The following is a 144,179-nucleotide window of genomic DNA, read 5'->3' on the forward strand; positions in this document are numbered from 1 at the left end:
GATAGGGGTCTTTGAGAATTCAGAGGGAGCTTCGGGAGGATTGGGTATCCTCTGGAATGCAAATAATCACAAGGTGGAGGAAGTTTCTGCCTCCAATATGTGGCAGGTATGTAAGGTTCACTCCTACCCTCTAAATGTTGATTTCACATTAATCAATGTCTATGGACCATCAAAATCCAATTTTCAAATAAATTTTTGGAGATACCTATCCTCCCTCATTCGAGATCTGGATGGGAGCATTTTGATTATTGGGGGTGATTTCAATGCTATATTGGAACTGAGTGATAAATCGAGGGGCAAGGGAGGACTCTGCGAACAAAGTAAATTTTCAAAAAAAAATGGCGGACAATGGACTCAGGGAAATCAAATCTAAGGGAGGACAACTTACATGGTCTAATCAAAGGATCTTAAGACAACATGTTGCAGAGAAGCTGGACCATTTTTTCTTGGGTGGGCCATGGGCGGAAACCAACCTCTTTTTCGCCTCAAATATCCATCCAATGGCTGCTTCAGATCACCTACCAATTGAGCTCACTATAGCCTTTGATGGCCACCCCATTAGATGCCCTTTCAAATTTGAAAAAATATGGTTGAGGGATAAAAGCCTGAGGGATTTAATCAATGAATGGTGGTCAGGGGCTCCAGAGATGTGTGGAACTAAGGCCTTCGTTTTTGTTAAGAAGTTGCAGTTTATTAAGTCAAAAATTAAAGAGTGGAACTGAATCAAGTTTGGCAATATTTTTGCTAATAAAAGAGATCTGGAGGATAAGCTAGCAATCTTGCAAGAAGATATAATACAAAAGGGGATGACATCCAAGATGTTACGACAGGAGTGAGAACTCAAAGAACAATATAGTGAAGTGCTAGCTAGAGAGGAGATTTACTGGAGACAAAAGTCGAGAGAGTGCTGGCTACAGGAAGGGGACAAAAATACAAAGTTTTTTCATAACTCGGTTAAGGCGAGAAGATCCAGGAACAAAATCACAACCATCTACAACAGTGAGAATGTCTTATTAGACAATGTGGAGGATATTAATAAAGAGGCGGTTGAATTCTTTCAGGCATTACTATCCAAGGATAACGGATACAATCTAGAGCACCAACAAAATGGGTTAAGTGTTATCTCAGAGCTGATAACAGTGGTGCAAAATTAGGTATTGATGAAACCCATTCAATTCGAGGAGGTTCGAATTGCGGTTTTCAGTATGGAAGGTGATAAAGCACCAGGACCGGATGGTTTCCCGACCTTTTTCTACCAAACTTTCTGGGAGATTGTAGGAAATGAGGTTTGGGTAGTAGTGGAGGAATCTCGAGGCAAGGCGAGTGTTGCAAAGGAGCTTAACTACACACTTATTACCCTTATACCCAAGGTGGAGCACCCTGCTAATTTTAATGAATTCATGCCAATTTCTTTGTGCAACACCATTTACAAAGTGATAACTAAAGTGATCTCAAATAGAATAAAACCTCTGCTGAGTCTTATTATCTCAGAAGAACAAAGCGACTTTGTCCCAGGTAGGTCAATCGTGGAAGGAATAATAATTGCCCATGAGGCCATCCACACAGTCTGTCAAGCGAAAGTGGATCGAATGATGATTAAATTAGATATTAGAAAAGCTTAGGACATGGTAGATAGGGAATTTCTTCTCCAAGTCTTGCGGAGGTTTGGCTTCTCCAAAGAATGGATTAGCTGGATACAGGCTTGTATAGGGGGGGTTTGGACTTCTATATTGGTCAATGGTAGCCCACAAGGCTTCTTTCAAACCACACGGGTCTTAGACAAGGAGACCCTTTATCGCCTTTCCTATTCATTATATTAGCAGAAGTCTTGGGAAGACTAATTCGATCACAACAACACCGAGGAAGATGGAAAGGGATTAAAATTGCAGAAGGGATGGAGCCAGTTACTCATCAACAATTTGTAGATGATACCCTATAGTATGGACAGTCTTCACTTCGAGAGGCCCGAGTGATTAGAAAGACTATAGATGTTTTTTGCAGAGCAAGTGGTCAGCAAGTTAACTGGACCAAATTGGAAGCTATTTTCTTTAACACAGAGGTTGATAGACAACAAGTAATTTCCAATATCCTAGGGGTCAGAATGGGTACCCTTCCTGGAAAGTTTCTGGGTACCCCCCTATTTGGTGGGAAGAACAGCCCTACCCTGTGGAATAACCTTATTGATGCTTGTGCAAACCGCCTTGAAGGTTGGAAGAGTAAATGGCTTACTCTCTCTGGGCAGATCATGCTACTCAAAGAGGTCCTCTCTGCACTCCCGATATTCTCCATGACAGCCCTAAAGATTCTGGAGAAGGTGATAAATTGTATAAACAGGGGGATGAGAAATTTTTTGTGGAATGGCAAAGAAACAAATGACAAAATTCCTTCGGTTGCATGGGACAAAGTCTACCAAGACAAACTGGCAGGGGGAGTAGGACTAAGAAACTGGAAACTTTCAAATGAAGCAATGGGGGCAAAAGTGATTTGACAGATCTACGCCCAACCGAACTAGAAATGGGTACAAATTTTAAAACACAAGTATCTAGATCAGATGAGCAGGGAATGAATATTCACAATCACCACATTACAAAAAGGCTCAACCATATGGAATTTTATTACCTCGTGCAGACATGTCATCACTGAACACATCACTTGGGAAATAGGTAATGGGACAAAGGCCAATTTCTGGACAGATTCATGGGAAGGAAGACCAGTTCTTTCAGATAGACAAGATATTGAGAATATTAAATAGGTTACCAGAATCCATTGGGGAGAAAAGGTATGAGATTTTCTCTTGAAAAGCAGGATCCAAGGGTAGATATGTGCAAATGGAAAGAGGTAGAAAATCTACCATTACCAGCAAATCAAAAAGAGTTGTTAAAGGGGATCATGCAAGAATACACCTCTATGTTGTCTGCAAAGGAAGACACTATGAGATGGTGTGGTTCAAAATTGGGGTAGTACTCGGTGAAGATTGGTTACAACATTCTTGACAAAATGGAAGAAAGAAAGGAATGGCCAACAAAACTTATGTGGAGCTCCCCAATTCTACCAAAAGCAGGAGTCTTCACATGGCTGACTCTGAAAAAGCGTATCCTGACAGGGGAAAGACTGCGCAGACTGGGCTTCTTGGGCCCGTTCAGATGCATTACGTGCAAGAAGGCAAAGGAATCCTTGGATCACTTGCTTCTACAATGTGAGGAAGCGCAAACAGTTTGGAGCTTCCTTTTAGGGAAGCTAGGATGGATGGCTCCTCTACCTAATATAGTCCTTGACCTTTTCTCTAGCTAGAATATATCGAGCCATAGATCATTCTTTTCCAATCTATGGATAGTTGCGCCATCCTTGGTAATATGGGAGATTTGGAAGGAAAGAAACAAAAGACTATTCCAAGAGAAAGAAGAGTCAATGGAGAGTTTTCTATTAAGAGTTGAATGAGCGATAGCTGAATCAGTCTCAGTGGCAGCCAGAAACCATAACCTGGCAAAACACCCCTATACTAGTGAGGACGGAATGATTCAAACCAATTGGCCATTTGTGAATTTCCAACCCATTAATGGGTCTATGAGGGTTAACCCCCCTTGAGAAAAAGAAGAGGTTAAATGGGAACCGCCAACTAAGGAGTGGATAAAAATAAACTTTGATGGGGTGTCTAGGGGAAATCTGAGAACCTCAGGAGTGGGAGTAGTCGCAAGAAATGATAAAGGGGTCATCCTTTTCAAGGGTGCAAGACGATTACAGGATGGAACAAATAACGAAGCAAAGGCACAGGCGACACTAATGGCCACTGAATTGGCTATAAATATGAAAATCCCAAAGTTGCACCTGGAAGGAGATTCCCAAGTGATTATCAACGCAATAGTGAAGGGTAACACCTCTTCATGGAAATTATCCCATTGGGTGGAGATCATCTGAGAAAAACAACTCCTTTGAGGAGTTTCAAGTCTCCCATGTCAGACGAGGCACCAATGCAGTGGCGGACCTCCTCTCCAACATCAGATGTGACATGACAAGCCAAATGGTCAAGTGGTGGAAGGGAGATGGCAGTTTGTGGAAGTGGAATTAATGCAGTCCTAGAAGTATGAAAAAATCAATAAGGACGCAAGACAACCCGTAAGGACAAGTATGCTTTTTCAAAGGCACTGCAATTAATGAGGCAATTACCAAACGCAAAGTATCTAATCGAGACAATGGCGAAGGATAGTAAATCTGTCGTGAAATCCTTTTCCATCTATATCATTGATTATGCATTTATGACCCATCGCAAACGACGACGGAGGAATTACTATTTTGGTTAATGAGCAATGTATCATTAAAGAATCAGATTAATGAGGAATTTTGTGTTTTTTGCAAGGTAGTGTGTGGAGTTAACATTTTTTGAGCAGGTTTCAATGGAGGCGAATTTTACCCTAAGAACAGAGAAGAAACTGGTTCCTTTTTTGGGAACGGTGTCGGACAAACAAATGCAAGGACTCTTCAAATACAAGGAAGAGAAACTATGGAGTGCATCACATCTAATGTTGGGGGAGGAGTTGGTGCACATTCACTTCAAGTACAGGACGAATATGGAGATTTATTCCTTGATTATGGCTTGGGCTTGCGAATTTGAACCTGAGGTGGAAAAAATTAAGCTCACACTGACAAAACTAATTGACGAGGACTATTTGATCAACCTCGACTCCATTTTGGAGTGGGTGATCCCTCAGATTGGAATCCACAGTTGGGAAGGAGATGTCGAGGAGGAGATATTACCCTTTGTTCGAGGGTCGGAGAATCGAATAAAGGAGCAATGTAGAGAGTGAGCTCGCATAGGCTGGGAAACCATGAAGCTCTGCGTCAAATTAATAAGAACATATGAGGTATTGAAAGCCCTCAAGGTGGTGGCACACATGGAGGTGGGGAGAGAATTGCAAGACCGGTTTGAGGAAGGGCGGGTGGTTCAATTCTTAGCAAGTCTAGAGGGACACCCAGACTTTGGGAATTTGGATTGCATCCCAAAGATGAAGACCGAAGCAACCAAAGGAAAATCTCTGGCAAACATTGTAGATGAGGAGGAGAAGCAGACAAACCAAAGCGACATCGACTGATTGGATACGGTGCTAAAAATCCGTTTTGTTTTCTGCTATTTGTTGGGTTTAAAAAATAAACAATATTTTATGGATGACTGTAATATCTAGTGCAGAATCGCACAATACTGGTTTTATTTCCTTTTTAGTTTGAACGCCCTGCATAATAGGCTAGGACTGTTAGTTTTTTGGGTCGATGTTGAAATCTGTATGGCCTCGGATTATTGTAGCTCTTTTTCTTTGAAATCAATATATAACAAAAATTACCGACCAAAATAATAATAATAATTAAAATTTTACTAGAAAAATTAATATAAATTAAAGAAATCTTAATAAATTTTTAATTTCACAAAATAAAGTTAAATAATTGAAATAGTTTTAGATTTAAATCTACTTTAAAAATTAAAATATAATAAACAAAAATGTGTAAACAAAACTATATAAAAAATTAAATATTAAGAAAAATTAAAATTAATAATAAATAACAATAGTCTTGATAGATAATAATTTTATTAAGTCAAAATAATTAAATAAAAATAGTAATAATTTTTTAAATTCATTGTAATTTAAATATAATAAAATATGTATAAAACTATAATTAGTTTTAAACATATTTATTCAATAAAAGAAAACTGTAACTAAAAATAACAAATCAATTTATTTTATTATAACATAACATTTTTTTTACTTATCTAATTATTATTATAAATATATATCCCTTAAAATTTTATATAATTTGATACTTTTATTATTTGATTTGATTTGAAATAGTGGCCGTGACTATTCATTTATTAACTGGAAGGGAGACCAATAAAGTTAAATTAAATTAAAAAATTAAAGAAAAAGAATAAGTAATAATATCAATTAAATTTTAGTAAAGACTCTTGAAATGAAATATCATTTGTTAAAATGAATAAAGAATGTCCTAGTTGCCACTAAAACTAATTATTTTGGATTTATTAAAAATCCGCTTATAACAACTAAATTGTATTTAGCGAATAAGTGTACAGAAAAATAATTTTCATAATTTATAATGTTAAAAATTGTACAATTAGACTTTGGTAAATAAAAAGATCGAAAAAATTAAAAGTTAAAATTTGTTTGTGATTGGTTCAAATTAACTTTTTTAATAACCAGTTAACTAGAAAAACAAAAAACTCATTACAATAATATTGCCTAACGACAAGTACTGACAAGTGCCACATAGTGGCTAGTACTTGCCTTGTTTTTAGTATAGTTTTAATAATAATTATGACTATATTTTAAAAATTATAATAATTAAGATAAAAAAATTAAACATAATTATTTCATAATAATTAAAATTTTACTAGAAAAAATAATATAAATTAAAAAAAAATTGTTTTAAGTTGTTAAGGAAAAGTAAAATTATTTTTAAAAGTTTTGAGATTTTAGATTTTTTTAAATATAAATTTAAAGATGTTGATTGCAAACAATATTATTATTGTATATTGTATCCAATAAATTTAATGAAATATGTTTAGGGTCAAAAAATGGACATGTATGATTAGTATAATTTTGATCTAAATTTAATTGTTTTACTAATTCATTTTGTAAAAAGCTACAATTGTGATGAAATTCATTTTTAGACTAATTTAAAAATAAATAAATCATTCATAATTTAGCTTTTAAAAACCACTCAAGTATGACAAATATAATTTTAACTAGAATAATTATAAAATATTTTTTTTTTAAAGTTGGTGTATTTCAAAAATTAAAATAATATAAAATTGTTAAAAATCCTATTTTAATAAAATTTTGGTAAATTAATATGTCTGTACACTTAATAAAAAATAAAATAAAATAAATAATTTATGGAGATTATTGATTGTGTGTGCCTTTACATCAACAAATAGTTAAATTTAAAATTAAGTATTATAGATAAAAGATATATTAAATATATATAATTTTTAAAATATTAAACTCCAAGATATATCTCTTAACATTTTTAAATAAATATATTTAAATTATTTATACTAATACATAATCTAATTATTAATTAATTGAAATTAATTAAAAACAACATGCCTGAGTTATATATATATAGAACAAGTAATGCTTAATGTCCTATGAAAAAATGGAGGAGCTGCGAGAGTGCGAGTTTAAGCAGTCGGAGCGTGAAGACAAGCAGGCATGGTGTGAAGATTTGAAGAAGGATGGAGTCACGATGCCGCACCAGCGAGGAGTATGCAATGGAATCCCCCATGTCAAAGAATCAGTGAGCCATGGTGCGACAAGCTGGAAGATATTCGATGTTGACTGGATCAACAATGCCGAGCAAGCAGAACAAGATGCGCCAACATATCAGTCCCAACAGCCTCGGCACAACTACACAAAATCCCTGAGATCGCCTTGACAGAACATTCCAATCTGTAAAATTGACCTTTCAGAGGTTGTCGTAGATGATAGGCTTATCTTTAAACAACATGCCATCATAGCCAGAGTTATTGGGCCCAAATTGCCAAGGAAAGACATTAGGGCTTGGATCGACACTAATTGGGGAAATCATGTCATGGTTAAATTCCTCCCCAAGGGATTTTTTGTTGTTGTATTTGCGGAACTAGAGGAAAGAAACCACATTCTACAAATGCAAAATTGGTACTTTGAAGAGCATCCGATATATTTACAACCGTGGGCACCAAATTTTGACCCCATCACACTCGCGGTTTATGAGAAACCAGTATGGATTAGGTTATTCAATCTACCCACATAGTACTGGAGCAACCCAAGCTTGGAAATTATTGGTCGATCACTGGGCACTTTGTTGGAAATAGATGAAGGAATTATTGGAGCAGACCTGTACACTTATGCAAGAATTAAAATCGCAACAGTTAGAAAAATCCCGGACTATATCACCCTTGTCACCAAAGAAGGAAATTGGTTGCAATGGGTAGAAATCGAGAAAGATCTAATCTCTTGTCACAGATGTGGAGGCCGAACTCACACTACGGATAGATGCGGCATATATGTCAGGAAAGCACATAAGAAGGGCTGAGGAATGGCTAATCGGAATTGGAAAGGAGATGACATTACCAAATCTGGGGTGTCGCCAACATTGGACTGCCCTAGATTGGAAGATATGACAGATCATGATGGCAATAAGACCGAATTACCAAAACCAGTGGTGGAGTCAACCCCTAATGACAAACCTATTAGGGAACATAATGAAGCACAAATCCAACCGCGTGAGGAACAAAATGATGCCCAGTCGGAAGATGAAAGTTCTATCTCAGAATCAGAATCATCTCTCCCATACAATGCAGCTGAGGACTTAGATGACCTGGGCAATCTGTATACTCGGTGCATTAGCCAATCGGCAAATGCACTGTTAGGCAGATGCAAAGGCATAAAGGGTAGAAAATTCCACAAAACAATAAGAGAACAGAGAGCAGGGGAGAAGGGTTTGGTTAGTGTATTGAACTACCTGAAAGTATCCAAGGGAGGTAAGGCCTCCCTCGGAGAACAATGAAGATAACTTCATGGAATGTCAGGGGTCTCTCTGCCCCTGACAAAAGACGCTTGGTCAAAAGAGCCTTGACCAAGATGAACTCGAATGTGGTTATACTACAAGAAACAAAGTTAAAAGCTGAAAAGGTGGATGATTTTTAAAAATATTGTAGCAAATGGGGTGGTCATTTCCAAGATGCCATAGGATCTGCGGGTGGCCTTAGGATCCTTTGGAAGCCGGATAGTATGGAAGTAAGATGTATTACTTCGTATGAGTTTTGGATGGCCTGTACCATCAAGTGCAAAAGGACCAATTTTAGCTTCCCACTCTTCAACGTTTATGGTCCCATAAAGACTGAGGACAAGCTAAGAGTCTGGAATGAAATTACCTTACAGGCTAATCTCAGAGACTTAGGGAAGGTTGTTATAGATGGAGACTTTTGTATATGGTGAAAATGGATAACAATAATAACAATATTGAAAGGCTAAATGAATTCAACCACAAAACCCTAGCCTAACAACAACAAAGATCCACCATAACATATGAAGATTACCTAAGACAATGCAAATCAAACGAAATCACAAAGATTATACCATCACATGTCCAATAGGGTTTCGATCTCCATTCTTCCTATCTCCATTGATCTTGTTTGATATATTTGCTCTCAGATTTTATGTGCACAAGAGCTCAACAAAGAACGAAATGTGGTTGCATGTAGGATCGTAGTGTAGTCAATTGATCAAGTAGTTAGGGTTTGATAATGAAGGAAGCATCTCCTTATATAGAAGACACTATATGAAATGGAGGGATAAGATTGAGAGGTGTAAAAAGGAGGTCGGCTATGATTAGAGGGTAGGTAGAGGAAATAATAAAATAATGAAAGGGGTAGGTAGTGTATGAATTAAGAGATGAATGACATGTGTCATGTGTAGAAAAGGCTAATGAATTAATTAAATAAATAAAGATTTATTTAATTAATAGAAGAAGTGGGATAATTAAATAAATAAGATATTTATTTAATTTAGGAAAAGGATAATTTAAATAAATAAATGTATTTATTTAAATGAGAAATAAGGCTAGAAGGGGATAAATGAATTAATTAAATAAATAAAGATTTATTTAATTAATAGAAGAATTAAGCTTAGATAATTAAATAAATAAAATATTTATTTAATTGGACTGGACAATTTTGGGTGTCTACAACTTTAATGCCATATTAGATTTCAATGGTAAAGCAGGAGGACTGAAAAAGCCTTCTAAAGTCATGGAGGACTTTAAGGAGTTTGTGCACAACTATAGACTTGTAGATGTTATTCCCAAAAATGGGAAATTCACTTGGAACAATCGAAGATTAAACTTCTCCAATTTATCAGAACGACTTGATAGATTTTTTGTGGGTGAATGGTGGATGTTAAGTAACCATATCCTTGAAACAACAATCGAACCTCATTGTGGATCGGATCATTTCCCAGTTATGCTTGCAATCTCACATGAACAGGTCGGCCGCAAAAGTTACTTAAAATTTCTCAATATGTGGTGGTTGGATTCCTCCCTCCTTGATCTTCTCAGAATTTGGTGGTTGGAGAGCAACATCTATTCTGGTTTGCCAAGTTTCAAATTTGTCAAACGAATACAATACTTGAAAATCAAATTGAAAGAGTGGAACAAACATACATTTAAAAATGTGTTTGCTGGAAAGGAAAGAATGGAAACAACAATGGAGGAATTAAACAATCTAATTATAGCTAATGGTATGACAAACTCGGAGTACGAAGCTGAAAAACTTCTCAAAAGTCAGTATGCAGAGATTTTACTTTGTGAAGAATTATATTGGAAGGACAAGTCGAGAGAAAATTGGATTGTAGAAGGGGATTCTAACACAAAATTTTTTCATGCTTCGGTGCAAACTAGAAGAGGAGCTAATAGGATTTGCTCGGTCCTAGATAATAATGGCAATTGAGTAAGCACTAATAAGGAAATTGAGCTAGTTGCGGAAGAGCACTTTAGGAATCTGCTTGGTGGCACACAGAGAGCCCATGCGTCTGTCTTTCCACTTGTTTCAGAAGTAATCGATGCTATAATATCTGATGAAGATCGGCAAATGTTGTTGGCCCCCTATTCTTTGGATGAGATTCGGATGGTAGCCTTCGCTCTGCATCCACACAAGGCCCTTGGACCAGACGTAATCAATGTTGAATTCATCCAGAAGTGTTGGGAATTCATGGGGCATGACATTTGGCTGATTATAGAAGAATTTCGGAAGAAAAAGAAGGTCGTCAAGGAAATCAATCACACTTTGATTGCTCTAATCCCAAAGAAGGTTGATTGCACGACAATGAATGATTACAGACCTATCTCAGTGTGCAACACTGTCTATAAAATTATTGCTAAAGTAATGGCAGAAAGACTAAAGAAACTACTTCCTAAGCTAATATCAGAACATCAGAACGACTTCACCTCTGGCAGAGAAATCGCGGACAACATCATCCTTGTATCAGAAGTAATTCACACAATGTACAAAGAAAAAGTGAGTGGTATGGCTATCAAATTAGATGTAGAAAAGGCTTATGATCGTGTAATATGGAATTTTCTTGTTTGTGTGCTGGATCGTTTTGGATTTCCCTTCGCTTGGATTGAATGTATCAAACAATGCATATCTACGATCAAATTCTCAATACTAGTAAATGGAAATGTTTGTGGATTCTTCCCGGCTACGAATGGATTACGACAAGGCGACCCTTTGTCTCCATCTCTATTTGTATTAATGGCTGAAGTACTCAGGAAGCTTATACAAAAGAGGCATGCGAGGGGCGTTTGGAAGGGAATTCGAGTGCATGAACAACTGGATGCTATTACCCACTCACAATTCGCAGATGATACTATGGTCTTCAGAGAAGCTACCTTGATTGAAGCTAAAACTATTATGGAAACTCTTGATCTCTATTCAAAAAGTTTAGGGCAGATTATGAACAAAGAGAAATCTCAGCTCTTCATGTTCAACACAAACAAGCAGACCCAATCAAGAATATCCGGGTTAATGGGAATTAAAGTTGTGAAGCTTCCATTAAAGTATCTTGGCATGAGAATTAATAAGGGCTACTGCCAATCCCAGATTTGGGAAGAGGTGTTGCAATCTTGCGAAGTGAAATCACTGGCATGGAAAAATCGATGGCTGTCTCAAGCTGGTCGTTTAACTATGGTCAAATCTGTTTTATCTGCAATCCCTATTTACAACATGTCTTGCTTCAAACTACCTGCGACTGCTGGGAAAAAGCTGGATAATCTATTGAGGAAATTTGTATGGGACAATGCAAAAGATACCAATCGAATTCCACTTATCAGTTGGGATACAATGTGTCTCCAAAAGGAATCGGGCGGTGCTAGGCTACGAAAAATGGAATTACAAAACATTGCGCTTGGTGCCAAGCTAACCTGGAAGATGTACCGGGAACCCCCAAAGTTATGGTGCTCAATATTCAGGAGGAAATATTTGGATTCTAACGAGCCTAGCAGAATTCTGACTATTGCAAACTCGATCAAGGGCATCAGCCACCTGGAATTTCTTGTGGGACTGTAGACATATAATAACAGATCATATCTCATGGCAAATAGGAAATGGGCAATCAGCAAAATTCTGGTACGATTCATGGAACGGGGAGATGGCAATTTGTGACTTAATTAAAGATCCGACATGGATACAAATGGTTGAATCCTAATTGGGATCGTTTGTAAATAACTATTTCGAGGAAGATTTGCCTAACACGTGACACAGAAGATGGAAGCGGGTGAACTTGGGGAGCTCGGTATTATGCAACCTTCTTCAAGATATTTTAAGTGCCAGACATATACCTATATCAGACTCAAATGATTGCATCTTCTTGTGCGGGTCTAATACTGGACAATATAAAGTCAACTTGGGATACCATGTTCAGCGGGAGCAAGGCTCTGTTAAAATTATGACCACATAATCTATGTTGGAACAAAAGACTCCTCCCAAAGGCAGCTGCATTTCTCTGGACTGCTCTTCATAATCGCATCCTAACTGGAGATAGACTGAAACACATTGGAATTTCTGGCCCTGATTGGTGCATTATGTGTAAAAGTGCTGAAGAAACCACAAACCACTTATTGTTCAATTGTCTGATTGTTGAAACCTACTGGAATTGGTGCTTCGGGCAAATAAATCTTACTATTGTTCGTAATGAATCTTTATTGAAGTTCCTATCTGCATGGCCTACTTGCTTCAACTCAAAATGGAGTGACCTATGACTTATCGGTCCTTCTATGATTATGTGGCATATATGGAAGGAGAGGAATAGGAGAATCTTTACTGACTCTCAAATCCCTATGGAGAAGCTCATTGGGAACATTAAACTTGCCATTTAGGAAGTTATTAACAGAAAACACAAAGCACAAGGCAGATATTATAACATATGGGATCAAAACATGGAGAGGAAGTGGCACTTGAAGGATTACAAAATGGGATCTAAAGGCAAGAGCAAGAAGGTCGACAGAAAGCATGTTAGATGGAAAGTCCCCGCCCCTGACTGGCTCAAATTAAACTTTGATGGGCCAACCCGGGTTCTTCTGGCTATGGTGCAGTAGTGCGCAACAACAAAGGGGAGATGATTGTCGGAACTTTTGGAAAAATTGGGCAGGCAACCAACAATATCCTTGCGCTCATTGCGGGTGTTAACATGTGTATAACCAACAAACTATCAAATATAACAATCGAGGGCGACTCCCTTTTGATTATAAATGAGATTATGAAATCAAGATTTGAAAATCGAAGACTCTACCAATGGATCCCGTGCATATCACAACTCCTCTGTCAAATCGGGGTATATGAGGTTAAGCATATATATTAAGAGGGGAATCGGTTAGCTGACTCACTTGCTAACTTAGGCATTGACTCCCCCCTTGAGTCGATGGTATTTGATAATACAAATGCACCTTTATTAGTTAGAGGACTGATAGAATCTGATATCAGACCCTAATACGAATGGCTCAGGTCGAGGAAATTGTCCTTTGGATGGTGAGAAGGCAACAAAAGATGAGTTCACATAGACATGGTACCCCTCCTCGGCCTATTCTCCTAACTTTACTATGGTTATGGCGACGGGTTGGTGGTCTAAGTACATGACAGTTCCTATTCAGTGATTCTCAGAGCTTAATCAATTTTGGAGAAAGGCGGTGGAAACATCTAGAACCTGTGCTTCTTTCCTTATAAATCCACGTGATTCCTATGGATGTTTACTGTGATAAATGAGTGGAGGAACAAATCCATATTTTTTGTCGGGCTATCTTTGGTTGTTGTATGGCTTATTTTTTTCAGGTCATACATGACAACTATTTGATAGATTGTTTGGTTATGAATTATGCCTGAAGGACGTATGTGTCCTTGTTTTGGTTTCCACAGGCATATACAACTATGTAATGTGTTTTGAATATCAATATAGGGCGCTATCCCCATCTTGATAGCATTTACCCTTAAAAAAAATAAAAATGCCTGAGTTATAGAAATCTTATAAAATCAATTAACTCAAGTTAAAAAATAAAAAATAAAATTATTGTTAGGGTTCACTAAATTAACTTGCTAGATATACACATAAATACGCTCTCTGATATACACATATATTCATTTATTAACTGGAGTGAAAAGTGCGGGAGTGAAAACTAATTATTTTGGATTTCCTAAAAATCCGCTTATAACAACTAAATTGTATTTAGCCAATAAGTGTCATATCATATCATTTACTTGTATGGCTAATGTATTTCTCTCTAAAATCAACCTTATACTCGTTTGGACCAGTTGACCACCTCCAAATTTGTTTTCCTCGAATTCTGCCCTCAGGCCAAGAATTTATACAATTAAAGTAAAAATAGTTAGTAGATGTATTTTTTGGTGGTATGCTGGAAAAGCTGCATAGAATCTTTGACGTAACATATATTAATCCTAGCTGCAGTATATAGGTAGATTGCAGACGATATTCCACACAATCTATATTAATACTACTTCTACTTCAATACTCGGGACAGTGAGGGCAATCCTTTCCTTTTTTTTTCAAAGGTATTTACCTATATCTATATCTCTGCTTTATATTGCAATTACGGCAAATAGTGTTTTAAATTTCACTACTCTGTCTAAAAAACCCTCTTAATTTGTAATTGTAAGGTAATTTTACCACTTGTATAGCGCCTCAGATCTTAAACTTTTGAAGTGCTGAGAACACTTGAAAACATTAGTGCTTTTTATGTTTTTTTGGTTTAGATTGAATCTGCAAAGCAAATATTGAGATATAAAATATGGGGTTTAAGCTTGTGCACGGATCAATACAAACCCTAATTAAATCTGATCATGCAGCTTTTTTCTCCTTGAAGAGTAGTTGCTGTGGGGCAACAAAAACAAAAGAAAATGCAACGGACCCAGAAAAAGAAGGGTTAAAGTTGAAGTTGTCCTTTAAAGTCTTTTCAGCCATTGCAGTGCTTGAATTTCAATCTTTACTCTGCACTGGAGGAAAAAATAACGAATTTCATCAAGAGAGAGTTGGAAACTAACAGTTATGCTCTTTGCAGTGAGAAGGATACGCTGTGGACTCTTAATAGCATTTTGAACTGCTAAAAATTCATCTTTAGGTTATAGAACAGGAATTTTTTGTGAGGATGCTGTGTCGCTTGTTAAATTTTAACACTAACACATTTGCAAGTTCAAACTATGAGGACTTCACCATCAATGCTGGATCAGGGTCAAGATTAGAAGCATTGCCTTTATTATGTTTGTGTACTCCAAAGGTTTACTTATGAAACTGAAGGAGCTGATATAAAGGAAGCTGAATCTTACTTTTGTTTCTGTTCTTGAAACATTTTTTTTTTTTGTTATCTGTTTTATAATTTCAACAAGAGAGAGTTGGAAACTAAGAGTTATGCTCTTTGCAGCTGGAATAATGAGCTGTGGCCTCTTAATAGCATTTTGAACTGCTAAATTGTCATCTTTAGGTTATAGAATAGGAATTTTACGTGAGGATGCTGTGTCATTTGGTAAGCATTTGCAAGGTTAGATTATGAGGATTGCATTTCAACACTAAAGACTTTGTTCAATTCTTTTAAGAAATGGTGACAGCAAATTGCTGAATTTAAACAGCAAATACTACATTCAATTTTTTTAAAAATTATTAACCTCACCAACTTTAATAAAAAACACTATACATCAAAACACAACTAGAATTTTAATTTTTTTTTTGGGACTGCAGGGTTGGGCTTGCAGCTAATATAATAACAAGGTTACTACTATATTTGTGCCTAAAACGATCTCATATTGCTTACTTGTACGGGTAACTTATTTGTCTCTAAACTCAACCTTATACTTGTCCAAACCAGGTGACCACCTCCAAATATTTTTTCCTCAAATCCTGCCTGGTCAGGCCAAGAATTTATACAATTAAAGTAAAAAGAGGTAGCAGATGTATTTTTTGGCAAAGTGCTGGTAAAGTTGCAGTGAATATTTGATTTAACATGTATTAATCCTATTTGCAATATATTGATAGAGTTGCAGACAATATTCCACACAACATATATATTTATACTACTTCTACTTCAATACTCGGGACAGTGAGAGCAATCCATTCTTCTTTTTCAAAGGTATTTTTACCTATGACTATATCTCTGCCTTATATTGCAATTATGGCAAATAGTGTTTTAAATTTCGCTACTCTGTTTAAAAACCCTCTTAATTTGTCATTGCAAGGGTTAATTTCACCGCTTGTATAACGCCTCAGATTTTAAACTTATAAATTACTGAGAACACTTGAAAACATTAGTGCTTTTAAATTTTTTTTTGGTTAATTGAATCTGCAAAGCAAAAACATTGATATAAAATATGGGGTTTAAGCTCGTGTAAGGTTTAGAAGGATCAATACAAACCCCAGTTAAATCTGATCTTGCAGCATTTTTTTCTTGAAATGTAGTTGCTTTGTGGCAACAAATGCAAAAGAAAACACAACAGGCCCAGAAAAAGAAGGGTTAAATTGAAGTTATCCTTTAAAGTCTCTTCAGCCATTTCAGCCCACAAATTTTAGTCTTTAGCTCTGCACTGTAGAAATACTGAACAAATTTCATCAAGAGAGGGTCGGAGACTAAGAGTTATTCTCTTTGCAGTGGGAAGGATGAGTTGTGGACTCTTAATAGCATTTTGAACTTCTAAATTGTCATCTTTAGGTTATAGAACAGGAATTTTACATGAGGATGCTGTGTCGCTTGGTAAATTTTAACACTAACACATTTGCAAGTTCATATTATGAGGACTTCACCATCAATTCTGGATCAGTGTTACGCTTAGAAGCATTGCCTTTATTATGTTTGTGTACTCCAAAGGTTTACTTGTCAAACTGAAGGAGCTGATAGAAGAGAAGCTGAATCTTACATTTGTTTCCATTCTTGAAACATTTTCTTTTCTTGTGATATGTTTTATAATCTCATCAAGAGAGAGTCGGAAACTAAGAGTTATGCTATTTGCAGTGGGAAGGATGAGCTGTGGACTCTTAATAGCATTTTGAATTGCGACATTGTCATCTTTTTTAGGTTTTTGAACAGGAATTTTACGTGAGGATGTTATGTCACTTGGTAAATTGTAACACTAACGCATTTTGCAAGCTGAGATTATGAGGACTGCACCATCTATGCTGGATCAGTGTTACGCTTAGAAGCATTGCCTTTATTATGTCTGTGTACTACAAAGGTTCACTTGTGTGAAACTGAAGGAGCTGATATAAGAGAAGCCGAATCTTACTTTTGTTTCTGTTCTTGAAACATTTTTGTTTCTTGTGATCTGTTTTACAATTGGTCTGCTTGGTCCTGATGCTTATGGGAGAGGTACAAGATGCATTCCAGTACATGTAGTCATTGATAGGCGAAAATGGCAGGCATTGCTTTCTATGGCATGTTGTTGAGCCTGATTCAGATTTGGAATTTCTCTTACGAGCTTGTAATTGAGTTATTTGTATAATTTGGGATGGTAAAGTCACCTGTTAGATATGTCAATAATGGGAATTTGCATAGAACTTCAAGAAAACATGTTTGAATCTGGTTAGACAGAAAAATAGTTCATATTGTTTTGTAGTATATTCCATGAAGTTTCCAAGATGGAGGTGCTTGGGACAGTCGGATGTGTTTCTGGTATGGCTGGGGAAAGGCCTTTTTTAGGGGATGGCAATTAAAAAAAGTAGGAATATTTTAAAGTATAGGGAATTTCAGTTATTCACATATTAGACATTCATCATATACATTATAGAACTATATTATATAACATAAAAAATTTAGAGCTGAATTGAGAATTCACATGAGAGTCGACAGTGTAGAATCTGCTGACATGTTTTGCTTGTTTCTCTTTTCTGTTATAATATTAGGAACAAATTTATAACATTTCATACCAATGCTAATTTTAGGATCTGCCAACTTATAATGATCGAGGGGAAAGCTTCTTTTTTTAGTATACCCACGTATGGAATTAATATTCTCATGCATTGGCCAATAGACCAGGCTGCTCTTTGGGGATGGTAATGATTATAATCCTCATTATATCAGCAAAAGTTTGTTTGTTGGAAATTCAGTGTTCCACAGGCCCACATCCCCCCGTCCCCGAAACTTAAGCCCTTTGTCCCCCCATCCCCGTCCAGTGTCCCTGCATCCCCGACGCCTGTGGAACATTGTTTGGAATACAACCAATAAATATAGAGATACACTGACAGGAATCTAATCCATGTGATTTCGTCTGGATGCAAAACAAATTCCAATTGCATGATTTTCCTGCAGTAAACACAGGCTACAATGTTGCATTGCAACAATAAATATGGTGAAGGTTATGATGAATCTCATTTTTTCTGCTTGCCTTAAATATAGGCAAACTGCCTAAAACAAAGAGATTTGATTGACAATTCTATGCCATACAGGATCATGTTGCAGATATCTTCACCGAGTTCCTTTGTTCATATAGATCTTTACATTCATAGATATTATTAATGATGTCAAAACTGTTAAGAGTGGCCATAGATTTGTTCTTTTTCAAAAAAAATCTGTTTTCCACTGCAGGGCTTTCGTGTTCTGCCATCGCCTGCCCGTTTTTGTCCATTTCTGAAACATTTTCTGTTTATTTTTTTGTAAAAGACAGCCACAGGAATGTTTCCTAGTCATCCCTGCACCCTTGAAACGTCCCAGGGACAGAAACAGCTGGATTTTCCCAAGGGAATGAATACCCGTGGAACACAGGTTTTCTATCTTTGAAAAAATATAGTAGTAAAATTGTGCTCCAATTAGTAGGAGTTCTGTCTTCATTTTCTCAAAATTTGCTGCTTAAATTCATTATCTGTTAGCCGATGCTTCTTTTCACTAAGAAGTTGGAACATGATAATCCTTTCCTGAGCATTCTTTCTCACAGGAAACCTGATGGTTCCATAGTGCATCAGGTGTTGTCATTATCATCTGGTCCAGATAGCAGGTGTTTTAAGGATTCTTGCCACACAAACTTTCTGAGTCTGTGATGATGATCGGATCAAACGAGAAATCTCACCTGCCTCAGGTTTTTAGAATGCATGGGTATTTGATTGACTTTAAAAGGATGTTCATGCAAGCTGGGAAAGGTTGAGATGTGCAAAAGGTTGAAGCCTATCAAATAAGATTTCTAAAATCTTGAAGAAAAAGGTCATCTTGACTTCCTTTAAACTGCTTGAGAAAGTTAATAATCTGTTATGTATCCTAAAGTTAAAGGACTAATGATGATTTCTTCAAGACACCGCAGTCTGAAAAAGTGAGTGTTTGTGTGGCACTCATAAGTTTGTGTAACTGATTGTGCTATCTGCACCATGGTCAAAAAATGCATTGGCAGGTCAGCTCTCATGGAACATTTGTCCATGACTAGACATCATATCCACTGAGAGGTCAACAAACTTCTTTCCAAAGAGAACAATTATAATAGGAGGAAATTAAGAGAAGCAATGGAAATTAGGAGAGGAGGGATGGGCTCTGAGCTATTCTTCACAATCAATCTTATATACTCTCCAAACTAATAATGGCACTCACATTGATTACAGTTTTTGTCAATCCAATTATTAGCTCCTTAGGACTGTACCCTTCCTTAGTTTTCTAACTGCATCTCTTTTATTTTGAGCTTCTTATACGTACTAGTTGCCCACCTATCAACTTGGTATCATATTATACTGAATATCTTATGTTGATTAACTCTGCAGGCTGGATTTGACTGTGGGGGTGCTATTTCTGTAATTTTTTATTTAAATCAAAAATTACTGTTATGATCAAGACTTGTTTTGAAGCCAAAATGAAAATGTTAATGTGTTAAATGTTGCTTTTCAGAGTCAACTGGGTGCAATATTTTTTTTTTGATCGGTAATTGTTGATTATTTATATTAATATATTGGGATTTAAACCTGGCCCCAAACAGGTGAGGCTACATCAAGGGAGCTCCCTCCCCAGACCAACAAGGCACCAACGTGCAAGACCCCTTAACAGGCCAAACAATACATACTGGTTTTGGTTCCACCCTTATCATGAGAACGGAGGAGCATATTGAAAGAAATTTCCCCCTTTACTCTCTTGTCTCTCTTCCTCTTCACCTCTGTCCAACCTTCCTCTTCACCTCTAGCTTCCTGCATCTCTATCTTGGATTCATCAACAGGAACCCGCCTAACTGTGTGCAATATTTAGTATACAAGTGATTCAATCAATGATTGACTACTTAAATGGCCAATCTTCCATGAGCATGTATGGTCCACTTAGCACAAGTTAGCATTATTGTTTCAAGTGATGCTCATAGGGATTAACTGAACGGATTGAATCCAGTTGAATGAAGCATACCATAGCATTAATTGTTACCACCAGAATTTCCGAGGGGTCACCAATGCTAATATCATTCTAGCTCAATTGTGCATTGCCATGGAGATTTCCTCATTGTCATGCTGACATGGAGGTCTTTGGCCCTTTTATTCTTTAAGCAATTGACGAGTTGATGGTTTTCTACATCAGGGTGTTGGGTTCATACAAGATTTTCATATTATGTCAAGTTTCAAGCTAGAGAGCCATTGTCCTAAGCAGTCTTAAGTGAAATATGTGTCAGACCTTGTCTATTCTCTTTGTCTCGTTGTCCTTTGTTGTCTTCTAATCTTCATAGGGTCATATAATTTGGTGGTTCAAATCATTTGCTGATCAAGAAGGGTTAGTTGCTGCTAAAGAATATTGACACAGGTGCACCTTTGAGACAAAAGCTTTTAAATCTAAAAATGGCTAAAGGTTGGAGATGAAGGCATATCACCAAAGTTGGTGGCATTGATAGGAGGTTTTGTACACACTAACATCTAGGTGTGCACTCTATAAAAGGAAGAAATCAAAATTCAACTTAACATGTGAAGTTTTGAATTTGGGTGTGTTCTTGGACCTGAAGACATACCTCAAAGAAGGAAAATCAAATGTTCAATGACTTCTATTTGTAGGTGTGTGCCTAGGGTCTAAGCAATGACTTGATTAAAGGACAAACTTTGGTTTATAAAAAATAGAGCAAAGTGTGCACCACACAATCGAAATTATGTGAAGTCAAATATCCTATTTATAGGTGCATGTGGCTCGAGGAAAATGCACCTTATGAATGAATTTCGACCAATATATAGTTGTGCGCTTGAAACTTAGGGCACACCTCATAAAGGGAAAAAGTGATTGGTTTACAAAATCCATAGCTAGGTGTGGAGGCAAGCATGTGATTATGTGTAGAGAGTAATTTTTGCCATGAATTATCAAGCATGTATGTGACATGTGAGACACACCTCATAAAGGAGGCAAGTTCATGTTGAAAATTCAATGCTTAATGTATAGGTGTGTGCCTAGGAGCAAGGATGCATCCCAATAAAGGAAAAATCAATGTTAGAAAAACCTGGTTATTAGGTGTGAGCTTGGGAGCATTGACAAACCTTACAAAGGAAAATTCAAATTTTAAATGCAAAGCTTGAATAGCATAGGTAGATTTTGAGGGGTCGTTGTGTACACTTCACCAAGAGAACTTTCAAGGTGTATGTTTGTTCATTAGTTTTCCTGCTAAACCAAGCAAACATTCAAAGATCTGTCCTACATTCATTCGTGAAGGTACCCCTAATGGATTTAATACCATGTCCACTGGTGTTCCATTCTGTAAATAAGGCATATCTTGCCTGGGCAAATTTTTTGAAATGCAGTCTAGGGTGCACCTTAACAAAGAATTTTATAAGCTCACATCAAACTTTGAAACCCTCATTGTCAGGGGCGCGCTTGGGTGGAGGGGCATACCTGTATAAAGGACAAATATTGAAGAAGTATAGTTGTCAAGTACACACTTAGTGATGAGTGCACAACTATATAAAGGAAATCATAAGTGCAAGTTTAAAGTCAATTTTATAGCATATTGGTGCATTTGTAGAGCAAAAGTGCACACCTAACAAATGGATTCAAATCAGTGAAGTAGATTTTCAAGGTTTTTTAGATGGTTAACCATGATCAGAGAAAAAGTCATAGAATCATCAAATTCATCTGGAGCCCCCTATCTATACAAAAATATTTTGTATTGTTTCATATCAAAAGTTAAGCCTTGTTTGCCCAAACGTGAGTCATGTTTCAGACTTTATCTTGTGTGTGTATTTCTTTTTTGCAGGAATCATGAAAAGGAACTTTTAAGTGCATTCATTATAGTGAATAACTGGAATTTCAATTTGGAAATTGTAATCTTGTAGGAATGGCATGTGCCACATAAGGGAGGAGCACATTGAAAGTTGAAAAATCTGCAAGTCGATAGCAGGGTGCATACGCTCAAATGAGTATGCCGGGTTTTTGAAGTTCAAGATCTAAACCAGCACATTCAGGCACATGTCACGATGAATGTGTGATGAGTTTTGATGTCGAAATCTGTGAGGATACTCACAGGCATACACCAATAAAGGGAGATCACATATTTTGAGTTGTCAAAAAATGCAGACAGCTGTTTAGAGCACTCCAGACAATTTTATGGTCTAGTGCATGTCCTATAAGGGTGAGATATTTTTTGAAAACTGTAAAATATTGCTGTATTGAGTGGCACACAGTATACAATGGAAAGATTGATTTTTCTTAGAGTTTTTATGTGAAATTTGCAGGCACTATTGGTAAGCGTGTGCCAGAGTGAGAGCAGAGAGATTTTTTTGGTTGAGATATTTGCAAGGGGGTAAAGGGTGGGCCAATGACAACACAATCAGATTTAAAAAATGCAAGAGTGTGCATTGACATATATAGGTGTGCACTATTAAAGGTGAAGGACAGTTTGGAATTTTAAAAGGATGCAGGCATGGTTGTTTGGTGCACACAACATAAATTTTGAAGAACAAATTTTAAAACACAAAACCTGCAAGTGTATTGAAGGGTATATGCACATGTACAGGCCAACATGTTTATATTATGAAAAATCTGCATTTGTATACAATGGCAGATGCCATAACAGGGTTAGACAAATTTTGGAATTCAAAAACTTGCAGTTATATTATCTTTTAATTGCCAAGAGGGCAGAAAAAGCAAATTTTACAAATGGGGCACTCAGGGCAGAAAAATCAGGTCTATCTTTGGGTGTTTCAAAGGCAGAGATATGTGGTGATAGGTGTGATTAACAAACCTCCATCACTTCATTCATCCAGCATCATTTGATTTAAAAGCAGCACCTTTCATAATTTCAACAGGGGTTTTGATCAATATGTTAAATTTAGGCAATTAGATGTTAATCTAATTAATTAAATTATAATCAGACTGAGAATAAGCAGAAATAACAATAAAGCACACGACACAAGACACAAATACCCTGGGAAAACCTCCCTCTTGGAGGAAAAAAAAAATCCAGCATCTAAGATTCAGATCAGTTCCTTTATTTATAAGCAGATTACATGAACAGTATATATCAGATTACTTATCTGATTGTAGTGCCAATCTAGGGCAGATTCAAACCAAGTATATGCAGCTGTAGTATATCTTTAGAGAGAGCAGAATATCGACATCACTTGGAGAAGGAGATAGCTGAAGTATAGGACAAGACTTTGCCCAGCAAGCTGCCCAATGGATTCGCTCAATGATCAGATCGACTTGCAGCAGCATGAAGACTTGGATCGCTTTCTATCCTTCCAAGTTCGCTGACTAAATTCGCATAAGGCTAACGGCTTATGGTATGTTTTCTTGATGAAGATAATATATGTTTGAAGTGTGAAATGAATCTTGTTTATATACAAGATTCATGTTCAAGTTTCATGTTCAAGTTTTCCCCAAGTCGGCTTTAACAAAACTGCCGCCATTTTACATATTTTAAGTTTGCCCTTTTTGGCGCCCAATTTGGGGCCTACATAAATTGCAAGTTATACCACGTTTCATTTTGGCCCCAGCCCTATTAGACATGTAATCACTTAACCTTATTACAATATGATTAATATTTTAATTGCCACTAGGCATCGTTAAAATATAATCCTAACTTAGCTATCCGTTTTCAACACAATAAAGAGGGTTTCCATTGACACTTAGCAGTCATCATCAATCCTTGATTTAAATGCCTGATCTCAGCTAGTTTTAGTAGCAGATTTTAGTGATTCCCTTTAGCATTCAATCATTCCAGCAGTCTCCATTTGATTTCTAGTGACCAACATCACTGAACATCATCGAAAGTACCTCAGACCAGCAAGGTTACATCTTTCAGAAACTCAGATATTTAGATTTACATTAGCAGGGTGCCCAAGGTTTTCATCCACCATGCCACTGTTATACCATTTGGTTGCTTGTTTTTCAAATCATGACAAGATCATTGTTTTGGCTGTTATTTAAGAGCTGATCAGGTTTCATCACTGTTTTAACAATTTCTTGATTTATCAAAAGCAGGAGATCAACTTAAGTGATGAAGGATAGATGTTAGTGTTTCTTAGCATTCAAGATGGTGCATTTTCAGCTAGAATTTGGTGTGAATATCCCTAGAATTAGGGTTTCCAGATTCAAGTTACAAAGATTGGTGAAATGTAAAAGTTTCAGAGAATTGCCATGGACAGAACATGAAAACTTTCTCAAAATTGTCTTTAGAGCTAGCCATTCAATTGTCTATATTTTTAGCTCATTCTATTTATAGCCTGCACAATTTTTAGTCGTCACTATTTTCTAGGAAATAACAATATTTTGAGAAGTCTTTTTTTAGCGTTTAGTTATATATTGGCTATTTTGAAACAACCTTTGAAAAGTTTAGTCTTAGTTGGTAGTATTGAGACATGGACCAGCTATGTCTCGAACCTAGGACCTTCCATACGCTGCTGGAGTGCTCTACCACTGAGCTACTGGCCCCTCTTGGACCAGTCCATCGTCGGTCCGGGTGTGGCTTATTTCCAACACCAACACCCCCCCTTAAGCCACACCTTTCGTGTGCTTGGGGCTCCTAGCCTGGATCTGGCTCTGATACCATGTTGAGACATGGACCAGCTAGGACTCGAACCTAGGACCTTCCATACGCTGCTGGAGTGCTCTACCACTGAGCTACTGGCCCCTCTTGGACCAGTCCATCATCGGTCCGGGTGTGGCTTATTTCCAACACCAACAGGTAGTTATTCTTATCAGGAGTCTATTTGAAGATTATCAGGGTTAGGGTTTAGCGTTTGAGGATAGTACTATTTAATAAGCTTGCTTTGCATCGAAGCAATCTATTTTTTAGCATAGAAGTTGTAGTTAGCTTTTAGTTATTTTTGATGCAATAGTTTTGTAAACATTGTAAATAATTGCTTTGGGCACTTAGTTTATGTTTAAATTCAGACCATGGTATGCAGATTCAGCACTCAGAGATTGACCTTAAGGCTTAAGTATCTAAATTGTAAGGCAATCAGTCAATCAAAACTATTGTTGCTGAGTACATTAACCTGCACACACACATTGCCAAAAGTTTAAAAACAAAAAGAGAAAAACAACAAATAAAATTGAAATCAGAATTATTTTTGGTGTGAAAAAATCGTATTGTTTTGAAATTTTCTGTCTTACAAAAGTGGGCGCCCAAGGTCAATAACAAAACCTCAAAAACTTGGGCACACCAAAGCAGAAGAAAAGTGCTTTAAATCAGGGGTCTATTATTGTTTTATTTGTTATATAGAAGCTCATGTAAAATAAAATAAAAAAAACTCCAGTGCCCCAGAATAAAACATAAATAAATAGAAATAAAACAGTACAAGACAGTGCCAACTATCACTAATTATATGTGCCTAATTCTAGGAATCCACCACACTTATACATGGCTATTCGAGCATCTTTTTTCACTAAACAAAGGATTGAAACTAATGCCTGGCTAAAGAAGATTCAACGCCCCCCAAAAGTCTTAGTTTTTTGCTAATTTTTATGGCTAGCTGTAGCAGAACAACAATTGAGTGACCAATGAAGAAACTAACACTTCCTCTTTGCAAGGAAGGTGTTCTCTATCAAACCTATCTTTCAAAATGTTTACAGCTTGCTCATCTAAATGAATGCACCAAAGAACTATTGTTCTCTTCTAAACTTTGTCTATTAAAAAATGATAGCAAATATCTATATGTTTGGAGTGACCATGAAATACTAAATTTTTAGAGAACTTAATGCAACTCTGTTTAACATGGTATACTATTGTTGGCTCCAACATTTGAATAATAAGTTTTGCTCTCAACTTGCAATGCTAGATGGCCTCACAACTACTAGAAGAAGCTATTATGTACTTTGCCTCGATTGAATTTAATGCAACTACTGCCTGTTTCTTGTTGTACCATGATATTATACCTAAGCTTAAACCATGAAGTGACTAGCATTATCTATCCAGTCTGAATCCACAAAGCCATGCAACATCAACTCTTAGTCCAACAGTTTTCAACCTATAATAATTATGCCCTTCAAATATCAAATCATATTTATTGTGGTAGTTTAGTTAACTTGCCTTGGAACAACTATATATGGATTTAATGTTTTCATTGCAAAGCAAGTATCAAGTCTAGTATTTACCAAGTACATGAAGGAAATTGTTGATTTCTTGTACACAAAATGATGCACCAAATCTGGTTCTAAACTTGTAGTCAACTCAAGATAACAAGGGGCTTAGATTCTAACACTTGAAATCTTATTATAATCTCTACTATGTACTTCCCTTGACTTATGAAGACTTCTCTTCTATTTCGCCACACTTGAAGACCCAAAAAATAACGCGTAAGCCCAATATTTGTCATTTCAGATTTGGATAAGAAGCAGCAGAATATTTGCCACACTTGAAGACTTCTCTTCTCTTGCAAGCAATTCTTGTAAAGCAAAAAGAAGCGACGATCTGGATCATGTAGTTTCCCAATTATTGGGTTTCACTAGGGTAAACTATTGAGCTTCATTGTGATTGTCTACATTAGAATTTTCTTGTAGTCTCCAGTTCCACATTCCATTGTGCTGCTATTTGCGGTAATTTAAGTTTGAGTTTATGACTATTGAAATCTTGCGAGCAAATTCTATTCTCAACACTTGGACTAGTCTCACCCAAAATAAAATAATTGATTTATAAATCCTCTGGAAATAATAGCAATTGCTAGGGTCAAACTAATCGCTCTTAGCATAGATCACATGATATAAGATAAAAATAGCTTTAGACTTTCAGAGAACTGATGAAAACAAAATGTCAAGATTATTTGACAACAAAAATAACTGTGATGACATAAAAAGATCCTATGTCATAAAAGAAAGATGGAAACAATCTAGATATAAAGTCTCAACATGCTGCTGCCAGCTTAACAGGTTTTTATGCAATCTTCATACATAGCTGTAGTTGTGAACTGTTGGAAAGTCAATAATAGAAACAAAGCATGTATTTAATATTACAACTACGTATAATCTCCTTGTCTATGATTACAGCAACACCATATGTTCTAAATATGAAGATAGCAAAAATAATATATCACCTCCCATAACCAAAGAAATATTGCCTATTGTATTTTTTCAGTAGATATAGGATTCCCATAAGGCAATCTTTCCAGCTAAATTTGGATGTATTAATACTTGATGGATGGATGGATTAATTGAATTTTCCCAGTGTAAGATTTCTTTTTCTTGTTTGTCAAAAGTTCATATATAAAATTTGATCTGCATCATTTAAGTTTTATGCCTTGATCAAAGGCATAGTCTTTTCTCTAGATGGCATCAACTGTTTCTCACTCTGAAATGCTGTGATTGAATGAATTGGTGAAGCAAGACACAATCCCTGGAGTAGTTGTATCTTATTTTTGAAATTAAGTTCTTTTTGGAGCTTCACCCATTTGAGGTTTTTCAGAGGTGGAAGGCAACTTAAGGTTTCATTGTTGGCATGTCAGATGTTTGTATCATATGTTCAATTAAATCAACTTGTGGCCCTATTTTATGTTCCAATAAATTGGAATTGACTGGAAACTTGAAGTGTTAACGTTTCACTTCCTTGGAGCAGATTTGGCATTGTTCTTAGGTAGTTAAGGCACCACTTTAGCATAAGGATTAATTTGAATAAATGTTGATAGTGCAACTCTGGGTAAAGCATTCACTTGACTTCCTTCCAAGGAGCAGAGAGAGAACATTGCAACTGATGGTGATTCTCAAGGCAGTAATCGAAACTCGAAATGCTCTTTAATATTTCAGTGGTTGCTTCCACACTGAGTCCACACTCTAAGTCAAGATTGTCACATAGTTGGTGCATTAGTTGTAATGGCATGATCTGTGGTGAGATGTAAGTTTGAGAAGCAATGAGTCATGTATTATATAACTTTGAAAGATGGATAGTTCCAGAATTTGTATTTAAAAAGATGGTCTAATTGATACGGTAAGAAGAATAGATATCTCTTTTGTTGGACTCAAAATTTAGTTTAACATTTCATGAAAATCCCAAGCTCAGTTCTGGTTTAAGGACCATAGACTTCCATTAAGGCTATGAAATTTTCTATTTAGAATACACAACTTTAGTGACATCTTACTTCTTATCTTTGAGTTTTTCTTTTAAAGATTTCTTTTCCTTTCAGTTTGAATATGTATTGTCTGATTAAAACTTTTACTTGTTGCTATAGATTGGGCTGAAAGTAAATTAGTTGAAATGGATGGATCTTCAAGTGATGGTGGCGAATCCACTTTAGTTTGTGTCCGATGCGGCAAGCCTGCCCGCCTTCAGTAAGTGCATGTTACAAATACATTTAGGACTGCAAACTGTTTTGTTTTGTGTTTTCTAATGTATACTTGGAATATTTTTGCATTGTAATGTGAATTGAAATATCAATTTCATTTTGGGTTGAATGTATTATGGTTTTTATTTTACTTGATATCATCCTTGATTGCGACTAGTCCAAAGAGGAATTTTGTTAGCATTTTAATTTATCCCATTTAGGACAACACAAAATGTAACAGCAAGTAAAGATAATAGTTTTCTTCAAATTAGGAGGTGAAGGTCCCTTGTAACAAAAGCTCAAATTTTGATCTCTTAACAATTGGTTTACAATATGCAGTACAAACAAACTTGAAGCAAACATGTCTTTTTGGTCTTGGGCAAGGGCACAACGCTAATCAGCTTTGTATTTAGGACAAGATTTTTATATCTTCTCTATTGAAAGCTAATATCTATAACAGCTAAGAACCACTTATAGTCACTAGCTAAAAGTAGAGATAAGAAAGCATAAGTACAACACAATAATTGGATTGAAAACAACAAACATGCTTCAACAAACCAATTCGATGCTATCATATACAGAGCTACAATAAATTCTCCGATGTAACTTGCTATTCAAATTGTGCACTTTCCAAGAAAGACTATTCAATTTCACAAATCAACAATCAGAAATTAGACAGGACAGCTCGAACAATAATCCTTGCAATGAGTAGGCATAGAAATACCATTCCATCAAATCTAAGTGCAAGTAGCACTTATTTATAGGTGTATGCAAGATTTTTGAATGCAATTTATTCAAGATAAATAAAAAACATATTGAAAGTTCCTAGACTAAAATGGTTTGCTTGCACACAAAGGAAGCATTGAAAACAAAATTGTATTAAAGTACATCATCTAAAATTGGAAATCTTGAAATAGGATATCTTTGTGTAGATCGTCTAGAAGATTATTTTAAAAAACAACTGGTAAAAATAGTTGTGGCTAAAATTAGCACGGGCTAATATGGCAAGTTTGATGTCAATTGGTTCCATCCTATGATTTTGATGCAGCACCTTCAATTTTACCATGACAAATCTTTAGAAGATACTTGAAACCCTAACTCTTATCATAAATGAAACCTAAGAATCACAAATTTAACACTATGAGTGAGGGCAACATTTGAACGAGGGGTGAATGGGAAAGGCCAAGAATGTATAGAGGAATTGGACGACGATGACAATGGTGTTAGAATTTATGTTGAGGATCTCATGGAGCTCTCAAATTCTTGGAGTTTGTTGTTGTTTGAAGTAGAAGAGGAAAATCTCCTATATTTATGATTGGAAGACTGGTAGCATTGTGCTTTTTCTGGATGCAATGCTTTGTCCTCAAGTAGGTCAGCTAAGGCTTTAGGTAGGGGCTCTTGTCTTTCTTTGGTTTTCTATTTTGTTAAGGTTATTGGTAGCCCTTGCTCTCTTGGTTCATGGTGTTGAAAAGTTTGTCATTGATGTCAAGTAGACATTCATTATCTTTGACAAATGAATGAGATTGATAAGCAATCAAATGTTGTCGTTAATGTGGAAGTTTGTCATTGATGTCAAAGGTGGCATTAGAAATGAGTGTCATTGATGTCATAGTTCATATTATTGATCTTGCAAAGAGAGAGATTGTTGATGTCAAAAGTCCTAAGATATAGAGATGGTTGAAGGCAGAAGATGTGAGTTTACGCATTTAAATGTTTACATGTATAAATAGCAAATCAAAGGAGAGCAGTGATCAAATGTAAAGAAGTTGCAGCAATCAGAAATAAAAGATTTATATTATGTGCAACAATGATACATATTTGTAAGAATTTGCCAATAATAACCAAGATCTAGAGCCCAATGAATAGCACAACACAAGATAGACAAAGATTGATAAGAACAAACTGTATTCTCATCAAGATGTAAAAAATGATCAATTGGATAAACCATACAATGAAGATGAGCCTGCTTATAAAAGCAAGACCATAAGGAAATGAGAGTACACAATCATGACATATGGCCCAATCAAATACAAGGGTAGGTAGGGGTAGGTAGAAGAAATAATAGAATATTCCACTAAAAGTAGATCACCAAAGGTGGAATGTGACAACAAAATATCATCACAAAAGATGGAGTTTCTCCTACAACCATCTTCCCTAGATGCACATTTCCCTAAGTGTCTCATATGCAAACTACAATGAATGCATTATCCTATGTCAACTTAAGTAAAGTGTAATTATGAGACATAATTTACACCAACAATATTGAAAAGAGCAAGATGGTTAAAGGTAGAAGGTACGCCTTTACACATAAATGTTTACATATATAAATAGCAAATCAAAGGAGAACAGTGATCAAACAGTGATCAAATGTAAAGAAGTTGCAGCAATCAGGAATAAAAGATTAATATTATGTGCAGCAATGATACATATTGAAAAGAGCAATGATTATCACTTTATAAAGCTAAAGATTAATTATATTAAATACAGTGATAATGTTTTACAAGGCAGATATTATTTTAAACGAAGGACAGCGATTAATGTGAAGAAATCAGAAAAAGACGAAAATGAAGAGAAAGACAAAATAAGAAAAAGACAAACTAAAAAGGTAGCAATTATATAAAGAGGTGGTTTGTTTGATTAATATTAAATGAATGACTAAGGTAGTGCTTTGTTGAAGACAAAACAACAATTAAAATATAGTGACTGACAGAAAATTTATTAGACAAGTGATTTAGATGAAAATGAATTAAAGAATGGCTGACCTCATAGGAAAAGTCGCCACCCTTGGGAAGGCCTCCCAATTTGAAAGACTTGGTGATAAAGTATATATATACATAAATGATGCTGTGAGGAAAATATATTATCAAGGAGAAATAAATATATTTTCACATAAGCAATTATATTTGAGGAGCAACGACTATATTCATAAAGTGTAGTTTATTTAGAAGGCAGCGAGTTTTATTATGAAGGCAACAAAAATGATTAATTAGGGTGGTAATTGACAATAAGAAGGCAGTGATATTGCATAAAAAGATGCAATGGTAAAATTGCTTATCTATTACCGAAGGAAAGAGATACATTTATAGGCATATAAAATACTGTAGATATTTAATATGCCAACTAACTACCTACACACTACATAAGACATTTAAGATGTCAACTAACTAAATACATCATTGACCATTAACAGAATAAAGAATTATTACTCTAACACCCTCCCTTAATGGTCAATCTATCAAAAACACCAAGTTGCTCTCTGAATTTTACAAACATATCTAAGCTCAGAGACTTGGTGAGAATATCCACAGTCTGATCCACTGTGGGAACATACTGCAACTGAAATGATCTGTCTTCTACTAGCTTGCGGATGTAGTGACAATGAAGCTCAACATGCTTGGTGCGTTCATGGAAGACTGAATTTTTGGCCAGTTTGAGCACCCCTTGATTATCAGTATACAAGGGAGAAGAACCTGCTTGCTGCATTTGCATGTCAGAGAGCATCCTTCGGAGCCAAACTGCCTCACATGCAGCCTTGATTGTTCCCCGATATTTGGCTTCGGTCGAGGAAAGAGCCACGACCTATTGCTTCTTGCTGCTCCAAGTGATGGCACCTGCACCCAAACTGAATACGTACCCAAAAGTGGATTTTTTGTCATCCACCGATCTTGCCCAATCTGAGTCAGTATAACCAATCAGCTTTGGATTGTTGCAGCTGCTATAGAGAATGCCATAGTCTGAACTTGAAGTGCCTTTCACATATTGCAGCACTCGCTTCGCTGCAATCCAATGATCAACATTTGGGGCCGTCATGAAGCTAGAGATGTAGCTGACAACAAAACTGATGTCAGGTCTAGTGGCAGTGAGGTAGATGAGGTTGCCTACTAGTTGCTTGAATTCGGTTTCATCTACTGCTGGTGAATCAAACTTGGCTGATAACTTTTGCCCTTTCTCCATAGGTGTGGAAGCGGGCTTACAATCCTGCATTCGAAACTTGTCAAGAAAACTGCGGGCATACTTGGACTGCGAAATTAAGATACTGTCATTAGTCTGCCATCAACACCTAAGCAATAATGGAGAAGCCCCAAATCTGACATGTCAAAAGCTTGGCACAAGTCCTGTTTGATGGCTGTAATCAAATGTGCTGAATTGCCAGTAATGATCAAGTCATCCATGTAGACAACAAGAAAAAGGATATCATCACTGGAGAGTTTGACATACAAATTAGTGTCAGAGGGACTGCGTTGAAAATCATGTTCAACCAAATACTGATCAATCTTGAAGTACTAAGCTCCAGGGGCTTGCTTCAGGCCATAAAGGGCTTTTTCTAATCTGCAAACCTGATGTTCCTTACTAGGAACCTTGAAGCCAGGAGGTTGAGTCATATAAACTTCTTCTTGCAACTCATCATTGAGGAATGCACTCTTAACATCCATTTGGTGAAGTTTCCATCCAAACTGAGCTGCAGTGGCAAGAAGAAGACGAATTGTGCTCATCTTGGCAGTAGGAGCAAAAGTCTCCTCGTAGTCAATGCCCTCTCGTTGTGTAAAGCCCCGAGCAACCAATCTGGCCTTGTACGTATCCAAAGTACCATCTGCATGATACTTGACTTTATAAACCCATTTACAGCTGATAGGTTTCTTCCCAAGAGGGAGATCAGATTGAACCCAAATGTTATTCTTTAAAAGACTATGGTATTCTGTCTCCATAGCCTTTTCCCACACTGGAATTCCTTTAGCCCCTGAATATGTCTGGGGCTCATGGATGTTGTGGATGTTGGCCATAAGTGCAAAGTTGACTGTATTCAACTGCTTTCTCTTTTGACAAACCGATCTATCCTCAAGAAGCTCATCATCACAAAGATCTCCTATTGTTTTGGCCCACCATTTAGGCCTGAGGGTATAAGTACCAACATCTGGAATTTTCGGAACAACAACCCCTGGGATTTCCGGAACAAAGTCTTCTAGATGTGAATCCTGTGAAAAATCAGGTGGTGCGGGATCGGTAGATTCTTCATCTTCAAAGTTAGAATGCTCTGAAGCCCTCCCATCATGTGAAAACCATCATCAAAATTCTTCATAGACGGAGTCGCAGGACTAGGAGTAGTAGAAGGCATAAAGTAGTCTCATCAACCACAACATCACTACTGAAAATGAGATGATTTGTCTCCACATGAATCAACCTGTAGGCCTTGTGTTTGGCTCTTTGAATCCAGCTTAGCATGCTTGGCATCTATAATCCATACATCAGCAGTAGAAACAAAGACTTTCAAATGGCCCACTTTAGGCTTGCATCCTGACCAAGCTTCTTTAGGAGTCATCTTCTTAACAGCATGTGTAGGTGATCGATTTAGGAGGTAGATTGCAGTATAGATTGCTTCAACGCAGTATTTCTTAGGAACATTGCGATGCTTCAACATAGATCGAGCCATTTTAGTAATGGTGTGATTTCTACGTTCAACTACACCATTCTGCTGAGGGGTGGCTTAATGCCATGTGCAACACAAAAGGTAGAGAAATCAGATGAACAAAACTTCCCCCCCCATTATCTGATCTTAAAGTAACAATCTGGGAACCGGATTCTTTTGCAACTAAGGCCTTATATTGCTAAAATGTATTGAACACATTTGATTTATTTTTCAGAAAATACACCCACATTTTATGATTGAAATCGTCAACAAATAACAAGAAGTACCTGCAACTAGTAACAAAAGGTGTATTCATTGGCCTACATACATCAGCGTGAACGAATTGAAGTACTTTGGAGGCTTGCCAAGAATTGCCATCCGAGAATGGTGTCCGATGTTGCTTCCTAGCTTGACAGGCTCCACATACTCCATGATTTTGAGGTTGGATCTCAGGTAAACCAGCAACCAAACCCTCTCGAGATAACTGAGAGAGATAGTGCACGTTTAAGTGCCCATAACGCTGATGCCAAAGTGTTTAGATTGTTGATGCATAGTAGCTTTGGTCAGATATAAGGATGATTGTTTATATATATATATATATATATATATATGTATGTATGTATGTATGTATATCAGTTGTCAGTTCACTGACATACATACACACATACACATTTCTTGTGCCTATAAGAATAATTATTTCAAATGCTTTGTAAAACCATCATCCTTGTATTTGATCGAAATACTATACAGATACAAGTATATTAATCTGTGTAATCAGATTCTATATCATCTTCTCTTGCCAAGTTTCGAGCAATGATCATTGATGGCAACATTGTTTTATATATAACAGATCAAGAAAGGATCGTATTTATTATATCAAACATACCTGGATCGAGTACATTATAATCTGCATATTGTAAGAATTGCATCAGTCTGAAATAAATTTAATTTACTTTAACATGGTATCAGATCTGTGGTAAAGAAGATCCAAATTAAATTTGAGATATCAGACTATCATCTATTGATATTGCATTCACGTTTCATTCTTCACAATGGCAAATATGATTAGATTTGAAGATCGTCTCGAAGGAGCAAACAACTTTACATCTTGGAAGCTCAGAATCATGATGGTACTAAAGGATAATAAATTAGACTCCTTCGTAAAAGAAAATAAAGCTGAACGTAAAGATGATCCCGAGAAAATTCAATGGATCGAGAGCAATGAGAGAGCCATGAAACTCATAGTGGATGCAGTCAGGGATCACATTGTACCTATATTGGCAAAACATGAAACTGCATACCTTATGTTCAAATCTCTTGAGAGTGCATTTGAAGTAAATAATACAAGTAGAACCCTTGCTCTAAAGAGACAAATGAATAATATACTTATGAACAAGGGAGGATCTATCAATGCACACTTCATGAGAATTATTGAACTAAGGGATCGACTATCAATAGTTAAATATGAAATTGATAGCAAGGAGTTGACACTAATAACCTTAGGCGGTCTACCAAATTCATGGGAGTCATTTGTTTAAGGGATAAGTGCAAGATCCAAGCTTCCTAAATTTGATTGATTAAGATCTGACTATCTACAAGAAGAGTCAATGCAATTAACAAAAGGAAAGCAAAAACCTGTAGATGAGGATATTCATGTTCTTAACACAAATTCTCATAAGAAAGTTAAGAAGAAGAACTTCAAAAGGAAGAGAAATTCTCATGGAAAAGGTTCATCCAAGCAGAGAAAAGACCTGTCTCAAATTCAATGTTTTAGGTGTGATCAATATGGACACTATACAGTCAAGTGCCCTGACAGAACAAAACAACAAGCCTCATTTGCTAAAGTTGGAAAGACAGATTTCTACTCAGCATTGTCCAGTCAAGTTTCAAACAAACTCAACATATGGTTAATTTACAGTGGATCATCAAGGCACATTACAGGATACCGAGGTCACTTAGAAACTATGGTAGAAGAATCTGATGAAGAGGTTACAATTGGGGATGATTTTGCACATCCGGTAAAAGGAGTTGGAACTTGCACCATCAAGTTGAAATCCGAGATCTCTATTCAACTCACTGGAGTACTATATGTGCCAGGTATTAAGAGAAATTTAATATCTATATCAGCTCTTGAAGATTACAGATACAGGGTTACATTTATGGAGGGTAAAGTCCTAGCATGGCCGAAGAACTAAACCATAAAGAAGGCTCAAACTATAGGCATAAGACAAGGACACCTATACAAACTTTGCACTGAGTCAAATCAAGCCCTTATTCATGAGACTTCTGACTCAAATGAGATCTAGCATCGAAGATTAGGCCATATTCACTTTCGTGCCCTAACTTCTATGGATAAATTTGTAACTGGACTACCTAAACTAAATCAAACTCATAATGGGTCATGTAAAGGGTGTGCCTTGGGGAAAAATACTAAGGGTACTTTTCCTAATAGTTTGAGTAGAACTAAAGTTGTATTAGAATTAGTCCACTCTGATTTATGTGGACCCATGTCTGTACCCTCCATAGGAGGATTTTTGTATTATGTAATTTTTGTTGATGACTTCTCCAGGAAGACCTGGATAAAATTCCTCAAGTGCAAGGAATCGGAAGAGATCCTTAAAAGGTTTAAGGAACTCAACTCTTACAGAAAACTCTTTCGGGAAGAAAATTAAAATACTTAGAACAGACAATGGGAAAGAGTATACTTCTGAAATCTTTAAAGAATTTTGTGTAAATACAGGGATTAAGAGGGAGTTCACTGTACCCTATAATCCCCAACAAAATGGAGTTGCTGAGAGGAAAAACAAAACTATTGTAGAAGCAGCTAGGGCAATGCTTTATGATCAAAACTTAGAAACCTCATTTTGGGCTGAAGCATCTAATACAACTGCATACATTGAAAATAGATGTTCTCACTCACACATGGATAACAAAACTCCTAAAGAAGCCTTTACTGGTGTAAAACCCGATATCAATCACTTAAGGATATTTGGTTGCCCAGTTTACATCCATGTGCCTAAAGAGAAGAGGTTGAAACTAGAACCTTCTGAAACTTCAAAAGCTTATAGAATATACATACCTGGACAGAGACAAATTGAACTAAGTAAAGATGTAATTTTTGAAGAAGACATTGTCTTTAAGAAGGCTAAGAGATCAAATGAGATAGAAATACCAGATTCACATAAAGAAGCTCTCAAGCATCAAGTTTGGAAGGATGCTATGATAGAAGAGTATCAATTCATTTTGAAAAATGATGTTTGGGACATAGTTCCTAGACCAAAAGAGAAATCTGTTGTCTCGTCCAAGTGGCTCTTCAAAATTAAACATGCTGTAGATGGCAGTATAGAGAAACATAAAGCACATTTTGTTGCCAGAGGATTCTCATAGAAGGAAGGTATTGATTATGAAGAGACATTTGCACCTGTTGCTCGGTATACCTCCGTTAGAGTAGTCATAGCTATTGTAGCAGCTAAAGGCTGGAAGATCCATCAAATGGATGTGAAAACTGCATTCTTGAATGGGACTATTGAGGAAGAAGTCTATCTAGAACAACCTGAAGGTTTTGTGATTCATGATGTAGCTTCACATGTGTGCAAACTGAAGAAAGCCTTATATGGACTTAAACAGGCTCCCCGAGTTTGGTATGAGAGGATCGACAACTATCTATTGGGTCCAGGATTCTCCAAGAATGATGCAGATTCAAATCTTTACTTTAAAGTAATTAATGGTGAGATGTTGATACTAATCCTATAAGTTGATGATCTGCTAATTACAGGAGAAGATCACCTTATTGTTCAATGTAAGAAGGACCTGGCATCATAATTTGATATGAAAGACTTGGGCAGTTTACATAACTTCCTTGGATTGGAAGTCTGGCAGAAATCAGATAGTATTTTTCTAAATCAAGGGAAATACGTTATTGATATTCTGAAGAGATTTGGGATGTGGAACTGTAGACCAATGTCGACACCCATGGAAACCAACTTACATAAACTAAAAGAAGCAACAACAGAATCCAGACTTGCAGATCCTACTCTTTACAAACAGATAATTGGATCACTGATGTACTTGGTTAACACTCGACCGGATATTTGCTATGCGGTGAATGCTTTGAGCTAGTTTATGTGTGAACCTCGAGAGATACATCTTGTTGCTGCGAAGAATATATTGAGGTACCTTCAAAGTACTATTGGATATGGTCTCAAATATAAAAATGTTGACCTAAATCTACATGGATACTTTGATATTGATTGGGCTGGAAGTGTGACTGATTGGAAAAGCACATCAGGGTGTTGCTTTAGTTTGGGATCAGCTATGATTTCTTGGATATGCAGAAAACAGTCTTCAGTAGCTCAAAGCTCAACAAAAGCCGAATATATTGCAGCATCTTTGGGAGCAAGAGAAGCAGTATGGCTTCGAAAACTGCTTGTGGGATTATTTGGTGAGCCTCTGAAACCTACTATCATCCACTGTGACAATCAAAGCTGCATCAAACTGTTTGTAAATCCAGTATTCCATGATAAATTGAAACATATAGAGATTCCTTACCACTATGTGAGAGACATGGTAGAAAGGAATGTGATCCAGTTGGAGTATATTAATACAAGCGATCAAACAACAAACATTCTCAGCAAGCCTCTCTCCAGAGTGAAAGTTGAACACTTCACAAAGAAACTTGGTATGGTTGAAATGTAAGTTATTGAGATTGAATCCCAAAATTGTTTATTTGTATTAATATAAATAAAGATGTTTAATGTGTAAACTCTTTTGTCATATGTGTGACTCTATGACTTGTGGGCCTACCCTGTGTACATTATTGAAAGGTGACGATCTTTCAAATAATGAACACTTGTATCTAACATTGTAAGGTGATGACTTTACAATGATTAATTCACTATCATGATGAATATCATGTGACTTGATATTTATGGACATTTCATGATAGTTAGTATCTCTTGGACTTATTGATAGATATCATGAGACTTGATATCAGTTGAATATCATTATGCTTCTTATGAGATAATCATGGGATATTATGCGACGTAATATCCATGGAAATGCCATGACTTGTTATGGTAGACATCATGCGACGTGATGTCAGTGCACATGCCATAACTTGGATGTATATGTGAAGAATGTCATGTGACTTGATGTTGTTGAAACATCCTCTGATATCACGAGTTAGGTGATATCTCCATTGATATATACTTGATTATCTTCCCTAGCTAAGAGGGAGTGTTGATGCATAGTAGCTTCAGTCAGATATAAGGATGATTGTTTATATATATATATATATAAGTATGTATGTATGTATGTCAGTTCACTATGTGAACTGACATACATAGTGAACTGACATACATACACACATACACATTTCTTGTGCCTATAAGAATAATTATTTAAAATGCTTCGTAAAACCAGCATTTTTTGTGCCCTTACCAGCTATTGTGTACTCTTCTCTTGCTCCAAAGATTACTAAATTTGAGAATGGTTCAAATTTCGTGAACCAATCCCAACGATGAGTAAAATGCCATGAAGCCCCTAAATCGATATACGAGGCAGAAGAGTGTATTGGATTTGTTGTTCGTTTAGCAATAAAAGCATAGAAAGCACATTCTTTCTACTCAGAGTGTTCGGCGACATTTGCCTTTGGTTGAGATCCTCCCTGCTTCTTTTGTTCAGAAGCCAATCGAATTCGACACTCGGTCTTCATGTGACCAAACTTTTGACAATAATTTCACTGAACGTTCTTTTTCTTCTTGCTGGCCTGAGAAGAACCAGAGCCTTTCGATTGAGAAGATTGAGCCTTCCCTTTGTTCTTAGCAGAAGATTTGGCAGAGAATGCTTGCTATGTGGAGGTGGAACTTATATTACTCCCAAATTGCTGTCTCCATCGATCCTGCTGCAAGAGATTGTTACAAAGATTGAGAAATTTCAAATCAACATTTGTGGAAGTAATATTCAACGTTTCAATGAAATGCTCATAAGATTTTGGCAAACTCTTCAAAGTAATGACGATCATGTTCTCTTCCTCCATTGTTCGGCCAATCGCCTCCAACTGATCACAAATGTCCTTAATCTTCGTCAGATGCTCCTGTAAGGACACTTTTTCATCCATCATGATGGAAAAGAGCATGTTCTTGAGAAAGAACGCTCTGCTCTTGTCAAAAGTTTCATGAAGATCTTTTAAATGATCCCATATCTCCTTCGCAGTTTTTCTGGACGGTACTTGAGGTAGTTGCTCATCGGTGATAGAGAATTTAATGAGCATGATAGCTTCGTGGTTGCGCTCATCCCATTTGTCCTGATCCTTTCCGGTTGTAGTAGGATGAGACACGTTTCCCAAAACAACTTGATTGAGGCAATGATATTCAAAGATCATAAGCATGCATTGATTCTGGGTGTTGCAATTCTTCTCGTTGAACTTCTGGCTGCTTTTGAGCATTATATTTGTCAGAGATGCCATCACGCACCTCGAGGTCGAACTGGTGAAGGCATGAATTCCAATGCACGAAAACCAGCAGATGAAAATAGAGGTTTTTTTTAAAAAAAAGTTTTTCAAGTCGGATTCTAAGGCAGAAACTGAAACCCTAGCACAATTTTCGAGGCAGAAATTTTTGGGGAGACCTAGAAAAATCTTAAAGCAACCTAGAAGAGATCTCAGCAAACCCACAAATAATCTGTAATGAATTTTTTTTTTGTGTCTTGAAATGAAGGAGAAAATCACAAAACCCTAGCCGTAGGTCGCGTTTTCAGAAAAATACTGAAAATTGACTCAAAAAAAATTGCAAATCGGATCCAAAAGCAGCGAGAAAATGGCACCTTAGCTAGGGCAGAGAGGACATGTAGAAAAGAAGCAAGGAGTTGGCCTAAAACCCTCAGAAATCTAGTCCAAAACTAGAAGAAATCGTGTGCAAGAGGAGATTAAAAATTGTGGCTCTACTAGGGCAAAAGTCACGTCTCTGCCAGGGCAAAAATCGGGGCTTTGCTAGGTAATGAAAACACCAAGACGCGTCTAAAAAATGCGAGCAGAGAAAATTGTGGAGAGCAGAGGGTTACGGTGCGAAAAACACAGAATGTGGAAAATAGAAGCCGCTGTCGGAAAAAAAACTAATATCACAGAAAATGCCACCAAAAAACAGTGATTAAAAAATCGCACGCGAGCTATACGAACACGCAGACACAATTTCGAGGTTTGTAGCAAGAACGCATTGAAAAATGATGCGAAAAACCCTTCATGAAAAAAGCACGCGAACAGAGACGATTGTCAGGGGTTGTAGGCACAGAGATTTAGATCGCGCAAGCTCAGAAGAAGAGCAAACAAATTATGGGTGTGATTTTTTAGACAGAAAACGGACGTGGGTAGGAGCAAAAATTTGCGCAAGGCAGACCCACACAAACAAACACAGGCCCCGGAAAACCCTAGATTGGTTCTTGAAAAAAATTCTCCTCGAAAAATTTTTCACTAAAAAACTTTTAGGATAATAAATTTTTTTGAAAAAAAATAACCTGCGTTTCTGATACCATATTGCATAAAATGATGCAATGGTAAAATTGTTTATCTATTACTGAAGGAAAGAGATACATTTATAGGCATATAAAATACTGTAGATATTTAATTTGCCAACTAACTATCTACACACTGCAAAAGACATTTAAGATGTCAACTAACTAAATACACTATTGACCATTAACAGAATAAAGAAATATTATTCTAACAAGTGGTTCTATGTGAAGGAGTGTAGAGGTAGTTATTAAATTTAAATCAGTTTTTGAAGATAATCAGAAGAGTTTAAGAAGACAAAAAGGAAAGTTAATAAAAGGGTGTGTTTATTGGAAAAGGCATTTCTTTTCTAAGAGAAATTTGGAGAACTATAATATGAACATATTGAGAAGAGTTTGTTTGGTGTGTGGAATTAAAAAATAGATAGAGTGTATACACCAAGAGAGAGCAGTATATAAAGAAGATTAATTCAGGGGTATATAAGATGTCCATAAGCAGATTATAAAGAAGATTAATTCAGGGGTATATAAGATGTCCATAAGCAGATTATAAAGAAGAAATTGAGATCTCTTTGGAGCAGATTTGTGATCAGTTTTGTAATAGAATAAAGGAGTTTATGAGCAGATTGAAAAGGGAGTATGAGAAGATAAATAGGAGAGTTGGTGAGAAGGATATAAGGAGTGTTATAGCAGATTTATGTGAAGAGTTTGTGATCATCTTGTGGCAGATTTATGATCAGGTTATAGCAAATTTGAAAAGGAGATGATGACAGTTTGAGAAGTGAGCTACAATGAACTTGTGAAGAATAGGATCATCCATCATCCGTTAAAAGGTGGAAATTTGAATGAGGGGTTGGTGCCTCTAGTGAGTAAAGCACTCACAAATTGAATGAGGGGTTGGTGCCTCTAGTGGGTTGATCATCTACAAATTTGTAAAAGAAGTTTTCTATATATAAGGAAGTTATTTTATCACGGTTTTCTCCAGTAAGGGTTAGCTGAAAAAGTAAACGTTTGTTATACTGATTCACTCCTCCCCTCAATATAACCGTGTTCTCAACACACGGAAGGCCATGGGGCATGGTTTCCTCCTCCCTATGAAGCTTGTGGTATTTTTTTGCTTTGGCGTAGGATGAGTGCTTGGTGTCGGGGTCCCCCATGGTCCAACATGTGTGTGATTCCCCCTCTTATGTTCACACCTTTGCAAATAGGGTGGTGTTTTCATCTATGTTTGTGGGTTGTGCTAGATAGGCCATTTAGCACCTTGTTCATGAAAAGGTGAATCGGGATTAAAGAGTGATTTGCCATCTATGGTAGAGGATGGTTCTTGTAAGGGGTAGCTTGAGTCTTGCATTGTAGTTGCCGACATACACAACCCTACTCTGCATTGTACTACAATACTCATTGAGGTGGGCTTTTGAACTCAATTGTTGATAGGGATGTATCCAAGCTTGGAAATTCTCTCATTAGAAATCTCTACAAGGCAAGGCCTAATATAGATTATTTTAGAAAGTGGGCCAAAAGAAAATGGATGTATTTGCGGCCATTTTGAGATTGTGGCTATTGTGTAGGGCTTCTTTTTGACCTCCTTAATTAATCTTGGAGATTGTGATAGAACCCTTTCGAATGGCCCATGGTTTATACTTTAAAGCTTTTCCTCATTAAGTGGTCTCCATGATTTGATCTTGAGGAGTGCATTAGCAAAGTTCTTGTTTAGGTGAAGCTTCCGAGCTTGCCCTTGGAATATTTGAGGGGCAAAGGTTTTGGAAGATATAGTTTTTGCTCTTGATCAGCTCTTTTGCCTTGACTTGGTGATCGTTTCAAGGAAGCATTTGCTTTTTGCTAGATTTTGTGCATTATCTAATGTGGGTAATTGGATTCCTTCTTCAATCACCTTGTATTCAAATTTAGGTGATTTGGTTCAACATTATTACAAAAATTAAGAACACAAAGAATGATTATCAAGATATTTGATATTAAGAAAGGAGAGAAAGTCTCCTTAGATAAGAGTTACAAACAATTTATCCGATAAGAATGGTCAACAACAAATAAAGTAGAGGATAAGAACTTATATGAAAGTCCATCCTAATGATTTAATTGACCATTATAAACTAATAAGCTAATATTACTTGAATACCATCCCTTAATGTTCAATCTGCTAACTACGCCAATTTTATTCTGAATTTTTACAAATTTGTTAGGGCTCAAGGACTTGGTAAGAATGTCTAGAGTCTGGTGCTCAGTTGGACAATACTGCAACACAAATCCATCTTCTACAAGTTGCATTATGAATTGACAATGAAGCTCCACATGTTTAGTATGCTCAATCGATTCTTGGCAAGCTTTATCACCCCTTGATTGTCAAAAAAATGAGTGAAGGTCCTGCTTAAGACATGTGCAAAACTGCCTTCCACTAAAAATCATTGGTTTCGCTGCCATTCATTTTTAATTTGATTTCGATGTTTGATCCTTTGCTTTGTGGCCTCCTGCTGCTGTGGATCACCCCAAGGCAGCCTCTAACCTGAGGACAAATATCATTGCATCGAAAGACATGTTATGGAGAAACACATGCAACCATAGCCCTTAGACAATTTCTCAGCTGACCCCATGGTCATGCACCTTTTATCCATTTTTTGGATCGAATGTTTTGGTTTTGTTTATCTATTTTGGAATGCTTCAATCAAGAGGTATTTTCCTGTCAAATTCATCTGGGACTTGCACCCAGCCTCATCTATTGGGGTGTGCCACAGGAGAAGGAAGGGCATTTGAATAATCTAAAACCTAAGAACTAAACCAGGTGAGTGATTGATGGGCAGCTGTTATAGGTTGCATGGTGCTGAATTTTTTGAACTTTTTCAGCAAGGTTGTTGAATTGGGAAGAGTTATCTAACATTCTTAGGTTTTTTGGTAGTGAAACTATTATTCTCCTGGATTTTGATGATTTGACAATCTTCCTTCTGAAGATTTTGGTGGCCTTCCTTCTATAAATACAACAAGAAGCTGCATATTTGTAGTCAATCCATATATATCTGGAATAAGAGGTCTGAATTTAATTTATGTGCAATTTTTAGGAGAGCTTCATACTTGACTATGAAATGGTAACCAGAACTAAAATTCTGTTGAAGAATCTCAGGGAAATTGGGCTGTCTATGCTTATGGATGAATCTTGATTGGGACGCATTTCCAGAAGCTCTAGGAAAAAATGGGAAAGTAAAAAGGTTTTGGATAAGGCATCTATTGTTGTAGAGGATATGAATAATAACTTACAACTTCTTCTCTTCATTCAAGACATGTCTATCTTTGTTGTAGCTCAAAATACTTTATTTTCTAGATTCGGAGCATCTGGGAACATTTAATAATCATTAAATAACTGTGTATCCTTATAATTATCCCTGATATGGAGCTAGACTAAAGAACTTTGAATATGAATATTTAAATTCTCTGCATCTCTTTCTAATAAACATGTTAGTTGCTTGTAATCAATCTTCTTTGTATATGCTCTTCATGCCAATTTCTATTGCATTTCTTTGTAGTTTGATTGAAATGTATGCTTTTGCACTGTAATGAATCTAAACCTTTGTTATCACATCATACATTTGTGGATAAGATATGTGCTTGGATCTGTGCAGGTGTCCTAAGTGCATTGAATTGAAGCTACCCCGCGCAAATGCGGCTTTCTGGTTTGTACATCGATTTCATGGCTTTTGTTATTTGGCAATTTCAAATGGTGTATACTGTTGCAATTATCTTTGGGTAACTAAGTGTTGTTGAAAATGGGATTGCCAATTTGTATATTCAGGTATTATGCAATAATTACCGTACTTTTGTTAAAAAATGGCCCTATTTTATTAAATTGTCAATGCTATTTTCATACAAATGGTCATTTCTTTTGAAGCATACAGAGTTTCCTGGTGGAGATTATGCAATGTGAATGTTAAGACTTGAAAGTATGCCTTTATGAGTATTTGTGACAACCTAGTGTTTTGAATACGAATGTAATGCGTCTGACTGAAGTTATAGCATTATTATTGTTAAATTCCTCTTGGTTACTGAATAAAATTATAAATGAATGTAAAATTTATTAAGAATGGAATTTTTCCAAAGTTTCTATAAAAATGTAATGAATCTGATTGATATTGTAGTATTATTATTGTCAAATGCCCCTTGATTACTTAATAAAAAATGTATAATGTTATTTAGAATCAAATTTTTCTGAAGTTAATTCCTCTTATAACATTCATTTCTTCCAGATGTGCAACTTTTTCTTGTTGAATTAATATCATTGCAAATTTCTTCAACTGAACTGGTTACTTTGGATTAACAGTTCGCAGGATTGTTTTAAGGTTGCATGGAGCTCACACAAGTCTGTGCATACCGAGGCAAAACTGCCAGCACTTAGAGCAGACAGTGCAGAGGAGCAGATATCTGCAGCACTTGGTAGAGGTTGGTTGTATTGCTTGAAAAGAGGCCAAAATCGAACATCTCGACTTCCATATTATGACTGGACAGGGTAGGCATGTGAATGGAACCATTTGTATTTTGGAATTTGTAATGAATGTTTAAGTTGCACACAAACTTAATAGTGTCTGTGTCGAAATTCCTTCATCAAAGTGTCTGAGTTTTACTCTACTGTTGTGACAAGAATAGGACAAGTTTTTCAGTAAAGAAATTTATGGCTTCCAGAATAACTGCATATAAGTGCAATACAAATTCAATAACAGAAGTCTGAATTGCAAGTAAACACTTCAATGGATGTAGCTCAATAATTTTTGATTCATTTTAAACAAGTTACCAGGCTATGGGTATGGGTATGGGGGTTTGCCAACTATTTTTGGGATCCCAGGTTTGGTACAGCTCGGGTATTTTGGTTAAAAAAAACACCAAATTAACTAGATGCTATAAATGTATAGTTTGTCAAATGTCTTTCTTAAAGGTTATTTATTATGTGTTTTTATAGAAAAGTTGTAAATTTGAATTTGCCTTATGATGGATAAGTGTTGAGTAGGACTGCCATATCTGGCATGTATTTGAGCAAGGCCTGGGAAAAGCAATGATCCTGAGATTTACTTGGACTGCTATTTGTATCATAACCATACTGTTGCAAGTAGCAGGGGCTCCGGTGGTATGTAAAGTGTGGAACTGCGACCATAACTTTTGATTTTATGTGGTTTTGCAAGTTGCCGAGATCTATAAATGGTATGTAGTTGGTTTATAACATCAATTTCTAATTCTTTCTAAATCATCGATGTGTTGGGCCTAAAATAATTCTTTTAATATGATGATCCCCAAAATCAGAAAAATGTAGAAGACCGTTCTAGATCCAACACAATTCAGCAGTGCTGGTCCACAGTGTGGTCTTGAGCTGCTTGCAAAAGGGATGCCACTAGGCGTTAAGCAAGAGATTTGAAGACTGAAATGCCATTGGGCTGTAAGAAAGGGCTATAACAATAATGTAAAAGATAGAAATAAACTAATTAGCATTAGTATTACTACTCTATCTAATGCATAAAGCACCCAAAATTCACAATATAAATGTTACTTATCTTTAGCCAATTTTTTGGCTCATTAATATTTTCCTTGGCTTGTGGTACTTTGTGACAGATGGTTTTAGGTGAAGTCAAGATGGATAGAAGACCTAAGTAGACCACAATTGGGGACTCCTGAGACTTGGTAAACCTTGTTGCTAGAATCCCTATTCTTGCAATCTTTTAAGACCTTTATATTGACTTTCTTTCCTTGGTTTAAGCTCCTCTTAACCCAAAATCCTCATCTTCTAATGGTAGATGTATATGTACAAGAAGAGCAAATGATGTGTGTTCTTGAGAAATGATCAGAGGGGGACCCTATAAATATGAATCTAAATCCTAAAGACAAATCTCAATTTTAGTTGACATCACTGGGTTCACTGATGGAACTGCTAAAACAATGGTGCTACATAATGTTATTTTCTGGGTCAGTGATTTTGGCTACATGCAAACCTCAGAAGAAAAGTGGGTCAAAGGGAGAATGAAGAGATTAGGAGGACAAATATGTAGATATGGAAGTGATATGAAGGCAGTATGAAGGATGGGTGATGATACTTCTCTCACAAAGTATTGCAAGTTGGCCCACCTTAATCCTTGCAAATATGTGAACATTTGCTTTGGGAGATTAATGTGCTGACAAGTCTAACATGAGAAAAATGTTGTTAAAGAAAAAATACGATGTATACAATAGTCACTAGGAAACTTTTACTATAGATATGTGGATCTCAACTCCATCCCCATAGTTTCTCCTACACCTACATCTTTTGAGGATCATATTTATAATAATGCAAGTGTATATCATCTTTTACTCTGTATGCTGCTTTGGAATTGTGTTTGGAATTCTGGTGACCCATGTCCTTCTTCTCCACATCACTAGCTGACTATGTTAGCAAAGTCCATGCTGCTTTTGTATTGTTTTCTCAAGATTATAAAACTAGAGTTGCATTAAATGAATAAACCAAACAACCTAATGCAATGGTCAATACCAATCAGATTGCTTTTCTTGTACCCACACCTTCCAAGTACTGTCATTTTATATAAAATAGGTGTACATTGTTCATTTAATCCTGTACCCTGCTTTTAAGTGGCATTTGAATCCATTTTGCTATAAGTCTATGTTGGTTTTATATTTTTTTTCAAGATTATGCAAGTTTAGAGCTGACATAGGATTGAAAGGCATGAGACACAAAATAAACAGTGGATACATCAAAATAGGGTTTGGGTTACTGATGTACATATTTTCCTCAAGATGATGATCGTTCAATTACTGAAGATTCTTTACAAATGATGGGTGTGATCCCCCCCTAAAATAGTTGTTACAACAGGGAAATCCTTTTAAGATTATTAATGTCCAACTTGAGATAAATTTAAAATATTGACAACAATATGGTTTAATCTCAATAGTGCCATGAGTTGGACATTATAGGGGCACAATTTCCTGACATAAGTATAACATGCAAACCCCTTCCCCCGGCTGCCCTCTCCTTCCAACATAAACATGACTTAAAAGGCACAAGATGAAAGTAAGACATTACATAAGATACCTATTGAATGACATCTTTCGATATATACTATGCTTTCTAAAAGATGATGACGATGAAAATATGGTGAAGCTAAATGTGACTCAAGTATGGTGTGACAAAGGCAAATGATGAAGATAATCAAAATGGTTCAAGCAAGATGCGAGATGCTTGGCTCAAACATGAATGATTCTACAATTGAATGTTCAAAGACAAGATGAGTTCTCATAACCAAGACACACTACAATGATGGTCTTCTCAACACTACTAACGTTTTTTCTATTTTCACACTTAAACAATTAAAGGACCTATAAGATTCCACCAATATGAGATACTACCACAATGGTCATGAAGATTTATGGTATGGCTTAAGGTAGTGGTTTCTGAAAATGATGATAATGATGACAACAAATGTGTGGGCAATGAACATGAGAAGACCGAAGGAACAAAAATATAGTAATGTCCATGGACATCCGAAACATGTTGTTGGGTACCAAACATAGTATCAATGAAAGTAGCAGATGGGAGCAGAATGAAGCTCCAGAGGGAGGCAGTAGTTCAAAATCTAAAGCAAACATAGTATTGATGAATGTAGCAGATGGGAGCATAATGAAGCTCCAAAGGGAGGCGGTAAGTCAAAAGCTAAAAGTGCAAATAGAGCAAAATTTAAAGGGGATTGACTTCAAAGTGGGTAAGCCATGAACATGTCGAAACAGCAAATGATAAAGTAAGAACCTTTGTGAAGAGAAGTAAGGCTTGCAAAGGGCATGGCTAGAGACAAAGACTACCCCTAGTTTGATTATTGTGGCAAAGGACCAACCCCATTATTATTAACCACCATGAAGAGCTGATACAAGGTTTGATGATATCTATGGGAGAATGGCCATTATGAACTTACTTAGCTGGGCTATAAGTGCCACCAAGAAGCTCTCCTAATGGCAATTGCTGACAACACTTTGGTAGTAGCAGGGAAACTGGTAAAATATGTTCAGCAGATCTCATAGAATAAAGACAAGCAATTGCAGATCTACAACATTTAGTATGAGAGTGAAGAGTGGAGTGCTGTCATAGTATTGTGCAAAGAGGAATGTCATGTAATCAAGATGTAATTGTTGGTAAAAAGTAAAGAAATGAGATTGAGATATATTGGTGCATCTTGTTGGGTTGAGAGCACCACATTATATTATCGAACACATGCTAAAAATAGAAAGTAGTTATAGTCTAAAACTAGATGGCAATCACAAAGGATTATTGTTACGACAGTTTTATTAGACTACTAACTACCACTAACAACCAACTTATTACATACAAGTGTAATAGTACACTTTATTATATTATTAATGACTAAACTAGAAGGATTTGGAGGTTTAGTCATTCAATTATATGATGTGGAGAAATGTTGAGAAATATTTGAAGAACACACAAGCAATACTGAGAGAGGGGGGGGGGGGTTGAATCAGTATTGCGAATATTTTAAAACTTTTGACAATATAGAATCAAATAAAAGAAACTGAGAGAATAAAGGACATAACACCATATATCTCGTGGAAAACCCTTTCGGGTAAAAAATCACGGCATCAGAAGTCTTTCATAAACTTCAAATGGGCACCAACCCAGATTACAAATCAAAAGAGAGCTCCAACTCTCCTCAAGCACCAACTGTGAACAGCAGAGGCTTCAACCCCTAAACAAGAGAGAGCACCAACTCTGAAAAGACAAAGTCAGAATAAGAACTCACACCCAAAAATTACGCTTTGGACTGATTCCAAAGTTACAAATATTTTACACTGGATAGAATACTTTAATTGAATGAATTTTAAAAACAGACCACCCTTTACACTCAGCAACCCCTTATACACACAGCAGCATCTCATTCACTCAGCAACCTCGTATACACACAGGAACACTCGACCCATTTTTAAAACATCTGAAACACCTATAAATATATTTCCTTTCCTGCACTGAAGATGAATAATTATTCTGTAATGTGAAGGCAACTTCTATTAAGAAGTTTTTGGGTCACCACCTATTACCTAGCACGACTTCAAGAATAACAATCAGATTTTTTTTTTCCAAGACTACTCCATTTTCTATATACGACTTGATCACATCCGCAATGTAAAAAGACCACGATCATTGTCATAATAATAAAAGTGTCCGCCTTCACAAAAAAATACCAAGTATTTTGAGTATATCATCCCATGTTTTTTACAACACCCATGGACAGGCCTTTTTGCGCACCACTAACACTGCTGCCACCCCCCCTCAAACACAGAAAGGCATTTTTTTTAATATATGCCAAAAATGAACATCGTCACTTAATAAAATTCACAACCACCACCATACTCGAGATCGTATTTAAAAAAAAAAAAACGTCCTCCAGCAACTCCACGATATCACAGAATGCCTTGAAAGCACGAGTTTATTTTTTTAAAAAACGGCTCACACCTGAAATCTTCTTCTTTTGGCACCACACAAAAATAGTCTGACAGGGATTAATTGTGGATTCGCCACAATCTTCACAAGCATTCAAAACAAAATGTCTTCCTTGAATACCGCCAGGAAGTTAAATAAGATTTTATGCCCAGCCAAAAAAACCGATTCACCTCACCTGATATGTTTATCTTGCAAAGAAAAAAAAGGGACCCCAAAATAGTCATCCACTAGGCCTCACATCATTTATTAAAAAAAATGTTGCCAGGATTGAACGCATCTTCAAAAATTGCGAAATAAATCTTAGCCGCCACAAAATAGCATCCAAGGAATCCACTTTTGGCTGTTGGAAAATTCAACGGTTGACATGGCATAGAAGCTGACCAAGCTGTTGACAGAAAACAAGTAAGCACACAGCTCAAGAAGGCAGGCACCCAAACACCTCAAGCAGGTAGGCAACAAGGTGGCTGAAACAAGCAAGTAAATAGGGAGCTCAAACAACTAGGCACATAGGGAGCTCAACCAACCCTTCTGAAGGGAGCTCAACCAGCCAGGCACACAGGGAGCTCAACCAATATACATAAATAAACACACTTCAGCCTTTGAGTCTTTGACATCAATGGCAAATATTCCAATAACATTACATGCTTTATTGCAGAGTTATCAATTGGTTTGCTTTTCTTTTGAGGTGATGCATCTGATTTAGTGAAGTCATTATAAGTATCATTGGGGCCTTTGAGGCATAATGGTCAAATGTTGTGGAGACTAAGTCTCAATTAGAGATAAATCCTATAGGGTTTGAATCTCAACTAGGATAGAGACACCTCGAGTTTTACGTTGTTGATACACTTGTGAAGAAGAAGAGCCTAAAGGATGATGCATTGGAATACCTGTGAACTAGAAGGCACATTGTCATGGTGCCACAACACTAGATTCTATGTTGATCTCCTTAGATTAATGACTGAACCATGGTTTCTTCAATACAGCATGAAAAATAGGATCAACAGGTTTGTACAAGTCTTTGTACAGTATGCATTGGTCTAATGCCTCGAGCAGTTTCCTCATCCTAGTTTACACCATGAGTAATGCGCTTTTTCCCATGAAATTGAGCTAGAATGTTGGAATTTTTTATTATTTGGCTAATTGAGAATAAGTTTTTGCTTTAACATAGAACATACCTAACATATTGTTCTAAAAGTTTGATAGTGTTATTCAGTGCAATTTTGACATTACCTATCCTGTTGTCAACATGTGAAACAAAATCTTTGTGAATCTCATTAGCAGTAAACCAGACATACCAATGCTTCCAACACGTGAAGTGATTGGATGCACCTAAATAAAAGAATCAACAACAACTTATAACATTGTCTAAAAAAGCCGTTGTCATACTATCTTCATTATGTTGCTTTTGGGATAGATCATGTTGTCTTCTTTTTTGTGGTCATTCTTCACATGCCCAAAATTGTTACATTGAAACATTTGACATCTAGCCTTGATTGAGTGGAAGAAGTGGCTAGAAGAATTTTGTTATTTGCTCTTAAATTGGGTAGTGAGATCACTTTTAGCTGTCTTGGATGCAGATTCCCCTAGTAGTTGTTGTCTTCACTCATAAAATAAATATTGATTGATTGTATCAAAAGTTAGGGTTTGAATTTCAGTTGATAGATTGAAAGATTGCACGTGTTTCAAAGGAAGGTGGGAGACTACTAATGATCAGTGCAGCTGGGTCCTTGTCGACCAATTTGTTAATGGAAATATGTAGATTCTTAAGATCCTTGATTTTTTAGAGACATTTAGACAAAGGCTTCTGCGCCCCCTCTAGACAATTTGATAGAAAACAACAATTTTCAAGATATATAACCTGGCATTTGTTTGAAATATGATATTCACTTTTTAAGCTATCCCATCGGGTATGTGTAGATGTACCACATTGGCTTTCAAGTATTAGATAGTTTGATATTGACAACTTTAGAGTTAGTATTAGTAGGGTTTACCAATGAGATTTGTTAAAATCACTAGGGTTATTTATGGGCTTGGTTTCTATGCCTAATAGGATATTGTCACATTCTTGATACTATTTTTTTTTGTTAATTTTTGTGACTTTGGCAACACTAGATTTTGAATACTAGCCATTTTCTTGCCAATCTTGGAAAATAATCTTTTCCCAAAAATATTTCAACCCTTACAAATATTGGAAACCACCTTTTCTAATTTGGCCCAAAAAACAAAACTTATTCTAGAACTTAAAAAGTATATTGATCCAAACAAATTTATAAAATTTTTTTTTTCCCAAAATTTGTAAGGGCTCTTTTTGAAACTTTTAAACTGTATATGATTGCAGAAAATGGGAGCCAAAAAAAACGAAGAAAAAAAACCAAAAATGTTAAGACATGTAATTGAAAATGCCTACTTTAAAAAATCATGTCCTAGAAGTGACCTCTGTCAACCTCACAAATTTCGATAGGTCATGTGATTGTGATTAATTGTGGTGGCCTCAAAAATTGAAAAATCCATGCTTTGTAATTGGTAAAAATGTGTCGAAATACCATAGTTGCAACCGGTGATTGTTGATTTTCTGCATGTGATTCAGACCTCTGATTTTGTATTTTCCCTCCCCGCACAACCCTTTACTTATGCATTTTATGATTGGACAGAAAATGGATGATTCCCTCATGATTTTGACTTAATTTTTCTTTGACCAAGTGCTCTAAATGTTGAAAGCAATTGATATTAGATTGCGTGCAAAAATGCCTACAATCTCTATATGAACTCTCCAACTTGCAATTTTTCATGTGACCTTTGCCACCCTCTACCTTCTATTCTCAACTGCTTTCTTTGAAACTGAACATGTCTCTGATACCAATGTTTTTAAAAATCAAAGAATTGAGATTGGAAGAAATTGGTGCATTTTATCAGGTTGAGAGCACCATATTATATTATGGAACATATGCTGAAAATAGAAAGTAGTTACAATCTAAAAATTGACGATAACTACAAAAGACTGCTGTACAACAACTTCATTGAAGACTACTAACTACCACTAACAGCTAACTTATTACATATGAGTGTAAACATACACTTTATTATAGTATTATACTAATATTCTAATAGTAATAAGTCTAGTGCATCTAGGACTCGTTGTGTAAGGATCTTTGTCTAAGAGAGACAAAGATATCTCTCATTGGGATATCCAAAGAAGAGGATAGAGAGCTATTAGAATCTTTGTACAAACAATAGTGCCTTCGCTTAATCTTATAGTAGATATGACACTTTAAACTGAAGTGCTCCTCATTCTCTATTTCCTAGAAGGAGCATAAATGACAAACTTGTCACCACATAGAGTATGGTGGTTAGTCTCAATCCATTATTAGTTGAAATATGCCTTCAATCAGCCAAGGGGATATCATTAAGTTGTGTGTTCAACGATGTTGAAGGTGGCCTAGGCTGAATGATGATGCTATTGGTAATTTGTGAAAAATGATCATCCTAAAAAGATAATGCAAGGGTAAGTGAGTGGGGACTCTAATAATCTATGTGAAGTACTCATACTAGAAAGCCAACATAACGGTAAGTGAATAGGAAGTGTAATAATCTGTGAGAAATGCTCATCCTAGAAAGCCAATGTAGGGGTGAGTGAGTGGGGCGTGTGAGTCTTACTTATCTTGAATGTGTTGTTGGTATATTTGCTGTCTAACAATTACCTTGATGATCTCCTTCAAGGGAAGAGGGCAAATATGGTCTTTTGAGGTATGTACGAATGTGGGGAGCTGATAGATCAAAGTAGCAAACTTGTTTTAGAAAACCAACAGTGTCAATGCCTAGCTAGTGCCTCACATTGCAAGAAACTAAATCACCAAGGGGTTGAAGTTCGTGAATATAGAAGGGAAGATCCTAAAGATGTTCTCAAGAGGAAGGGGTTGAGACCAAATATAGATGAGTATCGACCTTAGCAATGAGAAATGATTTACTTGAGTGTTAGGTTAGGACCAAAATTATCTGACTTATAAACAATTTTAGCTCTAATGGCTATATTGAAGAAGTGCACCTTTTGAAGGGATATCATGGAAAATGTATCTTAAAACATTATTACTCTAGGATAGAAAGTGAGGTCACTGTATCCCTTGTGGAGATGTAACTGAGAGGTTAACATTGGTCTAAGTAATGGTCCAATATATTAAAATCCTAAGTATGTATAAGCCATTGTAATCTCCACATGCATGTATAAATAAAAAATATTGAAACTCAAAAAGGAGATCATTGGACACAATGTTGAAGATGGTGACCCTGGTTTTCTGAAGTTTGACCATATACACAGAAAGCAAGGGATCAGTTTGTCTTTGAAAACTATTAGGTTGAGCAAGGAGAATATTATCCCTAAAAAGTATTATAGCAATAAAAATGTGATTTCATAAATAGCATTTATCATATAAATACTCTGTAGTTTTCCAAATTCGTCAATATAGAAATAATAATGATTTAAGCTTAGAGGGTTTCCATATAAGGGGGTTCGATTGAAAGGAGTTAGATCAAAACCCCTTGGATAGAACCCTTTAGGCTTAAATCAAACCCTTGACAGTGTCTTCTTCACATCTATCAAAAAGCTGATAGAAAAGCAATACTGCTTTACCTTTTAGGGCATCAAATGAAGTCAATTGGAAATGCCACTTTTTAAGTATGTAGCCTGTTGTATCAGCTTTCCCAAAATTATAATATGTATAATGTCTTCTATAGACATATATATAATGAATGTAGGTCCATTATGAAAACACAGTGACTTTTATTTAAGACATTAAAAAAAATAAGAAACATTGTTAGAAAAATCTAAAAGAATGTATTAAATGTATTGCACTCCACATGGATGTCCTTGTTTCAATGAAAAAATTTAATTATGATATATATATATGCTAAGAGAAATGTGTTATAGAATAATATAGGTCTGAAGTTTTTGTTAGAACTAGTTCAAAAATTAATAATAAATAAAATATTTATTAAAAATTATCATAAAAGTCCATGTGTTAAATAGGCTAGAAGTCTCTCCTAAGGCTTGCTTGCATACTTGATGTATAATTAGTCTTTCTAAATATTCAAAAAGCATCATATATAACACTATGGCATAGAGTTTAGCAGATGTGTTTCTAGTCATAATAGTCTTGTATTCATTTTGGTGTAAACTATTACCTAATATTTGATTGGGGAGGATGATATGCTGTGACAAAGAGGAGGGGACCAATGACCTCATTAAATAACTTTTCTGTAGTGGTGGTTAATGATTTGATCCCATATTTGAGTAACTTAGTCTGTAGCTGATCTTCAATGATGGGGGGATCTGGAATATCATAAAGAGAAATGGCATAGGAAACCCAACCCTAGGGCTTGATCTCTGAAGTGAGAATTTTCCTAAGGAGGATACATTAATAGGTGTTACGAGAACAGGTAACCCAACTTCCTCTTACATTATTATTTCTTTATTGTATCTGATTGTAGTTTTTGAATCTCAGTGAGTTTATCCTCAAATATTAATAAATTTTTCTTCCTTTGTTTTACCGAGGAAAGCATTGAATTGAGTCGCAAATGATGGATATACATTTCTCTATAAGAATAAAAAATGGTTCAATTAATTTGATATAGGTATGATTATTCACAATTGTCATCTCATACTGGCTTATCTAGATTCTGTGAAGCTGTATGATTTTCTGGGTATATGCAACTTGTAATATCCATGTTGATAATCCCATTGAACCTTGCACAATGTAAATATATTTGCAATAATCATGTTGTTAATTGGTTGTCTCCACACCATTTGGTCGATTTTTTAGTTTATTTGAATGTGTGTGTGATTTCTTGGTGCCCATAACACTGCCTCATTAGATATGATTTTGTTGTAAATGGACTTTCCCTTCCATGATGCAGATTTATTCTTTGTTTATTTCCTTAGTTGCATTAACTAAACACACATTTGTTTTGTTTAGTCTGAAAATTAAATGCATGAAACTTCATCTTCAATTATTATTTATTGAGGTTGGCTTTAAATATGTTTGTTTTGAATGAACAGGCCATTGAAACCATACCCTATTTCTCCAATGCGCCTTGTTCCTGACAATATTTTGAAGCCTGATTGGGCAATTGATGTAAGTATATTTATGCATGTAAACAAAATGCTAAGTTGTTAGGTGCCATATTTTTGTCTTCTCTTGTTTAGTTGCTGCACCATGTTTATTATCTTTGTTCTCTTTGTTTGCTATTCCTGTGTAATGAATCTCTCAAATATTAATGATACAAATATAAACTCTTTCCCTAAATTAGCATGTAGAAATAAAAGGAATGGAATATGATAGCATTGCCATTGTTTGATTAGTGGCATGCTATTAGGCTGTCTTTTATTAGGAATTTCAATTATTGCTTTTCTAACTGGTATTTCTATGCCAGTACATTGAGTCAGGTGTTTACTGTATGAAGCAAGATTTCAAGTTAACTGTTCCATAACTCTATTTTAGGGAATACCAAAGGAGGAGCCGACTAGTGATCTACAAAATAGAGTTGAGGTGTGTGCTCAAATTCTTTGCTTTTCATTGTGTTGATGGTAGGACAACTTAAGAAGTCTGTAATCTGGTCCTATTTTCTTGAATGTAAATCTAACTTGGCATTTGGCTTGTTCTTTTTGAAGATCAAAACTCCACAACAGATAGAAAAAATGAGAGAGACATGCAAGGTAAGTCAATGCTTCTATAGATATACAAGATATACTAATGTATGTGGTTTTATCTATGATGGGGTATTATATATATCTTGTTTCAGAAAATATATTACATATCAGTATCAGTTCACGGTCTGGATTGTTTTTCATTTTTATATTGGAATTTTTTAATTTAATCTTCAACTTTCAAGAAAATAAATGATCCCCATCAGATTATGAGGCAGCCTTCCATATTAAAATTGTAAAATTGTAATTCGGGTAGCATCACATGTTCTTAAGATATTGAAGTGTGGAAACCAATCTTATGACCTTTCAAGTTTTTACAATTGTTGTTATGTAAGGGTTAGGCTAAGCACTTTAGTGATATACCCTTTTGTATTTAGATGGTCATTTTATTCTGTCTTCATGGCATTGCTCTAAACTTCACTGTAAAGTGTTTATTGAGGAGATTGCTCTTTTAATTTTATTATCTCTACCTTTTTAAAGAAGAAATGACCCAATCATATTGTGCAAGGCTGGCTTGTCTGTATCTGCAAATAAAGTCATTGATAAAGTCGTTGATAAAATGAGCTGTGAAAAAATAAGGATATTGAACCATTACCACATCAGTCGTCATCAAGGATTTATACCTTTACCTTTTGCACTTTATTAGTATTTGACTTCTTCAATATTGTCCAAGGTTCATGGATTACCATGGTTCATAACTTCATACCTTTTACTTCCACTAGTCACCTTGAAACAATTTTGTTAATGGTAAGTTTTCTTTCAACAATCATCTTTGTGTTGTATAGAAAAATTAAAAATTTATCTAGAAGTGTTTATAAATATTAAATAAAAAAGTACAAATAGTAGATATTTAAATTACAAAATGAAATAAAATTTATTCAAGCAATTTACTTACCCTTGTCAATTCTAGCTTCAAGAACTTTCTACACTTGCTTGGGTCATGTGATGATATGTCAGGATCATTTAAATGCTGTTGGTCGCTTCATCATGACCCACTCGAATTTGCTCATATTGTTAATCATCAAATTGAGTGTATGGACTGCATATGGCATCCAAAACTCTGGATATTTGTGGCATACATCAACAATTCTTGTTGCTTTAAAACATTTACCATTTTTCATAACAACTTGAGTAATGTTGCATCAAATTGCTAGCAACAAAAATGGGGAACACAAGCTGAAGTTCTGAGCCCCAAGTACTTTCTAAGTGCTGTGTTTATACCAAGGCTGCAGGGAAATGTCTCCCTGGCCACCTAGTACGGGTATCCGGTACTGGTTCGTGTATCCAGTACTGCAGGCGCTTAAGGATTCTCTGGTGTGTCTGGGGGACTTGGGTGGTAGACAGGAGCAAGTATCTTGACGAATCTTGGTCAGAAAAAGGGCAAAATAGTGACGCGCAACTTTTTTCGCGACTTTTCCGCTTGTCAAAACACTGTTGCAACCCTAAAAAGTGTCTTTTTTTCGTGTCAAAGCACTGCTGAACATGTCTAAGCCATGCAATTTGTTTTTATCGGGCATTTTTAACTGCGTGAAGGGATTTTTGGGTTTTATGAGCAAGGAAGGGTAATCCAAATCAAATTTGTTCTGTGCGAACTGCGAAACAAAATGTAATCTGTAATCGCAATAATATTTTCTGATTTTCATTTTGTTTCCTGCCATTTTTTCATGGGTTGTACGATTTTTCTAGGTTCTATGATTTTTCACAGTATATGAACTGTGAATGTTCGATGGTTAATACCATCAAACATTCACAGTTTATATACTATGAATTTGTTTTTACATTTATAATGTATTTCATAGTATGTAAATTGTGAATGTATCGAATATTCATAGTTTATATACTGTGAAATAAATAAAAATAAATTTCACAGTTCATATACTTGAAAATTAAAAATATTATTAATAATTTAGTCTATTTAATATTAGTCTATTTATTAATAATTTAGTCTATTAAATAGACTAACTTATTTCAGAATTTTAAATTTTCAATGTTTCATAAAATTCATAATACTTCTAATTCAATTTTTTTTTTATATACTAATACTCAGTACTATAAAATTTTAACCAGAAATTACTATATTATATAATAATTCTGGTAAATTAGTTAAAAATTTTAAAAAATTTATACTCAAACCTGCCAATACATGTTTATTGGGCACAATCAAACTTAGAAATTATTATCAAGCAGTAAGTACAAAATCTAATATTCTTTTGTTTTAATTTTTTATTCAGATTCATCATTCAAAATGTCAGGTGGAGGAAGACAAGGGTTGTACCCACTATGGAAGTATGTTGACCGTGTTCTGGGGCCGAAAGGGAACAACCACTATCAAATGTAAACTTTGTTCATTGGCATTGAAAGGTACCTACACGAGGGTGAAGGCTCATTTCCTCCTCCTGCCATGTAATGGTGTTGAAGGTTGTAAACATGAGTCTGAAAGATATGATGCTGTGAGAGAACAGGAAATGGCTGATGGGAAAGTTGCTATTCAAAGCTCTCATGCTTCAACAACAAGGACAACTACTGCAACTTACAGTCATAATATAGAGTTAGAGGTGGATGCGACTTCTAGAGGTGTAGCAATTGAATAGGCTCACAAAAGACCACACATTGGCATCTCAAACCCCATTGGAAGATTGTTTGATGTGCAAGGTCGAGAAGTAGTTGATGCATCAATTGAATGATTCTTTTATGCAAATGGAATGCCATTTAATGTTGCTCACTCTCCTTTCTATGAAGAGATGGTCCGTGCTATCAATAATGCACTTGCAGGCTATAAATCACCTGGGTATGAAAAGCTTCACACCATTCTAGTTGATAAAGAAAAAAATCAATTAGAGGAACAAACTGCACCATTGAAAATAGTGTGGGCTCAAGAAGGATGTAGTATTGTGATGGATGGGTGGACAGATGCTAGGAATCGTCCACTACTTAATATCATGGTAACATGCAACAAAGGGCCTTTTTTTGTTTAAGGCAATAGATTGTTCATGGCCATTCCAGTACTAACGCTTAAAAAGAAAGGCATCCCCCTCTTAGTAGAACCGTTAGCTCTAATACCAAATGTTGAGAAACAAGGTGAAAAAAACTTGCAATATTAATTTTCTTATGTGATTCCAAAACTGAAAACATTACCAAATTTGAAACTAAATCTGAAATGAACATGTGATTGCACCATTCAACATAATACCAAATCAATCATACCAAAAGAGACACTAGATTTATGTGGAGAAACCCTTTCGAGAAAAACTCCACCAGAGAATAGGAGCAAGTATATTATTAATCTTCAAAAAAGAGACCACAACAATAATACACTTCATTTCTCCAAATGATTTTGGAACTACTTGGAAACCTCAAGGAAACTATGATTAAATAGCTATACCTTGACTCCAATTTACAGCCAAATGGGGAGGAAAAACCACTAATATTTTCCCAAAACAAAGGGCCAAAATCACTTGCAAAAAAACCTATGCCTTGGAGAATGAATAGCCAATAGAAATAATAAAATAATAAATAACTCTTCAAGTGACTCCTCATGGGAGCCAAACCCAAAGCCACTTAGATTTTAAACATTCCGAGTACTCCATAACACTTGGTGAGTGTTCAGATCTCCAAATAGACACCTATTCTCCTCCCGAACTTGGTCTCCTTATACATGACCCTTCATGTCTCAATATGGGTGTGGGAAGGAGTGTATTTTGTCCATTTTAATTTATATTTATCACCTCTTGAAAATGCTGTTACAAATAGCCATAGTACAAATATTTAATATTTTTCTCACATGTCCTAGGAAATACTTTCCAAGGAACATGGAGACATATATATGGCTTAGGATTGCAAGGTTAATGTCACCTTATCCTAACACATATTATTGGAGTCCTTCAAGTAGCCCAACAATTAGCACCAAAAAATCCAAATTCCTAACACACTTCCGAAGGCAAAGTGCCTACTTGTGTAGGTCCAAGTACAAAGTTAACAACTCCAACATGATCAAATATAATGGGACAATACTTTTGTCAATCTGAAGGAGATATGCAAGGATATTCTCCCAGCAAGTAGAGTTGACCTGAGGACAAGCCAATGCTTTGAAAGGGGGGATGATGTTGGCAAGAAAGCATAGAAGTGTTAAGACATGGACTAGCTAGGACTTGAACCTAGGACCTTCCATACGCTATTGGAGTGCTCTACCACTGAGCTACTGGCCCCTCTTGGACCAGTCCATCGTCGGTCCGGGTGTGGCTTATTTCCAACAACAACACCCCCCTTAAGCCACACCTCTCGTGTGCTTGGGGCTCCTAACTTGGACCTGACTCTGATACCATGTTGAGACATGGACCAGCTAGGACTCGAACCTAGGACCTTCCATATGCTGTTGTAGTGCTCTACAACTGAGCTACTGGCCCCTCTTGGACCAGTCCATCGTGAAGAGCAAGACATAGTCAAGGAAAACATGCCACATTCTACCGCAAAGTGTTTGCAAACCTTAAGACTCGAAAGACATCATCTAGGATAAGGATAGAATAGATGGGTCACATCTCATTAGCTAGATATACGTATAGAAAAAGATATATGTAACAAAGTACAGTGTATGTGGATATTTATGCAAGAATTTGAATAAAGATAGAAGGGACAAATATATAATGCAATCAAGATATAATGATGAAATGAATGTACTTGATTAATCTAATAATGAAAATATACTGGAATTCCTTATATATTATGCTATGTTATATGCTATTATGTTCAGTTATCTATTGAATGTTTTGTCTAGATTAACTACTCGCTCCCTTTGTATAACTGAGTCCAGGGTATAAACCAAGGTTGCATGGGTGAAGGGGTACTTAGAGACGTCGGAGACTGGTACTAGTACTATTTTGAAAAAATAGCCATACTAGTATTAGTTTTCTTCACCTTGTTTCTCAACATTTGGTATTAGAGCTAACGGTTCTACTAAGAGGGGGATGCCTTTCTTTTTAAGCGTTAAGGCTTTTTGCTGTAGTTTTGTAGATTTGAGAAGAGGATTGAAAGTCATGGCTTCTACTTCTCACATAGGTATTGAGAAATTCAATGGCATTGGCTATGAGATGTTGAAATTGAAGATGGAAGATCTTTTGGAGGAAAGAGATTAGTGGTTGCCAGTTTCACATGAAAAGAAACCAGAGGACTCTACTTTATCAGATGATGTTTGGAAGAAATTGGATAGGAAGGTATGAGGAACCATTTGGTTGAGTCTTACCAATTATGTTCTCTTGAATGTCTCCATAGAAGACACTACATACAAGTTGTGGAAGAGGATTGGTGACAATTATCCATCTAAAAGTTTGTCGAGTAAGTTATATCTTAAGAGAAGGTTAATGATAGGGAGGATCCTAGTTGCTTGAGCCAGCTTGATTCACTCCAAGGCCTTTTTCCTAGCCTAACCTGGGAATGCTTCTCTCTATTATCCTAATCCACTCTAGGTCCTCACTGCCAAGGTTTGTTACTCTGCTCTTTGTGAATTCACTTTCGTAAATCCACCAACTCACCTTTCTACTATATCTCACCAGACACCTTGCAGGGTTTGCTCTACCATCAAATATGCCTATAACTTCTCCTAAGTTGTTTTCTCCTCATACTAAGATCTTCCCTCCATTCAATCCCATCTTCCTTTGGTCTGAGGCTGATAGCCTAGACTCCGGTCTACCCTGCAAGTGATTTCCTTTTGGTCATTGATACCTAGCCGAGCTATCATCAAGCTCGCCTAGGGCTAGCTTGCTGAAACGGCCGATGCCATTCCCTGGTGTGCTACATATAGAACACTACTGTACATGGATGGCTCTTCTTGACAACCTCCAATGGTCGTGTGGATCCCACGATGGAGAATCAAGACAGAGCCATGTTTATGATTGCTTGTCACCAACAGAAAACAAGAAACAAAAAGACAACTTTATTTACAGAGACGAGCTTGGCACTCCTTCAAAATTGGAACTCACAAAACACCGAAAAGTAACATCTACTCTATCTGCATTATCACTTAAGGATTTAAGCCATATTTACAGTTTACAAACACAAATTGAACTCTGCGAAAAGAAACCAGAAAATGATCTTCCAATTGTTATTCGAAAGAAGTTTGTTCTTGTGGAATCAACACTTCCGACAATCCCAATCCAACCTGGTTACAAAATGCCCATTGGGTCTTTTATAGCCTCCTAGACATGTCTTGAATCATCCCTAACAGACGAGATTCAACTTGACACAATTTTGTTTCTGACTGTAACTAACTTTCTATATCCATCGGGTCATCGGGATAGCATCAAAACATTTGCTCGGATGACCGATGACGGGTTGCAACTCGTGCACCTTCTTATCGGGTTATCGGCGTAGCGTCAAAACACTCCCGCCTATATCCGATGGTGCGCTCCCAACAATATGTTGTTCCATCGAGTTATCAGGCGCCACGAAAACTAGTCTTGCTGATACCCGATAGCTCCACTTTGAACTCACTCCGACTCGCTCCAGCCCGTTGGCGACCTCATCAGGATATCGGGGTAGGGTAAAACCAGTTGTTCTGATAGCCGATGGTAGCACTCCACATGCTGACTTCCGATGGCCGATGACAACTTTCCGTGCTCCGCCACGTGGCACCCCTTGATTGGCTCTGGGATCCCTGCCTTGCCATCTTAGCACAGCCTCACTAACTGCCTGGAATGAAGCTCTTCTTTGTCGGGCCCCACCACTTGGTCGCCAAGCCGCAGAAGATAAACTTTGTGCATCTTGCCATAGCGGTATAGCGACAATTGTCCGATCATCCCGGACTTACTCACCCGTTAGCTGGCGGTTTCATCGGGGCAAGTCTTGCCGAAACACAAAATTTTAAAATGAAGTAAAAAATGCACTGCAAGCTCCCTATAGACAACCTAATGGACTTGAACTAGTCCTTATGCCAAAATTGAAAAAGGGTATTTGCACCCTTAGGTGCTCCTGCACTAGTTAATTTCTTTGAAAATGAAATAGGGTGAATCTATTACAAATCATTTAAATGCTTTTAATCTGATTATAAGTCAGCTTGCATCGATAGATGTGAAATTAGAAGATGAAGATAAATGTATCTTTTTTCTTTTCTCTTTGCACAAATCTTGGGAAATTCTAATTGTTGCTATTAGTAGTGGTAGTAAAAAGGCAGAGATGGATACCTTTATTGCCATACTTCTTTCAGAAGAGGTGAAAAGAAAGTCTATGAATGTTGGCTCTCAAGATGCCTTGCATGTGCGAGGAAGGTCCAAAGAAAAAGGGCCTAAAGGGCATAAAAAGAGGGAGAAGTCTAAAGGATGATCAAAGACCTCCAGAAAGAGGAGAGTGAAGTGTTGGAATTGTGGGAAAATAGGGCATGTGAAGAAGGAATTTAGAGTTAGGAAAAACAATGTTGATTCCTCCACATAAAAGTTCTCCGATGATGATTTTGATGCTTTGTTTATTTTTGCTAACATTGTTAGTGATGATGCTTGGCCTATTGATTCAAGTGGCTCCTACTGCACGACTCCTCACAAGGAGTGGTTTTCCTCTTATAAAGAAAATGATGGGGGAGATGTTTTCCTTGGTGACAATAGTACGGAGAAGGTTGCTGGTAAAGGAAAGGTAAAGTTATGTTTTAGTGATGGAAGAGTAAAAACCATTGATATTGTGTTGTATATTCCAGGACTTGCGAGAAATCTTCTTTTTGTATCGAAGTTGAATGATTTTGGAGCGCATGTGACATTTGACAAGTCTAGTTGCAGGTTGGTAAGGAGTTTGGTGATAGCTAAAGGTTCTCGTATAGGGACTTTGCATTAGGCTTAATGCCTCTTACCTTTTGTAACTTTGCCAATGTAACTAGCAACTAGCAATGAAAATGCATGTATGATGTGGCTCCAAAGATTGGGTTACATTGGTGAAAAAGGTCTTAGGACCATTCTACATATAAAGCTAGTTGATGGTCTTTCAGATTATTTTGTTTGCAAAAATGATTTCTATGAGCATTGTGTGTTTGGCAAATAGAATAGATCATCTTTTTCGAAAGGAATTCATAAGGCAAAGAGATCATTAGAAATTATCCTTTTAGATGTGTGTGGTCCTATAGATGTTGTTTCTTTGGTTGAATCTCGATATTATGTTTCCTTCATTGACGATTTCTCAAGATACACTCTGACTTATTTATGCATTCTAAATCTGAAGTTTTCACTAAGTTAAGGAATTTAAGGCCTTAGTGGAAAAGCAATTAGATTATAAGATAAAAGTGTTGAGGACTGACAATGGGGGTGAATATTGTTCCAAGGAATTAGATGAATTTTGTAAGCATGCAGGTTTTGTTTGACAGAAGACTACTCCTTACACTCCCCAACAAAATGAGGTAGGAGAAAGAATGAACCAAACCATAATGGAAAGAGCTAGGAGCATGTTGAGTGGTGCTAAGCTTGATAGATGCTTTTGAGCTGAAGCTATTGGTACTGCTTGTTATTTGATTAATAGATCTCTTTGTTCAGCGCATACTGACAAAACTCCTTATGAAGTGTGGACAAGTCGAAAGCCTTTGGTCGCACATTTAAGAGTATTTGGTTGTGAGGCTTTTGTTCATGTGCATCAAGAGAAGTGATTAAAATCGGATCCAAAAGCTTAAAAATGTATCTTTGTTGGTTATGGCGAGAATGTAAAAGGTTATAAGCTTTAGAATCCTCTAACCAAAAAAAATGATCTTTTCTAGAGATGTTGTATTTAGGGAGTTTAGAGCTTACTCAAGTGAAGTACATCCAAAGGAGAAGATAAAGATAGTACACTTCGAAACAAAGATTGAGAAGTAGGAAGATGCACATGCGGAAGAACAATTAGATGGATTTGAGGATGGAGAAGAAGAAGAAGAGGGTTCAGAGAGTTTTATGATGTGTAGGATGAGCATGTAGAGGAAGATGAACAAGTTAAGCCCATTACTTCTACTTTGAGGAGGTCCATAAGACAACAGAATCAAGTTGATAGGTATAGCCTACAGATTTCCGTTGTATATTTTCTTTGTTGAGTACTAACAATGAACCTAGATCCTTCAATGAGGCTCTCTTGTCAGAGGAAAGTGAGTCTTACATGTAGGAGGAGATGATGTTTTTGGACAGTTGTGACACTTGGGACCTTGTAAGTTTGCCCAAAGGAAGGAAGCCCATTGGATGCAATTGGGTATTTAAAAAAAAGTTTGGAGCAGATGGTCAGTTAGAACGGTACAAGGCCAGATTGGTGGCCAAGGGCTATTCCCAGAGAGAGGGAGTTGATTTTGGTGAATTTTTCTCTCTTGTTGCAAAGTTGAATTCTATTAGATTCTTATTGTCTATTGTTATTGCTTTTGATTTTGAGATAGAGAAAATTCATGTTAAAACTACTTTCTTGAATGGGAATCTTGAGGAGATTAATATGCAACAGCCTAGCAATTTTGTTGTGAAAGGGAAAGAACAATTGGTTAGCAAGTTTAAGAGATCTTTGTACGGTTTGAAACAGTCACCCAGGGTGTGGTACTAGAAGTTCGATACTTTTGTATCGAAGCTGGGTTATATGAGTGAGGAAAATCATTGTGTTTATAATAAGGTGATTGATGATCAAATACTAATCATTGTATTGTATGTTGACATGTTATTTATTGGTAACAACAAGGTGATGATTAGAGAACTCAAGGCTTAGCATTTTGGCACATTTGATATGAAGGACTTGGGGACTGCAAAATATATCCTTGCGATGGAGATCAACAAAGATCGGTTTCACAAAAGCTTTGGTTAAGCTAGAGTATGTTTATACTATTTTGTAGAGATTTAATGTGAATGATTATAAGCTAGTTAGTATTCCATTTCCAGTTGGTACTAAGTTGAGTTTAGACATGTGTTTGAGTTTTGATGACGATTATGAGGATATGTTTAAGGTTTCTTATGCTAGCGACATTGAGAGTTTGATGTATGCAATGGTTTGCACTAGACCATAGATATCCCAAGCTGTGGGAGTTCTAAGCAAGTTTATGTCTAATCTTGGTAAAGAGCATTGGACTTTTGTTAAGTAGGTGTTTAGATATTTGCAAGGTACTTCTGGTTATTGTTTGGTTTATTAGGATACTGATGATGTGGTTAAGTCATTAGACATATAGGGATTTGATGATGTAGATTGGGTAGGAGACTTGGAAAGTTGAAGGTCCACTAGTGCAATGTATTTACTTTGTTTGGAGGAGCAGTGAGTTGGATGAGTAAGAGGCAGCACATAGTTGTTTTGCCCATCACTGAAGCAGAGTATATGGCTGCTACTTATGCCTCTAAGGAGGCGGTATGGTTATAGTTACTTGGTATTGGCATTGGTTTTGATTGCAAGATTGTGTGGATCGGATGTGACAGTCAAAGTGCTATATTTTTGGTGAAGAATCCCATGTATCATGGCTCTTATTAAGCATGTTGATGTTCAGTATCACTTTATGCGAGAGATGGATGAGAATGGAAAGGTCTTGATAGAAAAGTTTGTAACTTTGGAAAATGTTGAAGATTCTCTTACGAAGCTAGTGATTGCGGAAAAGATCTCTTGGTATAGGAAGGCCATGGGCCTTGATCATTGTACTTCATTTTTTTTTATTTATATCTTGGATGTAATTGCAATGTATAATGTCAAGTGGGAGGATGTTAGGATAAGGTGACATTAACCTTGCAATCCTAAGCCATTCATATGTCTCCATGTTCCTTGAAAAGTGTTCCCTAGGACATGTGAGAAAAATATTAAATAATTGCATTTTCAAGAGATGACCATGGAGAGGTGATAAATATAAGTTAAAATGGACAAAATGCACTCCTTCCCATGTCCATATTGAGACATAAAGGATCATGCATAAGGAGACCAAGTTTGGGAGGAGAAGTGGCTTTACGTTTGGCAGCCATGAGGAGTCACTTGAAGAGTTATTTATTATTTTATTATGTCTATTGGCTATTCATTCTCAAAGGCATGGGTTTTTTGCAAGTTCTTTTGGCCCCTTCTTTTGAGAAAATAACAGTGGTTTTTCCTCTCCCATTTAGCTATAAATTGGAGCCAAGGCATAGTTGTTTCATCATAGTTTCTTCGAGGTTTCTAAGTAGTTCAACGTCATTTGGAAAAGTGAAGTGAAGTGTATCATTGTTGTAGTCTCTCTTTTGAAGATTAATAATATACTTGCCCTTGTTCTCTGGGGGAGTTACGTTTCAAAAGAGTTTTTCCACGTAAATTTGGTGTCTCTTTTGGTATGATTGATTTTATATTATGTTGAATGGTGCAATCACATTCATTTCAGGTTTGCTAATCTTTTTGGATTTGTAATCACATAAGAAAGTTAATATTGCAAACTTTCTTCATCTTGTTTCTCAACATTTGTGGGAGCTTTTGTTGTGTGGTTTTGCAGATTTGAGAAGAGGTTTGGAAAAGCCATGGCTTCTACTTCTCGCACAGATATTGAGAAATTCAATGGCATTGGCTACGAGATGTGGAAATTGAAGATGGAAGATCTTTTGTAGGCAAGAGATCAGTGGTTGCTAGTGTCACATGAAAAGAAACCAAGGGACTCTACTTTATTGCATGATGCTTGGATGAAATTGGACAAGAAGGCAGGAGGAACCATTCGGTTGTGTCTTACCGATTCCATTCTTTTGAATGTCTCTGCAAAAGTACAAGTTGTGGTAGAGGATTGGTGACATTTGTCAATCTAAAAGTTTGTCGAGTAAGTTATATCTCAAGAGAAGGTTATATTCTTTGAAAATCAAAGAGGGTGAATCTATGTAATGTCCCCACTTTAACAGTTGACCAAGTGTATGTGCGTTAGCCTAGCTCCACATGGTCCCGAGGGCTAACGAAGGGTTTAAGGGGATCCTGGAGTGTTTTGGCCTAGTCATTTCCAGTTTGGGCCAAAACGGAGTTGATTTACTTAGTTTTAGGCATACTTACTATTTTTAGTAAGTCAGTAGGACACAACGGAGGCTAGTTTTGGTGATTGGATTTGATACTCCTCGGCGAGAGCTTTCTGACGAGCCATCACTCGTGCTATTCGAAGTCCGATTACTAATATATTTTAATGCCTGAAGTGTTATTAAAATAACATTTAATTTAATTGTAAAATATTAAAGTGTTACTTTAATATTTATTTTATGGGGATGTGTGCAAATCAAAGGGGCACCCAAGGGAGACATAAGTGAATATTTTAATATGTTTTATATTGCACATCTTTTATCCCACATTGCTCAAGTGAGTTGGGTCGACCCTTGGAGAAAAAATAAAGGGAAGCTTTTGTGGTTTCATTCAGCATGTTGAATATGAGAAGAAATTGATGTGTGAGTTTCAGGTTTGTTCTTGGCATTAGGGGACGTCTATCCTCTCTTGTGACATTCTAGATGTCATTCCTTTGGGGTTTGGCCTTTGGAATCCATTGCTATCAGCTTCATTAGCAGGCAGATTGGGTGCATCTCCAGCTACAAGCAGATTTGGTGTTTTGCTCATACCTTCTTCACTTCTTGTCCAATGCTTATGCCATTCTGAAGGGATGATTTTATGAAGATAATGGACTGATTGAAGACTAATTAATACTGTAGCGCAACACTATTCACGTTACTGTAGCACGACATTATTCACGCCATTGTAGCGCGGCACTATTCACGTTACTGTAGCACGGCACTATTCATGTTACTGTAGCAGCAAGATGGGAAGTCATTGTTGGAACATTATGTCAAAAATGCTGGAGTATTTAGTGAGTTGAAAAATCTGTTATGTATTTGATTTTATTAATCTTGGAAATAATATCATATCAGCAGTAGTTCAATCTTCATGTTGCATATTATTGTAATTTCCTTCTAGTTCATGTTATTTGATTTCAAATCTATGCAAAGACTTAAAAACAAACAAACATTTCATTTCTGAAGCCATAAGGGGTTTAAACATTAAACGGAGAAATAAGGAGTTGGATGCAAACTGTTTGACTAAATTCCTATCAGCAGTTGGTTTTGTTTTAGGGCATTCTAGGGTGTCCATTACAATCTATTACAAATCATTTGAATGCTTTTAATCTGATTATAAGTCAGTTTGCATCGATAGATGTTAAATTAGAAGATGAAGATATTTGAACCTCCCCATCCTATGAGGTACCATGAACAGATGTTTGGAGAGAGGGACTATGGGTTTTTGAACTTCATTGTAAGATAATGTGTCCCTGTTCCAAGAAGATCTATCTATGGCTATTGATTGATGAGCTATAGAGAAATCTTGTTTATAGAGTCAAACTAACAATTTGGGACTATGGGTTTTGGAATTTCATTGTAAGATAATGTGTCCCTGTTCCAAGAAGATCTATCTATGGCTATTGATTGATGAGCTATAGAGAAATCTTGTTTATAGAGTCAAACTAACAATTTGTTGAAATTAAGCAATAAAGTGTAATGAATATTGCTTTTCTGAATTTATAAATGCATTCCTGGAATTGAGTTACTATTTTGACTCTGGGGAATATTTTGAATATCATGCTGCTTTAGTTTCCAAGAATCTTCTTTACATTTTATTTCTATGCATTTGTTATATAGCTGGTCTGGTGTTACCGAGCTATTGCCAGTGCTTGGTCAGTGACAATTCTTATACTGATATTTCAATGCTGATTTTTATTATTCACCCTTTGAACAAGTCTGCTTAATCTGTAATGCCCTTTCCTAAACATGCCTGCAATTTCTTTTAAGAAGGGTAAATTATAATAAATTAAAATTAAAAAAGTTTTAATAAACTTCAAGGAGCATGTGAAAAGTTATGATAATTAAAGGAAAACAGTATATAAGGAGACCAATCAAGGGGAAGGAAGTATATTAACAAAGTTACCCAGAGTTTCCGGGACGGGGACGGCAGGGGACGGCGGGACGCGTTTCCGGGACGGCAAATTTTTTTGCCAAATTTGGGGACGGCGGGGGACGGCTATATAAAATATAGGAAAAATATAAAATATATAGGAAAATTTCAAAATTCTAAATGTTCATATGAAAACATGGATAAAGCATGCATACATACATTATATTCATATGAAAACAATAAAACATGGATATAGCATGTGTATGATACTATGAAAAGTTGAAAACATTTTAGAATGTAAATTCTGAACATACAACATTGTTAATACTCAATACACAATATGCAATTATGCATTCATAAATCAGAATTTCAATTCATTCACATGTCAATATGCATATCAATAGACTTGGAGGTTAAATTTTCCCTACTTCGATTGACGCAGTTTCCCCCTATATTTTTCAACGGGGGTTTGGGGGCAGCGCCCCCAAGGTGGGGTCAAGGCGTTGGGTGTTATTTTTCTATTGACTCGCCGAGTTTGGCGATTTTCTAATCTCTGTGTCAAAATGCCCAAAGGCTACACTGCTGCCATATAGTTTCGTTGTCAAAATTATGAATTAAATTAATAAATTTAAAATTTAATTAATGTTATGTTTTAATTTTTTTAATTTTTAATAACAATTTGAATTAATAAGGGGCTTATATTAGAAAATTTAAATAAAAAATTAAAAATACAACTTTTTTTATTTTTTAAATATTTTTTAAGGGCCTTAGAATGGGGGATGTCTGGCCGTCCCCGGGACGGATTGGGGACGTCCCAGCCGTCCCCAGCCATCCCCGGGACGTACAGATGTCCCCCAAAGCTAGGGCAGGCATCCCACCGTTTTGGGGACGTCCCCTCCAAAAACAGGGCAATTTGGGGACGGGGGGAAACGTCCCCTGGCTGTCCCCAAGTCCCCGAAACGTCCTTGGGACGGGGACGGGGGTTTTCAGGTCGGGGACGTGTCCCCGGGTAACTCTGAGTATATATGAATGGAACACTTCTTTTATCTATTTATTATTCCTTGAAGGATGGAACTGCGGTTCAATCTGACCCAAGGACTAAATCTCTTAAAGTCTTGAATTAGAGGATAGAATCCCTCTGAATTCCATAACTGAATGAGAGGACAAAAACCCTTAATTCAGATTTGGGGCAATCTCACCTAGAGATTGTGTGGAAGTTTCATGTGTTTGTTAGAATTGCTGTCAATAACTAGTGTTCAGTTTTGGAGACTTTTCAGAGACATTCCAATTAATTGTAACTCACTGCAGATTTAAAGTTAACTTATTAGCCACTTCTGGAGATAAGTTTGAATTCTCTGAGCAGAACTCTAAATATGACATTTAATAAATATTTAAGCATTTTACCTGAATTTTCTGAATTGATTTCATCCAGAAGTAAAGAATATTAATTGATTTTTTATAAATTGCGTAGATACTTTCATAATTGTGTGCTTGGGGTTTGATATATACAAACGTATTCCTAATGGGACATACAAGTGGTATTAGAGATGGATCTTGCCAGCCTGTGAAAGAGGTCACATAAAAGTGATGTCCGTCTATGTTATCCACAGCTGTTTGAATGCTTGAATAAGTTGCAATGAAGGAAGAATCCCCACCAAAATCATACGTGGAAGGAAGAGTTTGTAGATTTTGTTACCACCAAGCAAGCCAAGGAATTGCTAATTGGCTTTGCCAAAAATCTGTCATTGGAATTGGCATACAAATCTGCTCCCTAAACAAGATTTAAAAGTATATGCCACGAAAAGACAAAGGAGATGATTGAAGTTCGCAGACTGTTGTAGGAGGATAAAAAGAAAGGGTTTAGATATATTTGTATGGGCACAATTTAAAGGAAAGAAGCAAAGTTGTCCATTGGAAAGATGCTTTGGACAAGAAGAAATCATTGGCCATTTTGTAGAATATTGAAAGAGTATATTAGATTGTATTATTTTATATTTCTAGAGACTCATTGTGATAAGAGGATTACTCATTCTATGTGTTAGCTTCATGATTGTGGGTATCACTCGGTCAAAGCATAAATATACTTGTTTACAATGCACATCCTTGTAAATCAGTTGTGTGAGATAAATTCCAATAAGTAGTAGTCAAATCTTAGTCCACTAGGTAAAGGAGTAAATATTCGATTGAATATTGGGAGGGTGTTGAGAAAATAAGACAAGAGGGCATCTTGTAAAAACTCTCATTATAACCTGCCCACTATTAGAGCTTTGAGAGTGTACATTTTGTATCTAGTCTGAATGTATGGATTGTGGTTGCTACTCAGAGAACACAAATTGCTTTTCAGATTGTCTCAGGTGCTGATCCAAAAGTTAGCACATCTGATATTAGGACTTGATGAGTGAAATTTTGTTGTAAGTTAGTGAATTGCTATGGCAACCTATGAAAATGATCCATTTGGGTGTTGGGATTTCAAACTTTATCAGAATTGATTGATTTGATGCACAAAAGACTTGGGTAGTTATTTTTGAATGTCAGTATCACTATTATCTTTCAGTGGTTGGAATTTGGGATGACATATTTTGCATTGCTGTTGGGTCTAACCAGTAATCTCCTTCAAGTTGTCAAATTATGATGAATTTTCGATTGGGGGCATTATAATGTTATCCAAGCTAGATCTTGCCAACCTGTGAAAGACAAGTTAAACCTATGATGCATAAAAAAGCTCATTCCATATAAGTGACAAAATAAACTAATATGGCAGATAGAGACAGGAAACACTTTTGGAGATGGTTCTTTCAGATAAGTTTGAAAAGAAGATTGATACAATGATGGACATGTTCGGTCAAATGCCCCACATAAAGTAGTATAATACAAATGCTTCTTGAAATCAGATCAATACCACACAATGAATGTTTGTTGGATTTGATGATAGACCTTTATGTCCAACATTCATAGAGAAGAACAAAAGTCTAAACCAAGGGTCATCAAAAGAAACCATATTCAAAATTTGCATCACTCGGCTGATGTAATAAATGAACAGGAATCGAATTTAAATTTAGATTACTCTGAAATGGCTTCCAAAGGCAATACTAATGTTCAAACTTCAAACAAAACAATTTGTTAGCTGGGAAGATGATCAAGGTGCTAATGGTAGTTCAGGTAATGAAATTATTGAGCTTGATAGTAACAAATATGGCGATGTTGATTCTTCCTGCTTTGGAGATGGTAATCTAAACTGCCATATTCAGGTTGTCACTTTTGGTGTGCAATGCAACAATGATACAGAGACCAACTATTCACCAATTTTTTTAGTTATCAAATCTAGTGCTGGTCCCAAACAAGTGATAAAAGAGGAGTATATTCATATTCTGGTAAGCATATTTGATGGATTTGATGATGACTATAATCTCACAAGCTTGTTCATGAAATACGAGGATGATAGTAGCAGGGAAAGTGAATCAAATTTTGTCATACAATTCAATATTTGTAAAGACGTTGATAGCCCAATAGAGAAATCTCTGTCTGAGTTCAGTATAAATTCTAAATTTGATGGAGGTGAGGACGTCCATACTTAGCTGGTAGAAAGAATGGTTCCACTTCTGAAACTCACGGTGACCATTTTGAAGGGCATTGTTTACTGTTTAGAATATGAGAATACAACAAATTAGATTGCTAGATCAAGCAATGATTTTGATACTGACCACCCCATGGATCCTAAGTTATCTAATGAAATGATAGAAGAATTTTGTGGTATTTTTGGAAACTCTTTGATTGGATCAATTACAAAATGTGTGAAACTCACAAGTGGACCAAAAATATATATATATGCTATTGCAAGATTTCTTTTTGTTTATTCTTTCTGAGGATGAGAGAAATCTTATCTTAAATTACAGAACTTGCTTGTTTCCAACTCTTGCTTTTGTTGTAGAGAGTTGTTGGGATATACATGTACATGAGGCAGAAGATTACTGGACAAGAAATTGTCCTTATACTCCAGAGGATGGTATCAACCTTATGACTTTTAAAGACTATATTGGCACCTTGGTTGAGGCAAGTATAGTAACAATAACTCTTCATGGAAATCACTGTAGTACAGAGTTGGACATAATCGAGAAAATTACACATGCATCACTTGGTTTCTATCTATATCAGAATACTTGGTTTCTATCTATATCAGAATATCGCAGCAGAAGCTAATCAGTTCACAAGGAGGATTGATGTCTAAGAATTACAAATCTTTAAGGTTGGTTTGGGATCTTGCTTACTTCAAGTTCAAGAGCATCCTAGCTTGTGATTGCTTGAGGACAAGCAATCTTTGAAAGGGCAGACTCTTATGCCCTCTCCTAAAAATCTCTGAGATCTCTTTAAGAAGGATAAATTAATAATAAAACTAAAATTAAAATTAAGTTTTAATAAGGGTCAAGGGGCATGTGAAAAGTTACGTCCATTAAATGAAAAAGGTATTTAAGGAAGACCAAGGAGAAGGTAGAATATATGAATGGCATTTTTTTATTATTATTACAGGAACTGTAGTTCAATCTGACCTAAGGATGAAACCCCTTACCCAAGGATGAAGCCCCTTAAGTACTGGAATTAAGGATGATTTCCCTCTAAATTCCATTACTGAACTAGAGGATGAAAACCCTCGATTCAGATCTGGGACAATACATTGCATGGAAGTTTCATGTGTTGGATAGTTAGAATCGCTGTCAATAACTAGTGTACAATTCTGGAGACCTTTCAAAGACATTCCAATTAATTGTAATTCACTGCATATTAAAGGTTAATTTTATTGGCCACTGCAGAAGATAAGTCTAAATTTTAAATGTAATATCTAATAAAGAATCAAAAATATTAACTGAAATTCTGAATCAATTTCATTCAGAATCAATACATATTAACTGTTTAAATATTTAAGTAGAAATTATCATAATTGTGTGCTTGGAGTCTAATGTACGTGAAATTTTCCAAACATGACATTACCAATCACATCTGCAACACAGTAATGGAATTTTTGCTTGCACTGAATATACCTGTCAGTATTGTAGTTTATTAAGCTGTGTTGTGAATAAATATCTAAAATTGTGTACTTTTTAAAAACGCTTGGAATTCACATTGGAAATGATAGTGTACATGTCTGAAATGCATGGTAGGTTTGTCTCATGTTTTTTTTAAAACAATGATACAATTGCTGAAGATTATTTTAACAATGTATTTATAATATATTTTAAACTTCTATTCATGTTACATCAATTTTTCCATCTGTCAGACAATGGAGAATTTATTATTTATTTTGTTGTGCTCTTGTTCATTGTATTTAATGTCTTCTTACTTCACAACCTGTTACCATGCTTTAGTTCATTAGTATTTGTTGTTGTTTCAAGTTTAGATTGCAAGGGAGGTTCAAGATGCTGCTGCCAGAGCTATTAGACCAGGGATAACCACGGATGAAATTGATGAGGTTGTTCATGAAGCAACTATTTCTGCTGGTGAGAAGAGTATTCTTAATGTAACATTGATTGATTCCAAGTGTTTCTTTTAGAAACAAAGAAATCAAAGCTGAAACTTTTAATCCACTGTATGTGTTTAATGCGAAATCATAATGACCAAACTTGAAATTAATTTATTTGGAATTTCTAAGGATACGACATTGCACCATTTTTTTTAGGTGTTTTTTTTTTCTTTTGGTATGCAAAGTTTAGATTTGACTAGTTGCCTTCAATTAATAACTTGATTTTTTTTCCATATTTGTTTCTAAAATCCTGTTTGGTCACCCAGGTGGATATCCATCTCCATTAAACTATCATTTCTTTCCAAAATCTTGCTGCACGTGAGTATTCTTTTGGGATTATTGCATCTTCTTTTGTTTTTATGCAATTTGCTTGTTGTGTTAGATTGTCTTGGTGTTAGTGAGATTCTTGTTCTTTCCATTTTGTTGGAATCATTTTATTGAATATCTTGTTTCTTTAATCATAATGATGCTTTTGACTGACCAGGTCTGTGAATGAGGTTATCTGTCATGGCATCCCAGACGCCAGGTACAATTTTTAGAGTGCATTTGTGTTCAAAAACATTTTGATGTTCAGATTTTGTTAATACTTTTCATTAGTATTGTGTACTAATTTCTATCTTAAAGAGAGTTTATTTTTTACTTTGAGTCCAAAGAGTAGGTATAAATATTATTTTGTTTTGGATTTCACATGGATGGATAAGGTTTGAATTCACATATATAATCAGAGTGATGCATTCCTGGTACTGGTAGATGTTTTCTTTGGCATCGGCTAAGATGTGAAAAAATTTCTAGATACACAAAGACCTTTAAGAAAGTTTTTTAAGTCAATGTAATGCTGCATATGTATCCATTGTTTGGGTGGACTTCTTCTTGGATACCCTTTGTTCTGTATATTGTTTATATGAAAGGTAATATAGATTTTAATGCATTTTCATGCTTGTACAAAATTGGCTGTTATGCTTGGTAGAGGCATGGAGACAAACTATTTGTTGGCACATGTCTAGTGCTTTTTTATTTATTAATATATTATATATTAAAAGAAAGATATGCCTCTATTCAAGTACATAACAATTAATATTCAATTTGCCTGTTCCATATTGTGTTTTTTGCATAGATATCAATCTGTTCCATGTAAATTGATTTCTGTTGACTCCAGGAGATTGGAGGAAGGAGATATCGTGAATGTGGATGTCACTGTTTATTACAATGGTGTTCATGGTATGAAAATGGACATTTTTTTGTTGCCGTTTCTATAGATTTTTGTTCCTAAACTTTTGTTTTATGACATTTCAATTGATGTGCAGGAGATCTAAATGAAACATATTTTGTTGGTAAAGTCGATGAGGCTTCTCAACAACTGGTTCAGTCTACAAACGAATGTCTGGAGAAAGCAATCGCAATAGGTATTTATTTTAAATTGTAACAAGGTTTTTTTGGAAGGGTGGTACTTTTCCATCTATCAAATCACATATGCTTTTGTTTTGATTAGCTGCTCATTCTATCGTTCATGCTAGAGAAAAACACTGACTTAAAACCCTTTAGAGTTTTGTATTCAATAATCTTGTACTAGTCTTCATACACTTTGAAAAAACACTAGGGATAATAGATATTTGGCAATTCAAATGGTGACAGTTCTATTGCTTGATTTAAAAGGATTTTCAGTTCCACATGAGACTATATAACACAAAAAAGACAGAGGTACTTATTTCTCTCATTTGCAGAAGACTGGTATGGATTGTAAGAACCCTTAGTTTCTTGCAATAGTTATGTAAGTGCAATCCAATCATTAGGGCCATTCTTATGGACAGATTTGAATGGGAAATCATACAGTTTTACTTTTGTTAAGTGTAGCAATTTACATATAAAACATCCAACAATATGAATGTGTGAGGAATGCCCGAGGCCATTTCACTGTTAGCATTTTGTTGATATTGTACTCTGGAATGTCTAGGAAAATCTTGAATTTTCTGGAAAACAACTGTGGATATTTCTGGGGCTTGTTTTACAAAGTACTAAAGCATGATTTGTAACATTCTGGTTGGTTCTCCAAAGATTATGTATTTGATAACCAGATTGCAGGGTAGGGATATTGATGGATTCATCAAAAACTATTCTGTTAATTGATAAAATTTCTTTTGTTTGCCTGAACTTCACAAGATTTCAGTGGATATTCTATATGAGCAGAAGGGGGGAGTTTGTTGTTAAAGGCTCAGTAGCTAAATTAATTCATTAAATTGTGATGTTATATATTGGACTTTTGATAATGCTGAACCAAAATAATTAAGAATCCATAGATGGAGTTACACGTCATCTAGGCTTCTGAGTAACAATTAAACTCTGTCTACTTTAGAAAATAGCTAAAATAGCTGTTGTGACTTTGTCAAACTTCCGACTTATCGTAGAACATGTCAATGAAACTAGATAGATATCACATGTAACTTGTCGTGTTGTATTAGCTTGGCTTATTTGTTGTAACAGTTGTTTTGAACTAACCTTTTTTTTCCCAGTCTTTTATGTCTATAATTCTATTGACTTAAAACTTTTAATGAAAATGATCTATATTGTTGGTACTTATCTTTCATTGGCAACATTTTCAAAGTGTATTAGTTCTCATCTTTTATTGGCAACGTTTCTCAGCTTCCCTAATGGGAAGAGGTGTTGCTTTGCACTACCGTTTTTGTTCCAGTCTTTTTATGTTTATAATTTTATTGACTGGAATCATATCATGAAAATGGTTGAAATTTTTGAAGTACTCGTCTCTAATTAACAACTTCGGTCTCTAGTAGATTGGGGTTTACTCATGTGTGGCTGTGGTTAAGATGCTATATATAACCTGTTTATGTATTTCATGGGGTGCATTGCTTATCATAAACAGGTTTTTTTGTCTGTTTCCTGGATCTTGTTCATGTATAGGATTTTGTTGCATTTGATTGAACTTCTGCAAAATTATAGAAAAGTGAACAACATATTTATGGAGGTTTGATTGTGCAGTTTATGATATCTAATGAGTTTTTATCTCCCACTGAAGTGTTCTGTTCATTTGCTATGCTTAGTAAAACCTGGAGTAAGGTTTCGTGAAGTGGGTGAGGTTATCAATCGACATGCTTCAATGTCAGGGTTATCTGTGGTATGGGGGTCATTTTATTTGGACATTTTAATTTTACTTTAGGTTGCATGCTCTCCTGAAAATATTACTCTCTTTGTTGAGATTTGTAGTATGTGGAACAGGTGAAATCCTATTGTGGGCATGGTATTTGTGAGCTCTTCCATTGCGCACCAAATATTCCTCATTATGCTCGTATCCTTTTGACTCAAAATACCCTTTGACTTGAACAGCCCCGGATATTGAGCTTTCTTTGGCTTCTAGTTCTTGTTTAATGATCTAGGGAAAAATGGAGACTACAAAAGATGGAGTATAAGTTATTCATTTTGAGTCATGTATGACCTGTATTATTATGCTATAAATATAATTTAAGTTTTTTATGATTTTGTAATTGCAAGAGGAAAACATTATTATAGTTGGGTGGCACTCTCTTGAAATTTGGGAAATATCTCCTTGACCTCAATATAGGAAATAAAGCTGTTGGCATAATGAAAGCAGGTCAAATATTTACAATTGAGCCTATGATCAATGCAGGTATGACATATTTGAATAGGGTTGTTTATTTATTTATTATTGAATTCAATATTATATTTCATTTGTCACAATGAAAGACTTCCACTTCAATAGGAGTATGGCGCGACAGAATGTGGCCAGATGGATGGACAGCTGTGACAGCAGATGGGAAGCGTAGTGCCCAGTTTGAGCACACCCTCTTAGTGAGTAGTGTTTTGCTTTATCACTCCATTGCATGTTTACAGGGTATATTATATCTTGGAAATTTGGTAGAACCTAGGTGCTTTCATTTGCCACTGGTACCAGTACACCTTCTTAAGTAAGACATTCAATTATTTAATCTACTGAACTGAGTATGAACATTTAGCAGGTTTAAATAAGGAAATGACAAATGGAATGCACACACACATTAAATCTGGTAAATTATGGATACTCTCTGAATAGTGATCCAGACGAGTAGATGGTACATTCTTATACATATGATTATCAGTAGCATCTCATTCAACGAGGAAGCATAAAATCTTTCATCAGCATGGCAGACTGCTTTGTCTACAATATTTGAAGTCGGAGGGAATTTCTTCTGAACAAATAAATGATATCCTGGGAATTTCTGTGTGAGATTTTTAATTATCTTAGGAAAACCATAAATTTTGCACTCTGATTATGAACATCTTGCGCTCTTTGAAAAACTTTGCCTTATTAACATTTTCTTATGAAAATGTACTAGGGTTTGTGCAGTGAACCTTATTAATAAGTTACGAACTGTCCCAACTTCACATGAAAATATACACTAATGTGCAATTGTATGTATTAATATACTTCAAGTACCTTGAAAATATTAAGTAATTTGTCTTAACCCAAAACCACAAAAGTACACAAATACCTCCAAATTGATGTGAAGGGGTAAATATATAGTTTTCCCCGAGCTCACACAATTTTTGTTCATTCTTTTTATTTTGTTTGGTAAATCTTAGGTGATGTTATGGGCTACCTTTACCACAGTGTGGAGTAAACTGACTACATTCTTAAAAATATTTAATCATGGATCCTACTCAAATCATTAAATTTACTCCATAATTGTTACAACACAACCTTATGATATGTTCCCTAGAGTTATGGGCCACCTCATTGCAGCAAAGGGGATTTGAACATGTATCATACTTATGTGAGTCTCCCTTATTGCCTGTATGCCACAATCCTTAGGGACATTTTTGCCCATTTAAATTTCAAAGGGTTAGAAAATAAAGTTTTTGTGAGAAACCATAATAATTAATATGGCATTTGGGTTTTATTAAAAGCTATAGTCACAAATATTAAAGACCATGTTATTAGATATTGGAAATAAAAGTGTCTAATGAAGTGTAAAAATTTAAAAGCAAAAGATGTTAAGGATAAAAAATTGTGTTCCTTGGTAATTGAGTAATCATTTTGAACTAAAGGAAGGGCATGCTTCTCATTACGTGAATTTGCCTTTTAGCAGCTACATTCTTGCTAGCGATCTGTATTCTATCCACAGTTGGTTTACTAAGAAGTTTTATAAAGCTAAAAAATATATTTGGTGGGCCCAATTATAAGTTAAATAGGAACAAGTTATTTTCTGATAATTTGATGGTAAGTACTGTTCTTTCAACTGCAAGGTTATGCCTTTGGTTAAGATGACATGATCGAGTGGTATTTGTCACCTGAAATGTATCCAGCAGTTGGACCTGGCCTCATTGGTTGAAATATGTCGTATCCAAAATTGGACAACTAAACATATTTTTGCTGTGAAAGCTCCATAGTTATCCATCTGAATTTAACTTGGGTGTTTTCCGTGCTTTATTGTGCCTCTTCCTAATTGACAAAGAAAGTAATTCACTTTATAAAAAAATTGTATAAAGTAGTGTCCACTTTAACAATTGAGTCTGATAAAGCATATGTTGACTTGAAAATTTTATTGACTCAACCAATCAACCCTTTCACGGTTTCACCTATTGTGAAAGTTAAATCAGAATCAAACTACTTTAATCATGAAGAGATCTTCTAACAAGATGATTAATTAGATGTAAAAGTGTAGTTTATTTGCTATGGTAAACTAACTTGTGTGCACAGATGTGTTTCAATTAACATAACTGCGTCATATACAAATTGAGAAAGGGTAAAAATCATTAATCTAATCTTTATTTGGATTGGTTTCTCATGAAAGCTATTAAGTTAACACCACAAATGAGTAAGCAAAAATAAAACAAACAGCAATGATGTATTAAATCAATATCAAATGATTGCTATAAAATAAACCTACGCTAAAAGGAAAAGGCAAACTAACTAAACTAAACCAAAAATAAAAATGCCTAAATTAAAGTTAGTAAAACACACCATTATATAATATAAAAAGAATCATATTTGAACAAATAGAGCAGATGTATTATGTAGAACAATTTTTTGTGCCACGAGTGTGAAGCATTTATTATTTGGATAGCAAAGTTGAGACATGAAGCTGTGCATGATAACAATATGTCCCCAAATCATCAAAATATTGAGCTTGAAACATTATCAAATAGTCAAATTGATATCAGATTAAACCTTGATATAACTAATTGCTTCAAGCAATATACCTTACCACCAGAAAATTGTCATCAATCTTCCTGCAATTCGCATGTTCAATTCACTAGTTGGTCTCGCACAGAAAATACAGCAGAATGAAATCTTAGAATGCTAGTATATCTTTAATATATCTCTCCTTGAAATGAGTCTTCAATATCCCTTTTAAAGACATAGCTCGGTTATAGTTGGTTATCAACTTTATAATGACTGATATTTTTTTTAAAGTTTTAAAAACTCGACTATGAAAATAAAAAAGAATACAATACATACTTTATAAAGTAGATTTGTACTAAAGTTATTGACTTTATAAGATAAAATAACTTATGAATTAAAACAACGTTTAATAATCATTATGTATCTATTGTTTTTATAAAGTAACTTTATAAGGAGTGACCAAATGGAATTGATTTTGGTTTTAAAACACTGTGTCGACTAAAGTCACTTAACACTTTAGGTCAATGATATAAGAACACATTATCAATTATTTTTATGGGTGGGATCCACTTAATATACATTTTCAGCCTAACCCAAAGGGGTAAACCTTCCTCTTAATAATGTAAGACTCTTTTGACATCTTAAATATCATTCACATTTTTAAACTTATTTTACCATATATCTACATTGCATATGCAGCATCATTGCATGAATGTGATAAAATATTCTTCCTATTATATTTAGTGTTTACATCAGAAAATACAAAAACCATTTTGCATATTCAAACAAAAATATCACCACGATCTGTTATGCATATCATCAACGTGCAGTCAATAAAACAATACTCATCAAATAAAACAACAAATATCAAATATGTCCAACTGAAAATAAAGTCTTGCATGTCAAATACTATGCTGGAAGTAAAGTTTGACTATCAAAGCAAAAGAAAATTTAAACTAATCACAAGAAACTTATTTTGCCTTCTCATTTATATGCTCTGCAGAGGTCATGTCAACAAGAACAATTCCTTGATTTGTCTCGCATTCCATGAATTCAAAAGGATGTCTTTCCATCTCTGCCCAAGTTACTTCATTGTTCTCTTCAACCTCCACCTCTATCTTTTTCCGCATTCTTTTGATCACTGGTGTATAGAAGAGGGCCTAGCACATTATAATTGCAATTTGAAGGGCTTGATTCATTTGATGAAAGTGAGGTAGAAAGTGCAGGACTATTAGTTTCACGTTGGTTTAGTGGAATTGTATTGGTGAGAGAATTTGACACCATAGCATTTGTCCCTTACTAAAAATATAAGGTACTGTAAGCTCACCTGTTGCACCTTGAGTCATAAGTGTGCCATGAGAATGGTCTTTTATAAGGAGAGATATGCAAAGGGCTGTGAGCTATGTTATGAACCATTGTTTGAAAACTTGAACATGGCATAGACTGAAAAATAATTGAATGAATTAATTACGAATATACAATGTATATGAATGAAAACCCTTTTCACGTCCAATAATCGCGACCCCGCGTGCTGAAAAAAACCTCAAAAAATGCGATAACTTCGGCCAAAAAAAAAGCAGCTTCAGAAAACCCACAAATAGGTGGTGTGAAAACCAGAAAATAACCGTTGCCAAAAAAAACAAAAAAAAAAACTCAGAAATCCGATGAGAATCCGATGCAACAAAGTTGCGAAAATCTGCAGAAAAGAATGTGCCCTAGCCACACAGGGCGCAAACCCTATAAAAAATGTTACCAACTTTCAGAAATCTCACTAATGATTTTTTCATTTAAAAATCGATTAAAAAATTCTGGAAAAAAATCCAAAAAGAAGACCATGAATTTTTATTAAAAAATTCGCCAAATCCTAAAGAAGCCCATTGATCTGCTCTGATACCATGAAAAATAATTGAATGAATTAATTATGAATATACAACGTATATAAAGGAATTACAAGATGGTGTTCTAAAAAGAATGAACCGTTAAATTAAAGCTTCAATATGAAACTAAAAAGCTAACTATGCATTAGTGGCACTTAAAAGACTAAATGAACTAAAAAGCTAACTAAGATGACCATTATAGAATTAATATTATATTATTTTAATATAGACTTACCGACCCGAAATTTTGACTTAGGCTTGTGAATAAAAAAACAAACAAACAAAGATTATGCAAAGAAACATAAATTAATGTGTTTAAAGAATACATTGACATAAGTCTATTCTTATCACCGGTTTATCATAATTCAAAGGTTGCGTATGTCACTTAAACACCCAAAATTTGAAATTTCAAAGTTTCGAAGTCAAACAATACATTGCATTACAATAAAACTAAAAATAATGAATGTATAACAGTACTATAATTGTTTACATGTCTTAAAACAGCCAAATAAGCACATATAGCAATAGAAAAAAGAGTCAAATATGCAAATACTAGAGCCTGAACTGAAATGCAAACAAGTTAAGGCCCACCGCAAAATTAGGGTGGTATAACTTTAACGAACAAGAAAGGATGCAATGCTGATTATGAAAGCAATAACATTGTGATCATTAAAAAAGCAGACAAGCCCTTTGAAAGAAATTCATCGATTTAATGGGTTAATTTTAGTCAAAAGATAAAACAATAGAAATAAGATAAATAAACAAAAAAAGGTTATAAAATATTAAAAACAAAGTACTAAAGAGACTGTTGGCATTATAACAAACAAAGGGAGATTGTTGGCATTTCAATTAGGATATTGAGAAGGTTGTTGATGATTATGGATATAACTGATTAAGGATGTTTACTGTCTTAATATTATTATTTTGTCATTGATGTCAAGAAATTGATTTTCTAATTTAGTATGATGTTGCCATATCTTAAGAAGTATGATTTGATGAGTATAAAGATGTCGGTAAAAGACACAGAAAGAATGTGATGAATAAGAGGAGAAATAAGTTATTCAATGGGCAACTATTATTGAGTTAGACAATGATGAGATCATGATGTTTAGATTGTTTTGATATCCTACATATGCTATTGTTTGTAAGGTTAATACTATACTATGTTACCGAGCAAAGAACCTACTCGGTAAACCCTAAGGAACCTAGTTGGTAAACCCTAAGGTTATCGCTATCGGTTAATGAAGGTGGAATGTCTATCGAGTGAAGTTTAGTATTCACCGAGTTGCAACCGAGCTGTAATAAAATGCATTAAATGATTAAAAGCGTTATTCAATGAAGGAAGCTAATGAGTTGGAACTGATTAAATGATTGGTATGCCGTGCATGAAGTTTGTTAAAGAATCTATGGCAAAGGAAAATCGGCAGGAAGATCTACAGCGCAGATTGAACCACAATACTTTAGCACAAGTTCCAAGAAATGTATGCAAGTTCCAAGGCAAGGTAAAACGTTTTCAGATCGAAGGATACATTGAACCTGGTCAAGTTTGAAGATCTGATGGCTATGATTGATCATGGAATATGTGATCAAGGAGATTAAGCGGTTAGCAAATTGTTTATAAATAAGGAACTGGTGATAAACAATGCATGCGGGCAAGTGTAAGCACAGGGATGCTACACAGTGTTTACCAAGCACAGAAGCTTGAAGACCTGTTTGAGAAACAGAGTATAGAGCCCAGCAGAGAGACAAGATAAGTTCTATGACTAGATTGTATTGAACAAATAAGAATCTGCTTTAGTATTTTAGATGCAAGTTGCAAATATATTTTATTACTGTTATTTTGTGAAGTGACAGAAAATCTTTTAATCGAGTGGACTTAACAGTCTTATTTGTAAATCCTCTAGCAAGGTGACATTTTGATTGAGTGTTTGAAATCCTTTGACAAGGTCACTTCTAACAAAGTGAAGATCCTAACAGATTTGAAGGAAATCCCTTAACCGGGTCACATCTAGCAATGTGTTTGTAATTTTTAACAGGATTTGCTTTTAACCAAGCATACTCTAGAAGAGTATATTTCTTAGTGGGTCCGAAATCCCACAGTGGTTTTTCCCTATTTGGGTTTCCACGTTAAATCTGGTGTTATGAGTGTTATGATGATTTTATGCTTATGAGTTTGAATGTTTAGCAGTTTTGGTTATATTACTGAAGTATATGTTACCGAGGTTGAATCTGTTGTTTTTATGGAAGATTAAGTTTGTATGATTCACCCCCCCCTCCCTCTCATCCTATTAGCTTGGCATCTGTACTTACATTAAGTATCAGAACTATCAGAGACATCATAAACAGTATGACACACATGTAATATTGTACTTAAACTATTCAGAAATATAACACCTTTGCTAAAGCAAAATTAGGGCTTCTGAAAATTATTGGAAATATAAGGAACTAGGAATTTTATTCCTTCTTTGAAAGTGATTTGTTATCTCTTTTCAAATACAAAAAAAAATGGCTAGGGTTTTGAGGGTGAAAATAGAAATTAACTTTTAAACCTTTGTTCTTTTTAAAATTTTCATGACAGTCAAGTAGATGGTGTTTTCCTCAGTGTATCAAATTATGTGGTCTTCTATCAGTATTCAACTGCCTAGTTTTGAGTCAATCTCATTAATCCATATTTCATGAAATATGGGTCAATGAGATTGACTCAAAAACTAGGCAGATCACATTATTTTTCATTATAAGATATAAAAAAATCATTTGAAAGCTCTTTGAATTTACTTTCAAATGATGAAAACAATACATCAGTCAGAACAAAATTTATATTCTGTTGAAACCAAGATACTAGAATTATCAATTTTTCCATAACATCAAATTACAGCAGCTATCTTGTCTTGATACATCTAAAATCAGTGATTATGAACTAAGTTAACAGGTTCTTCCCTGCAAGCCTGGGTTCTGGTCCTAGGTTGGCCCAGGTACTGCTCCGTTCCTGCTACGTCTCTGGGTTCGCCCAGGGACATACCAGGAGCCCAGACACAAACCAATACCAAATTCTGCTCACATTCCAATCTGATCTGTATTAGGATAGTTATTCTTTTCCAAGTCATTAACGAAACTTTTAACATGATTACAATCAATATTATTCTTTTTTATTTCATTTATTTGAGTGCTTAACTTAGAAAATAGAAGTAAACATCAAAATTTGTAACTTTTGAAGTGCCGGTTTTTATGACAGCAATTACAGAATATCAAATTAATTAATCGATGCAAGCTTTTGGCTCAAGAAATCATCTGCATAGTTTACTTCTTATGAGAAATGTTACATCTTTCAGAACATACACTGTTAAGAACCATAGTAAATTTCTCATGCTTAAATGTTTGATTTGTATATTCATATAGGCTTAGGATTATGTTTAACATATGAACATTACATCATAATACAGAATTCACAGTAGATTGAACAGCAAGCGATAGACATCATTAATGAAATAAATAACAGCTATTTATGGCTGCAGATGAATGGTTTTGTAACTTCTTAGCTTAGATTTGTTCATGTATCTGGTCTGATCTTTGCTCAATGGATTAGTAGTAAACTTGGTCATACCTACAAACACAAGGAATCACTACTCAAGAAATTTTAAAAAATAGTAGGGCCAAATAACACCTAAAATTGAGATTGCACTTGAAAATCCAAAAGAGGAAAACTCCCCAAAAATATGAAAATATCATATATACTTGTATTGATATGAAAATAGACTGTTTATGTAGAAGGCTTGACCTTTATTTATAGTGAAGTGGGCAGCTTCTTACACAAGCCAATAATATTGAAAATTGTAGCGATATACCCCATTTAACTATCTGCAATGCCACAACCTACCACCATGTGGTACGTACTTGTCATTAAATATGAGCTTCGTAGCAAAATGGCTTATTTACATTACAAAAGACTTTATAATGGCTTCTTTCTTGACACGTTATGATCATGCCTATGAAGTTTCACGAGGGGGAAGACATGCTATGATCAATGATACATTTATAATAAATAGCAAGCATAATGACTATCAGTCTGTAAAAACCATAAATGCTATTCATTGACTCATAATATGACGCATCTTTTGTAACTTTTTAAAATGGATTTTCACTGCAGTCCCGCCACAAAGGCTTATGGCATATGCTAGTGGAATGTGCTGTATGATGTTTCCAATCACTAATAGATCATCACAGTTATATGTTAGTAATTTGGACTTGTGGCTTATGTATGAGATTTCCAAACGGTTTCTCTACAAGTAGCAAGCATTTAGATAGGATTTAGCCTGATCTTAGACTTACGGAGCATCACAACAATATGTTCATTATTTTGATTAATAGTTTACATACAAGATTTATAAACCGTTTCTCTGTAGCTGATGAGCATTTCAGTAGGATTTTACCTGAAACATGTATGTATAGTTCATGTGTATAAAATCAAAATAGGTGTTCTCAAATTTAAGTAGAGTGAGGCAAGCAAATCTTTGAAAGTTGACATAAATATCTGAAACTTCTTTCTGCCAAGGCATTTAGACATTTTTGTTTGTCTGATACATTTATATTCTGGATGGCTGGGGTTTACACGATATTCATATCATATCTATCCATGATCAAGCATTTCATCATTTTTTTTCTGGAAATGTGTTTAATTATAAAGGGTTCTATATCTGATGACTATTTGTGTAAATGCAGGTAACAGAGACAGGAGTAGAAGTACTGACAGCACGCTTACCCAGCTCTCCAAATGTCTTCCCATGGTAGAGTCCATTTATGATTGTTGAGCTGCCTGATGTCTGAAAATTGAAGCTGGACGGTTATGGTGAGCGGCTGCTTCTTTGCACATCATTGTTCATCCAGTGTATAAGCTATCCAGGCGTTGGCTTTCAATACCTGATTCTCAAACTGTTCTAGATTGCAGAGTACAGCTGTTCTCAAGAAAGCTTCTGAGCATGACTGGCATATTTCAAATAAGTTAAATCTTTGTCAAATTTTCCCCTTTCTATTTGTCAAATTTTCCTGATGGTCATAACATTTATTAAACTTTAATTTATTTGACAAACTTGTACATGCCTGGATGGAATTGTTTTTGCTGCATCTAAATTTGTTTGTGGAATAGGAAACCTCAAACTTGTCTTTCTTTTTTAACACTTTATTTTACCTGTGAAGATCAAATTCCCTTAATACTTATGGCTGTCATTAGCTATGATATCATCTTACAAGCTAGCTATACATATAGTGGTGGAATTTTTTCCAGTGCTTTTTACTCCATTTTTCTTCAGCCAAAATGTAGCTTTCCTTGATAATCTCTTTTAATTTGTTAATTCTTATTTAGGAATTGATGTTTGAAATCAGGAGCTCCTTTTTATTCTAATTCAACAATATTATTATTGTTTAAGCCAACAATTCATGGTGTTACTAAGAAGTGCACTTTGGGTTCAACTGCAAGATTGCTTGTTAAATATGTTAAACTATATGTCAAGCCAAATGGAGAAAACAAAGATAAAAGGTGAAATCAATGAAATGGGAGTGAACAATTAGAATTGGAAGTTACATATATTTGATGATGAACTTTCTAGCAAATGCCATTGTAACCATTGTCAGATCTTCCTTTTTGTCACCCTTTGTTCTTGTAATGTATATGGAAATCATGTAGTTTTGGAGCGTTTTATAATTACAAGTGGTGTATGGAGCCAAGGATGATTCTGGTCAAACGTTAGTCCATTTATAAAGTCAAGTTCATATTGGCTGTGCAACTTAGTGTAAATGATATTCTATAATAATGAAATGTCGCAAAATTAGGTGTTGGAAGACCATTTATATTATTTTCAGCTCCAAAGGGTTAAGTTCATATTGGCCGTGCAACTTACATTGTAATGTCCCCACTTTTCTAGTTGCTATTCAGATGCATAGATTTGCCTGTTAACCATCTCTGCAGGCAAATTCACAGGGTAGGGGATGATTGGTTAGCAAAAGAGGACCAATACTTAGTCAAATTTTACTTTGGTGAGCTATTTATAATAAAAATTTATAATATTATGTTATAAAGTTACTTTTTCTAAATTAAGGAAAAATTAATAAAAAAAGTAACTTATAACTTTATCTTGGAATAAGTAACTTTATATTAAAAAGTTGCATTGCACACTTTCTTAGAAGGTTTTAATAACTTAAAAGCTGGTTATTATTTCATGATAAGACCCCCCCTCAAGATGGCACCACATTAAGGGAGAGAAATATTCCAAGGAATCTTTAAAAGATGCCACAAAGAGTTCGATTTAGGGTTGAAGTGATAAAAGAGCCTTGTACGTATCATTTTTGGCATTATTGGAGATTGGTATTTTTGAGAATTATTTGCATTTGCAGGTTTGCAATGCTTGCAGGGGCTGAAATTGGGTTTGAAGACGAAAATCTTCATATTTTGGGTGAGAGGATGAAATCCCTCATTGTTGTGCCATCGATTTTGCCAGGAACGTGCATATTTAGCCAATAAGGGCCAAAAATCAAAGTTTGTGAGCAACTATAGCAGGATTAAAGATTGAATATCAGATTTTAGCAGGTTTTGGTAAGTTATTTCAGAGTTTGTGGAAAATTGTGGACAACTATTCTCTCCCTAGTCGAATTGTACCACCTAGAGCATGCTTGGATTTTCAATAAAATAATTTAATGAGTTTTGCATTAGTGTATTCATACAAATCTCATCATCAACAACAAATAAGTGAAAATCCATTGGTTATTTGGTGAACTTGGATCATACTGGAGATAAAGAGCAAAACAATGGGTAGAAGATGCACCAAATTGGGGTTTCTCCTGGGAAAAGTTAAGGACATGCATTGGAATATGGATTTTTTCACTAAATTGTTTTTTATAATTATCTAGTAGGTGAATAAAGCTCTCAGGAGTCATTGGTTGAAGTTGGAGGTGCTTCATTCAGTCATTTCACTCGTTCAAGCCAATAAGTTACTCTCTATTCTCAACGTTGGATTCCTAGTAGGCCATAGTTGGCTTGGATTGTTGAAGATAATCATTTACATTCATTTGTTCTTTGCTGATAAATAAAAATTAGAAGTTTGAGATTCATTTTTTGTCAACCATTTTATGTGTTATTGTTATTCATTTTGTATTGTCAATTCCAAAAGCTTAAAATTTTAAAAAACTAAAAAAAACTCATCTAAAAACCAAAATTCCAACCATTGGCCAAAGAAATCAGACTTAGAAAATTATATCAAATTGCTCCAATCAGTACTCAACATCTTTCAGTGGTATCAGAGCGATGATTTTGCCAACCTGTAGGTCATCGAAGTGATTCTATGTATCGGGGCAGATTTGACACTTAACAAGTTCTACACACTTAAAAGGGCTTAGGTGGATTTGACCTTTGTAACTAAACAACCAACAAAGAATGATATGGCTAGTCAAGAGAATAACTGGAATGAGGGAAGACAGGAGCGACTTGATCTTGATGAGATGATGAGGAGCTTGGCTGATGCGCGACCAAGAATTGTCCAGGTTCTTGACAAATTACAGAATACACAGGATAGGATGGATTTGGGAAACCACAGGGATAGGCGCAAAAGGCATAGCAAATCTGTTTCAGCTGCTGGTAGTCGTGGCAGCAATAGGACACCTTCTTCCTTGGGAAGTGCATCTATTTCACCATGGAGAGACATGACACATACTAGGACAACCTATAGACCTATGCTTCTTTAGTTCACTCTTGGAGATGAACCACCATTGGCTGATCTACAAAATGTAATGACTTTTCAGAATGCAGTTATGGCTGCCACTGATGAGTGGGCTCGACTTCCGGTACACGTCAGGGATGCTTTACCTTTGCATCAATATTGTATGCAACACAGATTCTATGAGGGGACGAAATGATAGATGGCCCAGACAACAGTGGAATAATGATTTGAAGAAAGCCACAGACAAGCTTACCTTATCCACATTTGATGGTAGTGGCTCCATTAGTGCACGAGCATGGGTCCATAAGTTGGACATATACCTATTTTTGAAACCTATGGGTGAAGATGAAACCTTTGAGTGTGTTGTCCTACACTTAGAGGGAGTTGGATAGCATTGGTGGCACCATGGATTGGTCACTCAGAATCATGCTCTTATTCACTCATACTCAAAGTTCACAGAGAGACCGATTGCTAGGTTTGACAGGAAGGATGTGGAATTATATTATAGGGACTTAGCTCTCTTGAAGCAGTCAGGACATGTGGAGTCTTATATTAATGAGTTTTAGCGTATAGCAGTGATGGTGCCTGAGATGCTTGATAGGAGGGTAGTGATGCTTTTCATTGAGGGTCTACATGAGAGACTTTGTGGTTTAGTCAAGGCTTTAAAGCCTAAGAATATGTAGGAGGCCATACAGATTACATTAGACTTGGATACCTCACCTCCACCCTCCACTTTTCAACAAAACAAAAACTTTTCCAGGAACTCCAAACCCTTCCAAAAAACATTTACTTCGTAGAAGGGAAACAACTCTTCTCCTAAGATTGATCAAGAATCTAGGAAAGAATTGAGAAGAAATAAGTTGTGTTTTACTTGGAAGGAGCCCTAGGAACCGAGTCACAAATGCCTTGGTCAAGGCAAAGCCCATTTCATTGATGTGAGCTCAAAAGTGGAGGATGAGCATATGCAGGACATTGATGATGAGGGGATGCATAATGAGCCACCACAAATAGAGCTCAATTCTACGGATGCATATGCTACGACTAATGTCACTATGGACACACTTTCAAGCTTTCATAAGTTCCACGCCTTCAGACTGAAGGGGACTGTTCAGGGGCAGTGTGCAGTGTGTTTGGTAGATACTGGAGCAACCCATAATTTTATTGATCAGTACCTGGTAGAGAAACGTGGGTTACTGTCAGGGGAATTTTCAGTATTTGGAGTGAAGTTTGCAAATGGTACAATGTTGGGATGTACCAGGAGGCTTCCTCAACTCAGTATTCAAATGGGAGAATACACATTGATAGATGATTTTTATGTTCTGCCATTAGAGGATTATGATGTAGTTATTGGTGTATGTAGTGGTTACAAGGGATTGGCAGATATGTCATAGATCACCGCGGGATGTAGTTGGAGTTTCTAGCTGATGGTAAGAAGAGAATATTGAGGGCATTGTCAGATGGAGGCCTCAAGGAGGTTTCTTTACGCAGGATGGAGACTATTATCAGGCACCAAGACATCCTTTGGGCTACACAATGCTTTATCTCATCTAAGGCACCTTCATCTCAGGATGGCAAAACTTATCATATAGATATCCAACATATTTTAGATAAGCATGGGGTGGTGTTTGGTGATATACCACTTGGTGTATCGCTTGATAGAGGCTTTGAGCATGTGATAGAGCTAGAAGAGGGAGCAAAGCCGGTCATGATCACTCCATACCGTCATCCTAAGGCCTACAAAGACAAGATAGAGAAGACCATCAGAGAACTACTAGATATGGGATTTATCAGGCCGAGTTCCAACCCTTTTGCTTCTTCAGTAGTGCTGGTGAATAAGAAAGATGGGACCCTTCATATGTGTATTGACTATTGTGCACTCGATAAGAAAATCATTAAGAATTAGTATCCCATTCCACACATTGATGAGCTACTGGATGAGCTTCATGGCACAGTTTATTTCTCAAAGATTGATCTTCGATCGGGGTACCATCAGATTAAGGTGTGTGAGTCAAACATCCACAAAACAACTTTCAGGTGCCATTACGGTCACTACGAGTTCTTAGTGATGCCTTTTGGTCTCACTAATGCCCCAGCTACATTTCAGTCATGCATGAACTACATATTCAATAAGCATTTGCGTAAATTTGTTTTAGTATTCTTTGATGATATCTTGATTTACAGCAGATCATGGGAGGAACATTTGAGGCACTTAAATGAGGTGTTGAGTATATGGAATCACAGTCTTTGTATGCTAAAATGTCCAAATGTGAATTTGGCCTCACAGAGATTTTATACTTGGGTCATGTGATAGGTGTGGATGGAGTCAAAGTTCATCAAGAAAAGATCCAAACCATTCTTAACTGACCACCTCCTAGGAACATTTCAGAGTTGCGTGGTTTTCTTGGGCTTTGTGCTTATTACAAGAGGTTTGTTAGAGATTATTCTAAGCTTGCAACACCTTTGACAGATCTCACCAGGAAAGGGACTTCCAGATGGACTCAGGAGGCACAGGGGGTGTTTGATAGGCTTAAGCAGGTAATGAGCACTTGTCCTGTGTTGGCACTTCCTGGTTTCACCCAACCTTTTGTGCTCAATGTGATGCTTCGAGAGAGGGTGTGGGTGCAGTGCTCATGCAAAATCATCATCCTATTGTATATGAGAGTAGGAAATTGAAAGACAGTGAAAAATTATACTCTACATATGATAAAAAAATGTTGGCTATCATGCATGCGCTCACAAAATTCAGACTGTACTTGGTTGGAAGGAAATTTATTGTTAAAACTGATCATAACAACCTTGAGTACTTTTTAGAACAAAAGGATCTCAATGAGAGACAACAAAAGTGGGTCAGTAAGATCCAAGCATATGATTTTGACATTGAATATGTCAAGGGGAAAAGGAATGTTGCTGCTGATGCATTATCTAGGAAGCCATCTATTTTTGCCCTTTGTTCATTGAGTGAGATTTCAGCTGATCGAAAGTCTCAACTTTTGGTAGAATATTCCAAAAATTAGCATGCTTGTGAAATCATGGATGGGATCATTCATGATGATAGATACATGGTTGTGGATGATGTGATTTACTATAAGGGAATAATTTATTTGGTTCCGGAATGACACTCCTATAACAGGACACCAGGGGTATGACAAGACCTATAGGCAGATTAGAGAGAGGTTCACTTGGAAGGGCCTCAAAGATGATGTTTTACAACATGTAAGGGAGTGTATTACTTGCCAACAAAATAAAACTAGAAATACATACCTTGCTAGTCTGCTGCAACCTTTGCCCATTCCAGAGCAAAAGTGGATGGGTATTTCAATGGATTTCATCACTGGACTTTTCAAGGTGCAAGGGAAAGATTGCATATACGTAGTAGTGGACATGTATTTCAATGGATTTCATCAATGGACTTACAAGGTGCAAGGGAAAGATTGCATATACGTAGTAGTGGACAGGCTGACTAAATATGCTCATTTATTTCCCATAGCAGCAGATTATATAGTCTCATAGGTTGCTAATGTATTTTTCAGAGGTATTTCAGCTTCATGGTCTTCCAAAGACCATTGTTAGTGATCGTGATAGCAGGTTCATGAGTTCTTTCTAGCAGGAATTGTTTACTCATTGCCATATAGTTTGGCTCCTAGCACTAGCTACCATCCCCAAACTAATGGACTAACTGAGATCGTGAATAAATGGATAGAGGGGTACTTGCACAACTATGTGTCGGGACAACATCATACATTGGCTTGTTGGTTGTATTTAGGAGAGTTTTGCTACAATACAACATATCATACGTCTATTGATATGACTCCTTTTCATGCACTATATGGTTATGATGCTATGACTTTTATGGATTTGGCACTTGGGGATAGTAGAGCACCATTGGCACAGGATTGGCTTTAGGAGAGCCAAGGCATTCTTAAGGCACTTAAGGAGAACATTCAACGAGCCCAGAATCAACGAAAGCTATATGCCGATCGCCATAGGATTGAGAGGTCATTTGAGATTGGAGACATGGTGTTCTTGCGTCTCCAACCTTACCGACAAAGTACTTTGAAGATGAGTGGGGCAGAGAAGCTCAAACCTCGATTTTATGGACCATATCGTGTGTTGAGGAGAGTTGGAGAAGTGGCATATGAGATTGAGCTATCACCAGAGAGAAAAAATCATAATGTCTTTCATGTATCTTGCCTTGAGAAGACAATTGGACATGGCACAATGACTACATCAATGTTACCACCCTTGGATGAGGAGGGGAAGTTGGTTATGGTACCAGTTGAGATCTTGGATAATTGTGAAGAATTTATGGAATAGAGTAATCCGGGAATACTTGGTTAGATGGCAGGATTTGCCCATAGAGGATACCACTTGGGAAGGAGAAGCTATTTTGCAACATCCAACTCTTCAGTTGCTTGAGGACAAGCAATCCCGAGAAGGGAGGACTGTATTGTCCCTACTTTTCTAGTTGCTATTCAGATGCATAGATTTACCTGTCAACCGTCTCCGTAGGCAAATTCACAGGGTAGGGGATGATTGGTTAGCCAAAGGGGACCAATACTTAGTCAAATTTTGCTTTTGCGAGCTATTTATAATAAAACTTTATAATATTATGTTATAAAGTTACTTTTTCTAAATTTAGGAAAAGTTAATAAAAAAAGTAACTTTATAAGTAACTTTATCTTGGAATAAGTAACTTTATATTAAAAAGTTATATTAAAAAGTTACATTACACACTTTCTTAGAAGGTTTTAATAACTTAAAAGGTGGTTATTATTTCATGATAAGACGCCCCCTCAAGATTGCAATAAGGGAGAGCAAGATTCCAAGGAATCTTTCAAAGATGCCACAAGGAGTTCAATTTAGGGTTGAAGTGATAAAAGAGCCTTGTACGTATCATTTTTGGCATTATTGGAGATTGGTTTTTTTTAGAATTATTTGCATTTGCAGGTCTGCAACACTTCTTGCAGGGGCTGAAATTGGGTTTGAAGACGAAAATCTTCAGATTTTGGGTGAGAGGACGAAATCCCCCTCACCGTTGTGCCATCGATTTTGCCAGGAATCTTCACATTTAGCCAATAAGGGCCAAAAATCAAAGTTTGTGAGCTGCTATAGCAGGATTAAAGACTAAATATTAGATTTGAGTAGGTTTGGGGAAGTTATTTCAGAGTTTGTGGCAAATTGTGGACAACCATTCTCTCCCTAGCCAAATCGTACCACCTAGAGCATGCCTGGATTTTCAATAAAATAATTTAAAGAGTTTTGCATCTGTTTATTCATACAAATCTCATTGTCAACAGCAAATAAGTGGAAATCCATTGGTTATTTGGTGAACTTGGATCATACTGGAGCTACAAGAGCAAAATAGTGGGTAGAAGACACACCAAATTGGGGTTTCCCCTGGGGAAAGTTCAGGAAGTGCATTGGAATAGGGATTTCTTCACTAAATTGTTTTTGATAATTATCCAGTAGGTGAATAAAGCTCTTAGGAGTCATTGGTTGCAGTTGGAGGTGCTTCATTCAATCATTTCACTTGTTCAGACGAATAAGTCACCCTCTATTCCCAGCGCTGGACTCTTGGTAGGCCATAGTTGGCTTGGATTATTGAAGATAATCATTTACATCTATTTGTTCTTTGCTGATAAATAAAAATTAGAAATTTGAGATTCATTTTCTGTCAATCATTTTATGTGTTGTCATTGTTATTCATTTTGTATTGTCAATTCCCAAAGCTTAAAATTTCAAAAAACTCAAAAAACGTATTTAAAAACTAAAATTCCAACCACTGGCCAAAGAAATCAGACCCAAAAAACTATATCAGATTGCTCCAATTAGTACTTGGCATCTTTCATACATGCAAATGATATTCTATGGCAATGGATTGTCTCAAAATTGACATTGGAAGACCATTTATATAATTTCAGTTCCAAATGAGTCTAGCCTATAATTTGAAGAATGCTGGTTGGATTTGATAGAATTTGGTTGTAGATTGTAAAGGGCCCTTACAATGATATATTAACCACTTAAATTCAAGCTACTTTTAGTTCTCCCACCTTCAACCTAAACCTAAGACACGTGAGAAGCTCTCTAATCGATTTCTTTTGTAGACCTGGTCTCTTTTTAGCTTGTTTTTCTTGAGGTTCTACTCTCACACTCAAGTATCTTAAATGAGTAATGGGTTCAAAGAGTAACTTGTGAGATGAGTTATATTTGGTTAATTATTTGTACCATAATATAATGATTCAAAGAGAAACAATTTAATTGTAAAATTATCATGGAAGTCATTAGTTGACTTCATGTATATTAAGTGGGTTAAGTATATCCTAATATAATGATTCAAAGAGAAACAATTTAATTGTAAAAGTATCATGGACTGTTGATTATTTGACTACTATATTTGAGTATTGAAGAGTAATGTATGGTTTAGCCATACCTTAGGGGTATATATTTTTTGAGGAATAAAAAAATGGTCACATTGATACATCATACATTTTGTGTTGTAATATATGCTTTTATTTTAATTACATTTATTGGACATTTGGTTCTTAGCATTATTGGTACTTGAATGCAATCTCTTAGTAGCCACCATTTGACTCTTCATATTTTAATCGTGTATTAAATTTGCATCAAATTCAAATCTAAGCCAAATAATGTCATAGATTGAATTGAAGAATATCCAACAAAATTTGTAGCAAAATGCTTGTATTGCTAGTGATTTGAGGTTGCACATTTACATCATATGAAACTTCTCTATCCAAATGAGACTCCTAGTAGAAATGGCAAGTAATAAACATGAGGATTGTCCAAGGTTTGTCAACCTCAAAGAACAAGAGTGACATAATAGGTGTGGAGAAAAAATATCAAAATATAATATACCATTCGTAGAAACTTCAAAGGTGACTCATTCACTTTGCTACAACTTTTTTCCGATAAATCTTTTGTACTTGGATTTCTTGAGAATTATAACTTTGAACCATGACATTTGAATGATTTCTTTCTTTGTGTGTGGCTCTAAGGATTGGTCTTAGATTTTACAACACAAGGCCAAGCCATTTACTAAGAGCAACAATGGATTCTTTAATAGTGGTCCATGAAACATTGCTCCTAAAATGGATCATAAATTAAATGGCAATGCTTCTTCCGCATGGATTTGCTAAATGGAGTTTTTTTCAAGTTGAAGTATCATTTGAGCGTTGAGAAAATTCTTGCCATGTCATTATGTTTGGAACCAAGGCAATTCATTTGTTTTTGATTAAGCAAAAACAGGTTTTTAAGGGACCCAAAACCCTATACAAAACGGGTTTTAAAAGGGGCTCCTACAACCCACCACATGAGATGTTCAATCAAGTTCACAAAATGGAACAAAACAAAGAAAGGGTAGAGACCCCAAAGGGTAGCCAATTCATTTGTTTATGTTTGTTTATTGACTTAAAAAACCTCTTATCATCACTTGATCCATCTATATAAAAAAGATCTTGGTATTTTATTGTAAGAATGTTGTTCACAATTTTTAAAACCAATTTGCCAAGCTTTGACAAACAAGTAGGTTTTGGCATATGTTTAGCCATTTTGAGTCCATGTTTGAGGTTCAATAATGTTGTAGATTTTATCATGTTAGTGAACTCTATAAGGATATAGGGACCAAATTCAAAATAGTATAGAAGTTTTTCTTTTCTAAGATTGTTATTTATCAATTTCAAGGATTCAATTACTTTGATAAACTTTTTTCTAAAATTGATTGGATCGATACCTCAACAAATAGAGAAAACAAAGTAAAATAATTATTCTTTAATAGTAAGCATATTTAATACATGACATAAATGGGTGAAAAACAAACAATTCTATATTAAAAGATTGTTGGACGATCATGTAGTTTAGGTATGGTGGTCCAATGAAAGCTAACCCAATTCTGGTAGCCTCGAATTCACTCATAAATTCATATGCTTGATGGGAGCAAGACACTATTTCCTTCATTAAATCAATTTAAATATGTGTTCACAAGGCCTACAAAATGTGCTTGCAGTGCCTAATCTATGAATGTTCTTTGGTTTTCCCCGCTTATTTATTTTTCCCCTCAAATTTAGGCAGCCTCACAAGAAAAAGCCATAGATATTTTTTCCTCTTAGTTTATAATCTTTTCAATTGGATTTTAAATTCTTTTCTTATTCTAGGATCAACTCCCCATCTGTCTATGCACTAGGTTCAACCATATTTTTTTGGTATTTTTCACATTTTTGGGCATGCTTTTCTCCAAGAAACGGCTTGCCCACTTTTTTCTACACCTTTTGTACTCAAGTAAAGGTTTGGTGTTTCTTTCATAAATCTAAATGTCACATAAATGATTGACGAAAGGACTATTCGTTAAATTCTAATTGGTCACCTTCCAAATCAATTTTGGTTCTAGTCGGACAATTTAAAAAACACATTATTTTTTTCAAATACCCCTCTAAAATACAACTCATTTTGATAGGTTGGAAGTATGAAGCGAGTTCATCTCCACGAAAAGCAATGCCAAGTGTGCTTCTAGGGTTAATGCCATCGTGCATCACCATTGTTAGATGATTTTTGTATGATTTTCATTTATATTGTTGATGCCATTTTCATGTTGTTGAAGTCATAGTTGCTTCCAAAGTTAAAAAAAATATTATTAAATGAGATTATGTATTCACGTTTGCCAAAAACTTATGCAACTTCAAAAAATGCCATTGCATTTTGAGTTTTCATGATTTAGTTAGAGCCCCAATTTTTTCTTAAGTGTCAATCTATCATCATAAACTTCACTTATTTCTAGTTTGATTAATATGCTCTTGAGCTTGTTCTACATTATCGAATCAAGAATTTGAAAAGGGATGATACATTCTATTATTTCCCTATCTACAACAAAAAGGTCTTTATTGAGAGGAGAGGTGATAAAACAAAATGAGTTGCAATCTTACAACCATGGCTTAAGAAATAATTTTGTAGATAGTATGACAAAGGGATATGGATGGCTTAAAAGATAATCTTGTAGATAGTATCATAGAGGATATGGATAATTTTTTTTATAAAGGATGAGGGTGAATCTAGCTTGGGGATTATTACAATTAAAGTTCCAAACAATATTCATGGAATCTCCCACTATTGTGTATACATCTTTGAGCACAATATGAAACTAATGTTATGAAAAGGTAGCAAGGAAATTGTCTAGGCCTCAGGGTGGGTGGGAGGTTTAACTAGAATCCAAAGAAGAGCCTTGGGGTGGCTAGCCTAGGGATGGGAGGAAGAAGAGCCAAAGAAGTCCTTGTAAATGCTACTCTGGGCACCTTATATAGGGTCCATAGTGTCTATCTGATTCCCAACATGATGCTTATTTGACTCTTCTATCTTTAACCTTATGGATTTGGAGTAGAACAACACTAATTTCTCCCTCTAGGAATGGGGACATAAGTTAACTTTGATATGTCAAGTTTGAAGCCTCCCTACATCTAATAAAATCGTTAAAGAAACTAGGAAATTTCTCCTCAATTTTTGAAAGTTGCTTAAGAAGTGTTTGATCGCTCAAGGAGATGGAAGAAATTTTATTCATGTTTCACTAAATGTGATTGGAATTGTGAAAGAAATTTGTATTGTAAGCTTCATCCTTAAGACTTTTCTCTAAATCTATGTCGCATATAAATCTTTTCCCTCTTTTGAAGCTCTATTATTTTTCCAAATAAGGTATGCTCCCATTAATAAAAAGATTGGTCCATGCTCATGAAAATAACCAACTTGGTGTGCAGATTATTCCTATACTCATTGGGAGATTTAGCTTATAGTTGGTATTTAAGCTTACTAGCTCATTTATAAATAGTCAGGAAGATCTGGAGAAATCCTTTATCAATCAATTTAGAGTATATATTGACTAATATATCGTGTACCATCAATCTATCACATACATGAAAGAACCAAATAAACCTTTAACAATGTTTAATACAAGGTTCCAAAAATTATACAAAGCATTGGAAGCACATTATATTGTCACAAAAGGTGTAGCTAGTCAAGTATATTTGAAGGTCACAGATCCTCTATCTGTTTATGTTTTAGAACTCTCACTTTTGTACAAATGGATACCTTAGCTAAGGTGTATAGTCTAGCAATCTAATTGCAATAAGAAATAAACCCAACTCTTGGAGGAATAGGTGGCACTTTGCAATCTTCAAGATGCAAAAGAATACAAAATTAATTACCAGTAGTGGAGATCATGCTTTAGAAAACAATACATCATTAATGAATCCAATACCCAAAATGCATGGTACTATTCTTATACCACAACCAAACAATTAGGTTTATGTAACTTCAATGCTAACTTGACCTACTTAGGTTCAAAATAATATTATTGTCTTCCTTATTTGATGGAAATTCATTATTTGAGATGAAAGTAACAACAAAATTAAACATATAACCAACTAGCCAAGAAAATTAGTCAAATGTAAATAATGCTTCTGAACGAACTACAAACTTGACATTTCAAATATAAACTTTGAAGAAAATTTATCTCAGAATATCAATGTATTGAAACAATTTAGGATGAACCCTTAAACTCGAAATTAAAACAATTATTTAAATCAAAGAAATTCCAAAAAGTTAAACAAAGGGCATAATCAAATATGTTTAACAAACAATGGGACACAACCTAATAATGGTGGAATTGCTAGCCCTTATAATGAGAAAAATAAAGATAATGGAGATTGCATGATAAATGTATCGAATATGGTCAACATGGTAGAATTAAACCCTTTGACTGTACAAATTGCATGACATAGATGTACATTTTGAGTTGAATTGACTACAAGGAGAAAATGGATTGAAATTCTCAAATTGACTCGCAAACATCTTATAATGCCCCCAATGACAATGTAGGTAATGTGAATACAACTGTTTTGAAGAATATAACAATCCTAAAATTGAAACTTATGATGCCCAATATTTTTAAATAAGAAAGAAGAATTATTTCATGAGAAATGATAAGAAAGGTCCTGTCACAACTTCTTTATCACAAAATACTACATCAACTCCTTAAACATTAATATGATAACAATCCACCATCACCCAAGGGACCACCAAATGTTTAGTTAAAAATGAATCCAATCATAACAACTACGATACATTATCAAACTAAGGTTGGTTATGATATAACATAAGAGTTAAAGAAAATCAAGTCTATCATGCCTATCTTTCTTGTCTTACATAATAACACTAATCAAAAAATATTTGACAAAATTCATAGATAAGCTAGGGACATTGAAAGATAAAGCTAAAGTAGTAGCAACCATTATCTTTTTTTCTTAGTATCAATATATTCAAGGAGAATCTACACAAATTTTTGGTAGACTTAGATGCATTTGGAAATGTCAAATGTGACTTACTCCATATGCAAGAAATTAGGAATTTCCCCCACTAAAACTTAGAAGAAGGTAATTTAGTTGGATAAAAAGAAATCAATATAATTGGTGAGCTTAAATATGTTCATACTTAGATAGTTACTAATCCTAGGATCCTACAACACATTGATATTCAAGAAGTAGTTATACGAGAAGTCTATGGAATATTATTGAGTAGGGTTTGGTCTAAAAGCTTGAATGGGTACTTTACAATGGATTTTTCATACTTTTTACTTCCTTTGAAAGGAAATTAGAACCCAAAAAGAATAGATAGTCAACCATGATTAAAGAAATCATAACTAGATACAACCATCCCAATGAACTAGCTTATACTAAGATTGAGCCCAAAGTTTATAGATTATATGATATTTTAATAATTATGGTATTTGCAAACAATCAAGTTGGCAATCAAACATATACGTAAGGATCCTATTTTGAATCAAGGTACAATGAATTTGTTGATAGGTTGGCTAAATAAAAAAGTATATTGGGAGAAGATGGGAGTCTTCTAATTCTTCCAAAATCACTCAAAAATCTTATGCCAATCTTGTTTCAAGGTCGTACATGAGATTGATCTAGCTGTATCAAATTCAAAATTAGATTATGCACCAATAATAGAAGAATTTAATGATTCAAATTATCATATCAATAAAGAAGAGGTGCCATGCCCTCTAACAAGTCCCAAAATTGTATGATTGATTCTAAAGGAATAAATTTGTTGCAAAATATACTCTCAACATCATAAATAGTGAGAAAAAGTTTGTTGGTTGGTTTTAGTATATCTACAGAGTATATAAAAATCTCAATCGAAGAAGTATACTTTCTTAAAGATAGTGATAAATATGGGAAGGTATTTGACATGATTATGTATTTAGGAAGAAAAACTAATTCACCAAAAAATGCATAAAATGAATAAATTCGTCATTATAAAAATATTGAAGAGAATATAATTTTTTTTTAAAAAGCTCTCTGCTCTAAACTAGCAAAAATGCAAAATATTAAATACACAAACCTGACAACCCCATCAAGTAAGGATTTTCGAAGGGTGCCTGCAAGGAATAAGCCTAACGAGCCAAAGGGGTTATGTACTTTTGTAGCTCCCCCTCAACTTAGTACAACTCCTTATCGACAAGTAGATCGCTCATAGGGAAATAGCAAGCAAAGAAATAGATATTTATGGATTGAAAAAAACATGCCATCAAAATTGTTCAGATATTTTCCGTGCCCACGAAGGTTCGAAGGTGGGCAGAGGTGTGAATTGCAGCCCGGGGAGGTTTATAGACCACAATGGATTTTTACCAATGGTAGATGGGTAGACAAATCATGGAAACCACAAGCTCAAAGTCCTAGCAATGGATGGAAAGTGGTTAAATCCAGAAAAACTCTTCGGGCGGAAAAATTAGCTCAATGCCCCCCTCTGCAGGATGGTTTCCCCAAGGGCATAACTTCCAGGAGAAAGATTAGAGGATATGCAAAACCCCTTCTAAGATCAAGGCAATCTGAAAGGACCACCAAGCAACCTGTCACGAGCAACATCAAGCAAAAGATTGGCACTGCAAAATCCTTTTCAAGTAATGTGGCCATCGACAAGAAGGATCACAATCAAAACATCTTGAGGCAGGCACCAATTGCAAACAATACTGATGAAGCTCCTATACAAGTAGCAAGGCAGAGATATGAAGGCACAACCTTTGTGATTGGTGACTGCATTTTGGGCTCATACCATAATCGTTGCAAGGAGATGGGTTTGTTTGCAAAATGGAGCAGTAATGGGCAGACAATTTCTAAGATTGTGAATTGGTGGTATTGGGCTTACCACTGCTAGGTAAGCATTTATGTCCTTCCTAATGATTTTATCTACATAAAATGTGTAACTAAAGAATTAAAAGAGAAATTATTAAATAGAAAACCAGTTATATTCAAAGGGTTTAGCTTTCATTTCATTGACTAGCATCAAAATTTTCAACCAGAGGAATATAAACCGACAACCTTTCCTAGATGGGTAGAAATTTCTTATCTCCCTGTAGAACTGTTAAATTTTGAAGCCCTAGTGGAAATTGGAAAAGAAATTGGCACCTTCCTAGATTTAGAGGAGAATTTTTGCAATTCAACTAGGGTTAGAATGCTCCTAGATTTGGATTCAAGCATTTCCTCCCTCGAACCTCTAAAATTAATTGCCAGAGGATTGGCATATGACATCAACGCAAAATTCTACAACAGGGGCATTAGTGGCAACATCATCATGACAAAAGAAGATCTGATAAAATTTAACTCGTTGTATGCCCCCTTGGCAAGAACCTTGGAGTCAACATTAAATTTAATCAAGATAAGGGGAATTTCTTAGTGGAAGCTGATAGCTAGATTCAGGAGATCGATGCAGGTAATTTGGCTAACCACATTTGCAAAGAAGTATCTCACCTTTCACCTGAACGGGTAATGACAAACCAGGCAAATGGCAGTGAGCAAGGGATAGTGGGAAAATTGGAGGGTATGAAAGGGGAAAGGCAAGAACATATTCCAAAAAAATTGGAAATGGTTTATGAGATTATGGGTCTGAATTCTGACTCAAAATCAGAATATGATACAAGGGATGAAAATAATGAAGTATTGAAAAAGAAAAAGTAAGAACTTATTAAAAAACTTCTGGAACTAGATTCTGGTGAGAATTTGCATGGGGATACTCAAGAGAACATTATTATGGAAGGAAATAGTTCTCCAAATGCTAAGATAGGCATTGGTAAAAATTGCCCTGGTTTGGCTAGTTCGGATTTTGGGACAACCCCTAAAAAGAGGGGGAGAAAGTCCCTCATAGAATTAAGGATTCTAGTAGGGGAGGCTGAAGATCAAGCTAAAATCACTGATCTTTTTCACAATGGGAAGGGGAAGGGCCTTCCCAATAAACAATGAAGATCATAACCTAGAATGTTAGGGGATTAGATGCCCCTAACAAGCAACACGTGTTTAAGCGCAACCTATCAGTTATGAGAGTAGATGTAGTGATTATTTAGGAGACCAAACTTAGGGCTAATGAATGGGATAGTCTTAAAAGAAAATTAGGAATTTGGAATGTGGAACATCATCATATATGTGGGGCTACTAGTGGTATGGTTGTTCTGTGGGACCCTAGAAGGGTTAAGTATGATCCATTGGCCAACCAGACCCATTGGCAGAGTGGTAGAATTAGTTGCCTTCATAATAACATAAGTTTCATCCTCATCAATGTATATGGACCTATAAGTACCAACAACAAAGATATGTATGGGGAGAACTGGATACTTGTATGTTACAAGATTCATCGCAGAATTACATTCTTGGGGGGGGATTTCAACACTATTTCAAGTTTAATAGAGAAAATAGGAGGTGTGCAGACAATTACTAGAGCACAGATTGAGTTTTCAGATTGGATGCATAGGAATAATTTGCTGGACATAAGAATGAATAATGGTTTATTAACATGGAATAATAGGAGATTAGGTCCAAGTAACATAGTAGAAAAAATAGATAGGTTCATGTTTAAAGGCGATTTGACTACCTTTCAGTTTGCTCTGCAATCCAATATTCTTACCTTATTAGGGTCTGGCCACTTTCTGGTCCTACTTGACTTGGGTGTTGAAAGGAAGCCTAAGAAATGCCCTTTAAAGTTTGAAAATATGTGGTTCCAAGACAAAGCTTTTATTGAATTTATAAAGCATTGGTGGACAAAGGAACAATTTTAGGGTTCCAAAATGTTTTGTTTTATATCCAAGTTCAAAAAAGTCAAAATGAAAACTCTTAAATGGATTCAGGAACACTTTAAGAATATCTTTATAGAAAAGGAAGAAATTGAGAAGGAAATGGATTATATTAATTAAATCATCATAAAAGAAGGAATGGACCAATACAAATACTTTAATGAAAAATAAATTTTACATAAATATGAAGATATTCTAATAAAAGAGGAGATACACTAGAGGCAAAAATCCAAGGAAAATTGGCTAGGGGCAGGATATAGGAATACAAAATTCTTTCATAATAGTGTCAAATACAGAAGAAACTTGAATAGGATTAGCAAGATTAGGAGTCAAGGGTGTCTTATAGAAGACCTAGAAAAGATTACAAGGGAAATAGTCAATCATTTCAAAACAACCTTAAACAATTGGGGAAGCTTAGATCTTAATGCACAACAAGAACTATTGGATTGTATTCCTCAGATAATATCAGAGGAAGACAATAGAAGACTAAATAGTAGCCTTTCACTAGCAGAAATTGAGACAACAGTCAAACAATTACACCTAGACAAGGCACTAGGGCCAGATGGATTTAATGTATGTTTCTTCCAAAAAAGTTGGCATATTCTGGGAACAGAACTTTGGGAAGCAATAGAAGGTGATGCTCTACAAAATGGACAAGTGTTAGATTAAAGCCTGTGGTCGTATAACACACAAAAACAACAAGAAACAAGGATCAAAGTTAGTGTTATTCAACCAAAAACTAATCTAAGCAGGCATATCAAAAGAGACACTAAAAACATGATAAAGTATTTAACTAGGGAAACAAATATCACAGGGCATCTCCAAATGCCTTCTAACATGCTCTTAGCTCCTTCTCCTTTGTTCCTCTCCTCTCCAAGTTCCAAATTAGTGTAGCTCTCAGCAATTTTTTGCACTATGGATGCTTATGGAGGTTCAAGATTGTAGATGATTAACTATGCTATGCAAGTGTAAAATAAGCTAAATATGAGATACCATGAAATGAACTAAGATTTCTTTTTAGTCCAAAATGATAATATATTAGTGATTTTATGCTAAAATGCTTTCTATAAATGCCTATAGATTAAATGCATACGAGTTTTTCAAGATCTGGATTATGAAGAAATGGGCTCTATTTATAGAAAAAATGGAGCAATAGATGGTTGAGATTGAGTAATCTCAACAAGGGTTAGGATTGAATGATATTCAGTCCATGTGAGAAATTTCAACCCAATCCCAGGATGACAAGTGTCAATATGAGATAGGTTGAGAGGAGAGGGAATAAGCATTAAATGCTTGACATGACCTGAGAGTTAACTTGGGAGTTAAGGTCAAGGTTGGGTTGAGTGAATAAATTATTTATTCAAAGAATAAAGCTTTTATCCAATGGATAAACTCTTGTGCAAAGGTAAAAGGGATAACCATGGTCAAAGCAATAAATGCTTGAGGAGACACATGAGTCATATGAGGGTTGAGTTAGGGGTTAACCATAAATGATCATGTAAGAGCCATAAGTGGTTTAGAAGACTTTAGAGGTTAAATTGTTGAATACACAAAGCATTAAATGTTTTTCAAAGACTTTGAAGTCTTTGAGAAGTGACTCCAAGTTGCTTAGGAACGTGACAATAATTAGGGGATGGATTAGGTTAATTAGGAAGGGTTTAGAAGAATGTAGAAGGGGGTTTAGGAGTGCAAGTGGGTTTGGTGGGTGAGGGAAAATAGGATTTTAATTAAAATAAAATTAATTTATTTCAACTTGTGGTTGCAAATTGCATTTATAGGAAAATGCAAGTGGGGGGGGGGGGATAATGATTAAAATAAATGTTTTATTTAATTTATTTAAAAGAGGAAAGAGGATTAAATTGAAATAAATAAAATTTATTCATTTAATTGATTGTGAATTTGGTTTAATGAATTAATTAAAATAAATTGAATAATTTATTTAATTAATAGGAGAATGATTGAAGATGAATTAATTAAATATTATTTTAATTAACTGATGGCTAGTGGGTTTTTAATCAAATAAATAGCAAATATTCATTTAAATAAAATGGACAGATTTATGTGACTACATTTGCCCCTCTTTGAGACGGTGCAGTTTATCGCTTCGTTTCAAAGAAAGAAACATAGGTGTGAAGAAATACCCCATAAAATGTTAATTTAATGGGTGGTATGCCCCCTCGAGAGATGGCTCGAAAAAGAATGAAAATCGGGCGATCTCTCGAAAAAGAATGAAAATCGGGCGATCTATCGAAAAAGAACGAAAATTAGGGTTACAGTGAAGAGTTTATATGGGGAGAAAGGGGTGAAAACAAACTCATTTGTATTCGCGACCATACTGAAATCTGAGCTCTGGTTTTGACTTTTTGGAGGAGCAAGTAGCAGTCAAGATGCCGGTTCCCATAGCAGAGCACCGATTAGAGCGAATCCGTCGATTCCAGCGGCCAGATGACTATGGACCAGCGGTATGTGAATTTGAATTTTTTATTTTTGTGCATTTTTTATATGTTTTTAGCTAGGTCCAAGTTGAGTCAAGACAATAGTGCTAAAACTGTGTTTTGGCGCTATTGTTAATTTAATTAACGCTATTGTGCCGCTATGGCGCTATTGCATAGTGGTTTTAGCGCTTTTGTCAAGGTTAGCGCTATTGCATAGCTGTTTTAGCGCTTCCGTTTTGTTAGCGCTATGGGGTAGTTGATTAAGCGCGTTTGAGGTGAGGTAGCGCTATTGTGTAGTCAATATAGCGCTATTGTTGTTTGAGCATTATTGCCCAGTTGATTGAGCGCTTTTGTCAGGATATTAGCATTGTTGTTTGCAAGATAGCACTTTTGTGTAGGAAAATAGATGCCCCAGTGTGTGTGAACAAAAAACTCCCGATGCCAAGGATGGATGGATGAAGAGATGAGGTGAGAGTTGTTTTGAACCATAGTAGCCCTAATGAGACTTAGGTCATTAGGATAAATGCCTGTTGAAGTCTAGGTGTGCCATGATTGCTTACCTGTTGAGACCCGAAGATACTTGATCAAAGTATCTATTGATAGTCTAGGTTTAAACTTAAGAAAGTTTGAAACAAAATAATTGATGATGATGGTTGATGCACTTGTGTAGGAGGATCTTCGTGTCTTACAGTTGCGAGAGGCATCCTGCCACACAGGTGCTGCACGATCGGTTGACAGAGGCCGAGGTGGATTGCATTGCAGCGACAAGCCTGTACGATGTGATGTATATGCCTGTGATTCAAATGAATCACGGTTTGATTACAACATTGGCCAAGCGGTGGCATAGTGAGCCATGTACATTTCATTTTGCACAGGGAGAGATGACAGTGACTTTGGAGGATGTATGGCACATCCTGCACATTCCCATCCGAGGAGAGTTGGTGAGCTATGACCAAGCATGAGGGACACTGGCAGTGCAGAGATTTTTTGAGGAGGATGTCTATATTGATGATGGATCGATAGCCTAGGAGGACATAGCCGCGTTGTATGAGCCGTTACCAGTAGTGCTATCAGATATTGTTGGGGGACTACTGTGTTCGGATAGACGATCACATGGATTGGTCATTGGGTGGGGGTAGGTGATAGAGTAGATGATTACAAAGGGGACCCAGTTTGCGTGGGGACCATGCGTGCTATCACACCTATACCAGGATCTTCATGAGGTCGCATACCGAGGGAGGGGCTCATTGGGAGTCGGTATCACGTTACTGCATATTTGGGCGTGGGAGCATCTACCTGTTACCCGACCAGTCAGTTTGAGATTTCGAGCAGTGGATCAACCCTATGTATACATGTATGGAGGGATGATGAGTCAGCTCCACCTGGGGAAGTTAGAGTGGTGGCAGCGGGCACTGGATGACTTGGATACAGTGATCTGGAGGCCGTACATTGAGTGTGAGCCATGGGAGGATGATGCAGAGGCGTTGCCATATGTGTTTATGACTCGATTCCTCATTGGTAGGACAACCTACAATGTGGAGAGACAACTTTCGGGCCGGGTGTTGAGACAGTTTGGGTAGAGACAGGGATTGCCTAGTGGTTCAAGAGAGTATGTTAGGGTGGTCCGAGAGAGGTACTTATGGGGGCCAGTATTACCATATGATCAGGCATTAGCAGAGTTTCGCACACTACAGGTGAGACCATGGCATATGAGGCCAGGGATGGTGGATGCTGGGGTGTCAAAGGAATATACGCAGTATATTGCGATGCATCTGATTCCTCGGATATCAGATCTGGCAGAGCCGATTCTAGATTTTGAGGAGGAGAGGGGATGAAGACGGAGGAGGAGAGGAGGTTGCGGAGTAGGTGGATGAGGGAGAGGGGATGGTGGTGGTGGAGATGGTAGTGGTGGGGATGGAGGAGGAGGAGGGGGAGGTAGTTTTGGAGGAGGTGGCAGATTCAGAGGTGGAGGTGGGGGTGGTGGTTGATTACAACGGAGAGGGAGAGGTGGGCAGCCATTGTGGCTATCTCAAGGACCTTTGATGCAAGGAGGCATGAGGTTAGGTTATAGGGATGCAGGTGAGGGACAGGCACCAATGGAGACAGAGGGAGCTACGAGAGAGGGAGCCACTAGGAGGCACCTATATATATGGGGGAGGGAGCTACGGGAGGAGATCTGCGATATCATATGATAGGATATTTGCAGATGCATAGAGGATTTGGAGGCAGAGGTAGCAGCTAGAGATGTTCAGTTGTTTTCTCGAGAGTTAGAGCTGACTGTGGTGCTGCAGGAGAGAGATTAGGTCGTGGACAGGGTGATCCAGTTGCTGGAGAGAGTGCAGGCCTTGGAGGGAGTACAGGGATAGGGGTCGTCTATGGAGGCATTGGCGAGGGAGGTACGGAGAACAGGTGCAGAGGTGGATTACTGGCAAGGCCTATATGAGCAGGAGGTGCCATCTAGTCGACGGGCACTAAGTTATTCATAGATGCGTCGGGAGAGATCAGAGCGGTCTTAGAGGATGCAAAGCAGTGGTGGTGTGATGGGTCCTCCTCGGAGAGATAGATCAGGTGGTGTAGGGGCTAGTGGGGGAGCAGGTAGAGATGGGTGTGCAACATCTGGTCAGAGTGGTATCTGAGAGAGCATTTTGTATGCATGTATTTATATTGTCATTTTGGACTAGGTCTTGGATGGCTCTTGGTAGCCGATGTTTTGGACTTCATTGTACTCTGATACATGTATATTTTTGGCGATATGATATGATATATGGGGAGATCCCATTTTTGTGAGGATATGCATTTTGATGACATGTATGGATGTTTATGTAGGATGATGATTTTATGATTTTATGCTCAAATGGATACTTTATACTTGCTATATGTATGTGTTTTTATGAGATGATTCCTATATGCATGTTTTTATGATGATTTATGCCTACATGATGTCTATATGCATTTTGTATGAAGTGATGCTAACATGTATATGCAGGTTTATATATGTGTGCATGATGTGTTGGTGATGTAATACCTTATGTATGTAATGCCATGATGATTATGTATGCATAATAAAAAGGATGATTATGATGTTTTTTGGTTTTTGATGAGACAATGAGATAATGATATGCAATGTTTTTAGGATTTAATGCGGTAAATGAATGATTTATATGTGTAAATGCATCTAGATGGTGAATCTAACAAATGTAAAGTACAAAATGTTGAAATGATGATATCTAAATGAATGTGTTTGGATAATGTATATGAACCTATGTGGAAACAAATGGTTTTGTTTATGAATCTAAATGGTGAAAAATATGATGATGTGAAATGATAATGCAACTCATGAATAACTGCACCTTAATATAATTAAAAAATGAATGTATGTTTGTAATGAATCCTAAAAAGCATTGAATGAGTATAAAAATATACTAAATGGATAAATGAATTCACTGAACTAATGGATAGATAAATAGATGTATGCAATGATAAATGATGATAAATGATGATAAATGATTATAAATGATTATTGGTAACTTGACACTAAATGAATGCATAGTAATGGCTAATACAATCAAGGACATTTGTATCATATGAATGAATCTAAATGTCATGATTTATGCAATGATGAAAATGATATAATAAGACTAATGTCAATAAATGATAATGAACTATATGTAACTTTATGCATCTACATGATAAGAAATGCACTTGATGTGAATTCAACTAAATGTAATGATGATGATATGATCATGATAGATGAATGCAAGGTTGTTTAGACTTTGCATGATGCACTGATGATGTATCAGAGTACTCTGTCACGATTGTATCCAAGACCAGCTTAATTTTCACATAACTGCTTATATTAACTTTGTTCACACTTCATACAAAACCATGTATATGAATAATGAATGAGTAAATGGATGGGCCAGATGGAACGAAATGCAATATAAACAGATGAGATGGAATGACGATCCATAGTGCTTTATTTTCATCATTGAGCTTAAAAATGTTGTAAGAAAATACAAGCAACTTGACATAATGATTCAAGATGACCCGAGTAGTTCTTACATGAATTTCGATATAGCAAGTTAATACAAGCAACTTGATATAATGGATCAAGTTGACCTGAGTATTGCTTGCGAAACAGACAAGGATTATCTCCTTTTACGCATGACTTGGAACGTCCTCCTTGATCTTTCGCCGATCATATCCTGAGACAAGTTCATATCGTAATCAGAGATAAACCATCATCGAGTTTGGATGAGGTAGTAGGAACTAGAGATGGAGCATTGTACCTGTAAGCAAACAACATATATAATGAATAAAGAATATGGATCCTCGATAATGGTTCATGCTCATATGGTAGGTATACGCTATAGTCAACAAACTGTAGTGATCTATGACTATATTTTGCCTATGATCACGTAGCTTAGTGAACTTACCACGTAGACACCATTAGTACATTCCCCAGAACTTCATCAGAATAATTCGCAAAAGATACACAAACAATGTTGTAGGAACCTGATATGATTAAAATAAACGAATGAATAACCTACAAATCAACCAAGTACTTGATAACTTAAACAAAATTTTCTTGTCAAAGAAAATTTCATTTTGTCTTTGTTTTGGTAAGGAAGGATGCATCCTTGTTTAGACAGTTTGCGTGTTTGATGTTGATTGTTTGGTCGATGTGATAAGTGGTCATTGTTTGGAGATTTTCGCAATGTTTTGTTTGGTATCTGCTTTGAAAAACGTATGTACAGTGTGTTGCCATGTTTTTGATTGATGTTTTGATGTTTTATCATGTTTTAGATTTTGTGAGATAGTTTTGAATGAAGACCCAATGAATCACAAGTAATGCAGAATCCACTTCCATCAAGTAGGTTAAGGGTATTGCCCCCAGTTTAGACATGACTTTGAAAAAGTGGGAGGCAAGACACATGAAATACTATCCTGGATTACAGATTAATAACAAGCCATGGTTTGGATGAATGGATGAGTGAATGTAGTGAACGTGATCACAACAAGTTTGAAAGACAATGGAGTCATAGACTTTACGAGTGGCGCATGTTTGCTAGGTTTTCACCATCATACTTACCCAAGGTGCCACCAGAGTGGTTGTTCACTATTTAGATGCATGATTTTTCTTTACTATTTTTGATGTTTTTTTGTATTTTCCTCAGGACATTTATCTAAATGTTTTTGGTGTTTTTCTGGTATGCCTGGGAGCCTGATGCTTTGTGCAGCTTATGTATAAAACTGTTTGAGGTGCATGCTGTTGATTGGATATGCTAGCGGTTCTCCTTCTGAAGTAGCCAACTGATATGCCCCAGACCCAAATACAGCAGTAATAACATATGGACCCAACCAGTTTGATTCAAACTTTCCCTGATGTTCTTGGTTTGGTTGGTTATGAGGATTTTCTCAAAGAATAAGATCAGCTACCTCGAATGTACAAGGTCTAACCCGATGATTATAGCTTTTGCTCATGCTTTGCTGATAGGCTTTGAGGTGATTGTATGCAGCTTGTCGCTTCTCATCAAGTATCTCTAAGTCTTGGAGATGGGATACTCTATATGCTTCATCATCAATGAGATTGTGCAAGGAAACCCGTAGAGATGGTATCTCAACCTCGATAGGTAAGATAGCTTTTGTGCCATAGACTAGTGAGTAGGGAGTTGCGCCTGTAGGGGTTCAAATGCTAGTGTGGTATGCCCATAGTGTTGGATTCAATTGAACGTGCCAATCACGACCGACATCATTGACTGTCTTCTTGAGGATTCTTAATATGTTTTTGTTTGATGCTTCGGCCTGACCATTGCCTTGTGGGTAATAGGGAGTGGAAAAGCGGTGTTGGATGTGAAATTTCTCACAGAGTTCACAGACATCCTGATTTTTGAAAGGAAGACCGTTATCTATGATGATGGATATGGGTACACCATACCGACAGATGATGTAATTAAGGATGAATGAGGCGATTTGCTTGCCGGTGACTTGGGTAAGTGGAACAACTTGGATCCACTTTTTGAAGTATTTGGTAGCAGTAATGATGAACTTATGGTCATTGGATGAAGAGGGATGGATTTTACCCACAAAGTCAAGGCCCCATTGACAAAAAGGCCATGGTGTTGTGATTGATTACAATTCTTGTGCTGGTGCATGTATCAGGTCTCCATGAACTTGGCATTTCTTGCATTTTCTGACAAAGTAATAGGAGTCTTTTTCCATAGATGGCCAATAGTATCTAGTGTGCAGGAGTTTCTTGGCTAGTGACGGACCGCTTGCATGAGTTCCACAAATTCCTTCATGTACCTCTTCCAAGGCCTTTGTTATCTCATCTTGTTCTAGACATTGAAGGAGAGTACCATCAAGACTACGTCAGTATAGGGTTTCAGCAATAATGGTATATCGAGCGGTTTGGCGAATGAAGGTTTTACGTTGGTTATTCGATTGGTTAAGAGGAAGTGTGTGATCGCGGAGGTAGGTGTAGAACTCACCGTACCATGGGGATTTGGAACTGATAAGGCAACATATCATCTCATATTTGGGGATATCATAAGCAGGAATCCAAAGCTGTTCGACCAAGAACTCGTAGCGTGTTGAATTCTGTGGAAGATCTAGGAGAGATGCAATGGTAGCCATAGCGTCAACAGCTCGATTCTTATCACTGGGTATCTGCTCAAAGGTGATAGTAGTAAATGATGCCTTTAGACTGTCCACCATTTGTTTGTATGGCATGAGTTTGTCATCCTTGGTCTGATATTCATTTGTTGCTTGTCGAATGACCAGCTGAGAGTCGCCATATACTTGTAGTTCTTGTAACTTCCATTGTATGGCTAGCCCGAGTCCTGTGATCAAGGCCTCATACTCTGCTATGTTGTTTGTGCATGAAAATGTGAGCCTGTAAGACTTCAGGATGCTATCACCTTGAGGTGTGATAAACAAAATGCCTACCCCCGAGCCATGCCTAGTGTATGAACCATCAAAGTATAGCTTCCATGGTCATGCTGATGTGATCATGAATATCTCTTCATCTGGAAAATTGGAAATGAGAGGATGATCGCCTATGAGCGGTGCATCGGCCAACTGATCTACAATTACTTGTCCTTTAATAGCCTTATGGTCCACATACTCGATGTCAAATTCACTTATAATCATCACCCATTTGGCCAAGCGGTCTGTCAATCCTGCTTTATTGAGTAAGTATTTGAGTGGATCAATCTTTGCAATTAGCTGTACTTTATGTGTTAACAGATAGTACCTCAGTTTAGTGGCTGCCAACATTACTGCTAGGCAAGCTCACTCAATAGGTGTGTAATTGAGTTCATAGCCAACCAGTGTGCGAGAGATGTAGTAAACAACACACTCTTTCCCTTCTGCATGGTGTTCTGCCAAGAATACAACCAATGTTGTACTTGTTGCTGATATATAGAGTAATAAAGGCCTACTTGGATCTGGTGGAATCAACAATGGTGTATTCATAAGATAGTCTTTAAGCATTTGGAATGCTTGTTGGCATCTGGTATCTCATTGAAAGTGGATGTTCTTGTGTAACAGGTGTGTAAATGGGTGACACTTATCTGCTAGTTGTGCAATGAATCTTTAGATAGATTGAAACCGCCCTTGTAGTGTCCTTAGTTGACTGATGTTCTTTGGTGGTGGCATGTCCATGATTGCCTTGACTTTTGTTGGGTCGATCTCAATGCCTTTTCTTGAGACAATGTATCCTAGAAGCTTCCCTGAGGTTACTCCAAAGACAGATTTCTTTGGGTTGAGTCGAACATGATATTGTTCTAGTCTGTCAAATATTTTCTCTAATATTTCTAGATGACCTTCTCTTGTGAGTGATTTCGCCAGTAAATCATCAACATAATCTTCCATTATGGTATGCATCATGTCATGGAAGATGGTGTTCATTTCTCATTGATAGGTCACTCCTACATTCTTTAGACCAAAAGTCATTACATTCCAGCAGTATGTTCCCCATGGACATGTGAAGGTCATCTTATGTTGATCCTCTGGTACGATCTTTATCTGATTGTACCTTGAAAAGCCATCCATGAGTGAAAGCAGGGCATATCATGCTGTTAGGTCCATTATCATGTCGATGTTTGGTAGGGGGAAGTCATCTTTAGGACATGCTTTGTTTAGATATCTGAAGTCAGTACAGATACAGATGCCCCATTTGGTTTGCCGACAGGCACAATATTGGATATCCAATTTGCATAATCAATTGGTCTAATGAAATCGACGTCTAGGAGTTTCTTAAGTTCTGTCTTGACTAGTACTGCAATCTGAGGATGCATCTTGCAAAGCTTCTGCTTGACAGGTTTGGCTTCTTCTGCTACTTTGAGGTGATGCATGACTAAATTAGGATCAAGCCCAGGCATGTCTACGTATAACCATGCGAAGTTGATCTGACGCTTCTAGAAGAACTTTACAAACTTAGGTTGTTCCTTTGGAGTTAAAAGAGATGCTAGATGTATGTGGTGAGGTGTTTCAGGAGTCCCCACGTTGTATTCTTTTATCTCTTTAGTGATAATTGTTGATCTTTCCTGCTGTGTACTAGAGGGGAGAATGTCAACCTTTCATCCTTGGGCGCTTCAGAGAGGTTTTCACCATTGGATACACTCTTTCTTTTTAATTTTGTGGGATCAAACAATGCCACAGTGTGGTTTTCACTTGAAGATCTATGTTTTATTGTTATATTTTTGCAGCTGAAAGGTTTGGCATCCGTGCCAAAGTATGTTGCGCTATTAAGTTCTATGGTGAATCCAGCTTTGTGATCCCCACTTGGCATGTTATCCCGTTGTTCCAAAAAGTCAATGATCGTCTCATCATTTTAGAAATGGTCAAGACGTGGGGGATTAGGTTGGTTCCATTTGATGAGTTCAGGATGGATAATGGGCATTACTTCATCGATTAAGTTAAGTTTGTTAGATGTGTCAGTGAGGGTTAAGAAGTTGTGGTGAAGGTCGTTGATGGTACTCTCCTTGTCAGAATCAGGCGTAGGATGTGACGTAGGGTCTGTGGAAGATGTTTCTAGCTCAGGAACCCAAGAGTTCTTTATATGTGCTTCATCGTAAACAGGGATGTCTTTGTGGGGTGGAGGTGGTGATGTGTCTTCCTCATCTAAAGTATTAAGTTGTATGGAATCAAATTCCCACTCATGTGAGTCAGTTTCTGAGTCACTTTCCAGTAACCGGTTACTATACCATACTGGGATATCCTTTGAGTTAAACACTACAGGTGTGATCAGTTGATGTATTTTTGTAGATGAAATGAGTGGTGTTGCAGGAAGGATTATGGGGATCATTGAATCTGATACGGGGAGTCTTGGTAGTGTTGACTCTACTGCTTCTGCTAGAACTACTGATGTTGTAGATACTGTTGTGGATTTTGATATAGTTGCTGCTACAAATGGTGTTATTGATGTTATTGTTGTTGTTGATGGGATTGCTGGTTTGTTTGGTGGGATGATTGGTGTTGCAGATGTTTTTGCTAGGATTTTTAGCCTCAATGGGGCAGTTGCTTGGGTGCTCAATGCTGATTTTATAATCAAAGGTGACCTCTTTGTAATAGGATGATATAGTGGTTTGTTCAATTTTCCTTTGAATCTGAGTTTAGGAAGAATCTCTTTTTGAAAGCCTAGGCCAGTGTTATCTTTGGGCTTTAATTCTGGCTACAGCGGTTCATGTTGTTCTTTCTTGCAAGGTCCTAGAGCACTCTGACCATCATAACCCATTCTTTGCATAATGAGAAGGCCTTTTCCATACTAATCTATGGGAAGCTTAGCTTGCGGAATATTGGTGGTGATGGGATCTTTATAGATCCATTCTGCTAAGTCTTCATCTCTGGTCTCTTCTTCTTGACTCTTTCCAAGGATGAATGACGTCAAAGTACATGTTGGCTTGATTGGTGGTTGTTGAAGTAACCGTTGAGGTTTACCATGTGTTCTAGGAGAAGTGGCTATTTTTCCAACACAAAAGAGTTGGCTGAGATTGTATTCCCCAGGACCTTCCTTTGCTATTTTCATCTTGAGCTTCTCTTGCTTGGGTATAGTGGTGTTTGAACTAGAAAGAGAGGCTGGACTTACGTATGATGTGAAGGAGATGGCTTCTATATTGTTGGGAACAGTAATCTCTGGTTGATGACTTATATTATGACAATATGCAAAGGGGTTTGCATCGCCCAGGATTGTAATTTCTACACCATTATGTGGGAACTTGATACTCTGATGGTAGGTGGATGGAACGACTTGCATGGCATGTATCCAAGGTCTTCCTAACAATAAATTGTATGGCAGAGGAAGGTCCAGAACTTGACATATGATGTGCTTCACCACTGGGCCCACTCAGATCGGTAGCACAACAACTCCTTTGGATGAACACTCTGCATCATCATAGGCTTTGATTGTTATCTTCTTGCGGGGATCCACTGATTCAATTGCATATCCCAAAGTTGTGACTAATTGTAGTGTATAGATATTCAGGCTTGCTCCATTGTCAATCAAGACTCGCTTGATCCTATGTTGGTTGATAAACCCTTCAATGTGGACTGAGGTGTTATGAGGTTGCTGGAAGGAGGAGTTGTCACTTTCAGAAAAAGTGAGACAAGGTGATGACCTTAGATTTCCAACCATATCTTGGAACTGATCTGTATTGAGGTTTGCAGGGACTGACACCACTTGGAGAGCTTGATCCAAGATTGTTTTATGGGATGGAGATAGGCGCAATAGCTCTAAGATAGATATTAGTGCGGGCGTTTTGTCTAATTGTTCCACAAGGTTATACTGCTTTGGGATAGATGGGGTGCCTTGTGGAGTTGCTTTTATGGTAATCTTCTCGTGACGTGTAACAACATTGCAATCAGAGCTGGGAATTTTTATGGTAATAGTTGCAATTTGTTCATTGGTATCATATAGGTGATTCACAGTGTAATTATATGCGGCTTGCATATAATTGGTGGTATTTGTGTTTCACCCTGAAGTGGAAGGACCCCTTTGATCTTGTGATGGAAGCGGATTTTTAAATATGAGATGATCATTGTTTGTAGTCTTTGGGTCATGTCCTTCGATTTCGATTTCACCTCAGTCAATAAGATCCTGAATAAGATCTTTCAATCTGTGACAATTGCTTGTCTTATGTCCTTTCCCTTGATGGAAATCACAATGTTCAGTATCCCTCCACCATGAAGGCTTGACTTGAGGTTCATAATTTGATGTTTTGGGCAAGGTCACCAGATTTTGAGAAACCAACTGATGTAGCACTGTTTCGATGGGTTCCCCTAAGGGAGTGTATGTTCATTTTGGTTAAAAATTTTGTTGACGTTGTCTAGGTTCCTGTTGAGATGTGTTGTGGCCTTGGTTTGGAGGAGCAACTGTATTATTCTTGGGTGGGTTTTTTCCTACAAATAGAACAATGGGTTTTGCACTTTTGATAGTTCTTGCATCCACAACTCTGTCATTGACGACGTTTTTGTTTTTGTTCCAGAAGTTAGGCTTGTCACTATTACGTCTAGGTGAAATTTCATTTCGTCATTTAAGTTGGAAATAAATATTTCCACTAGTTCTTGTTCAGGTCACTAAAGAGAACGTCTGCTAGACATTTGACGACATTGTTGTAGAAAGATTGTAAATAGCTCACTTGGTTTTTGTTTAGTGTTACATAGATCAACCATTGTGATATCACGTTCAATGTTGTATGAGTAATGTGCCAGGAACTTCTGGACTAGCTCTTTGAAGGTCCTAATGCTACTTGGTAATCAGGAAAACCATGATGTGGTTGTTCCTCCCAAGCTTTGGGGAAAACGTTGCATTAGGTAAGTATCCTCGTATGCCACTTCGAGGCAAGCTAAATGGAATTCTCTAACATGATCACGAGGATCTCCTTTTCCTCTATACTTTTCAAACTTGGGTGTTTCAAACCCTCGTGGAAAAGGTGGCATATGAAGATTCCTATCAAAGGGATAGGGACAAATGTCATTGAGTGAAAATTGATTTATTTTTACACCACTATGAAGTTGTTGGGCGAGATTTTTGACTTGTTGCCGCAACATGTCTATTTCATTTGGAGGAGGAGGAGGAGGGGGATTACCTTGATGAAGGTTGTATCTGATGTGTTCTCAACCTCTTTCATCCTCATTATGACTTTGGCATTCTGATGCTTGTCTTAGTTGTGCTACATCAAAGTCAGAGGGTAGTTTAGCCCCTTCTTGAGCAAGTCTTAAAAAGTGAGCATCAGCATTGCTCCTAAGTATTTCATCAAAAAGTCTATTAAAGAGAGGGTTGTGTTGTGCCCTTTCTATTGTTGTTGGAGTAGGAGTGTTTGGATTTTCATCATTTATATTTCCTCCAAGGGCTTCTTGGAACTCATTGATATTTTCCTCCTCTTCCTCTTCAATTTTTGGTTGTCTAGATCTTGATCTGGTATGAGCCATTTTGTTTATAAGTTTTTGTTGAAGTTTGATGAAAATGATGATGAGTTGGTGATGAAATGAAAGATTGATGTTTGGTGAAGTGCTTTGCATACGGATTTCTAGCACTAAAGGTAGATGTTACCAAAGTTATTTCTTGAATTGCTTGTTTTGTTGGATTGACAAAGTTTGATGTGATAAGGTTTAGAGAGATTTGAGATGTGTTAGAGACTCAACTACCTAGTAATGAGAGGATTCACTCATAGACTAGTTTTAACCTATGTAGAAATGTCTCTTAGGATGAGTTTATCCTAGATGTAGAGACACTCTAAAAGGTGATGTGTTTGTGTTTGATTCAAGCAATATTTTAAAATAGAACTTAGGACAAAAACCTTTTAATTTTTTGAGAGTTGGAAGTGGATTTGATGAGATATAGATATGATAATGGATGGAATGTGAACTTCAATAAAAGCTTTGTGTTACATATGGGACAAATTCTTCCTCTTCTCTTTCAAGAGTTGGTGGTTCTTCCCGAGCTACGTTATATGTGATGCAAATGTCGGGAAAGAAGTTAGTATTGATCTTGCCTCTTTTGTTCTTGTGATAACTCAAAGCGCGATTTTGCATAAAAGCTCTACGGTTTAATGATTTTGGATCAAATTCGTTTGATTTCCCTTGAAGGTAAAGACACATGTGACGTAAGAAGGTTCTATGAGAGACAAAGAATTGTCTATTAAGATAGAATAATTTCCTCCTTTTGATAAGAGCCTTTGAGCTCAATGGTCTTTTCTTTAAGTTGATGTGTTGATGAAGATTTTTCTTTCTCAAGATGTGAAGAATGGTCATATAGTTTGATACTTTGATTGTTGCTCTTTGTTTTTGATCTTTTTGTGTTTTGAAAATGTGTGTGTTGGAAGAATACTTGTGTTGGATTTTGATTTTTTAATTTTTTCTTTGACAAGAAAACAAAGCAAGCACACAAACACAAGAATGTTGCCTCAAAAGGCACAAATAGGTGTGGGTCTAGATCAACCCAATCCTTTGAATGTCTTATGACCCTTTCCTTCAAATGTATTTTAGGTGTTTTTCCAAAGCCTGAAGTCGGCTCAATTTGCACTTGGTCTTTGACTAAAACAAAAACACTTCAAACACTCTTTATCCCTAAGGTTAAATGGCCAATTGCGATAATTTCAGCCCACATCTTGATATTTCTTCGACTTTGGTACTACATACCTTATGAATCCCGCTGTGGCAGGTAAGGATGTGATATACTAAGTCTTGTGTGAGCATAACAAATAGATGATCCCTATGATGGGGGAGTCACCACTTTCATCAAGCCACAAGTGACTTTTCAAAAAGCTATGTTTCTACTCAAGGAAATATGTATGGTGAGTATCTTGGGAGCAAAACGATCTATGCTCTTGCACTGAATTTATCACAAATATCCTCACTCAATAGAACGGGTGGGATCCTACTTAAATGTGTTTAGTAATTTTTGATGTCTTTGGACATAAGTTCATTCTGCAGTGACTCACTTAAGAGCCTTGTAACTTGTGGTGGGGCCCATTTGTCCTTTCAGAAAGTTACATTGTAGGAACAACTATACCCAAGGCTACAGCTTTCACTCTCACCTGATTTCTATAGCGGCTCGAAGGATTTACCGCGCGAGGTCATTCCCAAGAGTGATGTGTCTCTTGGCAGGCCTCTCTTAAAAAGATAAAACTTGAGTGTTACTAACACTTTTCTCTTGCACTTAGGACCACGAAAGCCAAGGGAGAGGATAGTGTGTGTTAGAAGTAGGACCACTCGACCAACTTTTTTGCACAAGTGTGCCAAACACAAAATATACTTTGTTCTTTTTAACTTGTCATTGCAATGATTTTTTATCTAATTGGAGATGTTGCTCCAACAACCATGATGTTTTTTTTAACTTCAAAGGCAATATGTTTGAGTAAACTAGAATTTGAAATCCTGGTCAACTTAATGAAAAACACGTTTGTGTGAAGTAAAATCATTTTTGCAAAATTGAAACAAGTTGATTGTTCTTTTTACTTGCACAAAAATTGAAGTGTGGATTGTGATATTTAAGTTTGATGCAAGAAAGAAAATTTGTCTTGTTTTGTTTTAAGCACCAAAATAAAATGTATCCCTAACTTTCAATGAAAGCAAATTTGTGTTGTTGATTTTAGAGCACCAAATGAAAATTGGAATCCTAACTTGCAAGTAATGAAATTTGTTTTTTTTGTGAATTTTAGAGCATTAAATGAAAGATTTTGATTTTAAGTAACAAACGGGGTTAGTTTAAAACCCGCACATGAAGCAAAATAGTTAATAAAATGCGACCATATGGTGGGCTTCCACAAGCCTAAGAAAATTTATTTTATCGATTACATGACTTTTTTTTACAACGTTCTGTTACAATAGCACTACTCTATGTTAAAACATAAGCGCTATTTAACACAAACGCGCTACAATGATGACAAAAGTGCTAAACTAAAAATTTTAACAACAAAAACAAGAGCGCTAAAACATGGAAAAACGCGCTACTTAAGACTCAAAAGTGTTAATATAAGGACAATAGCGCTAAATTTGAGACACTAGCGCTATTGTAAATACAATAGTGCTAGAATGTCAAATTGCAATAGTGCTAAAGCATGAGCAAAAGCGCCAAAGCGTGACCTGTGCGTCAAGTTAAACAGTCAAAAGTTAGTTTTGAAAATAAAAAAAATGTTGTTGGGTGTTGGATTCACGTCAGGTTCACCAAATGATGCTCTACAAAATGGACAAGTGTTAGATTAAAGCCTATGGTCGTATAACACACAAAAACAACAAGAAACAAGGATCAAAGTTAGTGTTATTCAACCAAAAGCTAATCTAAGGAGGCCTATCAAAAGAGACACTAAAAACATGATAAAGTATTTAACTAGGGAAACAAATATCACAAGGCATCTCCAAATGCCTTCTAACATGCTCTTAGCTCCTTCTCCTTTGTTCCTTTCCTCTCCAAGTTCCAAATTAGTGTAGCTCTCAGCAAATTTTTGCACTATGGATGCTTATGGAGGTTCAAGATTGTAGATGATTAACTATGCTATGCAAGTGTAAAATAAGCTAAATATGAGATGTCATGAAATGAACTAAGATATCTTTTTAGTCCAAAATGATAATATATTAGTGATTTTATGCTAAAATGCTCTCTAGAAATGCTTATAGATTAAATGCATACAAGTTTTTCAGGATCTGGATTATGAAGAAATGGGCTCTATTTATAGAAGAAATGGAGCAATGGATGGTTGAGATTGAGTAATCTCAACAAGGGTCAGGATTGAATGATATTCAGTCCATGTGAGGACTTTCAACCCAATCCCAGGATGGCAAGTGTCAATATGAGATAGGTTGAGAGGAGAGGGAATAAGCATTAAATGCTTGACATGACCTGAAAGTTAACTTGGGAGTTAAGGTCAAGGTTGTGTTGAGTGAATAAATTATTTATTCAAAGAATAAAGCTTTTATCCAATGGATAAACTCTTGTGCAAAGGTAAAAGGGATAACCATGGTCAAAGCAATAAATGCTTGAGGAGACACATGAGTCATATGAGGGTTGAGTTAGGGGTTAACCATAAATGGTCATGTAAGAGCCATAAGTGGTTTAGAAGACTTTAGAGGTTAAATTGTTGAACACACAAAGCATTAAATGCTTTCCAAAGATTTTGAAGTCTTTGAGAAGTGACTCCAAGTTGCTTAGGAATGTGACAATAATTAGGGGATGGATTAGGTTAATTAGGAAGGGTTTAGAAGAATCTAGAAGGGGGTTTAGGAGTGCAAGTGGGCGAGGGAAAAAATAGGATTTTAATTAAAATAAAATTAATTTATTTCAACTTGTGGTTGCAACTTGCATTTGTAGGAAAATGTAAGTGGGGGGGGGGGATAATGATTTAAATAAATGTTTTATTTAATTTATTTAAAAGAGGAAAGAGGATTAAATTGAAATAAATAGAATTTATTCATTTAATTGATTGTGAATTTGGTTTAATGAATTAATTAAAATAAATTGAATAATTTATTTAATTAATAGGAGAATGATTGAAGATGAATTAATTACATATTAATTTAATTAACTGATGGCTAGTGGGTTTTTAATCAAATAAATAGCAAATATTCATTTAAATAAAATGGGCAGATTTATTTGACTAAGAAGGCATGAGAAAATCAGGGGAATTTTTCAAAGAAATTAACAACACATTGATTGCACTTATCCCCAAGAAAGATGGTGTTGAGACCTTAGATGATTTCAGACCAATTTCCTTATGTAATACAATATAATGAATCTTTTCCAAAGCACTTGCAAATAGATTAAAACCTATTCTAGCATCCATCATTTCGGATGAGTAAACGGGTTTTGTCCCAGGGAGGTCAATCCTCGATGGAGTGATTATAGCTCGGGAAGCCATACACACTATTTAACATAATAAAACCGTTAGCATCCTTATCAAACTAGACATTAAAAAGGCATATGATAGAGTTGACTGGAGGTTCCTATGCAAATATTTGGAGGCATTTGGTTTTAATAGACAATACATCAATTTAATCTTCAACGGTATCTCTACCCCTAGATTCTCTATCTTAGTAAATGGATCTCCTGGGGGGTATTTTGAAGCCTCAAGAGGGATTAGGAAAGGGAATCCCATCTCCCCTTTCCTATTTATTATTATAGTTGAAGCCTTTGGAAGGGGCATTAGCCGGATTAATGCACTTGGTAGGATATAGGGTATTAAAGTCACAAAAGGAGTGGCCAATATTGCACATCAACAATTTGTTGATGGCATAATGCTCTTCGGAGTAAGTAAAGTTCAAGAGGAAAAGGCATTCAAAGATTTGATGGATTTATATGTTGTTGCCTCCGGGCAGAAAATAAATGCAAACAAATCAGAGGTATTCTTCTTTAATGCTAATCAACAACATGAAACTGCAATTTGCCAGCTTTTAGGGTTTAATAAAGGTAAGCTCCCTAGCAAATACCTAGGATTGCCTCTAGACAAAGGGAACAAGGTTAACAAGATTTGGCATCCAATAGTTAACAAAATGGAAAAGAAAATGGAAACCTGGAAAGGAAAATGGCTCTCCAATGCTGGGCAATTTACCCTACTGAAGTCAATACTAACTGCAGTTCTAGCATTCCAAATGTCATGTCTCCGTTTGAATGTGGGAGCCAAAGCTAAAATGGATAGAAAAATGAGAACCTTCTATTAGCAAGGTGTATTAAAGGATAAAAAAGTGGCCTTAATAAGCTGGGATAAGATTTGCAGACCTACCAGTTTAGGAGGCACAGGTATATGTAATCTGAGTTGGTAGAGCAAAGCTTTAGGTACCAAACTAGTTTAGACTATGTAAAAAGATCCTAATAGGAAACAGGTGAGAATTCTTCAGAAAAAATACTTAAGCAGTCCGAACCAAGACAGTATTTTTAGAACAACTAATCCACCAAAAGGTTCCCGAGTATGGAACTTTATCTTGAGTTGCAGAGGCTTGATATTTGATAGTTTGTCCTGGGACATAGCTGATGGGACCAAAGTTGTCTTTTGGGAAGACTCATGGGGAGGATATGTAACATTGGACAACTTGAATATTTCCCCTAGAATAAAAGAGGTACTAAAAGCAACCTGGGGAGAGTATCTAATAAATTATGTGGAATTTCCTAATGGATACCCAGTGCTTGGTTGGAAGTGGAAGAATTTGGACAACATTCCACTTCTAGAAGAAGAAAAGCAGGAATTTAGGAACATTCTAGCTTCTAGGGCAATTACATTTAAGAATGGGAGTGATAGGCTAATCTAGGTAGGAGTTAGCTTTGGGGAATATAGAGTCAAGGATGATTGTTTAAATTAATTAGAAGTCCGCAATGGGAAAAGACAGAGATACTGATACACTTATGTTCGGATAAAGAATGTCTGGCCAAAGCAGGTATATTTCTTTGGGTAGCTTTGCAAAATAGGATTTTGACAACATATCGATTTAAGAAGCTAGGCTTTGAAGGACCATCTAGATGTCCTCTATGTGATAATAGTGAGGAATCAGTTGATCATCTGATTCTTTCCTGTCCATATGCTTCAGAGTGTTGGAGCTAGTTGTGCTCTAATATTTCCTAGAATTCTGCTCTTCCAAACAACTTATTAGGTGTAATGAAGAGCTGGCCTGGCATTGGCAAAGGTAGTTTGTATAGAGTCTTATGGAAAGTTGCTCCCTCTATATTGGTTTGGGAGATATGGAAGGAGCATAACAAAAGGATATTTCAAGATAGGTAGATAAATACTACTAGCCTCAAAAATAAGATTGAAGCAATCATTATTGAAACAACCAACAACAAAATTAAGAATGACAACCTCAAAGATAAAAAAGATTACTAGTTGGGACAACAAGATGAGGACAAAATGGTTTGGCCTGATTATTCCACCTCAGTATGGGAAGGGAGGAGAGATTAGTTTGGGAAGGAAGTTAAGAGAACATTGTGTGTGGATGAGACCAAAAGTAAGTTGGTATAAATTAAACTTTGATAGGGCCTCCAGAGGCAACCTGGGGAAAGCTAGCATAGGTTGTATAATACACCATTGGGATGGATCAATTAAAGCTAAAATGGCTAAACCTATTAGAGATACCACTAATAATATGGTAGAGTTAGAAGCGATCATTGAAGGACTTTTTCTTTGCATAGAAATAAATGTTAAAAAGGTGGTGGTAGAAGGAGACTCACAAATTATTACTAATGCCTTAAGAGTTGGACAAACACCAAACTGGAGGTTGAATTCCAAACTAGGAAGGGCTTTAGAGACTCTCAATCTATTTGAGGAAGTAATAATTAATCATATTTATAGTGAAGGAAATGGAGAAGTTGACAAACTTGCAAACCTAGGCAAAGATGGACACTCAATCAAATCTATAGAAGCATGATTTTAAGCATCTTGTCTTATAAGTTTTAGCTTGCTTTATATTAGAGGGTCGAACCTTAGTTTCATTATTGCTTAGGACTATATAGGCTTAAATGACGTAATAGAAAAGGTCATTAATATTAGATTGAATAGATTTTTTATTTTAAAGAAATGTGGAATCCACATGATATTTTCGAGATGGCTTCTTCGAGTTGATATCCCAAGAATGACATGATTTAAAGTTATCCTCTACAATTAGTTTGCACATGACAATTGTCGAGCTTGAATTTAAATGCTCTCGTTATGATCTCTATAAGTAGCTTCTAGAATTTGATAAATTTTATAAGTATTATCCACGAGATAGCTTGTGGAAAATAAGAAAAGGAAAGATGGAGTCAAACCTAAAATTAGTGTTCACTAGCGATCACAAAATTATGGCATTTAGCGGTTCTGTTAAGGCGGAGAGGTGGAATAGAGTCCTTTAGGAGCTGGATGACTTATCAGTCCGAGTGCTTCAAGAGATTATGGGGAGGATGCCTTTAATTACGACCATGTTTATCGAGGAAATTGTGATGTTTCAACCACTTTTGTAGCTATTCTTCTTTATGTAGGTACCCCTAAGAATGAGGCTAAATTGCTATCAAAAAGCATTTTTAAGGATGAGTTTTTGGGTAATTTAGATTTAGCAGTGGATTATGCGGATCAAAATCTTACCATTCCATTTCTTGAAGACTATGAGGTGGCACAAAGTGGTGGTAATAGGGCTAGAGTGTGTAGGCGACTGCTTCTGGTTATCAGGGACCAGAATGCCTTTGAGAAGCAGAAGGAAGGTATTGTTAGGAACATATATTTCCTAATGAAATGGATTCATCTAAAGGAGGTGGTTGGAAACAAATGGTGGGTGGACTACCTAGTCGCAGAAGGATATGAACCCTCGAAGAACATGGGGGTGATAGATGTGGAAAGGATTCAGGTTGTTCCACTTGTTATAATAAAGGCCAACCACGTTGGGAAAGTTAAGGATGCTTCTCGGCATAGAGATGGGGAGATGGGGGTTTGTCTTCAACACTGAATTACGAGTATGTCGACTGTAGCTTGCTAGAGAAGGATTAAGGTTACCACCTATATGTGAAGTTTATAGGAACCTTGCTTTATTTATTCATACCTAGATATGTTGTAGCCATTTTGTATATTTAGGGATTGACTTTATCTGGCTTATGTCCAAAATTTTGACTAAACATTATGCTGGATTAGATATAAACTACTCTCCTTTTGGGTTAGGCATAGTTGGTTCAAAGCACGGGCTTACTGCTTATCAGGACTAGATAGTGTTGGAATGATTCTGAAGACAAAATTAAAAAAGTTATAAGTATTATTATAAATATTATTATGGTTTTGGGTTAGATTTCAAATGTATGTATCGTTTCAGCTTTTCATATGGTCATTTAAGTTTTGTATGTTTTCTCAACCAATGAGCTTAGATTTTCGATCAGAATTTAAATAGTTTTCAATTATGTGCATTAAAAGTTGGCTCTTTCTTTTCTGTGGTAGGTATAGGTATTAGCAACATGATTCTCCTATATCTATCAGTCACTAATGTCTACCTATGCATCATAAGGTTAGATTTTGAAGTTTTGTAATCTCTGGTTAAGGATTTTGGGTTAGAATTGAAATAGTTGTATCATTCCTGGTAATTGTGTTATTTAAGATATGAGAGTTTGGATTTACTATTTGAATACTTATTTATTAGTGAGTTTGATAACTCAATGATGAACCAATAGTACCAAACCGGTACTGAGAGTGGGGGTGAATCAGTACAAACACAAATACAGTTCAAAACTGGTTTGACAACAAATACTCCAACTGATTGGCAAATAGGGATACTGGTTGAAACAGAGTGCAACCGGTAACATCCAGAACAACTAAAGCAATCATAAACCGGTTACTCACTAAGCTTTCCTCTTAGCTCAATACTATAGTACCATTACACTCTCATGCATGAACAAGTAAACTATCATCAGATCTTCATAACAGTTAGTTCAATATGTTTTATAGATGGGCATAAAACACAGAACCATCATATGCTCAACAGGTAATAACAAAGCATCACAAGATAAAAGCATTAAACATGACACACATATTTTTCATGTGGAAACCCAACTGGGAAAAACCATGATGGGGATGAATAACCACAAGCTGCTTTTTGAACTCTTTAGAAGTCCGCTCTATTAGGAGCCTTGTCTGGTTAAAGACATTACAATAGGTTCTGCTAGGAACCGATCCTGTTAGGGATCACCCGGTTAAGGGATGGCTATAATACCTAGTTAAGGGTTAAACCCGGTTAGGGTTACCTTGTTAGAGGATTTCAAGAACTCAATAGCTAAAGGATCTCCAAAGCTCTATAGCTTCCCAGAACTCATTAACTTCGAGTTACCCTGTTAAGGGATTTGAATCAAGCCGGTTAAAGCTACCCTGTTAAGGGATTTATATCAAGCCCAGTTAAGGCTACCCTATTAAGGGATTTCACAACTGTTGAAGTGGTTAAAGATCAACAGGAATTACAATGATCTGGTAATAGCACTCAATGCTAATGCAGATTCATTTTGGCTCCTTTTCACCTTCTGCACATTCACTTTGCAGGTATCTCTTCTCTCCTTTGGTCTGGCAAGAATCACGTATCACTTCCCTTGGATACACACACAAAATTTTTGCCAACAACCTTAGAAGGAGACACAACATTGACTTTATAGGGAACAAACAGGTTGGTAGCAAAAACCCTAAACCCTAAACCTGTTAGGTTAAGCAATTCAAGCGGTTCAATCTTGACCGTTGAATCATACTACATTAAATGCAATAATCTTGAATCGATCTCAAGACATTCTCCATCGTCCATTATCCATCGATTTCTTGGCGACTGATAACCCATCACGCATTATCACCGTTTGACAAACTTCGCACATTCCCGAGGTAGATAGGAATAGTCTTCTTTATGCAAGATCCTTCATGCACACAAAGCTTATGTGGCAACATGATCTGTTCTTCGTTATACTGCTAACTCATCACACAAAGATCACCAATTGAGTCACATAGGCTTGAGGTACTCCAACCGGAAATCCTGAAGTGGAAACTACCTACCAACTGGTAGTCACACAATGCTTCCATGTGCTAGTTCCCATAACTACATGCCGATTCATCTTGAACAAATATGCCACTTCACTTTGGCATATATACCGGTTCATACATATGTCGGTTCTCTCTTCTCACCTATCACATGTGTCAGTTCACATCATGTCACATATTGACATCAATTACAACATACAATATCATTATGTCTTTATACCAATTCTCATAATGCCAACAATCTCCCCCTTTGGCATTGATGGCAATATACAAAGATATCTCTCCGCTTCACATCTTCTCCCCCATTTTCTGCAGATATCTTTTCTGCTTCACTCCTTCTCCCCCTATGACAACAATGCCAAAGTGGAGGCATAAGCATCTCTGTTCCATTATGCTTCTCCCCCTGAGGAGTAGCATCCTTCAACACATCAATCAACAAAAAATTGACTATGCAATACCTGACTGATGTGGAACAAGTACTTTTAGTTCACCTCCTGAAGGGGAAGTACCCCCAATTCACCTCTTAAATGCAAAAATGTAGTCTTTGGGAGAGGCTTGGTGAATATGTCTGCTAACTGCTCCTTACTGGAAACATGTTCCAGTGCAATCTCTTTATTCTGAACCTTTTCCCTCAAGAAATGATACTTAAGCTCAAAATGCTTGGTTCTAGAATGTAAAACCGGATTCTTGGAGATATTGATAGCACTTGTGTTATCACAAAATATACTTACCGGTTTAGATACAGGATTTTGAAGCCATTTAAAACATGCTTCATCCAGATTGACTGAGTGCAGTTCATGAAAGCTGCAACATACTCCGCTTCGGCTATAGACTGAGAGATACAACTCTGCTTTTTACTCATCCATGAGACTACTCTACCACCGAGAAAGAATGCACCACTGGTTGTTCTTTTCCATTCATCCACATTACCTACCCAATCAGCATCTGTGAACACTTTCAGATTGAAATCATTGTTGTATGGGTACCACAATCCATAGTCAACTGTTCCCTTCAGATACCTAAGAATCTGCTTGACTGCAATCAAGTGGGATTCTCTTGGACTTTTTTGGATCCTTGCAGTAATGTCAACTGCATGTGCAATATCTGGTCTGCTATGCACTACATAATGCAACTTACCAATCATTGATCAGTATTCCTTCTCATCAACCAGTGCGAAATCATCCTCTTTTATCAATTTGCAACTAGTCACCATCGATGTACCAACTGGTTTGCTATCTTCCATGCCAAAGGTCTTCAACACCTCTTTGACATATTTGGACTGAGTGATAAAGATTCCATCTTTCATCTGCTGGATCTGCAGTCCAATGAAGAACTTAATCTCCCCTATGAGTGACATCTCAAACTCTTTCTTCATCTCATCAGCAAATTCAAGACTCATCTTGTCATCTCCTCCAAAGATAATGTCATCAACAAAGACCTCATAGATCAGGATTTGATCTCCTTCAGACTTCAAGTAGATATTGCTATCTTCACTTGTTCTCTCAAATCCAATCTTCACAAGATGGGAATGTAGGCGCTCATACCATGCCCTAGGTGCTTGCTTTAGACCATATAAGGCTTTATGTAGCCTGCACACCATATCACTGTCTTCAAATAGGGAAAACCCATATGGTTGCTCTATATACCTCCTCTTCAAGTACACCATTTAGGAATGCAGATTTTACATCCATTTGATATACTTTGAACCTTTTAAAAGCTACATATGCAAGAAGCATATGAACTCCTTCCAATCTGGCTACAGGAGCAAAGGTTTCTCCATAGTCTTCTCCTTCTTCTTGAGCATATCCTTTGCACACCAGTCTGGCTTTATTCCTAATCACTGTGCCATCCTCATTCAGCTTGTTTCTGAACACCCATTTGGTGCCAATGACATTTTTATGCTCCGGTCCGGGTACCAAGGACCATGTACCATTTTTCTTTATCTGATCAAGTTCCTCTTCCATTGCCTTGATCCAGTCTTCATCTTTATGAGCCTCTTTGAATGATTTAGGCTCAAATTCAGAGATCATACATGAGTTTTCTCTGATCTTTCTTCTTGTAAGGATTCATGCATGCTTATCTCCTATGATCTACTTAGGATCATGATTCAGCTTGACATACCGAGGAATGGTCTTAACTGGTTCTTCTTGCTTTTCCTCTTCATCCTCATCTTCATCAGTATCAACATTCACCAGTTCAGGAACACTGTTACCGGTACTTGGTTGACTAACAATCGATTCCCAGAAGGTTGCAACCGGTTCATTTACAGCTTTCTCACTGCCAGTTTCCTTAGTTTTCTCAGAGGATTCATCAACTCTTACATTGATACTTTCCATAATTCTCTGAGTTCTATTGTTGTAGCACTTGAGAGCTTTACTCTTGGTGGAATATCCTAGGAATATTCCCTCATCACATTTAGCTTCAAATTTTCCCTGATGTTCACTCCTCTTGATGTAACATTTGCTACCAAATACCCTAAAGTAGCTGACCACAGGTGTCTTACTGGTCCAATACTCATAAGGAGTTTTGTCCTTACCTTTCTTGATGAGTACCCGGTTCATAGTGTAGACTACAGTGTTCACCGCTTCTCTCCAAAAGGTGTGAGCTACCTTTTCTTGAATCAACATGGTTCTAGCTGCTTCAACCATAGTCCGGTTATTCCTCTCTGCTAGGCCATTTTGCTATGGAGTCCCGGGGGCAGACAGTTGTCTCTTGATGCCAAATTCTTTGCAATACTTGTTGAATTCACTAGAAGTGAATTCCCCTCCTTGATCAGTTCTGAGACACTTGATCCTTTTACTACTTTCCTTCTCCACTAATGCTCTGAAAGCTTTTAATTTCACAAAAGCTTCAGACTTGTCTTTCAAGAATGTGACCCACATCATTCTTGAGCAGTCATCAGTGAGAATCATGAAGTACCTATCACCCTGCACACTTCTAGTTTTCATAGGACCACACAAATCAGTATGCACAAGATGAAGCAAGTTGTCGACAGTGAAAGATTTACCTTTAAAGGTTGAGGAAGACATTTTCTCCAATTGACACTCTCTACACAAGGTATTATCTAGTTTGCTTAGCACCGGCAACCCTCTAAGTACCTTGATCTTACTAGCCTTCACAATGTTATCAAAGTTTACATGATAGAGTCTCCTATGCCATATCCAGCTATCATTAAGCTTAGCCATAAGACATGTACTTATATTTGCATTCAGATGAAATAGGTTACCTTTGGTCTGCATGCCGGTGGCCACCAATTTACCATCTTTTCCTTTGATTCTGCAAACTCCATTCTTGAATTCCAGAGTGAGGCCACTGTCATTTAGTTGGGCAACACTTAGAAGGTTGTGTCTGAGACCTTCAACCCAGTACACATTGTCAGCACTGCTCTTTCCATTCAGAGAGATGGACCCTCTACCTTTGACCATGCATGGTGCATCATTGCCAAAGCGAACCACACCACCATCATACTCCTCCAAGGATAGAAACTTGCTCCAATCACCAGTCATATGGTGAGAATAGCCACTGTCAATGATCCACTCATTGGAATTAGCAAACCAGGAGACAAGAGCCTTCTTATCTGCCACATCTTCCTTTACAACAACAAACACAATGTCTTCATTCTCTTCATCTTCTGATTCCTCATCTGTGACACCTTCATCAACTGCTACAAAACAGTTTCTCCAGTTTCCTCCTTTGAATTTCTTGAACCTTTCTGGTTTGTCCTTGTTATCACCATTAGGATAGTTTATAGCAATATGTCCTATCCGGTTACAAGAAAATCATTTCAAAGGTAGCTTACCTTTGTATTTATTGGTTCCTTTAGGAAGCTTCCTGGCAAGGAGAGCTTCAAATGCCATCAGAATCTCTTCATCATTCATTTCTCTACTCTGACTAGGTTCCCCACTAGTGCTAGCCTCTTTTCCTTATCTGGATGGTATAGCAGAGGCTTTAAATGCTGGTTCATTCTTTTGAATACTGCCATCAAAACTATTTAGCTCATAGGCTGTTAACTTGGCTATGATGGAGTCCAAGGATACTTTAGACTTATCTATTGTTCTCAGCTCTTGAATAGTAGCAACCCTTATTGCATAGACTGGCAACAAGGATCTCAGGACTTTGCTTACCACAGTGGAATCTTCTATTTTACCACCTGCACTCTTGATTTCTCCAACAATCGTTTTGATTCTTATTCCATACTGCTGAATGGTCTCACCTTCAACCATCTGCATATCTTCAAACTTCCCTCTCAGGCTTTCTTCCTTAGCCTGTTTTACATATTCATCACCACCACAGATATTTTCAAGAGCATACCATACCTCTTTGGGATTTACCTTGTCCTAAACATCAATAAACTCAATGTCAGATAAACTACTAATGAGGGCTTCCATGACTTGCCCATTTTCTTGTATTTCTCTCTTTTGGTCATCAGTGAGAGTACTGGTAGGGACAACATAGACATTCTCAACATAACTCCAATGTTGAACACCCATGCTTCTGATGAATATCTTCATCCTATCTTTCCATATACCAAAATTTTCCCTATTAAACTTTGGACCTTCCCTCTTCATCATTTGACTGGGATCTTTACCTCAAGTGGTTAAGCTTACAACATAGAGGACCTGGAGCACTCTGATACCAATTGATAACTCAATGATGAACCAATAGTACCAAACCAGTATTGAGAGGGGGGGTGAATCAGTACAAACACAAATACAGTTCAAAACTGGTTTGACAGCAAATACTCCAACTGATTGGCAAACAGGGATATTGGTTGAAACAGAGTGCAACCAGTAACATCCAAAATAACTAAAACAATCATAAACAGGTCACTCACTAAGCTTTCCTCTTAGCTCAATACTATAGTACCATTACACTCTCATGCATGAACAGATAAACTATCATCAGATCTTCATAACAGTTAGTTCAATATGTTTTATAGACAAGCATAAAACATAGAACCATCATATGCTCAACAGGTAATAACAAAGCATCACAAGATAAAAGCATTACACATGACACACATATTTTTCACGTGGAAACCCAACTGGGAAAAACCACGATGGGGATGAATACCCACAAGCTGCTTTTTGAACTCTTTAGAAGTCCACTCTATTAGGAGCCTTGTCCAGTTAAAGACATTACAATAGGTTCTGCTAGGAACAAATCCTGTTAGGGATCACTCGGTTAAGGGATGGCTATAATACCCGGTTAAGGGTTAAACCTGGTTAGGGTTACCTTGTTAGAGGATTTCAAGAACTCAATAGCTAAAGGATCTCCAGAGCTCTATAGCTTCCCAGAACTCATTAACTTCAAGTTACCCTGTTAAGGGATTTGAATCAAGCCGGTTAAAGCTACCCTGTTAAGGGATTTATATCAAGCCCAGTTAAGGCTACCCTGTTAAGGGATTTCACAACTATTGAAGTGGTTAAAGATCAACAAGAATTACAATGATCTGGTAACAACACTCAATGCTAATGTAGATCCGTTTTGGCTCCTTTTCACCTTCTGCACATTCACTTTGCAGGTATCTCTTCTCTCCTTTGGTCTAGCAAGAATCACGTATCACTTCCCTTGGATACACACACATAAGTTTTGCCAACAACCTTAGAAGGAGACACAACATGGACCTTATAGGAAACAGACAGGTTGGTAGCAAAAACCCTAAACCCTAAACCTATTAGGTTAAGCAATTCAAGCGGTTCAATCCTAGCCGTTGAATCATACTGCATTAAATGCAACAATCTTGAATCGATCTCAAGACATTCTCCATCGTCCATTATCCACCGATTTCATGGCGGCTGATAACCCATCACGCGTTATCACCGTTTGACAAACTTCGCACATTCCTGAGGTAGATAGGAATAGTCTTCTTTATGCAAGATCCTTCATGCACATAGGGCTTACGTGGCAACATGATATGTTCTCCGTTATACTGCTAACTCATCACACAAAGATCACCGATTGAGTCACACAGGCTTGAGGTACTCCAATCGAAAATTCTGAAGTGGAAACTACCTACCAACCGATAGTCACATAATGCTTCCATGTGCTGATTCCCATAACTACATGCTGATTCATCTTGAACAAATATGCCGCTTCACTTTGGCATATATACCGGTTCATACATTTGTCGGTTCTCTCTTCTCACCTATCACATGTGCCGGTTCACATCATGTCACATATTGACATCAATGACAACATACATACAATATCATTATGTCTTTATACCGGTTCTCATAATGCCAACAGAGTTAGATGTTCATTTAGAATTATAATAAGCCTTTTATGCGAGTTACTTGTTGGCTCCTTCTTCTATGTGGTTAATACTAGTAGCATGTTTCCACTTAATTCAAACAGTGATGGGCTTATTTTAATATTAGGGTAGGATGAATTCTTTTACTCATACAATATGACTGTCCTTCAGATACATAAGTATAAACTCAGATGATAGTAATGGGGAGTATGGGTAAAGGTACTACTAATAGCTTACATATTTGGAGACGGTTTATAAAATTTTGGATGGATCTTTAATTGAAACATGTTATGGGGACCCTACTGAGTTTTGACTTCTATCGATGCCTCCTATAAGGTATATACATACAGATGGTATTAGTATTGGTTAGAAACCTCAGTCTGGTCCGAGCTATGGTTGGTTTTGACCCCTTCTTTACATGCTCCTGGAGTATATTGTTCAATGAGGGTCTATGTTTATATAATGTGCTCTTGTCCTTATGGTTCCACATGTTTTCTTTATATGCTATATACTTAGTATATCTTGGATATTTCTAAGATTTTGGATTCTGCCAAATATGGTGACCTTGGATGCACTTCAATATGGTCTTTGAGTATTAATTTTCAGATTTATAGCAGTGCTTGCACTTGACATATGGACTTTATTTTCATAATTAGCAGCTTCTATTTACATATTTGTTGGTCATCTATTTTTGGTGATAGTCTTTATACTAAAGATGGCTCAATTTTAATAAACTCAGTTTTGCTTATATGGATAAGATCTGTAGATGGATGCATCTATTTATGTGATGCATTCTCATCTTTTATGGTTGATATGATATCTAATAGATGGTTTTAGTCATTTGGGAGTTTGTTTTTGGCCTCTGTTGTGCAGGAGTTACATATATTGACCTGGGTATTGAGAGTCGGATTTCATGGGAAGGTTGTGGCAAGGAACAATTTTGTACCCTTCCAAGAGGACAATGGGAGCGAGCCATGTTTCCAAGGGCTTCAGTAAATAGAGCTCTATTTAACTATGATATATTGTAGCAAATAGCCAAATTACATTGAAGGGGGAAATCCTTCAAACTTGTATATGTATATACCTGTATTGCATTTCTTTTTACGGGGCGAGACCAGAGGTTATCTCCACCTGACTCTTTCCTACTGGTGCCCCTAGTGAGTCGGGTTGTAATAGGTTTTGAGAATTAATAAATATTTTGGCTTCGACCTTTTACCGATAAAAAAAAATGTTGAAGAGAGTGAAATAGCACAAAAGTCTTAGATCTAGACACTCAAATTTGATGGTTCTAGATCAAAGACAAGAGTGAGGTTGGAGTGAAATTAATTATTACAAAAGGAATATCTTATTTGGTGTCTTATATTGATTGAAACTTTGTTGCACCAATAATATTATTGAATATTTCTTTGATACGAGGATTGATGTGTTCCCGCCAAGAGGAGTGCTTTGCTTAAAGTGTCATTAATTGAGAAAGATTTGTGGGAGATTGTGGATGGGACTGTAACAAAGCCACAAGATGCAGATGCAACAATGAAGTGGATGACAAAAGATCGTAGGGCCATAGCATTGATTGGTCTTGGTTTATCAGATGCATACTTGCATCATATTGATTTATCAAATACGTCAAAAACAATATGGGACGGGCTCAATGTCTTGTTTGGTTCTCAGGCTTCCAGTGCCAAGATGTCTATTAAGTAGAAATTGTTCAAATTAAAGATGAATGGAGGTGAGGTACAAGTGATTCAGAATTGCTTGTGAAGAGAATAAGGAGTCAACATGCTTGTCATGAAAAAATACTCACTACATATTAACCTATAGTATGGACCCAAATTGAATATTTTGAAGTATTTGACATAAAAGTTAATCCATAGAAGAAGAGATCACATTTTAGATGCACTGACTATTGTTGCAAGTACTTTAGATCCTATGGAGCAATTATTATTCAAAAGATTTTTAGTGGAACTAGTTCCTACACCAGCAATTCTTGATAATATAATTTTTTTTTTTGAATTTATTACCAATACTTGAGTTTTTGAAGGTCAAATTATTGATGAGTTTGAAAGATATCCTTATGAACATGACAGTGAAGGAGACATAAATCTCAAAATATGGTTGCTTTAATAGAATAAATATTTGATAGTAATTCCAAAGAAAAAAATATTGATATAATAAAGGTTATAAAATATTAGAGTGACACAATTTCTTGGGGATATGAAGATCTTGATACTTTTGATACATTTATCATTACAATTACTATCCCACTCAAGCCTAATATAAAACCTTTTGGACAAATGTAGAGACTAGTTAAAGCTCTCATAGAACTATTAATATACAAGGAACTTTAGAAACTATTATCAACCAAGATTATTTTTCCTATTAGACATTTAACTTGGGTAGTTAATTTGGTCCTAAATAAAAAGAATAATGGTGAGATTTAGTCGTCTTTATTTTAGAAATCTGAATAAGGCATCCAGAAAAGACAATTACTTGCTACTATCAATGGATGAAGTTATCCAATTCATAAATGGATCTCAAATGATGTGTTTTATGGATGGTTATTTAGGTTACAATTAGGTTTTGTTGAAATATCAAGACAAGATGAAAAATACCTTTACAACCAAGTAGGGAACTTTTGCATATAGATGAATGCTTTCAAATTGATGAATGCAAGAGCCACCTTTTAGTGAGCAACGTATACAATGTTTAAAGAACTGGTAGGAAATGCATTATCATTTATATGGATGACCTTACAGTTTTCTCTAAGTATAGAAATGATCATCCTATAGACTTCAACAAATTATTGGAAATATCCATAAGATGTGGTATATATTTGAATCTGAAGAAGTGTGTATTTGGGGTTATTGAAAGTAAGTTATTGTGAAATATGATCTCTAAAAAAGGAATCTCCAATTGATCTAGAGAGAGTAGAAGCAATTTTGATGTTACGAATTTTTGGCAACAAGGAAATGAGATCCTTCTTTAGAAAGATCAATTTCATAAGGAAATCGCTTCATAGATATTTTTAAGCCTTTGAATGGTATGATGAAGAAAGATGCAAAGATTAAATGGAGTTGTGGACCTAAATAATCTTTTATGCAAATTAATCAGTTTATTTTTTAATCTCTTGTTCTAATCTTGAGAATATACAACCATTTTACATATATTATTTTGCACCAAGGCATTCATTTGTTGTAGTTTCGACATACAGAAAATAAGTTGGGGATGAAATACCAATTGCATTCATGAGTACCTCCTTAAAAAAATGTAAAAGTCAAATACCTATATCTTTCATAAAAATCCTTCACTTTGTTTAAATAAATTAAAAAATTTAGAAACCAAATTGTGTGAAGTAAATTTTTTTCCATCATTCTTGATCAAGAAGTTAAATTATTATTAATACAAAGTGGTCTAGGTGAAAGGAGAGGCATTTGCATGCCATTACTTCAAGGATTGATTTGGAAATCTAGTTAATGAAGCTTATTTGATGAGAAGGATTATCCAAGACTATGACTAGATTTGATCCTTTGATAAGCTGTCAACTATATACAAGTCAACTATATACGAAAGGTTCTATCATGAAAGATCTACGGTATACAGATTTAGTAAATTTATTGTTGGAAAGTTCCAATTACATATTAAAAAAAATGGAGTCTATTCATAAATAATTTTGAAGGCATTTATTTGTGATGCTTAGGAAAACAATAAGCTAAACAGAATTCCACAAAATATGGAATTAGGCATGGATGAAGTGATGATATTGCCCATTGGATACTAAGTTTTAGGTATTATTGGCTGCATATTTTTAGTGATGCACATCAACATATCATGATGTGTCATGTTTGCAAAGTTGCTACTAGAGAATGAAATCATATAATGCTATTACAACATGTATAGAAGGTGAAACCATTTGTCTAATGATCATTGGTGTAATTAATCTAAATTCTTCTACAACACATAATTTCATCTTAACAATACTTAATTATTGCAAACACTAGTGTTAGTGAACATATTTGTCCTTCAAAGATAACTATACAAATAAACTCAAAATGCCCAGAATGAAGAACAAAAAGTACTAACAGTTGAATAGATTATCATTGAAGTGATAATCTTCCTCTGAATTGAGAGGTATAGCTCCCTCTTAGAAGATTTACAAGGAATTAAATTGTTGATATGCTTTTAACCAGAAAGCAATAAAGGAAAATAACATTCATCCATAGCCATGAAAATGAATGCCGAAGACTTACAAAACAGATATAAATGAAGACCATTAAATCAAAGTTTAATTTTCTGCACTTATGGATAGCACTTGGACTAAAAATTAACAGAGAGAGTCGTTGCTCCAATATGGCTTACTTTCAAGCACACGGACTTGTAATAAATCCACATACACATTTGATTATAACAAAAAAGACATTAATAAACAACTGCAAAGGCTCAAAGTCTAGCTACAATCATCAGAAGAATATCAGCAACACAAAGATTGAAGATATCATCTGCATTCTATTCATGTGTAAAAATCAACTCAAAGATTGATAATTTTTGTACAAAGTATTGCTTAGAAAAGCTTCAACTCCTCCCTTACAAATAAAAATCTACTCTCCCTCACCCATAGGCTGCTGGAAGAAAAGAAAAAGAAGAAGAACCCCTCCTCTTTCAATCCTTTCACAATAAATAGTTACATGAAATCTTTATTCAGTTTTATAACTGAATCTTGAAAAAAAATTTAACTTATGCTTTTCACTTTCCCCATTACTCTTATTTATAACATAAAATATTTAAAAATATTAGAAATAAAATTCTCTAAAGTTTATAAGAATATTTGGACAGGTGGCACTTAAATAATTTAACTCAAAATAAAAATATTCATTATGCTGGGCAGATTGAAAAATATTTGTGACAGTCAAAATCCATCTCGGTGCGGGGGCTATAAATTTTGTTTGCATCATTAGATAATTCTCAATTTTGGATATGTTGGTTGAAACCTAATTTTCTCCATTTTGACTGGAGCGATTTCAAAAATAATGTCTGAGTAAAATGATATGTGCTACTGTATGCAGGTCTATATGGCTGTCATAAAATCAGACTTGCAGAACT

At 36.1% G+C, this 144,179-nt stretch overlaps 1 protein-coding gene across 6 annotated transcripts; it reads left to right on the forward strand.

Annotated features, from left to right (window-relative positions):
• The first annotated feature begins 14,326 nt into the window (after positions 1–14,326).
• On the forward strand, positions 14,327–90,290 carry LOC131031036 (methionine aminopeptidase 1A). Of its 6 annotated transcripts, none has more exons than XM_057962043.2 (18): positions 14,327–14,602; positions 16,085–16,170; positions 28,617–28,716; positions 45,243–45,293; positions 45,938–46,123; positions 57,144–57,219; positions 57,586–57,633; positions 57,756–57,800; positions 76,987–77,086; positions 77,376–77,427; positions 77,594–77,635; positions 78,266–78,327; positions 78,414–78,512; positions 80,163–80,236; positions 80,338–80,407; positions 80,681–80,746; positions 80,840–80,928; positions 89,836–90,290. In XM_057962043.2, the coding sequence occupies exons 3-18, from the start codon at positions 28,643–28,645 to the stop codon at positions 89,902–89,904; spliced, it is 1,203 nt and encodes a 400-aa protein (XP_057818026.1). In that variant the 5' UTR covers positions 14,327–14,602; positions 16,085–16,170; positions 28,617–28,642; the 3' UTR covers positions 89,905–90,290. The 6 variants fall into 6 exon arrangements, with proteins under 6 accessions (XP_057818026.1, XP_057818025.1, XP_057818028.1 ...); XM_057962042.2 differs by having other exon boundaries at positions 14,347–14,602; positions 16,077–16,170; XM_057962047.2 differs by lacking the exon at positions 14,327–14,602 and adding an exon at positions 15,845–15,863 and having other exon boundaries at positions 16,077–16,170.
• Positions 90,291–144,179: the final 53,889 nt, after the last annotated feature.

Source organism: Cryptomeria japonica, chromosome 3, assembly GCF_030272615.1.
Source record: "Cryptomeria japonica chromosome 3, Sugi_1.0, whole genome shotgun sequence".
Lineage (NCBI taxonomy): Eukaryota > Viridiplantae > Streptophyta > Pinopsida > Cupressales > Cupressaceae > Cryptomeria > Cryptomeria japonica.

Bases quoted from the DNA above. Each gene is read 5' to 3' on its own strand.
- LOC131031036 (XM_057962043.2), top strand. From the start codon at position 28,643: ATGGATGGATCTTCAAGTGATGGTGGCGAATCCACTTTAGTTTGTGTC. The intron at 57,801-76,986 runs GTAAGTCAATGC...TTTCAAGTTTAG, and splicing joins AAATGAGAGAGACATGCAAG to ATTGCAAGGGAGGTTCAAGA. The intron at 80,408-80,680 runs GTATCCTTTTGA...ACCTCAATATAG, and splicing joins AAATATTCCTCATTATGCTC to GAAATAAAGCTGTTGGCATA.